This window comes from Ipomoea nil, unplaced genomic scaffold (genome assembly GCF_001879475.1).
Source record: "Ipomoea nil cultivar Tokyo-kokei standard unplaced genomic scaffold, Asagao_1.1 scaffold2516, whole genome shotgun sequence".
Taxonomy (NCBI): Eukaryota; Viridiplantae; Streptophyta; class Magnoliopsida; order Solanales; family Convolvulaceae; genus Ipomoea; species Ipomoea nil.
The window spans coordinates 565,791-678,565 of record NW_017618944.1 but is presented as its reverse complement, the minus strand read 5'-3'; the positions used below and the strand labels follow the sequence as shown (position 1 = coordinate 678,565).

The window sequence follows — 112,775 nt, the reverse complement described above, 5'->3', positions numbered from 1 at the left end:
CCAGAATTAATAAACTATATATCCAGAATTAGTGAACTATATATCCAGAATTGGTGAACTATATATCCACACCGAAAATGGTGAAAATCCCGTCGATTAGAGTTTAAAAAAAAAAATGATTGGTGGAGTTAAACGGTGCCACTAACGGCACTGTTACTCCATCATAATGAAATGACGTCGTTCACAACTGTTGCACACGGTTGCACAGCATAACGATTGTCTTGGATGCTCTAATTTGCTTCTTCAATTCTTGCTACAATTTCTGATCCAACAACATTTTATAGGTCGGGCCTCTGGCAGTCGAAAATTCAACCAAATTCAGCAAATATGTGTACACCTTTCAATGCACAAATAATGTACTTTTAATTTATTAAAAATGTACATTATATTCTGAAATGAATATATTATTTGAGTATTAAAAGTAAATTATTTTAAATAATGTATGTTATGATATACTCTTAATATATTAAAGAGTTAATACTACAAATGATCCTCTGACTATTAGGGTAGTACTCTTTTTAGTCATCCACTTTCAATTCGACCAAAACACATACATCAACTTTCATTTTTGACCACAAATAGTCTTCCGTTATGATTTCTGTTAAGTGGATGTTAAATCTAAGGGTAATATTATCAAATCTAAAAGTATTAAATGTTAAACCAACGATAATTATTTTTTATTTTTTATTTTTTATTTAAACAAACCAATGAGAATGATTAGATTAGTGTTGCAAATTAAAAAATATTAGCATCCTTTCCTTCATTCTCCACCATAACTTCAACACCCAGAATTTAGAGAGAAGATATATGAGTCGTTTGTGGTACTTTGAGTTTTAATATCAAGTGAAAACAATCCCAAAGTGGTCCCCTGAATACCACCGAGACCGGTTCGGTTTTTATTTTTGCTTGCATTTGTTCTTTACTCTTTCAAGTTTCAACAGCCCAAGGAAAAGGTATTTAATGTGAAAAATAAAGTCAAATGTGAAAAATAGCTAAGATTGGAGCCAAGGTTTTAGCTAAGGTCTAAGGTCTTAGCTAAGGCTTAAGCTAATGTATTAAAGAATTGTGTCAGGAAGTAGATTTACATTAATTAAATAAGTTCGTTGCAAAATTAAATAAGTTCGTTGCATTAAATATTTGCAGGAATTGTAAATCTCTAGGTATACAATTTTAGGCACACAAATCTAAGACTAATATTTACTTAGGTTTGTTATAAATAGAAATATATAGCATAACAAAGTATCTATAGAGAGTTATATTTCGATCGTTATATCGTGGAAAACGGCGCCGTTTCTTTAAATAAAAAATAGCGTACCGTTAGTGTTAACGGATCGCGCATCTTTTTGTATGTTAATTACCAACTGACACTATAATATATCTAAATCGACACTGCTTTACGTATTATTTTTATATTATCAAATGAAACTGCAGTTATATCAAAATGATACTGTAATTGTCGTGAAATGAAATTGCAGTGTATATAAAATGAAACTAAATAACATTTCACATATTTGAGTGTATATTGTACAATGAAGCTGTAATTATATTAAAATGATCATGTAGTTGTGTTTTAATAAAACTATAATGTATATAAAATAAAATTAAATAACATTTTCACATATTTGAGTCTATAAATATCAAATGAAACTCTAGTTGTATCGAAATGAAACTGTAGTTGTGTTGAACTGAAACTGCAGTGTATACAAAATAAAACAGAATAACAGAGTTACTTTTTGCGGAAGGGTGCGGAACGACGGAAAACGGATGCCGTTTATTTTCATTAAACAAAACGGCGTCGTTTTGATGCGCGGTGCATAATCGATTATGCACCGCGGTGCACGATATAATTTGCCGTTATATTTGTAACTCCTATTGTAATATCATTTTGTCAATACGGAAAATTCTTCTTTAAAATTGTCTTATTGTGTGTGATTTATTTTTAATCTTACACTAGAAATATTCTTAATATTTCCAGCTCAAAGTTGCTATTGTAATTAGGTGTTGTGAACCCATATCAATCCTAACATTTAACCGAAAGGCAAGAGATCCACACTTGTAACCGCAAGGTCACGAATTTGAATCCTTGTCTCCGTGGTTTGAGCTAATTGTTAGGATCGAAACTGGTTCACAACACCAAATTTACAATAGCAACTTGGACTGAAAAATATTGAGAATAAATTCTAGTGTAAGATTTAAAATAAATCATACATAGAGCAAAGAAAATTGAAGAAGAATTTTTTTCTGTATTGGCAAAATGATAAAACAATAGGAATTACAAATATAACTCTCTATTTTTCTCTACAGAATTTTGCTATACTCTCTGTATATTTCGTATGAGATGAGAAAGGATGGGATGGGATAATCTGATGAAGGATGTTGCCTATTTATAACACCAGGAAGGTCTAGAGAATTTTTAAGCATTTAATATAATATTAAATGCCTAGAACTTGTCATGCAAGAAAAACTTCTCCTGCAAATTTCCCCAAAGCAAATCTAGCCCCTTAGGAAACCTCATCCCAAGTCCCTTAGGCAAATCTCCATCCAAGTCCCTTAGGCAAACCTCCACCCAAGTCCCTTAGGCAAACCTCCACCCAATTCCTTTGGGAAATCTCCTCCCAAAATCATCCCAGGCAAACTTCTGCCCATTCCACATTATGAATTTAATATTTACAAATCTCCCACTTAAATTCATAATGTGGGCCTTCATCCTTTTTGCCAATCCCCTGCTGCTTGCATTCCTGTTAGGCCAATTGAGGATCTATACCATACGAATTTATCGTTGGTAACAGGCTTTGTTAATATATCTGCTAGGTTATCTTTAGTATGGATTTTCTGTATATCCACACTTCCCTCTTCCACCTTCTCACGAACAAAGTGATACTGAACTCGTATGTGTTTCGTCTTGGAATGAAATGTTGGATTCTTTGTCAGGTACAAAGCGCTCTGACTGTCACAAAATAGAGTCATTTTCTCTAATTTGTGCCCGAGCTCTTCCAATAACATTTGCAACCATATTGCCTCTTTACTAGCTTGAGTAGCCGCAATATATTCTGCTTCCGTCGTTGAAGTTGCCACAACCGACTGCAACTTCGAGACCCAGCTTACTACTCCGCCAGCAAGAGTAAACACATAACCCGTGGTGGATTTACTACAATCAAGATTACCTGCATAATCTGAATCAACATAGCCTTTAATGACGAAGTCTGATCCTCCATAACACAATGCAATATCTGAGGTACCCTTGATATATCTAAGGATCCTCTTCACAGCACTCCAATGCTCTCTACCAGGATTCGCCATGTATCGACTGACCGCTCCCACAGCCTGTGCAATGTCTGGTCTAGTGCAGATCATAGCAAACATCAGACTACCCACTACTGATGCATACGGTACTCGAGACATCTCCATCCTCTTTGCTTCGTTGCTAGGACTCATACTTGAGGATAACTTGAAATTAATAGAAAGAGGGGTAGAAATTGGCTTACAATCTTGCATGTTGAAGCGCCGCAAGATTTTCTTCAGATAATTCTTCTGAGAGAGCCAAATCTTCCTATTATTTCTGTCTCGGTGAATTTGCATCCCTAGAATCTTGTTTGCTGGTCCCAAGTCCTTCATTTCAAATTCCCTAGCCAGTTGAGCCTTCATCTCCGTGATACGATCATTATTGGGGCCTACTACCAACATGTCGTCAACATACAACAGCAAGATGATAAACTGATTATCATCAAATCTCTTGCAATACGCGCAAGGATCGGAATTAAACCTGTTGTATCCAAGGCTCAGAATGAATGAATCAAATCTCTTATACCAACATCTCGGCGCCTGTTTGAGACCGTATAGAGATTTGGTCAACCTGCAAACCAAGTTCCCTTTTCCTTTTTCTTCAAAACCTTCTGGTTGGAGCATAAAAATTTCTTCTTCAAGTTCTCCATGTAGAAACGCAGTTTTCACATCCAACTGCTCAAGATACAAGTCATACACAGCACACATCGCTAGGACTGCTCGAATCGTTGTAAGTCGTACAACTGGAGAAAATATCTCGTTGAAATCAACTCCTTCCTTTTGCGCAAATCCTTTCACAACTAATCGAGCACGATACCGTTCCACTTGGTTGTTGCTATCTCGTTTGATCTTATAGACCCATTTATTTCCGATAGCCTTCCTTCCCTGTGGTAACAGGACAAGTTCCCATGTTTTATTCTTATGGAGAGCTTCGATTTCTTCTTGCATTGCTATCATCCACAGAGATGCATCCGGACCTTTAATAGCCTCTTGGTAAGTTAAAGGCTCACCATCTTCTGTTAATAGACAGTATGCAATATTTCCCTCCATAGAATAATCTGAGTGCCAAGCTGGTTGCTTCCTCTCCCAAGTTGATCGTCGAACTTCAGAAGTTGAAAACTCAGCATGCTCTTGTTCATCATGCTCTATTGTTGCCTCAGGGGATACTGGAATTTCTTCTTCCTTCCTTCCCTCAACTTGTACTGTAGCTGTCACTGGTTTCTCATTCCCAGTGCTTTCACTTTCTTGTACCTTCCCTTCTACAAATAGAACATCCCTGCTGATGATAACCTTGTGGGCAGTGGGATCCCACAGGCGATACCCCTTCACTCCATTAGCATACCCCAAGAAAACACATCTTCTTGATTTTGGATCAAGTTTTGATGTTTCATGGGCGTTGTATATCACATATGCCGGACTCCCAAATGTATGTAAGTGAGAATAACTAGATGGCTTACCCGTCCACATCTCCATTGGCGTTTTCAGATCAATTGCGGTTGATGGTGACCGATTGACAGACCCGGCCCTGGACAAGTGCAGGCTGGGCACTTGCCCAGGGCCCATCTCAAAGAGGGGGCCCATGTTTATATATATATCATGGGACCCCTCTTATATATATACAAAAAAAAAAAAAAATTAATCTATTTGTTCTCCAAAGGTGGACTCTGCAGAACGTGAACGGGCGTTACAATAGACCTCTGCCTGTCTCATCCATATCCAATGTCGCTCAGCCATAGACCAATCGGTAGCACCGCACATCCAACGGCTAACGGCTAAAAATGGAGTCATGGAGACATTAAATCAGGGATTTAGGGACTTAGGGTTAATATAAGGTACCAGACTTCTATATAAAGTAAACTATGTTAATATGCTATCATAGTTCACAAATTCAAAACTATTGATTTGACTAATTTTCTAATTTCTATTCTCAATTCTTGTTTAGTTGTTAATTTTTTTCTGGATTTTGCTCATCAGTTTATATTTTCGAATTTGTGGGCGATTAGGGAAGACTGGGATTGAGAATCTGGGATTCAGCCTTCAAATAATCAAATCTTCAAACAAGGTACTCTGTTGACTATTGTTAATCTTTATTGCAAAACCAGATAATTTTTTTATTTATTTTTTTTATAGAATTTTGTTGAGTTGTTGAACTGTTGTTTGTTGATTGTTAAAGTTTGACTCATTGAAGTTTATCATTATTTCTTATTGTGATTGAATTTTAATTGCACTACAGTAATTGTGTTTAAATTTTAATTGTGTTTGAATTGTTGAATTCTAATTGTATTTGAGTTCTATTTGCATTACATTTATTCAAGACTACTTTAATTGCAGTAGCAGTGTTTTTTTAGCATTAATTTATAATATTCCTCCCAAACATTAATTTATAATATTTACTTTATAAAATGTTGCCTAAAAAACATTTATTGGAAGTGAGAATGAGATCAAGAGTAGATAATTTTGGTTAATCTCATGAAAATTTGAGTAAGATATGGGTAATTTGAGTGAACATGATAATGCAATAAATAGTACGTAGTCCTTTGAGTGAGCATGTTTATCAAAATAAGTATAATGTTGAAAATATGTTTGGTTGATAAACAATTTGTCTAATCTTGATAATAAATCAAGAGATAGTTTTGTTGAAAAGGGACCTATAAAATTAAATATTTTGTTTCCTTTAATAATACATCATTTTTTCTATGCGGGAAAAACTAGTGATCGAAAATGGTTGGTTTACTCAAAACATATGGATAAAGTGTATTGTTTTGTTTTAAGTTATTTGAATTTTATTGACTATACCTTTAATTGTAGCATCTGTAGAGAGGAGTTTTTCAAAATTAAAATTAATGAAAACTTATCTAAGATCATCAATGTCACAAGAAAGAAATTGACAATATTGTGTGTTGAGAATGATATGTTAGATAATATTAATCTTGAAGAAGTTATTGATGATTTTGTGTCTAAAAAAATTCTTTCATGATTAATTTTATACATAGTTAGGGCCTCCTTTTTTTTGCTTGCCCTGGGCCTCTAAAAGGATAGAACCGGCCCTGCCGATTGATCACATAACAGGCGGTCTTGACTGCTTCAGCCCAAAATAAATTTTCCAAATTTGCAGTCCTCAACATTGCCCTTGTTCTTTCTAGCAAGGTTCTGTTCATCCGCTCTGCCACTCCATTTTGTTGTGGAGTATACGCCACTGTGAACTGTCTTTTGATACCTTCTTGCAAACAGAATTTACCAAATTCATCACTAGTATATTCTCCTCCATTGTCCGACCTCAAACACTTGATCCGTTTCTCGGATTCAAGTTCCACACGCGCTTTGAAGAATTTGAAAACTTCAAATACATCCGCCTTCTGTTTGATTGGATACACCCAATATCTCCTCGAGTAGTCGTCGATGAAGGATACAAAATATTTTGCACCTCCCAGGGATATAACTGGTGCTTGCCATGTTAGGATCGAAACTGGTTCACAACACCAAATTTATAATAGCAACTTGGACTGTAAAATATTGAGAATAAATTCTAGTGTAAGATTTAAAATAAATCATACACAGAGCAAAGAAAATTGAAGAAGAATTTTTTTCTGTATTGGCAAAAGGATAAAACAATAGGAATTACAAATATAACTTTTTATTTTTCTCTACAGAATTTTGTTATACTCTCTGTATATTTCGTATGAGATGAGAAAGGATGGGATGGGATAATCTGATGAAGGATGTTGCCTATTTATAACATCAGAAAGGATGGGATAAGATCGCAATGCATAGTTTACTTACACTTGAAAGAATGTAGTTCAAATCACCAAAATTATGTATTGTGGTATTCTTAACATAAAATATGGAGATGGAGTAGTTTCAGTCCATCATCAGTCTCTATTGGATACAGGTAAAGGGAACAAGTAATTTATGAAACATTTTTAGGTTTCATTTAAGGAACAGAAGTACAATACATAATGTGGCTTGACTGTTTATTATCTCTGAATCAAGCACTTTTGACCGACAGTAGAGATTTGCTTAATTTCTTGCCTTAATCCAGTTAACGAAACTACTGAAATTCCTATACGAAGAACCTCCTCTTTTAACACTAGACAACACCTCTGCTTGAAGATCTACGGATCTAGCTTTGAAGTTTTCATCCCCAAACAATTGTTCCACCTTGTTCTTTATTTCCCGTCGTCCGATGATTCCATTATTGTTTCTATCGAACCCCAAACCAATCTTCCAAACATCACAGATGTAACTTTTGTTGAATAACTGATCAGCAAAGTATGGCCAGCACAAGAAAGGCAAGCCATTGCTGACACCTTCAATGGTAGAATTCCAGCCGCAATGGCTGAGGAAACAGCCGAGAGAGGGATGCGCCAACACTTTCTGCTGAGGTGCCCATTCAACTAGCCGCCCACGATTGCGGGTTCTGTTTATGAACCCTTCAGGGTAAGCAATTTCCGATTCCTCAATAAACCCTTGCCTAACCACCCATAAAAATGGTCTGTTTGTGAGTTCAAGCCCAAGGGCAAGTTCTTGAAACTCTGCTATGTCGAAAATGGTGTGGCTTCCGAATGCAACGTAGATGACTGAGTTGAGTGGCTGCTGGTCAAGCCATTTCAGGCAATCGGTGTCCTCCCGCCAGAAGTTGCCAGATGTTTTCCCAAGACCGTTGCTTGCTAGTAATGGTCCAATAGGTATGAGCTTCGGGTAGGATGCAAATACCTCATATTCCATCACCTGAGATGAGTTGCAGATTATCCACTCTGCTGCTTTCACTGATTCATTGTTTTTGAACGCCATATCGAAAACAAGCCTCTGTAACCCTGGATCGCTGAAACAGTTCCAGAGTAAATCTGTGGAGTTCATAGTCGGCATTCGAGGCAACAATTTGATGCTCTGCTTTCTCAGTATTTCCCCTGGTCACAACAAATAAAATGTATATTTAATTTGTGTTAGAACGAAATGATTAGTTCACTAAGAAAAGAAAGTTAATATTTGTGTGTTACCATTGTTGCCAACAATCCCATCATCAACTAGCTTTGGAACATTAAGCATCATGGCTAGTGAAGCAGCTGAAGCAGTCCAGAAAGCAACTCGCTGGAGTCCCAATTTCTTGGCCAAGTCAAGTGCCCAACCCAAATTTTCATCGGCAATAACACACGAAACTCTATTCTCATCCGACTCGTTTATCTTACGAATGAGAGCCTCCAGCTTCCCTGGAACAACCTCAAAGAATGCTTCTGTTAGCTTCTTCGGGTCATTCCTATCCTCCTCCTCTTGTAACCCGTCGGGGACTGTTACCTGGTTTATAACATTTTCTGCCTCCGACATGGACTCCATGATTCGGTTGTGGTTGAACTCAGTGTTGACGAAGGTGACTTTGCAGCCATGCTTCACTAAGCACAGGCAAAGCTCCATTGTGGGGATAACATGGCCTTGTGCTGGATATGGTATGGCTAGGATATGTGGCTTTCTCATCATTAATTGCTGTAATTTGCTTCTTCAATTGTTGCTACAATTTCTGATGGAACACCATTTTATAGGCCTCTGGCAATCGCGAATTCAACCAAATTCAGCAAATTTGTGGACACCTTTCACTCAGAAATGTATTGTCATATCGTTTGGATTGTGTGGATTTGCATGTCAATTTTTGTACTATATTGGGCCATGTTTTGGCCTTTTGGTAGGTGGCGACAATTTAATCTCCGGCGGTTTCTTTGAAGTAATAAAGTTACACGTTATATCGTTGCATTACGTTTTACACGTGATGGCTGATGAGTATTTACGTGATGACTGCTACAAATTACAATTCCTAACAACCAGACTTTGTTTATATTCGCAATATTTTCTCCAATTTAAAACTGAATTTTATTGTTATATTATATTATACTAGTATTTCACTCATGCAATGTATAGATACTAACATATATTCAATAATTATATTATTTATAAAATTTATATTGTGCAAAATAAATTAAAAAAAATTATCAAAATATTATATTAGATTTGATATTTTTACAATTTCTTACCAGGGAAAATGTATAAATAGGCCATTGAACTATTTGGGATAACAATTAAGCCACCGAACTCGAATAAGTTCCAAATTCATCCATGAATCTGAAAAAAAAAAAAAAAAACAATTAGCATTTTTAGCAGGTTGCCAACAGGTTTGCCCTGATTGGGATGCCATGTGTTGTTAACCTGCTAAAAATGCACATGGCATCACAATTAGCGCAAATATGTTGTTAACCTACTAAAAATGTTAATTGCTTTTTTTTTTTTTTCTAAGTTCATGGATGAATTTGGAGTTTATTCGAGTTCGATGCGCTTAACTGCTATCCCCAAATAATTCAATGACTTATTTGTACATTTTCCTTTCTTATTATAATAATAAAGTATATATGGTATCTCATATCAAAATTTTCTTAATAATGAATTGGTTTACGTATTAAAAAAATAATTATGAAATGCATTTCAAATCACTACAATAATAATAATAATAATAATAATAATAATAATAATAATAATAATAATAATAATAATAATAATAATAATAATAATAATAATGGTCAAATAGACCCTCCAACTATATGCCAAAATGTAATTAGTCACTCAAACTAAAAAAAAAAAAAAAAAAAAAAGCCCTTCAATTCAACTCTTAAACTTGTTAAAAGTGTGCAATTACCATTTTTAACAAGTTACCAAAAAGTAACCAGTTAATTTTGCTTGCTTGGCATCTACATGGCATTTCATTTAATTTTTTTTTTTTAAAAAAAAAACTTAAAAAAATAATTGTCGGCCGCATTTAAGCCGCAGGCCGGTTTCGTTCGTTCGACTTCTCTTCTCCGTTCATGGAGAAGCCAACAAGCTTCTCCATGTACGGAGAAGAAAAGCCAGCGAGATTCTCCGTCCTAATCTGGACCAAGAAGCTTGCTGGCTTCTCCGTTTGAGAAGCCAATGAGTTTCTCCGTCCAGATTTGAACAGAGAAGCCCATTAGCTTCTCAACGGATTCTAGTCCATGACGGCCGCAAATTATGCTGTAGAACTATGTTCACCTTGCAAGGTGGACATGGTTCCAAAACTGTTCATAATTATGAATATGAATTAATTTCACTTTTGGTCCCACGACTTTTGATGTTCTATCACTTTTAGTGCACAACTTTAAAAATTTTTAATTTTGGTGCCTAACTTTGTTATTTTTATCAGTTTTGGTCCTTTTGGCCAAATTGACAGCGAAATGTTGCTGTATTTTATATTGTTAGGGGTAAAATCGTCATCTCAAGGAAACATCTTCAATATCTAAACAAAATCACTGTAAAATTATATCTATAGGTGTTTGATGATGAGAATAATGGGAAAGACGGGCAGAAATCAGACAGATCTATGAGATTTATAGTTTTAACCATTGGCAAACTCTTTTTTTTCCTCTTAATATTTTTTTTTTCCTCTTAATATGATTTTTCTTTTGTTTAAATATTGAAGATCTTTCCATGGGATGACGATTTTGCCCCTAAAATATAAAATTCGGAAATATTTTACCGTCAATTTGGCTGGAAGGATCAAAACTGATAAAAATAACAAAGTTAGGCACCAAAATTAAAAAAATTTAAAATTGTGCACCAAAAATGATAAGAATTCAAAAGTCGTGGGACCAAAAGTGAAATTAATTCTTATGAATATATAGTTCAAAGATTATAAATATATAGCTTTATAATTATGAAAATAGAGTTATGAACATATAGTTCTGTAATTATAAATATAGAGATTCAATAATTGTGAATATGAAGTTCAAAAATTATGAATATATAGCTTTATAATTATGATTTATGAACATATAGTTCAGTAATTATGAACATAGAGTTCTGTAATTGTGAATATAGAGTTCAATAATTATGAATATGAAGTTCAAAAATTATTAATATATAACTTTATAATTATGAACATGAGAAAATTTCAATTTTGGTCATATGACTACAAGGGCTTTGTTAATTTCAACACCTGACTTTTAAAAGTGTCAATTTAGTACCTTGACTATGCAATTTTTATCAATTTTGATCACTCCGTTCAAATTGCTGGCCAAATTTCGACGAAAAATTTTAACAGTTAAAATAATGAGGGTATTTTAGTCATTTTACATCTCTTTATTCCTTCTTCTCCGGCGAATTCATCTTTTCTAACGAATCCGAGGATGAGGTGCGCTGCGATGCTTTCAACATTATCCAAAAAGATAAGTATTTATTCAACATTATCCAAAAGAGAAGTATTTATTCAGCATTAATTTTAGCATAATGTTGATATCGAGAAGGTTTAGAATAAATAGGCACCAACATCAGTTTTAGCATTTCACTTTCTTCTTCGAGCAAGCCTTTTTTTGCCGGAAAAGCTTTCAACCGGAATTTTGGCAGGAGGTGCGCTGGACGAGCACAAAGAGAAGTGCAGTTCGGAGATTTCTAGGTCCGCCAATATCTCAAGCTTCCCTTACACAAACGGCCAGATGTTTTCAACTAGAATTTTGGCCATCTGAACCCCAATAAATCGCCGGCGACGGCTTGAACGAATGAGTTTAAGTATGCTTTAGAAGGTGTGCTTCTGCGACGGATTCGCCTGAAAAAATGATTCGGCGGAGAAGAAGGAAGAGATGTGAAATGACTAAAATACCCTCTATATTTTAACTGTTAAAATTTTTCGGCGAGATTTGGCCGGCAATTTGACCGGAGTGACCAAAATTGATAAAAATTGCATAGTCAATGTACTAAATTGACACTTTTGAAAGTCATGTGCTGAAATTAACAAAGCCCCTATAGTCATATGACCAAAATTAAAATTTTCTCTTATGAACATATAGTTCAGTAATTATGAAGATAGAACTGTGCCCACCTTTCAAGGTGGACATGGTTCCACAACATAACGGTTGCATGGTGGCAGGCTGGCATGTCATTGTTAAAAATAGTAATATAATTGACGTGGCATTTACCTGAAATCCTAGGTGACTTGAAGGTAACATGTTATTATAGGTCAAATATGTTAATTGCACTATTTTAACAAATTCAAGGATTTAAATATTTTTTTTTTAAGTTCAAGGGGCTAATTGCACTCTAATATATAGTTGGAGAGTCTATTGACCCTTATCCCTAATAAATAATAATAGTAACTTATCAAAGACTGACAAAGAAGTTCTACTCAAAACGGTAGCTCAAGCCCTCCCCACCTATAACATGAGTGTCTTTATTCTTCAGATGTCTTCTTGCCAAGAATAAGAAACTTTGATGAACAAGTTCTAATGGAGGAATGGAGGCACAGCAGAACGGGTGTTCGTTGAAACTAATGTCTACCAAAAAAAAGTTGGCGGTTAGGGATTCAAAGATCTACATAATTTCAATAAAGCTCTTCTTGCAAAAACAAGGATAGCGCATACTCACTGCACCTGATAACTTTGTCCAAAAACTCTATAAAGCTGGGTTGTCTTCTGGTTCTTTCAAGGCTTGGAACATTTTATGGAACCTAGAAATCCCTCCAAGATTAAAAAAACTTTCTCTCCCCGGCAAAATTTCGAACCAAAGGATTAATAGGGTCAAATACCTATGAGGTCCTTATACTATAGTGTTTTGTTCAATTTTATTCTTTTACTTTAATTTTGTTCAATTTAGTCCATATATTTCTAAAGTGAAACAATTAAGGACAATAGTTTATATTTATGTATTTATTTTGGACATATTAATGTAATATATTGGTGGTAAAAATAATTAATTTTAAATATTATAAAATAATATATGAGTTACGTTGACATGTAAGTATGATGACGTGACAGATATAATGTCAGCAATTAGCGCCACATCAGCTATTGTCTTTAATTGTTTTACTTTTAAAAGTATATGAACTAAATTGAACAAAATTAAAATAAAATGACTAAATTGAACAAAACACTGTAGTACAGGGACCTCATAAATACTTTGACCGATTAATGGAGATTGACCCAACATGTTTATCAAAGGATTTTGGGACTCTTCCCCACCAGATTGTATCCTCTCACTACTTCTATTATATTAGTTAATTAAAGCTTTGATTTTTTTTTTCAAAAAAATAATAATTTATCATAAAGTTAAAAAAAAAAAATTACAATTCAAATAGGAAAGAAAACAAAATTTCAGCCATCATCTTCACCATAGGAAAAAAAACTCATCAACATAATTTTGAAGTGGTAAAAAATTAAAATCAATAAATAAAAAAAATACCTCAAATCTTATTATGTGAGCAAAATTACCCACAAAAAAAAAAATTAAAAAATAGAACATGCTAGTTCATACATATATAAACGATATGAGAAATTATCTAAATATCAACATGCTAGTTCAATAGATTATTAAGCACTACATATGAAATAATTTAATAAAGTAAATTACATGTAAACTTTGATAAAGTAATTTAAATAAAACTTTTCCTATTTTTATGGCAGTCGTTATACCCTACACCACCGCGCACATAGCACTGTGCGCCGCGCGCCTCCCAAAACGACGTAGTTTTGAGGTAGTTTTGGGAGGCGCGGTAGGAAGTTGTTGGGATTATGTGTATTTGTTCACAGAATTATGTGTATTTGTTCATACAGTTATGTACATTTTTATACAATTATGTACATCCTTTTTATACAATTATGTACATCCGAATCAGAAATTTGTGTGTATTATGTTAAGAGTTGATGTATATTATGTTAAAAGTTTATGTTTATTATGTATTATGTTAGATTATGTGTATTATCTTTTAAAAAGAGTATGTATATTTTGTTATATAATTATGTACATTCATGTATACAATTATATGTATTCTAGTATAACATTATGTACATTTTTGAACAGCGGGTTTTTTTTAAAGAAAAAATTACTGTCATTCATTGGGGCGGGAAATTTCAAAAAAAAAAAAAAAATTAAAACGACGTCGTTTTGCATCTGGACGCACAGTGCAACACGCGCCGTGGTGTAGGATATAAATTGCCTTTTTATGGAGTCATTAATGTGAACTCAATTCCACTAGAATTATGAGAGAGTACAAGTGGTGTATAGGTCAAAGATTACCGAAGATGAAATTCACTCATAAAAATTCAACTCAATCATACGCTTCTCTTCCTGAATTGGTGATTGTAATTTTGTAAGTCTCCAAGTAAATCTTGATTCACTTCCAATACAACTTTATTGTCTAAAGGGTGAAATTGCTCATAAGATTGAATGAATTGAGTACATATCACACTAATTTCAAGTTTAAATCATTCAAGAGAGATAGGATTTGTGCAAAGAGAGAGAAAATCACAATGAGATCAGATATGTTGATCTGATCAAGTCATTATAAGATGAGTTGATATTTATGTCCACTCTATATGTTGAGACTCCAATTTGCTAAAGGTGATGTTATCAAGAGCAATTAGTTTTAACTCCCTTTAACATATTCTTGATAAACCACTTCTAGACATCAGAATTGCAGTTAATGCTTCTCAAAAGTGATAATTGTAAAAGATCTTATTGATGTAGCAAAAATAGTGATAGTGAGTGTACGGGGTATAATGTCGTCCTCAGCGGGTTGGGGCATATGGCACGCAATATGCAATCACAAGAAACTAGGCACTAGCATATGGAAATCAACAATAAGCTAAGCAAACAACAAGTTTAAGGAAATGGTATGACTAACACATATACACAAAAATAAACACAAAATAAAGAAATAGGACTCAAGTTGAGGGCATTATCTTCTAGATGCTTCAACAACCTATGCGATTAGGGAGAACAAATAACCAAAGAATCAAGCGGGAAAACAAGTACTAACCACTCTCATAATCAATAAACAAGGATTAGATCAAAGAATTGCCCCACTCTCATGGTGTATCAATTCCAAGTCCATCAAACACACAAAACATCTAAACCCCCCAATTTCCCCTATTTTCATAGGAGCAAATCGAGTTTATGCAAGGGGAGGCTAAAATCCTTGACCAGTTTCTCTTTATAGCTAAGAATTCTCCAAAAACATGCTAATGAATGTGTACATTAAACATTAACAAGATATAAACACAACGCCCTCATAAACACATGAACCCTAGGTTAGAATTCTTCCCATTTTTGCAATAATCACAAATTAAGCATCAAGATAGATAATACAACCCTAACTCAAGTCCAAACATTAACTACTCATGATTCAATAATAACATAAATTAAAGAACACAAAAGCACAAGTAATAAATATAAATATTGCAAAAGAAAAAGAGATAAAAGGTAGGAGAACTTATGTATTGAAAATGGAAAAACAATCTTGAAGTGTTGGAATCCAAGTTTCAAATCCGAGATTACAAGCTTCTAAAATGTAATATATAGAACTTAAATCTAAGTCTAATCTAACTTAAAAATATGAAAGGAAATGTGAAAGAACAGCTAGGGTTCTAAGATGGGCCGGGACCAAGTAAAAATAGGTAAAATCGTGCTTCAATACTAATATAGCATAGTGTCATGGTCATGCCAAAATCAGCCCAAAAACTTATGCTTACTGCCTCGATGGCACGGTCGTGCACTTGTTCGTACCTTTTGACCTTCAAAACTTCAAAACTTGGCTTAATGGTCCTCATGAAAGTTGTAGCCCTTCGAGTATTCTTTCCAATGGCACAAGAATCACTTCATTTGAACATTCTTAGGCCGAGATATGATCCAAATACTATGATGTTGACGTGTAATGCGAGAATTGCAATGCCTTGATCTTTTGCTTCTCTTTTGTTTTGGTTTGTCCAAATGACCAAGACCATTAAAAACACCACTTTTAGGCTCCCTTGAAAGTGTTGCATCCATCTCCTTAGCTTCATATTTGGCTCTTATTGACTCTAAATGCATCCAAAATACCCCAAAAGCACACAATTGCCTTCAACTAACTCAATAATTTATACACCTAAAGATATAAATTAAACAAAGAAATTAAGGCACTTCTTTGTATAAAACTAAAATGTTTTTTATCACTCAAAATAGACCTATAAAAACATAGACATAAATGCACTTATCACATATGGTAGCTTACTAGACTATAGAGACTATAGAACTACAAACTATAACAAACCGAATTTGTCAAAAAAATATGTGAATACATTTAGCATAATAATGCTTACAAATCACCTTTTTTTTTTATTTTTCTATATTTCTTTCTCTCTTAATTCTTTTATGGAGTTTGCATCCACATTTAATATGTTATTCAATACATTATTGAATTAGGAACATATCAACCTAATATGTTATGATTAATTAGGTATGTCCTATTCATAACATTAACACTTTGCGGACCATATTTTTGCTTGCTTTTGTTCTTTACTCTTTCAACAGCGAAAGAAAAAGGTGTTTAATGTGAAAAATAAATTAAAGTCAAAATGTGAAAAGTAGTTAAGATTGGAGGTAAGATATTAAAGAATTGTGTCAGGAAGTAGATTTGCATTAAATAAGTTTGATGCATTAAGGGGGCGTATTCAATCATGACTTTTTGTAGAGTTTTAAAGACTTTTAAAATGATAGATTTTAATAAACTTTGATTGACTTTATTTGAGTCTTTCAAAACTTTTTAAAACTTTATAAGACTCTATAAAAGTCTATATAAAAAATATTCATAGACTTTTATCAATTTTTTATTTTAAAAAGTCTACAAAAGTCATTGAAATTCTAAATTGAATACATCCTTACAAACTTTCAACGATTTTGATTCTTATCATTTATAATTTTCTTACAAAAATTTATAATATATTATAAAATTCTTCTTATTATATAGTTCTTCACCCACATCAACATTATCAACATTATTAATTTTATCAATAGTATGTTGAGACTTATATGCTAATTACTTATATATATATTATTAATAAACATAAAAAAAAATTTCATTAGAAATTCATAACAATATTGAACAATAAAATTTATAATAAAAGAATTTATCAAATACAATATTTAAAAATATAATTACAAGTTGCATAAAATAAAAAATAAAAATCTAATATATATATATATATATATATATATATATATATATATATATATATATATATATATATATACACACACACACACACACACACACACACTTGATATATTGCTAGGCATCACACAAAGAACTATTATTTGCAATAGCAATTTGAGACTGCGAAACAACAACAATGTGCTACTGTTTGCAATCCCGAATTGTTGTTGCGAACAGTAGTTCACTATTCGTAGTAACTTGTTAAAAAAAAAGAAAGAAAAATATATATTACGAATATAAACATAAAAAGAAAAAAATCAAAATATATAAGTATTTATATGAATATTATGAATAAAATTTGACAATAGAAAAAATTACTTTGTTCATGTATTTAGGGAGAATTAGAGAAAGTTAGGAATAAAAAATTCGTAGAAAAAATAAAAAGCAATATAAACAAGCAATAATGAAGTAAAAATAATATTATTTCAAAATTTTAGATGAAGATTGTAAAGTTTAGGAGAGAGAGAAAAATTGGTAGAGTTTAGGTATGAGGAAAATATAGGATAATGAAGAAAAAATTAATTTTATTGAATTTAGATAGATTTATAAAATTTGAATAGGGAGAAAAAATAGAGTTTAAATAAAGAGAGAAAATATTCAAAGTTGTTAGAAAGAAATTTTGAAATCTTGGGGTTGATGGGTGGATTTCAACTATTTATATTTGAGAAGGAAAAGTCTCTAAAAGTCTTAAACTTAAAAAGTCTACAAAAGTTCATAACTTTTTGAATACCACACGACTTTTAAAGACTCTTTAAAAATCTTGATTGAATACCGTGCATTACTTTTAAAGACTCTCTAAAAGTTTGAATTGAATACCTCCAAACTTTTAAAGTTCATAAAAGTCTTTAAAACTCTATGAAAGTCATGATTGAATACACCCCCCTAAATGTTTGCAAGAATTGTAAATTTCCATCTAGACACACAAATCTATGGTTAATATTCACTTGGGTTTGCAATAAATAGACAATCCCTTGTAAATTATCCCATCAGAGAGAAATATATAGCATAGCAAAGTATCTATAGAGAGAGATATAGATTTATATTTATAACTCCTATTGTAATATCATTTTGTCAATATGGAAAATTCTTTTTTCAAAATTGCATAATTGTGTGTATTATTTATTTTTAATTTTATACTAGATATATTCTCAATACTTTCAACCCAAGTTGCTATTATAATTATGTGTTATGAAACTAGTTTATTTCCTTGTAATTCTTTACCGGCTAAAATCACAAAAAAAAAAATAAAAAAAATTAAATTGAATACAGGTGAAGGGAACAAGTAATTTATGAAACATTTGTAGGTTTCATTTAAGGAACAGAAGTACAATATATAATGTTGCTTGACTGATTATTATATTCAGTGAACCAAGCAATTTTGACGGACAATAGAGATTTTGCTCAATTCGTTGCCTTAATCCAGTTAACGAAACTACTGAAATTCCGATACCAAGACCCTCCTCTTTTAACACTGGACAACACCTCTGATTGAAGATCCACGGCTCTAGCTTTGAAGTTTTCATCCCCAAACAATTGTTCCACCTTGTTCTTGATTTCCAGTCGTCCGATGATTCCATTCTCGTTTCTATCGAACCCCAAACCAATCTTCCAAACATCACAGATGTAACTTTTGTTGAATAACTGATCAGAAAAGTATGGCCAGCACAAGAAAGGTAAGCCATTGCTGACACCTTCAATGGTGGAATTCCAACCGCAATGGCAGAGGAAACAGCCGAGAGAGGGATGCGCCAACACTTTCTGCTGAGGTGCCCATTCAACTAGCCGCCCACGATCCCGTGTTCTGTCTATGAACCCTTCAGGGTAAGGATTTCCTGCCTCCTCAATATACCCTTGCCTAACAACCCATAAAAATGGTCTGTTGGTGAGTTCGAGCCCAAGGGCAAGTTCTTGAAACCCTGCCATGTCGAAAATTGTGTGGCTTCCAAATGCAACGTAGATGACAGAGTTGAGTGGCTGCTGGTGAAGCCATTTCAGGCAATCTGTGTCCTCCCGCCAGAAGTGGCCTGATGTTTTCCCAAGGCGATTGTTTGCTAGTAATGGTCCAATAGGTATCAGCTTAGGGTAAAATGCAAATACATCACATTCCATCACCTGAGATGAGTTGCAGATTATCCACTCTGCTGCTTTCACTGATTCATTGTTTTTGAACGCCAGATCGAAAACAAGCTTCCGTAGCCCTGGATCGTTGAAACAGTTCCACTTTAAATCTGTGGAGTTCATAGCAGGCATGAGAGGCAGCAATTTTATGCTTTGCCTTTTCAGGATTTCTCCTGGTCACAACAAATAAAATGTATATATATTTGTGTTAGAAGGAAATTATTAGTTCACTAAGAAAAGAAAGTTAATATTTCACTTGTGGAACAAGCTAAAAGCTAAGTTAAGCTGTTTTACCATTGTTGCCAACAATCCCATCATCAACTAGCTTTGAAACATTAAACATCATGGCTAGTGAAGCAGCTGAAGCAGTCCAGAAAGCAACTCGCTGGAGTCCCAATTTCTTCCCTAAGTCAAAGGCCCAACCCAAATTTTCATCGGCAATAACACACAAAACTCTATTCTCATCCCGACTCATTTATGTTATGAATGAGAGCCTCCAGCTTCCCTGGAACAACCTCAAAGAATGCTTCTGTTAGCTTCTTCGGGTCATTCCTATCCTCCTCCGCTGCCAACCCGTCAGGGACGGATACCAGGTTTATAACATTGTCTGCCTCCGACATGGACTCGATGATTCGGTTGTGGTTGAACTCAGAGTTGACGAAGGTGACTTTGCAGCCATGCTTGACTAAGCACTGGCAAAGCTCCATTAGAGGGATAACATGGCCTTGTGCTGGATATGGTATGGCTATGATATGTGGCTTTCTCATCATTAATTGCTCTAATTTGCTTCTTCAATTGTTGCTACAATTTCTGATCGAACACCATTTTATAGGCCACTGATTTGGCAGTCGCGAATTCAACCAAATTCAGTAAATATGTGGACACCTTTCATTCAGAAATAATGTTTTGTCAGAAATAATGTAGTGTCATATCGTTTGTAATATATTGGGCCATGTTTTGGCCCTATGGTAGCCCAGTCGTTATATTATAGACTGCGGTGCAAAACGGCGCATTTTCTTTAAGTAAAGAAACGGTCCGCAGTTAGAGTTAACGGAGTCCGCTTGTTTGATGTATTAAACACCAACTGACACTATAGTATATCTAAACCGACACTGCAGTTATATCAAAATAATACTGTAGTTATAGTGAAATGAAACTGCAGTGTATATAAAATGAAACTGAATAACATTTCACATATTTGAGTACATATTGTACAATGAAGCTGTAATTATATCAAAATGATCATGTAGTTGTGTTTTAATGAAACTATAGTGTATATAAAATAAAATTAAATAACATTTTCACATATTTGAGTCTATAAATATCGAATGAAACTATAGTTATATCGAAATGAAACTGTAGTTGTGTTAAACTGAAACTGCAGTGTATACAAAATGACACTGAATAACAGAGTTACTTTTTTCAAAAGGATGCGAAACGTCGGAAACAAACACTGTTTATTTTCATTTAAAAAAAAAAAAGACGCGCGGTGCATAATATAATTTGAGATGGTAGCTGTCGACAATTTAGGCAATTTATATCGTGCATCAGGGCGCACAGCATTGTGCGCCCTGACGCAAAGTTTTGCACTTTTTAAAAATAAAAAAATTGTTTTTCGTGTTTAATTTGTTGTTAACTTGTTAAAAAAAATCATGTTTTGAAAATGTACATAATTGTATAACATAATACATATAAATTTTTAACTGTTAAAAAATCGCGTGTTCGAATGTACATAATTGTATAAAAAATTGTACATAATTGTATAAAATAATGTACATAATTGTATACCAAAATGTACATAATGTACATAATTGTATACCAGAATGTACATAATTGTATTACATAATGTACATAATTATATAACATAATACCCATACACTCTGTCGCGTCAACTCCCCACACAACTTAACTAAACGACGTCGTTTTGGGAGGCGCGGGACACACAGTACTATATGCACCGTGGTGCAAGGTATAACGATTATTGGACAATTTAATCTCCTACGGTTTCTTTCAAGTAATACAATGACATTATATCGTTGCATCACGTTTTACACGTGATGGCTAATGAGTTCGTGATGAGTGCTTCAATTCCTAAATACTAGGCAAGGTCCCTTGAGTTTGATGGTTTCACCACCTATAGTCATTAACTTCCGTAATTACCCTTCGTGATCATTAGAGTTAAGAAATTTGACATGCTATCGTCGTTCCGTTAATTCCTTCCGTCTAAACCATCAAAAGTGGGATGGATATGTCATTTGCCATGTCCTGCTGCCATCTTCTTCTCTCTGACTTCATACCTCTCTAAAGACATGTTGATTAACCATGCTCCCGGACTCACCAACTGCTCCGTCGCCGGCGCCGGCGATAAATAAATAAATAAATAAAAGAGTAAGTCAACTTCTACCAATCCCATCACAGATCTTAACAAAATTGATTAGAAAAAACAAAAGGAAAAAAAGAAGAAGAAGAAGAAGAGAAGAGATGATTACACCTTTTCATGGCAATGAAATCATCTTCCTTTTCCTTGCTTGACAACGTTATATACGGCTTCAGCCAAACCACCCCTCCTCTATTGTTGTCGTGTCCGACGTGATTTCCCCCGCCGGCGTCCACTGCAACCTTCCATTTTCCTCCGCCGACCCTCTCATCAGATAACACCGTTCCTCATCCGGTTCTCCGATCTCAACGTTGTCGTCTCAGAATTCCTGTCCCCAACCAATCAAATCCAAAAATTTACCAAAACCACAAAATTAAAATCCCTTTGCAGTTCAGATTCACCCCCCCCCCCCCCCCCCCCCCCCCCAAAAAAAAAAAAACAAAAAGAAAAAAAAAAGGAGAGATTCTAGTTATTGATACGGACCTGGTGTGGCATGGCGAGAGAAAAGCGATGTCTTTGGCAGAAAGGGTGAGGAAGCACGACGATGTCGAGGAGATTCTTCATTTTGGGTATCAGCGTTGGGGATTATGGGTTTGGGTTGGGGTTGGATTTGGGTGAAACCCTTTTGGAACCAGGAATTTTCCGTGAGTTTGGAAAGGGGGATTCTTGTAATCACCTCCGGTGTGCCGCATGTGGTGTGGAGGAGCCCGTCTTGCCGGCAGGGGTGGGTGGGGGGTTCTTTTTTTTTTTGAAAATGGGTGGGGGGTTCTTGATTTGCCATAAATAGAGGTATTTTGTGATTTTGTATTTCTAAATGTTTTGTTATATAGAAAATGACATATTTACCCCCGCTTTTGACGGCTTAGACAGAAGGAACTAACGAAAGGATGGCAGCAAGTTAGATTTCTCAACTCGCAGGACCACGAATGATAATTACGTAAGTTAGGGGCTATAGGTGGTGAAACCATCAAACTCGAGGGACCTTGGCTGGTATTTACTCTAAAAAAATATTATATAAAATATTAAAATTTTGTTGTTCCTTCAAAATATTTGATCCCCTCCCACTTAAATCAATCTTACAGGCTAAGTTATAAACTTCTTCATCTTCTTTAACTTCTCCCGTTCTCTCACATTTCAAATTATGTATTCTCTATATTGTTGATTCACATTCAAAATAAACCTCATTTAACCTATCTACTAGTTTCTCTCTCTAGAACCATACATACATGCGGCATATACGCTATAACAAGATAATTTGTCATTAAAATCTATGCATATTTTTTAAATTAATTTTTGTTTTTTTGTTTTTTTTTTTCTGTTTTTTGTTTTTTGTTTTTTGTTTGTTTTTTTTGTTTTTTTTTTTTTGTGGTTTCTAACTACTTGTTTGGTTAATTTAATTTTGTTTCATATTCTATTGTTTATTTTAAATAGTTGTTTTGTTTGATTCTAAATAAGGAGTATCAAGGTGCATTTAATTTGTTTGGTTAATTATGCAGATTTGTAGTTTTGTGATAAATTTTGTATTTAATTTAACATGCATAATAATGTAAAAATTGTGTAGTAATTTAACATCCTTGTAGTACTTTACCGACTAAGGTTACAATGAAAAGTTTACCTACACTCGAAAGAATTGTAGAGTTTCCCTCGTCATCAAAAAAGGTATTTAAATCACCAAAATTATGTATTGATATTATATGGTAAGGTATTCTTAACATACAATATGGAATAGTTTCAGTCCATCATCAGTGTCTAACTGTACATAGGAAAAGGGATCAAGTAATTTATGAAACATTTTTAGGTTTCATTTAAGGAACAGGACCAGATGTACAATACATAATGTTGCTTGACAGATGAGTTTTTTCCACTTTTGGTCCTATGACTTTAGTGCCTCCGTCAATTTAGGTTCACAACTTTCGTTCCTGACATAAGTAGTGCTTGACTTTGATTTTTTTTCCACTTTTAGTCCTTCCGGTCATCTGAGTGACTACTTTTAATCAAAATAAATAAATTGTTATTTATATTTAGATTTAAGAGGGGTAAATAAGTCCTTTACCATTTCTTAAAAAATAAACAAAAGAAATATAAATTGTTATTTATATTTATTTTTCTTTTGTTTATTTTTTAAGAGATGGTAAAGGACTTATTTACCCTCTTAAATATAAATATAAATGACAATTTATTTATTCCAATTAAAAGTAGTCACTCAGATGACCGGAAGGACTAAAAGTGGAAAAAAAATCAAAGTCAAGCACTACTTATGTCAGGAACGAAAGTTGTGAATCTAAATTGACGGAGGCACTAAAGTCATAGGACCAAAAGTGGAAAATACTCCTTGACAGATTATTATCAGTGAATCAAGCAGTTTTGACGGACAGTAGAGATTTGCTTAATTTGTTTCCTTAATCCAGTTAACGAAACTACTGAAATTCCGATACGAAGACCCTCCTTTTTTAACACTGGACAACACCTCTGCTTGAAGATCCACGGCTCTAGCTTTGAAGTTTTCATCCCCAAACAATTGTTCCACCTTGTTCTTGATTTCCCGTCGTCCGATGATTCCATTCTCGTTTCTATCGAACCCCAAACCAATCTTCCAAACATCACAGATGTAACTTTTGTTGAATAATTGATCAGCAAAGTATGGCCAGCACAAGAAAGGCAAGCCATTGCTGACACCTTCAATGGTGGAATTCCAGCCGCAATGGCTGAGGAAACAGCCGAGAGAGGGATGCGCCAACACTTTCTGCTGAGGTGCCCATTCAACTACTTGCCCACGATTGCGGGTTCTGTCTATGAACCCTTGAGGGTAAGGATTTCCTGCCTCCTCAATAAACCCTTGCCTAACAACCCATAAAAATGGTCGGTTGGTGAGTTGAAGCCCAAGGGCAAGTTCTTGAAACTCTGCCATGTTGAAAATGGTGTGGCTTCCGAATGCAACGTAGATGACAGAGTCGAGTGGGTGCTGGTCAAGCCATATCAGGCAATCCGTGTCCTCCCGCCAGAAGTGGCCTGATGTTTTCCCAAGGCGATTGTTTGCTAGTAATGGTCCAATAGGTATCATCTTCGGGTAGGATGCAAATACATCATATTCCATCACCTGAGATGAGTTGCAGATTATCCACTCTGCTGCTTTCACTGATTCATTGTTTTTGAACGCCAAGTCGAAAAAAATCCTCTGTACCCCGGGGTCACTGAAACCGTTCCACGCTAAATCTGTGGTGTTCATAGCGGGCATGAGAGGCAACAATTTGATGCTCTGCTTTCTCAGTATTTCTCCTGGTCACAACAAATAAAATGTATATTTAATTTGTGTTAGAACAAAATTATTAGTTCACTAAGAAAAGAAAGTTAATATTTGAGTTGTTTGAGTTGTGGAACAAGCTAAACTGTTTTACCATTCTTGCCAACAATCCCATCATCAACTAGCTTTTGAACATTAAACATCATGGTTAGTGAAGCAGCTGCAGCAGGCCAGAAAGCAACTCGCTGTAGTCCCAATTTCTTGGCCAAGTCAAGCGCCCAACCCAAATTTTCGTCGGCAATAACACACGAAACTCTGTTCTCAACCGACTCATTTATGTTATGAATGAGAGCCTCCAGCTTCCCTGGAACAACTTCAAAGAATGCTTCTGTTAGCTTCTTCAGGTCATTCCTGTCCTCCTCGACTGCCAACCCATCAGGGACCGATACGAGGTTTATAGTATTTTCTGCATGGTCTGCCTCCGACATGGACTGGATGATTCGGTTGTGGTTGAAGTGAGAGTTGACGAAGGTGACTTTGCAGCCATGCTTCACTAAGCACAGGCAAAGCTCCATTAAAGGGATAACATGGCCTTGTGCTGGATATGGTATGGCTATGATATGTGGCTTTCTCATCATTAATTGCTCTAATTTGCTTTTTCAATTGTTGCTACAATTTCTGTACGAACAGCATTTTATAGGCCTCTGGCAGTCGCGAATTCAGTAATGTATTGTCAATTTGTCATATCATTTGTAATAAATATATTGGGCCACGTTTGGCCCTTTGGTAGCTGCCGACAATTTAATCTCCTGCGGTTTCTTTCAAGTAATACAGTGACACATTATATCGTTGCATTACACTTGTTTTACACGTGATAGCTAATGAGTGCGTGATGACTGATTCACTGCTACAATTCCTATCCATTTTCACTCCTCTTTGACTTCTTCATTCATACAAGAGTTATCACTCTTACATTAATAGATTTTACTTTAAATGCTTCATGTTTCTTTTGAATTTCATTAAATTTGCTCAACATTGCTTAAGAGTGTATTATATGGCTGTTCGTTTCCATAAGAAGTATTAGACCAATTGTAATTAGATGAGGTAGATGTTACCTCTTTATCTCAATTGTGATTTTCCAAAAATTACTCATCCACTTTTAATTTGAACAAAAAAGACACTTGACTTTCAGATTTGTTCCAGCAATGGTCCTTCCGTCAAACATCAGTTAAGGTGGTGTTAAGTAGAGGGGTAGTTTAGTCATTTCCTTAATTGCTTTCTTCTTCCGCTGGAAAGGTTGGTTTAGCAGTGGCATTCCTCGAACTGGTTGTCTTTCTGGTACGATATTTCACAGGACACAATAAGGATGAAAACGGGAACAAAGAGTTCAACGGGAGCAAGACGAAGGCGGATGATGTGATCAATTCCGTCGTGGGAATAATAGCCGCTGCCGTTACCATTGTCGTCGTCGCGACTCCAGAAGGGTTGTCTCTTGCTGTAACTCTTACTCTCGCATATTCCATGAAGAGAATGATGAGTAATCAGGCAATGGTGAGGAAGCTCTTTGCTTGTGAGACAATGGGGTCTGCCACAACAATCTGCACTGATAAAACATGAACTTTGACTCAGAATAAGATGAAGGTGACGAAGTTCTGGCTGGGAAAAAAATCCATGGAGGGGAAGAACAGAGCTGAAATTGCAAGGGGAGTTCTTGAACTGTTCTACCAAGGGGTTGGTCTCAACATCTCAACACAACAGTAGTGTTTTCAGGTCAGATGATTCGGGTTTGGGTTTCGAGTTCTTAGGGAGTCCAACGGAGAAAGCCATTTTATCCTGGGCTGTTGAGGAGCTTAGCATGGATATGGAGGAAGTGAAGAGTAACGGCACTGTTCTTCATGTGGAAGCACAGTTCATGTTCACTAGAAAGGAGCTGCAGAAATGATCCTTGGAATGTGTTCAGAATACTATGGTCTGGAAGGGAACAAGAAATCTCTTGATGGCAACGAGAGAGCGAAATTCGAGCAAATGATCCAAGGCATGGCTGCTAGCAGCTTCAGATGCATAGCCTTTGCACACAAACAAATAACCAAAGAATCAAGTGGGAAAGCAAGTAGGTATCCTAGTCTACTAACCACTCTCATAATCAATAAACAAGGATTAGATCAAAGAATTGCTCCACTCTCATTGTGTATCAATTCCTAGTCGTCCATCAAGCACACAAAACATCTAAAAAAAACCCCAATTTCCCCTACTTTCATAAGAGCAAATTGGGTTTATGCAAGGGGGGGCTAAAATTCTTGACCAATTCTCATTATAGTCAATAATTCTCCAAAAACATGCTAATGAATGTGTACATCAAACATTAACAAGATATAAACACAACACCCTCATAAACACATGAACCCTAGGTTAGAATTCTTCCCATTTTTGCATTAATCACAAATTAAGCATCAAGATAGATAATACAACTCTAGCTCAAGTCCAAACACTAACTACTTATGATTCAATAATAACATAAATTAAAGAACACAAAAGCACATGTAATAAATATAAATATTGCAAAAGAAAGAGATAAAAAGTAGGAGAACTTATGTATTGAAAATGGAAATACAATCTTGAAGTGTTCAAATCCGAGATTACAAGCTTCTAAAATGTTATATATAGAACCAAAATCTAAGTCTAATCTAACTTAAAAATATGAAAGGAAATGTGAAAGAACAGCTAGGGTTCTAAGATGGGTCGGGACCAAGTAAAAATAGGTAAAATCGCGCTTCAACACTAATTTAGCAGAGTGGCACGGCCGTGCCAAAATCAGAGCCCAAAAACTTATGCTTACTGTCTGGATGGCACGGCCGTGCACTTGTTCGTACCTTTTGACCTTCAAAACTTCAAAACTAGGCTTAATGGTCTTCATGAAAGTTGTATCCCTTCGAGTATTCTTTCCAATGGCGTAAGAATCACTTCATTTGAACATTCCTAGGCCAAGATATTATCCAAATACTATGATGTGTAGTCCAAGAATTGCAATGCCTTGATCTTTTGCTTCTCTTTTGTTTTGGTTTGTCCAAATGACCAAGACCATTGAAAACACCACTTTTAGGCTCCCTCAGAAGTGTTGCATCTATTTCCTTAGCTTCATATTTGGCTCTCATTGACTCCAAATGCATCCAAAATGCCTCAAAAGCACACAATTGCCTTCAACTGACTCAATAATTTATGCACCTAAAGATATAAATTAAGCAAATGAATTAAGGCACTTCTTTACATAAAACTAAAGTGTTTTTTTTTATCACTCAAAATAGACTTATATAAAGGTAAAAACATAGACATAAATGCACTTATCACCTATGGTAGCTTACTAGACTATAAAGATTAAAGAACTACAAACAATAACAAACCTAATTTGTCAAAAAAATTATGTGAATACATTTAGCATTATAATGCTTACAAATCACTTTTTTTTTTCCATATTTCTTTCTCTCTTAATTCTTTTATGGAGTTTGCATCTACGTTTAATATGCAAACTCCATAAAAGATATGTTATGATTAATTATGTAGGTCCTATTCATAACATTAACACTTTACGGACCATATTTTTGCTTGCTTTTGTTCTTTACTCTTTCAACAGCGAAATAAAAAGGTCTTTAATGTGAAAAATAAAGTCAAAATGTGAAAAGTAGCTAAGGTTGAGGCCAAGGTTTTAGCTAAGCTAAGGTTTGAGCTAAAGTTTTAGCTAAGACTTAAGTTAAGGTATTAAAGAATTGTGTCTGGGGTAGATTTGCATTAAATAAGTTGGTTGCATTAAATGTTTGTCAGAATTGTAAATCTCGATTTAGGCACACAAATCTAAGACTAATATTTACTTGGGTTTGCTATAAATAGACAATCCCTTGTAAATCATTCCATCAGAGGGAAATACATAGCATAGCAATGTATCTATAGAGAGAGACATAGAGTTATATTTGTAACTCCTATTGTAATATCCTTTTGCCAATATGGAAAATTCTTTTTTCAAAATTACCTAATTGTGTGTATTATTTATTTTTAATCTTATACTAGAAATATTCTCAATATTTTCAACCCAAGTTGCTATTATAATTACTAGTATTTGCGCCAGTGCGTTGCACGGAATGAATTTGTTATAATATTTTTAAAATATTTATATCGATATACAATTGTATAAATTATAACACCGAATATTATATAATATATAATTGAAGAATTGAGTTGCACCGATTATGTTTCTGATGTTATCAATGCTTGAATTCGAGTAAATAATTGCCCAATTAATAGCTAACATGTAGATATACGCATTCGGTGCTACAACTTTAGAGATTTTATATACCAGTGTTTAGAATTTGTATTAATTGGACTAATTAGCTCGTTGTCTAGCAACTCAGTTATATAAATTCTTTATACGGAAGATATATTTTCTATGTAGATATATAACAATTTTGTCATCTTTGTATATAAAAAAAAAAACATCAGACCATCAGGATAGGTGACTCAGAAAAACGTCACGTATAATTAACCGTGATTAAAGACTGGTTTTTTCAATAATAACTCAACATGAGTTAGTGTTTGACCCTTACTTTTGTTGGTAGTCATGGCATATGCGAGCATCAACGTAAATTGTTTTTGTTAGAACTTGAAGGGCAATCTCGTATCAGAAGGGTGAAAGACATTTAATTGAAGATTTTACTTTTATTAATAATATAAATATAGATTGGTGTAAATAATCATTTAAAAATTAGTATTTCCTTATAAAATTACATAAAATTTCAAATGGATTTTCTCATTTATTACGTAGAATTTGTTTTCGTTATTCTCACAATTATAATGATTTAATTATTCTCAGAAATTTGATCACCATTTTTTATTTTTAAGTACATATTAATTTTAATTTGTGATAAAAATTCATTAGATATTAGTTCATTTTAATATAAAATTTTGTTACCAATTAAGCTTTATTAATTTTTTTATCAATTAATTAATATTCATATTAATTTGGGCGGGAATATTGAAGATGGAGATTTTACTTTTATTAATAGTATAAATTGGTGTAAATAATAATTAATAAATTATTATTTCTTTAAAAAATTACGCAGAATTTCAAACGAATTTTCTTATTTGTTACGCAGAATTTGTATCCATTATTTTCACAATTATAATAATTTAATTATTCTCAGAATTTGGTAACCATTTTCCATTTTTATGTACATATTCACTTTTATTTGTGGTAACAATTCATTAGATATTAGTTAATTTTCATATAAAATTTTGTTACCAATTAAGCTTTATTAATTTTTTACTAATTAATTAATATTCATATTAATTTGGGCTGGAATGTTGTAAAGGAGAATTTTACTTTTATTAAAGTCATTTCACTAAGGAATTTAAAACTAATTAAAATAAATCTAATCATGCTATATTTATTTGTAAGTGTATATTAATTTCATTTTGAAATCATTGGTTCACATATTTGAATTATTTTTTTCTTTAATTATTCTCGTTGTAAACATAAATGATATTGCAATAATTAATTTATGATATTTTGTATTCTTTAAAAATATAAAAAAATTTAATGTTTAGGGATTAAAAATTATTTTTTATTAGTAAGTATTTTTATTTCTAAAATATTTTTCAGTAACCCAAACACTACCTTAGTCTCTAATAAAAAACTGAAAAATAAAAATTATTTCATTACAAAAATTAAAACTAATTAAAGTAAATCTAATCATGCTATATTTATTTGTAACTTTCATTTTGAAATCATTGGTTCTCATCTGCGAATTATTTATTTTTTTCTTTAACGATTATAAACAGAAATTATGATATTTATCAAATTGTATTTAAAAAATATATATAACGTTTACACATGTTATGAGGAGTTAAAAAATGTTTTAAAACTATTTTTTATTAGTATGTAAACTGAAAAATAAAAGTCATTTCATTAAGAAAATTAAAACTAATTAAAGAAATCTAATCATGTTATATTTATTTGTAACTGTATATTAATTTCATTTTTAAATCATTGGTTCACATCTTTGAATTATTTTTTTTTCTTTAACTATTATAAACAGAAATTATGATATTTATCAAATTGTATTTTTAAAAAAAAAAATATAACATTTACACATGTTATGAGGGTTAAAAAATATTTTTAAATTATTTTTTATTAGTATGTAAACTGAAAAATAGAAGCCATTTTATTAAGAAAATTAAAACTAATTAAAGTAAATCTAATCATGCTATATTTATTTGTAACTGTATATTAATTTCATTTTGAAATCATTGGTTCACATCTTTGAATTATTTATTTTTTTGTTTAACTATTATAAACAGAAAGTATGATATTTATCAACTTGTATTTCAAAAAAATATAACATTTACACATGTTATGAGGGGTTAAAAAATATTTTAAAATTATTTTTTATTAGTATGTATTTTTATTTTAAAATATTTTCCAGCAATCCAAATACTCCTTTAGCCTCCCATAAAAATTGATAAAAAAAAAATTCATTTCATTAAGAAAATTAAAACTAATTAAAGTAAATCTATTCATACTATATTTATTTATAATGTATATTAATTTCATTTTGAAATCATTGGTTCACATATTTGAATTTTGTTTAATTATTTTAATTTATAAACATAAATGATATTGTACTAATTAATTTATGATATTTATCAAATTGTATTTTTTAAAAATATAAGATTTACACATGTTATGATGGGTTAAAAAATATTTTAAAATTATTTTTTATTAATAAGTATTTTTAAAAAAAAAAAAATTTCCAGCAACCCAAACACTCTCTTACTCTCCCATAAAAAACTGATAAAGAAAAGTCATATCATTAAGTGAATTAAAACTAATTAAAATAAATCTTATCATGCTATATTTATTTGTAACCATTATGAGAATAATTACCTTTAATAAAAATTAGGAAATTATATTAAAAATAATCTATATATTAAGGTAAGTATAATTTATTTTGTGCCAATAATATTATACATTAAGTATAAAAACATATATGTATATAAATTACCATAATAATTACACCGCAAAAGGTGACAATACATAATTATTAGAAAATTATATTAATAATTAATTATTAAGGTAAGTATAATTGATTTTCTACCAATAATATTATACATTAAGTGTGTGTGTGTGTGTATAATTTTAATTCTATATTGATAAGCATAGTCTGTGTATATACTTTAAGAAAATATTCATTATTGAAAAGGAGATATAATTTAAAAATTAAATTATTAATTAGATTACCTAATATAATTGTCCTACTAATTGATTCCATGCTACTACGTATAATTCATATATTTGAAAACTTTTAAAGATAAATACCTATTAATTTGCCTTAATAATTAGGATAATTTTTAGTCAATCAATATTCAATAGTACTAAAAGTATTATTTCAAATTTTTATAAATAAAATACAATATTATTAAACCAAAATAATTAAAAATAATGTGTACATATTACCAAAGATTTTATAAAATTAATTTTTATTGCCTAATAGAATTTGTCAATTATTAAACATTGTTTATCGTAATTATTCGGCATTAAAAAAAGATAAATAAAAAGAATAAGAAAAGCACAAGAGGAAAGAATATATAGATGTCATATGATATCTTACATGAGATAAATTGATATCAAATTTAATTTAGAATTGTAGTAGGGATAGGAAAATATGAAAGAATATTTGTAGTAGGGATTGTATTACCATATTTGTACCATTGTAGTACGAATAGAAATTGTATTACCACATATTTTACAATATTACGCAAACATTAATACTATATGAGTCTTTTGGTGCCGTAATTAAAATATAGGATTTTATTTGTATAAATAGTATAGATTACTGATTGTTTTAATAAGCTTATTATTATTAAATTTGGGCGATTAATTATTAATTTTCAATTTGGTTCTATTATTTTCGCACAATCTTTCTTTGAAATTCTTGATACTACCAATTGTTTTCCATTTTCACTTTTTAAGAGAAATAACCATATTATTAATAAAAGTTTGTGCTGGAAATTACAATTGAGAATTTTATTTGTATTAATAGTATAGAAAATTTTAATTTCATTATATTTTAAATAAATGTTACCATAATTATATGCAGTAATTTGTCATATATAAATTTCTTACTTTAGTAATATTAATCATATGATAATCTATTCTATTAATAAATAAAAAAAATCCTCCCTACATAACACAAAGAGAACAATACAAAAACATCATCAAATACTCAATACTTAAAACACAACTCACAATATATTTATAAAAAAAAAAATTGAATGGAACAAATAATCCATACTCTAAAAAAAAAAATAATAATAATAATATAAGAACATTGTTTTTTTATAAGAATTTAATTACAGGAAATCAAGTTTAAGTCAATTAAAGTAAAAAATACTAAATGGTACTTTCAAGCATACACATACATGGATATTTTAATCTATTGGCCTTCAATTCTTTCTCAGAATCAAAAGAAGTGTCTTCATCAGATGAAGAGGAATCACTTTCCACTATATTCTTCTGAATCTTGCCATCGACATTTTTTTTTTCTCTATAACTTGTTTTAAAGCTGAATCCTTTTTCTGTTTTCTTTTCTTTTCTTTTTTGCGCTGACCTTCTCGACCGCAGCTTTCGCTTCTCTCTTAATTACAAAGTCACCAAAAAATAGTGAACTCGGGTAGTTTCCATTACTGACTCTGTAACCATTGCATTGCACAAATAACAAAAATCGTGCCTAGAAATAAAATATATAAACAATATTACAAAATTATTGTTTTATTATGGCTGCTCCTGAGGTTCGGTTCCTCACCAAAATATACCACCCTAGCATTGATAAGGTTGGAAGGATCTGTCTTGATATTCTTAAAGACAAATGGAGTCCTGCTCTTTAGATACATACTGTGCTTTTGAGGTATTGACTGATTGAAGTTTCTAGTATCTCAATGGTTTTATTGACTTTGCGTTATGTGTAAATAAGTTGTCCGTGAGCAAAAAAAAAGTTATTGTTTTAAACAAAGCAATAATACGAAAAAAATTACATATAATGCAAAATTTTTAAAACAAAACAATAATTAAAAACTACGGAAGATCAATTATAGACAAAAATAATATGAAAAAAATACTTTTCTAAAAAAATTAAACTTGTTTGCATCGGCTTAATCGGAGCAACTACAGCTGGCCTGGAGTGGCATCAACCCGAACAAATCCATAATAAAGAATGTAAATGAAAAAATAATAACTTTTTTTCACAGAGATAAAAATAGCTAGAAGAGAAATTGTACCTTTAATGCTTTGAAATATGCATATTAGTTTGAGTGGCTATTGTACCACAATAATTAAATTGACAAATGGGTGTTGAGAGAGAGATTCTACAAGGGAAAAGAGGGATGCAAGGTAAAATGAAGAGTCATAATTTTTTTTAGTCATCAACTCATTGTATTTATAGATGAAAAATATGAGAATTCTAAATTTGTAAAATTTTTCAAAAGGAAAGTGTATTTATTTATTTAAGGTATTGCCATAATCAATTCATTATATTGATATTCCTAATCAAGTCATTATATTAACATTAATATTCCTAATTAATTTTATTTTGAATTAATTTTATTCCTAATTAATTAATAACATTGATATTACTAAATTGCCCTTAAATTTGAGCGGGAAAATGAAATAGGAGGATTTTGTTTATATATATATATATATATATATATATATATATATATATATATATATATATATATGTATGTATATATATAGATGTGTTGTGAACATGTATCGATCCTAACATTTAACCACAAGGCAAGAGATCCACACTTGTTGATTCACATTCAAACTACTTGTTTGGTTAATTTTTGTTTCATATTCTATTGATTATTTTAAATAGCTGTTTTGGTTGATTCTAAATAATGAGTATCAAGGTGCATTTAATTTGTTTGGTTAATTATGCTGATTTGTGGTTTTGTGATAAATTTTGTATTTAATTTAACATGCATAATAATGTAAAAATTGTGTAGTATATGTATATTGAGAAAACAATTGTTATTATGTTATGTTGTGAAATGGTAGTTTTTAAGAAATAATCAATAATCTTTTAAAATATGCGTGAATGTTTTCATTCTTTCAACCGTACAAAGCATCGTGCATTTAAAAGCATATTACAAAATATTTTAATATAGATTCATCAATTATAAATGATTTTCTAAACTTTATTAAATTTGTAATGTAATGATTATTTTAATATATGTTAAGTGGATATCAATAAATTTGATTTAGTACTTCAATCGTAGTTGGCTCCGCACTATTCAATCCTGGATCCGCCCCTGACCACAAGGTCACGAGTTCGAATCATTGCCTTCGTGGTTTGAGCTAGTCAAATATGAGTAACTTAGACTGATTTATTTCCTAGTAGGCCTTTACCGACTAAGGTCAGTCACAATGTAGAGTTTACCTACACTCGAAAGAGTTGTAGGGTTTCCCTCGTCATCAAAAAAAGGTATTTAAATCACCAAAATTATGTATTGTGATTATATGTTATTCTTAACATACAACATGGAGTAGTTTCAGTCCATCATCAGTGTCAAATTGAACATAGGAAAAGCGATCAAGTAATTTATGAAATATTTTTAGGTTTCATTTAAGGAACAGAAGTACAATACATAATGTTGCTTGACAGATTATTATAGTGTTGCTTGACAGATTATTATCAGTGAATCAAGCAGTTTTGACGGACACTAGAGATTTGCTTAATTTGTTGCCTTAATCCAGTTAACGAAACTAATGAAATTCCGATACGAAGACCCTCCTCCTTTAACACTGGACAACACCTCTGCTTGAAGATCAACGGCTCTAGCTTTAAAGTTTTCATCCACAAACAATTGTTCCACCTTGTTCTTGATTTCCAGTCGTCCGATGATTCCATTCTCGTTTCTATCGAACCCCAAACCAATCTTCCAAATATCACATATGTAACTTTTGTTGAATAACTGATCAGAAGAGTATGGCCAGCACAAGAAAGGCAAGCCATTGCTGACACCTTCAATGGTAGAATTCCAGCCGCAATGGCTGAGGAAACAGCCGAGAGAGGGATGCGCCAACACTTTCTGCTGAGGTGCCCATTCAACTACCTGACCACGATTGCGGGTTCTGTCTATGAACCCTTCAGGGTAAGGATTTCCTGCCTCCTCAATAAACCCTTGCCTAACAACCCATAAAAATGGTCTGTTGGTGAGTTCGAGCCCAAGGGCAAGTTCGTGAAACTCTGCCATGTTGAAAATGGTGAGGCTTCCGAATGCAACGTAGATGACAGAGTTGAGTGGCTGCTGGTGAAGCCATTTCAGGCAATCTGTGTCCTCCCGCCAGAAGTGGCCTGATGTTTTCCCAAGGCGATTGTTTGCTAGTAATGGTCCAATAGGTATCAGCTTAGGGTAAAATGCAAATACATCACATTCCATCACCTGAGATGAGTTGCAGATTATCCACTCTGCTGCTTTCACTGATTCATTGTTTTTGAACGCCAGATCGAAAACAAGCCTCCTTAGCCCTGGATCGCTGAAACAGTTCCACTTTAAATCTGTGGAGTTCATAGCGGGCATAAGAGGCAGCAATTTTATGCTTTGCCTTTTCAGGATTTCTCCTGGTCACAACAAATAAAATGTATATATAGTTGTGTTAGAAGGAAATTATTAGTTCACTAAGAAAAGAAAGTTAGTATTTCACTTGTGGAACAAGCTAAGCTAAGTTAAGCTGTTTTACCATTGTTGCCAACAATCCCATCATCAACTAGCTTTGAAACATTAAACGTCATGGCTAGTGAAGCAGCTGAAGCAGTCCAGAAAGCAACTCGCTGGAGTCCCAATTTCTTGGCCAAGTCAAGCGCCCAACCCAAATTTTCATCGGCAATAACACATGAAACTCTGTTCTCATCCGACTCATTTATGTTATGAATGAGAGCCTCCAGCTTCCCTGGAACAACCTCAAAGAATGCTTCTGTTAGCTTCTTCAGGTCATTCCTATCCTCCTCCGATGCCAACCCGTCAGGGACTGATACCAGGTTTATAGCATTGTCTGCCTCCGACATGGACTCCATGATTCGCTTGTGGTTGAACTCAGAGTTGACGAAAGTGACTTTGCAGCCATGCTTCACTAAGCACAGGCAAAGCTCCATTGTGGGGATAACATGGCCTTGTCCTGGATATGGTATGGCTATGATATGTGGCTTTCTCATCATTAAATGCTTCTATTTGCCTCTTCAGTTGTTACTACAATTTCTGATGGAACACCATTTTATAGGCCTGCGGCAGTCGCGAATTCAACCAAATTCAGTAAATATGTAGACACCATTCATTCAGAAATAATGTATTGTCATATCGTTTATAATATATTGGGCCATGTTTGGCCCTTTGGTAGCTGCCGACAATTTACAATCGTTATACCCTGCACCACGGTGCACATAGACTGTACGTCGTGTGCCTCCCAAAATGACGTCGTTTTGGTAAGTTATGTAGGGAGTTGACGTAATTATGTGTATTTGTTTGTACAATTATGTACATTCATGTATACAATTATGTGTATTCTAGTATAAAATTATGTACATTTTTTAACATGAGATTTGTTTTAAAGAAAATTAACCGCCAACATTAGGTAGTAAAATTTCAAGAAAAAAAAAAAAAAAAAAAACTGAAACGACGTCGTTTTGCATCAGAACTGGTGCACGATATAAATTGCCGACAATTTAATCTCCTGCGGTTTCTTTCAAGTAATGCAGTGAGTCAGTGACACATTATATTGTTGCAGCTCGATTTACACGTGATGACTGCTACAATTCCTAACTACCAGTGTTTATACTCACAAGAGGAGGGGCGGCAAAGAGTGATTCTTGAAACTGATGACCAAGTTGTCACAAATATAATGCGGTGCGGAAAGGTGGTAATTCTACTCCCTATGATTATTCAAAGAGTTAATTACCGAAATGGTCCCTTGACTATAGCGAAATTATCAATTTGGTCCTTGACTATTTTTTTTACCAATTAAATCTCTCAATTTTAAAAATCTTAACCAATTTGGTCCTCTGTTAGTCAACTGTTAACTTGGGACCAAATTGGTAATTTGTTATAGTCAAGGACCATTTTGGTAATTAACTTTAAGGGTCGACAATTCGGTTCAGTTTTCTCATATCGTACCGTACTAAACTAGTTAGATTCGGTAATATACGGAACAACCAAACGGTAATAGATTCTTGTATACCGAATGGTTCGGTAAAAACTCGAACCGAACTGAATGGTTTGGTAAAAATGCAATCGAACCGAATACCGTTTGAACTTTGGATTACTATTTTGTTATATATTAGATTTTGGATATGGACTATGTAAACATCATAACACATAACATAGAACTTTTGATAATAAACCATAAAGAAATCAAATAAAACATTTACGAGAGATACCCGTGAGAATATGAGCTGAACGGCAGAGCAAGCATCAAGGGACTTGGATTTACTTTTTATTTATTTATTTTATTATTATTATTATTATATTTAAAAAAAAAAATCAAACGGTATTCGGTTCAGTTCAATTTTTTAGCGAACAATTCGGATCGGTTTTTTATCGAACCGTTCGGTGTACAAGAATCCAATATTATTCGGTTGTTCGGTATATTACTGAACCAAACTAGTTCGGTTCGATACGGTTTGATTCGAGAAAACTAAACCGAATTTCCCACCCCTAAAGTTAATTACCAAAATTGTTCCTTGACTATAGCGAAATTACCAATTTGGTCCCAATTTAACGGTTGACTAACGGAGGACCAAATTGGTTAAAAATTTTAAAGTTAAGAGACTTAATTGGTTAAAAAAAATAGTTAAGGACCAAATTGGTAATTTCGCTATAGTCAATGGACCATTTTGGTAATTAACTCTTATTCAAATCACATAACAAATTAAAGTGAGAACTACTTCGCAAAGTTCTTGTTTGACAATCAACAGTTAGTGTATTATATTAGCGGATTTGACCAGCGAATTATATCAACGGTTGGTAAAAACATATTTGAAAAATTTAACTGTTTAGATTAACATGTAAAATGACCTAAGTGTATAATAATAATAATAATAATAATAATAATAATAATAATAATAATAATAATAATAATAATAATAATAATAATAATAATAATAATAATAATTGTTTTTAAAAAAATAAAAAAATATATAATTAAGCCAATCATATTAACTACTTGGGGATTTATTGACAAAAAGAGTATTCAAATCACACAACAAATTGAAGTGAGAAACTACCTCGCAATGTCCTTGTTTGGGAATCCGCAGTTAGCTCTTCAATATTAGTATATATTTAATATTTTAGCTCTTCAATATTAGTATATATTTAATATTTTATGCTCTAATTTTTATTTGCTCTCCCTTAGGTCTCGTATTTGGTTTTAACGATACCTATACAATTATTTTATTGACAATTATAATCGATCTTGACTATATTATCTTACATTTGTAAACTTAGAATTACCTATTTAAATACGCAAATTCAACATTCAATTATCTGAACAATTTCAATATAATCTTGCCTTGATATATATACTTTAAAATACTTGTTTAAAAAAAAAAAAAGGCATTATCCCAATCGCACAATGCGCGTAAAAAACTAATTAATTTTAATAAGTGATGTCTTTGATTCTTGTTTCTTTCATATTTTGCACATGCACTGTGATAAAATGTTTCTGAATTTTACTTAGGTTGCATATGGTATTCTTAACATACAATATGGAGTAGTTTCAGTCCATCATCATGTCTAATTGAATATAGGAAAGGAACAGAAGTACAATATATAATGTTGCTTGACTGATTATTATATATCAGTGAATCAAGCAATTTTGACAAACAGTAGAGATTTGCTTAATTCGTTGCCTTAATCCAGTTAACGAAACTATTGAAATTCTGATACGAAGACCCTCCTCTTTTAACACTGGATAACACCTCTGCTTGAAGATCCACGGCTCTAGCTTTGAAGTTTTCATCCCCAAACAATTGTTCCACCTTGTTCTTTATTTCCTGTCGTCCGATGATTCCATTCTCGTTTCTATCGAACCCCAAACCAATCTTCCAAACATCACAGATGTAACTTTTGTTGAATAACTGATCAGAAAAGTATGGCCAGCACAAGAAAGGCAAGCCATTGCTGACACCTTCAATGGTGGAATTCCAGCCGCAATGGCTCAGGAAACAGCCGAGAGAGGGATGCGCCAACACTTTCTGCTGAGGTGCCCATTCAACTAGCCGCCCACGATTGCGGGTTCTGTCTATGAACTCTTCAGGGTAAGGATTTCCTGCCTCCTCAATAAATCCTTGCCTAACAACCCATAAAAATGGTCTGTTGGTGAGTTCAAGCCCAAGGGCCAGTTCTTGAAATTCTGCCATGTCAAAAATGGTGTGGCTTCCGAATGCAACGTAGATGACAGAGTTGAGTGGCTGCTGGTCAAGCCATTTCAGGCAATTTGTGTCCTCCTGCCAGAATTGGCCTGACGTTTTCCCAAGACGGTTGCTTGCTAGTAATGGTCCAATAGGTATGAGCTTCGGGTAAAATGCAAATACATCATATTCCATCACCTGAGATGAGTTGCAGATTATCCACTCTGCTGCTTTAACTGATTCATTGTTTTTGAAAGCCAAATCGAAAACAAGCTTCCGTAGCCCTGGATCGCTGAAACAGTTCCACTGTAAATCTGTGGAGTTCATAGCAGGCATGAGAGGCAGCAATTTTATGCTTTGCCTTTTCAGGATTTCTCCTGGTCACAACAAATAAAATGTATATATATATATATATATATATATATATATATATATATATATATATATATATATATTTGTGTTAGAAGGAAATTATTAGTTCACTAAGAAAAGAAAGTTAATATTTCACTTGTGGAACAAGCAAAAAGCTAAGTTAAGCTGTTTTACCATTGTTGCCAACAATCCCATCATCAACTAGCTTTGAAACATTAAACATCATGGCTAGTGAAGCAGCTGAAGCAGTCCAGAAAGCAACTCGCTGGAGTCCCAATCTTTTCCCCAAGTCAAAGACCCAACCCAAATTTTCATCGGCAATAACACACGAAACTCTATTCTCATCCGACTCATTTATGTTATGAACGAGAGCCTCCAGCTTCCCTGGAACAACCTCAAAGAATGCTTCTGTTAGCTTCTTCAGGTCATTCCTATCCTCCTCCACTGCCAACCCGTCAGGGACTGATACCAGGTTTATAGCATTGTCTGCCTCCGATATGGACTCGATGATTCGGTTGTGGTTGAACTCAGAGTTGACGAAAGTGACTTTGCATCCATGCTTGACTAAGCACAGGCAAAGCTCCATTAAAGGGATAACATGGCCTTGTGCTGGATATGGTATGGCTATGATATGTGGCTTTCTCATCATTAATTGCTCTAATTTGCTTCTTCAATTCTTGCTACAATTTCTGATGGGACACCATTTTATAGGCCTGTGGCAGTCGGGAATTCAACCAAATTCAGTAAATATGTGGACACGCCATTCATTCAGAAATAATGTATTGTCAGTAATAATGTATTGTCATATCGTTTGTAATATATTGGGCCATGTTTTGGCCCTTTGGTAGCTGCCGACAATTTAATCTCCTGCTGTTTCTTTCCGCAAATTATGTTGTGCAACCGTGTGCACATGTATGGTGCACACGGTTGCAAAAACGACGTCGTTTTGACTAAAAACGTGCATCTCACTTAAAAAGAAAAAAAAATTCAGGTTCGATTCCCGGCAATAGTATTTTTTTGTGCATAATTTGAATTATATATCTACAAATTCATAACTATATATCCATGGTAGCCAGCCATGACCACTTATATTTGTTGGAAAGAGTGCTTTTAATCTGTAATACATTTGAGATACAACAATAATACAGAATACAACAGGGAAAAAAAACTGGATCATTTGATATCTTCAGACGTGTAATCACTTTCCTATAAGCTTTAAATCTCTCTCTATAAAAACAACAAGGTTCAAGATTTAATCTTATGGGATACAAGAAGATGAATGAAATTCTCAAGTTGCTTTGTTTGAGAATTCCCTGTAGAGATGTAAGCCTATGAAGTATCTTGGTTTCCTGCAAAATAATTGCTTGTAAAATATGCATGTAAATTGCCTGTCCCTATCAGATGATTCTCCAATATATTTAATGTTGAAAATTATATTTATTTGGAGAAATTACATGGAAGTTGCTGTGATTTAAAACTCAACTTCCATAAGATAAGATATATCCTGATTGATATATCTATCACTAGAGAAATAATAAAATTATTTTGAGTCAGTAACTGTATGCAAAATTATATACATATATATATATATATATATATATATATATATATATATATATTCCTTACGCATGAAAACATGCAAAGAATAAATATAAATAATATTCATATATGTAGTTCAATAATCTCAAGCATACAGCTACATATACCAAGCATGTTAAGTGTAACTTTGAAGCATACAGCTTCAAAATGCATAAATAGAAGAGCATATTCCAAGCACGTTAAGTACATATTCCAAGCACATTAAGTGTAGTTTTGAAGCATATAGCTTCAAAATGCCCCAAAACCTTACGCATGAAAATATCCAAACATGCATTAATACTCTCAAGCATATTAGCTATAACTCTCAAGCATATTAGCTATATATCACAAGCATATAGCTATATACTCTCAAGCATATTAACTATCTACATTTCTCCCAGTATTTTAATTAACTTTCTACCAAACTAAAATAATATTTACAACTCCACAACTCCAAATATTATTTAAGCTTTCATGGTAGTTCATCTGAAACATTAATCTCCATTACTATATAAATTTCCAACATTCCTCCTCCATTTATATAGTAAAGACTAATACTTTACCAAGATAAATCCAAGACTCATGCATAAATGAAAGTGTCTTAGAGATTGAACTTTCACATAGTATTATATGCGTTACATTAATTTGGATTGCAGTGATGGACGAACCTTGAATCACGCAGTCTCTTTAAAGAAACGTAGATATAACACACACAAATTTTACAGTCATTACAACTCACTGTAACTTGACACTATTATGGCCATGTGTCCGGATCCATTAATGAGCACATACCATGTAAAGCCCAATTAACAAACTTGTTTGAAGCGGCCACACTTCATGCTCACAGAGGCTAATCTTTTATCTCATGCACTGCATCTTGCATTTTTTCAAAAGATCAGTTAAGAGTAAAACTCATCCCTACAACAATGCAGAACCAAGCATCACCTTTTATTTGGATACAATTTTAATTAAACTTTTGATGCTTGCAAATCACAAAATGAAGTACTCATCTACATTGAACTCAAGGTCTAACGTAATAACTTAGACGTGAGTTGAGCTTTCCTTCACTTGTAATTTTAATTTAGGTTTTCCGTATCCCTTCCGATGAATCATGTCCCTTGCAAGGACTTTTGCAAACGGATCCGTTAAAACCGGGACTGTACCAAGTCCAGTGTTACAACACTATTACCTAGGATTTTCCACATAGCTAAATCTCAAGCCCATGTGCCTCCACTTGCCATTATAAACACTTGTTTATATGATATGGCCAGTGTAGTAGCATTGTCATAATGTACTAAACTGGTGACATCGGTTTTGGCCAAACCGGAATCTAAATAATCAAATTCCTTAGCCAATCAACTTCTTGCATGCCAAAGCCAACGCAAGGAATTCATATGCCGTAGTTGAAAAAGCAACTTTGCTTTTAGAAACCCATAAAACAACACCTCCTCCAAGCAGAAATATCCATCTACTAAATGAGGAACAAGTTTCATGATTACACATTCAACTGGCATTAGAATATCTTTCCAGGATGAAAATATCTATCAAATATACCAAACCATAATTAATGGTTTTATTCAAGTATATCAAAATTCCTTTTAATCTCATCCACTTAGCCAACTGAACATGATGATAGATATAATTTTAATATCCTATTAATGAACTGGTGAAATAAAATATTTAATTGATTATAACCGGAACCCACTTAATATGTTCCTAATCAATAAATATTTATATCCTGCAAATTCTACAACCAAGAATTTCAATCATCATGTTGAACTTATTAGCAGTGAGGACTTCTTAAAATAAAAATTCAACCTCCTCCATTTGAGACATCATCAACTTTAGAGAATAAACCTCCTCCATTCAGAGAACATCAACTATGAAGAATAACCATTTTGATTTTAAGCTTTTAACTTTTCATGTTTCTTCTAAACTGGAGAATCATACCAACTTAAATCATAATCCTTGATTTAAATTTAAACTTTCTTTTCACTGCTAACTGCCAGCCATACTAGATAAACTAGTAAACTTTTTGGCTTTCAAAATTTTAACACATTCTCAATATGAGAAACTTTGTGTTAAAGGCATTCATAAATTTTATGAATTTCATTATGCATACTTCATGCATAAAACTTTCTACATGCCTTCATTAGAAATATACTAGAATATTTCGAAGGCATTTCTGTCTTTAATAGAAATATTAATAACATAATATTTCAAAAACTTTCACAAGTATAAAAACATCCGTGTGCTAAAATACCAATATTTCATGCATGAAAAAATAAAAATAATTACATCTTATCATTATGCAACTCTGTATCCATGCAAATGATACCAGAAATATTTACAACACCAAACTACACCAAATTTGGCAATTTACAGCACACCAAGATCCAACATATTATACATGTATCTTGTATACTATGCATGCAACCGAGACAGAGTCTCAATATAAAAATATTTATAAACATGCATAAACATATCCTTGTATTTAACAGGCTATGCAAAATTCAAAAAAATCTCATGCATATCTTCTAGACATAATCTAGAACTTAACCAGTAAGTAAAATAAAACTTACGTACCTGCCAAGGCCGAGACAAAGATATAAAAGGTACTGTACCGATCTCATCCTGTAAATAATATCTTGCCTTGATAATCATCACTTTCGGCCTTTGATACGCTGAAACCGCACACCCACTCTAGGGAAGTACACATCTTCTCATGCCAATTAATCATGGCAAACAAAATGATTTATTTAAATAAAATCATTTTACACATCTCACTAATCATCTCAGCATCACTTGATGCCCCATGACTTATAGTGAAGATGAAAACAAAAACTGCATAACATGAATTTAATCCACATGTACAACATGTACACAACATGCCATGAATAACATGCAAAATTCGCATGAAAAACCTTCTTGTACAATAGAAAGTGATATCTGTCATCCTTACCACCAAATTCGAAATTCTCATTCCGAAATATTTTCGTGATTGGAAACTGCTCTTTCACGCCAGACCTCTTGTCTTCAAAACTTTCAAGACAAGACCATGATCACAGCTTTATAATATTAAATCTTATAGATTGTTAGAAAGAGTGCTTTTAATCTGTAATACATTTGAGATACAACAATAATACAAAATACAACAGGGAACAAAAACTGGATCATTTGATATCTTCAGGCGTGTAATCACTTTCCTATAAGCTTTAAGTCCCCCTCTCAAGCAACAAGGTTCAAGATTTAATCTTATGGGATACAAGAAGATGAATGAAATTCTCAAGTTGCTTTGTTTGAGAATTCCCTGTAGAGATGTAAGCCTATGAAGTATCTTGGTTTCCTGCAAAATAATTGCTTGTAAAATATGCATGTAAATTGCCTGTAAATTGCATGTAAATTGCCTGTCCCTATAAGATGATTCTCCAATATATTTAATGTTGAAAATTATATTTGTTTGGAGAAGTTACATGGAAGTTGCTGTGATTTAAAACTCAACTTCCATAAGATAAGATATATCCTGATTGATATATCTATCACTAGAGAAATAATAAAATTATTTTGAGTCAGTAACTGTATGCAAAATTATATACATATATATATTTATATATTCCTTACGCATGAAAACATGCAAAGAATAAATATAAATAATATCCATATATGTAGTTCAATAATCTCAAGCATACAGCTACATATACCAAGCATGTTAAGTGTAACTTTGAAGCATACAGCTTCAAAATGCATAAATAGAAGAGCATATTCCAAGCACGTTAAGTACATATTCCAAGCACGTTAAGTACATATTCCAAGCACGTTAAGTGTAGTTTTGAAGCATATAGCTTCAAAATGCCCCAAAACCTTACGCATGAAAATATCCAAACATGCATTAATACTCTCAAGCATATTAGCTATAACTCTCAAGCATATTAGCTATATATCACAAGCATATAGCTATATACTCTCAAGCATATTAACTATATACATTTCTCCCAGTATTTTAATTAACTTTCTACCAAACTAAAATAATATTTACAACTCCACAACTCCAAATATTATTTAAGCTTTCATGGTAGTTCATCTGAAACATTAATCTGCATTACTATATAAATTTCCAACAATATTATTATTATTATTAGTTTCTTTTCAAGTACTGTTAGTATATAATGGTCGTGAGGCACAATAATAATATAACCATAATTAAATATTCTTGTATTGTATTCCGTGAATCACAATATAATATAACAATAATTAAACATTCTTCAACTCTATATTCTTCTAAGATTTCTATTACAATAATTATTTCCTAATTTACCATAATTAAATAATTTGACCAATTATAAAGAAAGATTATTAAATAATGCACGCGATAATTTTTTAATTAAAAATTTTAAAAATTCATTAATAAAACATAAGTTTCTCATAGTTTTTTCTTTGAAATTATTTAATAAATTATTTTTTAAAGAAATTGGTGGGCTAAACCGCCTACGGCAATTTGCGATGGATAGATCTAAAAAAAATACGCGATTTCAAAAAAACATTTATCCAAAACGGACAACGACCGAGTCAAAAGATATGTCTTGCCAAACTTTTGATACTTTACAACTTAAAAAAAAAAAATTAAAAAATTAAACCCCGGTTCAGCAGGCGAGGCCAGCGGCACAATTTTTGCAATATATAGTATAGATATAGATTAGAATAGGAATAGTATTACACAATTTTATAATATTAGAATAGAATTTTAACCCAGAATTATTGTAGAAATCAATATATTTTATTAGGGAGAGAGATTTTTTAGGGATTGGGCGGGAAGTTAAAATTTCAGGATTTTGTTTTTATATATAGTATAGATTGTATTACACTATTTTATAATATAAGAATAGAATTTTAACCCAGAATTATTGTACGAATGGAAAAGTAGAAATCAATATATTATATTAGGGAGAGAGATTTTTTAGGAATTGGGCGGGAAGTTAAAATTTCAGGATTTTGTTTTTATATATAGTATATATAGATATAGATTGTATTACACTATTTTATAATATAAGAATAGAATTTTAACCCAGAATTATTGTATGAATGGGAAAGTAGAAATCAATATATTATATTAGGGAGATAGATTTTTTAAGAATTGTGTAGGAAGTTAAAATTTCAGGATTTTGTTTTTATATATAGTATAGATTTATATTGTGCAAAATAAATAAATAAATTATCAAAATATTTCTCCTGATATTTTTTTTTGAAAGCCAACCAATAAATGATTGTATTAATGGAGCAAAGTGGGAGGGATTGCATCCCATAACATAAACTGGTCCTGAGTAAAAGCTAACGAAGCTAAAACATGTGCAGACAAATTAAGCTGTCTAGAAATATAACTTATAAGTAAACGAAGCCACCATCCTCCTGCATTGATCTACCGTATATGATATTTGATATTTCTACAATTTTTTATTATAATAAAGTATATATATTTTTTTGAAAGGATAATAAAGTATATATGATATATCGTATCTAATATAATTTTTCTTTATATATAATGAATTGCTTTTGAGATTAATAAAAAAAAAAATTTTAAAAAAAAAAAACACGGACCATCATTTGTCACTCCAAAAATACCATGGACGATGACCTTTAATTTTCTTTCATCTCTAATCTGTATTGATTTGCACTCCTCTTTGAGCCTTGTGTTCTCTTCCTTGAGATGGTCTAACTTCTCAATAAAGGTTTTTGAGTTCTTCATTCATACGAGAGTTATCACTCTTACATTTCAGCAAGTAGGCATATGTGGGTCTCTTCTTTTTGAGTCAGAAGATAAGCTAGATTTGGACAAGTCACTACTGTAATAGCTCTCTTCCGGTGGTTCTTTGATCACTAGGGCCTTCCTTCTTTCTATTTTGTCATCTTTTCTTTTGTTATATCTCTAACTTATTTCGCTCATCTTTTCTTTCTTAGCTTGTATTTCTTCTTCCACAAAGTAAGGACATTCAACTTTGAAATGCATGTCTTGGTTTCCTGCAATTATAACAAAAAGTTCAAAGTTCATAATAAGTATCTTCTGTTTCTTATGATTTTCTTACCTTTGATGAGTTGGAGGATAGTCTATGTCTCCTTGAGCACCTCTTTGGTTGAGCTCAGTTGTGTTTGACACATTTCTTAAAAAAACTTGGAGGATGGTCTATGTCTCCTTGAGCAACAGGGTCATCTTTCATTTTGCTGGTTCTAGATTTTTGGAGCTTGATGGTCTCCTAAAAGATCTTGAGGTTGATGGCGTTTCATTGTCAACTAGTGTTGTTGTTGTTAGGGGTAGGGGTGTTAGCGGATAGAGCTTTCGATAAACTATTCGTGTTCGTGTTCAGCAAGCGTTCGTTTATGTTCGTTTATTAAGGTAAACGAACATTAACAAACAAAATTTAGAGCTTGGTTTATAAACGAACAAAGTCTGAACAATTGTAAGCTCGTTTGCTAAGAGATCGTGAACAAGCTCGTTTAGTGTTCGTTTAATAATGTTCGCAAACAAGCTCATTTAGTGTTCGTTTAATAATGTTCGTGAACAAGCTCATTTGTGTTCGTTTAATATTTGTTTGTATTATCTTTGTAGTTGTGTTACTTGTTTGGTTATTTTTCGTGAACATATATTATTTCTTGTTCACGAATGAATTGTGGTCATGAACATGGTCATATGTTTGGTTATTAAGCATTCACAAACGTGAACGAATAGGTTCGTGAACGTGTTCATTAATGTTAACAAACATGTTTGTGAATGTGTTCGTTAATGTTAACGAACACGTTCGTGAACACGACAAACACTAATGAACGCTTAACAACAAACACGAACAGAATTTTCAAAAACCTTAACAAATGAACGCGAACACGAACACTCCAAAAACCTTAACAAACTAACACGAACAGCCTCCGTTCATTTATGTTCGGTTCGTTAACATCCCGGGGTGATAATCTTAACCCGAACTCAATGAGTTGACCCGATAAAATTGAAATTTTTAGTGTTAGGCATGAAACATTTTAACCCGATAAAAAATGGGTCTGATAAACCTTGATAAGACCAGTGGCTCGAACGGACTAGTCCAATAGCGCAAACCACTTGGATATTCTTTATTATAAAAGTGATGTGGAATATAACATACATTAGTTTATAACTAAGCTCATCTTTAGTTGTTGTTATTATTATTATTATTATTATTATTATTATTATTATTATTATTATTATTATTATTAAATTGTTAAATAAAATTTTAATGTATATTACAAAATAAAATATTTTTTTGAAAATAAATAATTAAAATTTTATTATAAATATTATATTATAGTGTAAGTATATTGATTATTTTTTGCTGAAATTTAAAAATAGAGGTTTAGATTGATTGAATGATGTATAAATTTATATTTATATTATTAGTGTATATATTCTAGTTTAGAATATACCAAGACTATGTGGTCTAATGGTACCTGGGTTGGACTTCCATTTGGAAGGTTATGAGTTCGAGCCTCAGTGGAGGTGTTATTGGTTCTTTGTGTTTCAGTAGGTTGAGAAAGTATATGAACAGATACTACAATGTAATAGGGCCAGTAACATTCAAAAAAAAAAAAAAAATCTAGTTTAGCATATAATTATAATTTATGGAGTATTTAACAATAATATAATTTATACATAATATTTTTACTTTATAATTATAATATTATTATTACGTTATAAAGTTTATAAAATGTATAGTTTATAATTTTCAAACACCATCTTTAATTTGAGCTTTAATTCCATACACACAGCAGATAAAATGAATAGAACCATGAAAATTTACGGGGTGTATTCAATTGTCTCCGTGACTTGCCATTTTTATTGTCTTCTCATTACGTTTCTTGCCTTGTCATTTACCATTCGTAATTTTTTTTTAATTCCTAATTATTCGGGTTTAATAATTTGGACACCCAGATTAATTAAATCCATCACCCACTAAAAAAAATAGAACATACTAGTTCATACACAAACAATATGAGAAATTATCTAAATATCAACATGCTAGTTCAATAGATTATTAAGCAATACATATGAAATAATTTAATAAAGTAAATTACATGTAGACTTTGCTAAAGTAATTTAAATAAAACTTCTCCTATATTTATGGAGCCATTAATGTGAACCCAATTCTACTAGAATTGTGAGAGTACAAACGGTGTATAGGTCAAAGATTACCGAAGATGAAATCCACTTAAAAATTGAGTTAATACCACAAATGGTCCTCTGACTATTGTAGTAGTACTTCTTTTAGTTCTCAACTTTCAATTCGACCAAAACACATACCTCGACTTTTATTTTGACCACAAATAGTCCTTCGTTAGTCTTTCCGTTAAGTGAGTGTTAAATTTAAGAGTATTATCGTCAAATCAAAGAAAAAAATAAAAGTTAATACCACAAATAGTCCTCTGACTATTGGGATAGTACTCCTTTTAGTCCTCAACTTTCAATTAGACCAAAACACATACCTCGAGTTTCATTTTTGGCCACAAATAGTCCTCCGTTAGTCTTTCTGTTAAGTGAGTGTTAAATTTAAGGGTATTATCGTCAACTCAATTAGAAGAAAAAAAAATAAGATTTAATACCACAAATGGTCCTCTGACTATTGGGGTAGTACTCCTTTTAGTCCTCAACTTTCAATTCGACCAAAACACATACCTCGACTTTCATTTTTGACCACAAATAGTCCTCTGTTAGTCTTTTTGTTAAGTGGGTGTTAAATTTATGGAATTATCGTCAAATCAAAGAAAAAATAAAATAGTTAACAACAAGTCCATTTAAAACAGCAAAGGCAAAAAGTATCACTACAATCGTGGATGCAAGGCGAAACAAATGGAGCCAAGATGCCATGAATTGGGTAGTCAAACATATCATGAAACCAAAGGTTATGCTGGTTGTTCTTGGAAGCCATAAACTCGATCTGTTACGTTTCTCTGAAGTTTTTTGGTTTTTGTTGAAAGCTGCTTTGATAGATCTGTGAGTTTTTGGATAGATAAGGGTGACCGACATGCTTCTAGATTATAAGTGGTGTCTATCAATAGAGGCATGTATGTGGAGCAAATGAAGTATGGTATTCAATAGAGATATACCTAAGTCAAGACCAATAGACCATAGTTAAATCTTAGTAGAACAGTCGAATATTTTTAAACTTGCAGAAGACTTAACGTACAAGAACTCTTTGAGAACGTCTATTAATTACTACCTTATATCTTTTTTCTTTTTTTTTTTTAAAAAAAATGAACAAAGTAATCAAGCTAGATACATGAAATCTTGGCATCAAAACAAAGTCAACATTTTTTTTTTTTTGAAAAAGCAATGACTTACCCAAAAATGTATGGTGGTTTAACAACCATCCAAGATATGCAACGCGTCTTGTTAATGTATTATTCCAAATTCATGTATTAACAACATTATTATTATTATTATTATTATTATTATTATTATTATTATTATTATTATTATTATTATTATTTTATTTTTTCTTTGATTTGACGATAATACCCTTAAATTTAACACTCATTTAACGGAAAGACTAACGGATGACTATTTGTGGTCAAAAATAAAGTCAATGTATGTATTTTGGTCGAATTGAAGGTTGAGGACTAAAATGAGTACTACATCAATAGTCGGGAGAAATTTGTGGTATTAACTCTAAAAATTAACTCATACGCTTCTTTTCCTCAGAAATTGGTGATTTGTAATATTGCAAGTCTCCAAGTAAATCTTGATTCACTTCCAATACCACTTCATTGTCTAGATGGTGAAATTGCTCATAAGATTGAATGAATTGAGTACATATCACACTAATCTCAAGTTTAAATCATTCTAGAGAGATAGGATTTGCGCAAAGAGAGAGCAAATCACAATGAGATCATGTTGATCAAGTCGTTATTTCTTGTAGAAGATGAGTTGATATTTATGTCCACTCTTTGTCGATGTTCCAATATGCTAGAGGTGATTTTATCAAGAGCAATTAGTTTTAACTCGATCTAACATATTCTTGATAACTACTTTTTTTTTTTAGCAAATCTTGATAACTACTTCTGGACATCATAATTACAGTTAATGCTTCCCAAAATTGATAACCGTAAAATCCTACTGTAACTTACTAGACTATAGAGACTAAAGAACTACAGAACTACATACAAACTACAACAAACCTAATTTGTCAAAAATTATGTGAATACATTTAGCATAATCAGTGTTGCAAATTAAAAATCGGTCTAGGCGCCCTTAGACCGTGGCGATTTTCCCCCTAGACGTTCGCTTAGCGCCTAACTCGGTCAAGTTAACTCGTCCATTTCAGTTGAGTTAATCGAGTTAACTCGGTCGGTTCGACCTTGCTAATTTTTTTCATATTATATATATATATATATATATATATATATATATATATATATATATATATATATATATATATATATATATATATATATTATTTTTCTTATTTATATAATTTATTTAAATAAAGACACACACACAGATGTGGCTTTGTGCGTTTGTGGCTTCCCGTGCGGTTGTGCGGTTGATTAATGTGCGTAAGTTTTATACTTAATGTGCGTGAGTCTTGTGCTTAATGTGCCTGAGATTTGTACTTAATGTGTGTGAGTGTGTAATGTTAATGTGCGTGAGTGTGTAATGTTAATGTGCGTGAGTTTTGTACTTAATGTGCCTGAGTATTGTGCTTAATGTGCGTGACTTTTAACACAATCGCACAGGAAGCTATAAACAAAATACATTCAGACCACAACATCACACACATTAAACACAAAAGTCAGACGAAGACGTATATGATGAAGAATAGAGCGAGGGGAAGAGAGGATTAAGAGAATAGGAAGAGAAGACGAAGACGTAGATGAAGACGTATATGATGAAGAACAAAGAGAGGGGAAGAGAGGATTAAGGGAATAGGAAGAGAAGACGAAGACGTATATGAAGAAGAACAGAGAGAGAGGAAGAGAGGATTAAGGGAAAAGAGAGGAAGAGAAGACGAAGACGAAGACGTATATGTACACGAGCAACAGGAGCACATTAACAGTACACACTCATGCACATTAAGTACAAATCTCAGACACATTAAACACAAGACTCAGACACATTAAGTACAAAACTCACGCACATTAAGCACAAGACTCACGCACATTAAGTACAAAGTTCACGCACATTAATCAACCGCACGAGAAGCACCCAACCGCTATATATATATATATATATATATATATATATATATATATATATATATATATATATATATATATATATATATACCCACGCACACACGTGCATTGTTTTTTTTTTTTTTAAGTTAACCGCTTAGGCGTTAGGCGCTCCTCTACCGTCTGACTAGTGCCTAGCGCCTATTGCAACCATGAGCATAATAATGCTTACAAATCGTTTTTTTTTCTATATTTAATTTCTCTCTCTAAGTTCTTTAATGGAGTTTGCACGCATCTACTTGAAATATGCTATTCAGAACACTATTGACTTAAGGAACATATCAACCTAATATGTTATGACTAATTATGTAGGTCCTATTCATAACATTAACACTTTATGGATCATATTTTTGCTTGCTTTTGTTCCTTACTCTTTCAACCGCAAAAGGAAAAGGTATTTAACCACGAGGCAAGAGATCCACATTTGTAACTACAAGTAAAGGCGGAGGGTGTATGCCATGTGGGCCTTGCAAGTTGCACCCCCCCCCCACCCCATCCCTACCCCTATCCCACCCCCAATTTTTTTAATATTATATATAATATTAATTTTTTAAAATAATATTATATAGAATATTAAAATTTTGTTGTTCCTTCAAAATATTTGGAACCCCTCCCACTTAAATTAATCTTACAGGCTAAGTTATAAACTTTTTCATCTTCTTAACTTCTCCGGTTCTCTCACATTTCAAATTATGTAGATAATTTTGTCATTAAAATCTATGCATATTTTTCAAGTTAGTTTTTGTTTTTGTTTTTTCTGTTTTTTTTTTTTTTTTGTTTTTTTTTTTTTGGTTTGTTTCTAACTACTTAGCTTGTTTGGTTAATTTTTGTTTCATATTATATTGTTTATTTTAAATAGTTGTTTTGTTTGATTCTTCTTTCCAAAAGGTTGTACTCCAATCCTAAGGGCCCCCTACACCCCGCCCCGACAGAGCAGCTAGGAGGATGTAAATCATGGTAACTCAACTGAACATGAACCACAGAAGCTAGATCTTTGCTCACTGCGCACAAGACGCCCCCTCACTTTGAGAGGTTACTCCCAAACTGCCGCTGGTGAGACTCGATCTCTGGTCATTCTTTCCAACTTTCACATCTATGACCATTTGATTCTTAAATAATGGATATCAAGGTGCATTTAATTTGTTTGGTTAATTATGCAGATTTGTGATTTTGTAATAAATTTTGTATTTAATTTAACATGCATAATAATGTAAAAATTGTGTAGTATATGTATTTGAGAAAGCAATTGCTATTATGTTATGTTGTGAAATGGTAGTTTTTAAGAAATAATCAACCGTCTTTGAAAACATGCGTGAATGTTTTCATTCTTTCAACTGTACAAAGCAATTGCAATGTGCATTTAAAAGCATATTACAAAATATTTTAATATAGATTCAATTATAAATGATTTATTCTAAACTTTATTACATTTGTAATGTAATGATTATTTTAAAATATGTTAACTGGATATCAAGATTTAGTACATCCATCAACCGTAGTTGGCCCCCGCACTATTCAATCCTGGTTCCGCCCCTGACCACAAGGTCACGAGTTCGAATCATTGCCTTCGTGGTTTGAGCTAATCAGCTATGAGTAACCTAGACTGATTTATTTCCTTGTAGGCCTTTATCGACTAAGGTCACAATGTAGAGTTTACCTACCCTCAAAAGAGTTGTAGGATTTCTCTCGTCATAAAAATAAAAATATAAAAAAATATTAAAAAAAAAAGGTATTTAAATCACCAAAATTATGTATTGTGATTATATGTTATTCTTAACATACAATATGGAGTAGTTTCAATCCATCATCAGTGTCTAATTGAACATAGGAAAAGGGATCAAGTAATTTATGAAACATTTTTAGGCTTCATTTAAGGAACAGAAGTACAATACATAATGTTGCTTGACAGATTATTATCAGTGACTCAAGCAGTTTTGACGGACAGTAGAGATTTGCTTAATTTGTTGCCTTAATCCAGTTAACGAAACTACTGAAATTCCTATACGAAGACCCTCCTCTTTTAACACTAGACACCACCTCTGCTTGAAGATCCACGGCTCTAGCTTTGAAGTTTTCATCCCCAAACAATTGTTCCACCTTGTTCTTGATTTCCCGTCGTCCGATGATTCCATTCTCGTTTCTATCGAACCCCAAACCAATCTTCCAAACATCACATATGTAACTTTTGTTGAATAACTGATCAGCAAAGTATGGCCAGCACAAGAAAGGCAAGCCATTGCTGACACCTTCAATTGTAGAATTCCAGCCGCAATGGCTTAGGAAACAGCCGAGAGAGGGATGCGCCAACACTTTCTGCTGAGGTGCCCATTCAACCAGCCGCCCACGATTGCGGGTTCTGTCTATGAACCCTTCAGGGTAAGGATTTCCTGCTTCCTCAATAAACCCTTGCCTAACAACCCATAAAAATGGTCGGTTGGTGAGTTCAAGCCCAAGGGCAAGTTCTTGAAACTCTGCCATGTTGAAAATGGTATGGCTTCCGAATGCAACGTAGATGACAGAGTTCAGTGGCTGCTGGTCAAGCCATTTCAGGCAATCTGTGTCCTCTCGCCAGAAGTGGCCTGATGTTTTCCCAAGACGATTGCTTGCTAGTAATGGTCCAATAGGTATCATATTCGGATAAAATGCAAATACCTCATATTCCATCACCTGAGATGAGTTGCAGAGTAGCCACTCTGCTGCTTTCACTGATTCATTGATTTTGAACGCCACATCGAAATGAAGCCTCTGTTGCCCCGGATCGCTGAAACAGTTCCACGCTAAATCTGTAGTGTTCATAGCCGGCATTCGAGGCAACAATTTGATGCTCTGCTTTCTCAGTATTTCTCCTGGTCACAACAAATAAAATGTATATTTAATATGTGTTAGAACGAATTGAAATTATTAGTTCACTAAGAAAAGAAAGTTAATATTTTTGTTGTTGTTACCATTCTTGCCAACAACCCCATCATCAAGTAGCTTTGGAATATTGAACATCATGGTTAGAGTAGCAGCTGCAGCAGGCCAGAAAGCAGCTCGCTGGAGTCCCAATTTCTTGGCCAAGTCAAGCGCCCAACCCAAATGTTGGTCGGCAATAACACACGAAACTCTGTTCTCAACCGACTCATTTATGTTATGAATGAGAGCCTCCAGCTTCCCTGGAACAACCTCATGGAATGCGTCTAATAGCTTCTTCAGGTCATTCCTATCCTCCTCAGCTGCCAACCCGTCAGGGACCGATACCAGGTTTATAACATTGTCTGCTTCAGACATGGATTCGATGATTCGGTTGTGGTTGAACTCAGAGTTGACGAAGGTGACTTTGCAGCCATGCTCGACTAAGCACTGGCAAAGCTCCATTAAAGGGATAACATGGCCCTGTGCTGGATATGGTATGGCTAGGATATGTGGCTTTCTCATCTTTAAATGGCTCTGTTGCTCTAATTTGCTTCTTCAATTTCTGATCGAACAGCATTTTATAGGGAAAATATCTACTCCCACTCTCAATTTTTACTCCTACATACAAAACTTAGGTGTAGACATTTATATTAAGACCCACATGTAAAAAATTAATTTATCAGTGTCTGCTACATCATAAAATAAAATTTAGGGATTTCATGTAGTTGAACTCCATTTTATAGGCCTTTGGCAGTCGCGAATTCAACCAAATTCAGTAAATATGTGGACACCATTCATTCAGAAATAATGTATTGTCATATCGTTTGTAATATATTGGGCCATGTTTGGCCCTTTGGTAGCTGCCGACAATTTAATCTCCGGCGGTTTCTTTCAAGTAATGCAGTGACACATTATATCGTTGCATCACATTTTACACGTGATGGCTAAATGAGTACGTGATGACTGCTACAATTCCTAACTACCCGTGTTTATACTCCTTTTCTCTTATCTCTAATCTCTATTGATTTGCACTCCTTTTCAGCCTTGTGTTCTCTTCCTTGAGAGTGTCTAACTTCTCAATAAAACTAGTGAGGTTTTTGAGTTCTTCATTCATACCAGAGTTATCACTCTTACATTGACAGTTTTCACTTTTGCTTCATGTTTCTTTTGAATTTCATTAAATTTGCTCAACATTGATAAGAATGTATTATATGGCGGTTCTCAAATAATTTTTCTAGACTATCATATAGTTCTCGACTATAGTGGTTTTACTCAATTTAGTCCTAAATAACTTTTTATGCTCAGTTTAGTCCTAGACTTTGATGGTTTTACACAGTTTACTCATTTGTTAAAAATTTGGCCAGTTAACAGTTAGAAATAGAATCCTAATGGTAATTTCTCATTACTGTTGTTTCTCTGTTACTTATCCATTGCTTCTCTAACGGATGGGCACCCAAATACAACTAAAAAAAAGCTATTTAAACAAATTGTAGGAAAATATTTATTTATTTATTTAGGGCTAGAATTGATTTGGTGGCGACGATCTTCATTTCTGCGTGGAGCTTAATAATCGGAAGAAGAAAGAATCATCCCAAATGAGATGAAGGATGAGAAATTACTATTATGATCCTATTTCTAATTGTCAACTAACAGAATTTGTAACAAATGACTAAATTGTGTAAAACCATTAAAGTCGATGACGAAATTGAGCACAGAAAGTCATTTAGGACTAAATTGAGTAAAATCAGAATAGTCCATGACTATATTGACTATAACTCAATCTTTTTTACTTTTATAAACTATGTACGAGTATATAAAAGTATGTAGGACAAACATTTATAAACTTTTAAATACATTTTTATACTAAAAAATCTACAAATGTAAGTAATTAGTACACCTTACAAACATTTCATAACTTCTATTGATACATTATTTATATTTCATACAAAAACTTTTATAATATATAATATATAATATATTTTTATAAATCATAAATTAATTAATTCATTTCAAAAAAAAAAAAAAATTGAATGCCACAAAAATAGAGTATATTATACATAAAGACAATATCAATCAATTTTCACTAACGGCCCGTTTGGTTCTCGAAAAATATTTGAGGAAAAATGGAATTGAAATTCCATGGAAAATAAAATTACCGGGAAAATTAATTACATTGTTTGATTGGTGGAAAATAAATTACTGAGAATATTGATTCCATTGTTTGGTTGGGTTTGGAATTGTAAGGAATAATGAATATAAAGACAATTATACCCCTACACAATAATAACACTAATAATAATAATGGTACTTAAGAAAAATTGGTGAAAGCATAATTGTCCTACTTGTTTCCCATGGAAAACAAAATACCAAGGAAGAGTTGATTGCAATATATTTCTCAAACAAATAAATGTCCGAAGTATATCTATCCACAGGGAAGTGGGCGTATCAAGCATTAGTTACTAATTTATTCTTGTGAAGCTAATCTTAACGAAAATCATGAATGGTTGATTAATTATAAAACTAATTCAAAGAGTAAAGTAGCATGTTTGTGAAAACAATAGAAAGAGTGTGAGATACCTGAGATTCAAATATTTAATCACATAGTGTCAATTTTAAGAACAATATTAAATCTGAGTTTAAAAAAGTGTGAGAATGCAAACAAGGGAAAGAGTTACTCCCGTAATCTCTAACCTAAATGAATATTCACCCCGTGATATAAACACCCAACAATGAAATAACAAGCATTCAATATAAACTCTTAACTAATACCATCTCCCGATGTGCAATACCTAAGAATTAACTCCCTAACATATATGCTCTCTCCCAAGGTGCAATTGTGGGTGCTCTTAATTATACCCTAACTCCCGTTAAGACATAAAGACAGATGTGAAACAAGTAATTATGACCACTAACTACTAGCATCAACAATATGAAATCACAATTGCAACACAAGTATAAAACCCAAATATCAATATATTAAAGAAATCTGAGAACTAGGCACATAGGTTCATAAACACTTTTACTCAAGAATCTCTAAGGGTATTTAGCCAAGCATGGCTAAAATATTCATAGCAATAATATAAAGAGTTTACAAGCAATCAAAGAAAGTAAAAGAATAGACCAAGAAATTCTCTCAAATCTTCCTAACTTTTCTTCTTTCTTCCAAATGAAACTTGTAGCTCTTGATCTCTCTTTCTTGTCTCCAAAACGCAGCTTGAGAGTCTTCTAGGGTTGAGGAAGGTGGGATTTTATAGCGGGAGCCAAGCGAGGGGCAAAATAGGAAAGTTCCACACAAAAAATTCCAAAATCTCGCCCAGCCCAATCGACGTCTCGACGTGTCGAGTTTGACGTCGTATTTCGACACGCCTCGACTGGACGTTTCGTTGAGACATCACTCGACGCATCGAGTCTTCGGCTGGAACCTTGGAACACCTACTAGAATTTCTCAACGCGTCAAGAACCCTTCTTGACGCGTCGAATCTTCTGTTTCAGCACTCCAACTCTGTTTTGACTCCAAACTTGTCCTAGAATTTTCCTTGCTTTTGCAATTGATCTATAATGGTTCCAAACCACTAACAAACACTGTAAAACATTCAAATCAAGTGTAAAATCATATCTAAATGAGAAAACAGGGGAATATGCATTTAAAACAACATTTTCATGAACTTAAACCCAATAAATAGATTCACACTAACACTAGAAGCATGTACAATTAAGCTCACATCAAGAGCGTGGAAAATGTTTTCCTCATTCGTGAGGGAAATGTTTTCCATGAACTAAACAAAGGAAAAGCCAGTTTTCCTCAAATTCAAGGAAAACATTTTCCAGCGAAGAAAACATGCCCAAAATGATATAGAGTGTATGAAACAAATAATAATACTATGAACTCACATTTAATTTGGACCATATGAACATTATCCAATCATAACGATCTTATAATGACATATTTAGAAACATATACGTCTTTGATTTTGTGTTCAACCATTCCATGTCCTTAAAACAAGTATCAATATCCAAATTTGGAAGTTCCTTAATAGCATCCCAATAACCATTCTCTTTTTCTTTTTTATGCACCAAATTGTGGATATTAATAATAATTGAATCAACAATATTAGGTAATTTTTCTAACACATTAAATCGATTTGTTTCATCAGTTGAGCTACTATTTCCTTCATATTTGGTCATATTCTTCTTTTTTATTCTTAGAATACTTTTTTGAAGTTGCTTCCACATTTATCTGTTGAGGTTCTGATGAAGTATATTGTGAGAATTGTGGATCTTGGCTATCTACCTATACATTGTATTGTGTAAATTAAATCCATCGTTAACAAAATCAAATTATAGTTAATCAAATCTATATTGATTATCTTCTTCAATACCATAGCTTCTTGCATCAATTTCATTAACCAACCCGTTAGAGTTTTTTCCTATGGCAGTAATACTTCTAAATACAAATTTTATTACTGCGAACAATGACAAAGTCTTGTTCTACGTTGTTTGCACCAACGAATTTTTGGTATGATTTTTTTTAGATATATGTGAACATAAAAATAAAAAATAAAATTCAAAAGTATATGACTATTGATGAAACGTACTGTAAAACTCTGGAGAGAAATTAAAGTTGAAAAGTTTGGGATTGGAGGACTGGATTTCAACTATTTATATTTATGAAGAAAATGACTACAGAAAACTTAGTATGATAAAATCTATAAAAGTTAATAAATTTTTTAATACGAGTAGACTTTTAAAAACTCTATCAAAGTCTTAAACAAATACCAACAAACTTTTAAAGATTTTAAATCAAATACTACTAAACTTTTAAAATCTTTAAAAGTATTTAAATTTTAATAAAAATTTGGATGTAATAATACACCCCGCTTTATCTGGCAAATTGAGGTGAGTGATATCCAATAATAATATGAACCTTATTGGACTCAAATTTTATGGCTATATGATCCTTTGGAGAAATAGAATTCCTTTTTGGTCCAACATGTGCCAATAAAAAATACAGAACAAATGTGCTACGTAATTAATATTTTGACGATTAATTTCGTACCAATTTCACATAAATTATAGCAACACAACCAATTAATGATGACTAATCTACATATGGCAAATTATATCGTCCACCAGGGCGAACAATGCATTGTGCATCCTTGCTCAAAATGACGTCGTTTTGTATTCTCTTTTTTTTTTTTTAGAAATTTCGTTTTCCGTGTCTGCTGTTAACTTCTTAAAAAAATCTCATGTTTTGAATATACATAATTGTATAATAAAATGTACATAATTGTATAAAAGAATACACAAACTCTTTCGCGTCAACTCCCCACACAACTTAACAAAACGACGTCGTTTTGGACAGAGCGAGACGCACAATGCATTGTACGCCCTGATGCACGATATAACGATTATGTACATATCATAGCCAATTAGCCATAACATATCCAGTACAAGGCCATGTTGCTTAACCTCAATCGAATCATCAAGGCCCAACCATCTCGGAGGCAGATAATGTTATAAGGTTATTCTTATCCCTGCAAATCTCTTTCACATTTAAAAATTAATCTCACTTCCATATCACTTAATTTGCAAATCATTTATTATTCACACTACATCCTTGCAAATCCAATCAACTTTCAAAAGTGGACCCCAATATATAAAAATAACATTATTAATCTATATCAATTACATTTAAATATTAAAAAGTAAAGAAACAATTTTTTTTTTAAAGTACAAAACTTGCGGCAGCTTTTGTACTGGATTGCAAATTTGCAATCCAAATAAGCAAATAAAAAAATATAAATATTGTGGCAAATGCCACATCACTTAACAAAAGGGTATGGGTTGAGTACAGCCTAATGTTCCAAAGCTAGTTGATGGCAAGGATGTTAACACATTACACATATAGCTTGTTCCACAACAATACAGATATGTTAAATTTCTTTTTCTAGACAGTATAGTATGCACACAAATAGTTAACCTGAGAGGCATAATTGAATGAAAGGAACTCATTCATTTTTATTAATCAAATGTTAATAGTTTAATTCTTAATTTTAGGTATGAAACAACTATTAATCGCTGTGTTACGCTAACAACCTACATAATTAATCATAACGGGTTATGTCATGTAAAATTTTTAGGAGATAGTGAGTAACTGAGTATCTAAGTTATTCTCAAAAAAAAAAAAAAAAAAAAAAATGAGTATCTAAAAGTCTATGTGTCTTTCCCGGTAGTAACATAGCATGTGACGCCGTAACATGAAAGGGCAGTGCTGTCATTTTCAGTCTGATTATCATGTGACTTCCTCATCATCTGTGTTTGCCCTAATTTCTTGTCAGCACTACTCACAGTCTCGAATTGAATTTACCAGTACTAGCAGCTTTAATGCTGCAGATTAACTACAACCTAGAATACTATACACTCGCCCTTCCATTTATTTCCATTTTTTGTTGTTGCATTAGAATCCAACCAACACTAGATTCCGCTGTTTCAATGGACAAAGTAATTACTCCGTACTAATTATGCAGAGTTTATGAATTTCTGGATATGTTAGAATCTGATACCATACTTAGGATTAAGTGCTTACCAATTACGTCAAAAGGTAAACGCTTATATACCGCCGTTATCATATTGTTTTCAGATACTGGGTGTTAGATTTTGCCCTAAGTCTTTTATCGCTCCGCCTAATAAGATGTTTGACTTTGTGGACTGTAAATTTGTTGGAGCAAAGACCTGAAGGGACAAATGCAGCATCTAGTTTTTCGAAAATGTGACGATACACAAAAATAAAGTTATACCCTTTTTTACAGACTATAACTTTTACTAGTAATGAGCGTTTGATTCTAACAGTAATGTAGTCGTATTTCATGAGATTCAAGAAAATTTTACAGGAATTCCGGGCTCAACTGCAATATACATGATAGGTGCTAAAGGAAAGATTAAAATCTTTGTGATACTATATGATTGATGACTACTAGTTGAATCTTGGGAATTAGTACTCACCTGAACTACCCACCCATTGCATTTCTTGAAAGCAAAACGGCAGAAACTAAAACACCCACCCCAACCCCCAAGAAAGAAAGAACGAAAGAAAGAAAGAATCTTTTTGTTGCTTTTTTTTTTTCTGTTTTCCGAGACTTTTCGGGATTCTGAGAAGAGGACAAGGCTACCTACGATAGAGGATTCTGGGTATTCTGGGTGCCGGAGTTGTTGGAAGACCCGTAAATATCAATCAACTTCTGCAAAACCAAGACTTGGGTTCTGAGAAGAACGATGTAGTCGGCGGTTTCTTGGAACAGCTGGTCGGATTTAATCTCTTCATCGTGGGAGGGAATGAGTTGCTTGAGAGCCTCCAGCTTGTCTGAAACTGAATCTCCGGTGCCGGGGAGGAGGGGCCGTTGGCTCTTGTGATGGTGGAGCTCGCAGATTCTCCTCCGTGAGCCGGATCTTCTTCCGCTCTTTCTCATCGGTAGGCCGCCGGAGGGTGGCGTCGACGTTGACCCCATTTTGCGATTTGGGCGGTGGAAGAGAAAAGCGTTACGTTGCGAGCGAGCGAGCTGAGAATTTGGAAGAGAGGAGACAGCGGCGTTAAATTTGAGGGCCGGTGTGAATCTGTAACGGGGAACGCCTTACGGACACCGGGTTTAAGTAAAGGAGACTCCGAGAACTGCCACTTGTTTCTTCCCAAATTACAAATATGCCATTATAACCAGTGTTGGGCGGAGACTCGTGAAAGGTCAAGTTCAACACCAAGTAACTAACAAATTTAACGAGGACCATGAAATAAATACGGAATATAATTCTAATTACACTTTAGTTTCATCTGATAATGTTGTTTTATTTTTCAATTTCATTTTTCACGGTCACTAGTTTTATTATAGTAATACAGTTTTTCAATCAATTGGCGGAGGTCTATTAAGGGCCAAAGTTCAGCACTAGGTAACTAGGGATTTCTTGACGGAGACCTTTGAAGGGTCAGGTTGAGCACTTTATCTATGAAAAAATATTACGAGTAAATTTGGCATATATAAAAAATTAAAATTGTGTCATCATTACTACTAACTATACCTTTTTGACATAATAATAATAAGTGATTGATATAATTACCGGGTTTTCCATTTATGTAATTAAGATTAATTTTTTTTAAAAAAAAAAAGTGCAGTAATATCCAATAGACAAAGAAACAAAACAGTGTAGGCTGTAGTTCTCGTTATTTTTGAGAAATCCAAAAATGCTCCCCACAAAATTAATGGTCCAGATCATCTTGGTCCTTTACATCTCTCCATACAATAATGAAGTTTGGCCGCCCCAGTTGGGGGGGACAATGCTCCTAGATATTTGAGATGGGAAGATTATGGATTCATGGGCAATCTTGTAACTTCACACGCTAAACGACACCCCCGTTTTCGTATACCACTTTATAGCGGGAAGATGGACAGGCCTGAGAAAGCCTTCCCAATCTGCAACGGCACGTGTTTACACTTTGCTACTTGCAGCAAAATTCCCAAAATACACACACCCCGTAACAATTAATTACGGACCCACTATTTATTACGGTGTCCGTGTATCTATTTTCTTTTGTTTTGGTCTCTCTCAATTATAACCACATTTTTCACGTCCTTTTATTATCATTATTATTATTATGGCATTTTAGTATTTATTTATTCACTTCTTTTATTTCACTCTCATTCTAATAAAACGCAAGAAATAAGAATGTTTAAAAAAAAAAAAACAAAAAAGAAATAGGAAGGGTGAAATTGAGAGAAGCTAGCGGTATGGGTCCGTAAAAGGGTGCAAGTGAAAGTGGTATGGGGGCCAGCAAAGCATCATGTATCTATCTATCTCCGATGAGAGAAGTTTTTATATATGAATATTACGTACGCTGTGAATAATATAGTGTAGGGTAGCATTCAGAGAAAAAATCACATGGGAAAGCACATGCACCAACGAGCTCGGCCTACCGCCTACATAACACACCCAACCCAAGTCTATCGTCCACTACAAGTACTATGCTTACATGCTTATATATATATATATATATATACTAGTTTTACGCACGCATTGCGCGAATAAGTTAATGTTCAATGTTTATAATTAAATAAATATTTAAAAGTATATCAAACAAGATTATATATGAGAAGTTCATACATAAATAATTTATTGTTAAATTTGTTTATTTAAATAGGTAACTCATAGTATATATGAATACAATATAATTGTTTTTTTTATTTTATTTCTTTTATTAACTTCTTATTATTATTATTATTATTATTATTATTATTATTATTATTATTATTATTATTATTATTATTGTTTTAAAAACTATTATTATTATTATGTATATCCTTAATTAGATCGTTTTACATGTTAATCTAAACAACTAATTTTTTTTTTAAATATCTTTTTACCACGTTGATATAATTCGCTAGTCAAATCCGCTAACACTAATCGCTAACTGCTGATTGTCAAACAAGGACATTGTGAGGTGGTTTCCAATTCAATTTGTTGTGTGATTTGATTACTCTCTTTATTGTGTGTGTGCGCGCTTTAATCTTATAGGAACTATCTTAAAATGAGTACTTAAGAACCAATTGTGGCCTTCCAACTTTTAAGATGCATGGATGAGATTTATTTTGATTAAAAAGGCCAAAATTGTTTATTTTGGGGTGAAAAATATTTTCGCCATATTATTTAGGGGTAAAATAGAGATGCTTTTTTTTTAATTATTGATTTTCCGTTTCAAACCCTCTTACCTCCTTCACATAATGCACACCCCCACGAACCCCCCCCCCCCCCCCCCCCTATGCAAAAACATGACTGGAATGCCATGATTGCACTACCACACAGATACGCACACACAGTGACCCTTAAAACGCACAGACAACCTAGATAGAATGCATCATTCATAAACCACACATACCGTGAACCTTAAAATGCACAAAACAACTAGTCCATCCTACACAGTCCAAACAAATACGCAAACAACGTGATTCTGAAATGCACATCCCACCCTAACAACATAGCATTTAGACAGTTCAAAATAATTCTCAATGTATAAACACATTAAACGTCAACCGTGTTAGGAAACCCAACAATTGATGAAGCCATTGTAAGTGAAAAGGGAGAGCGTGCAAGAGAGATACGGACTGTGGTACGTAGAACGTAACCGATAAAAGAGAACCCATAAAAACACTCATAATCTTCCTAAAATAAAACTCCTAAAATCATGCAAATATCCCATAGGAAAAAAAAAGTCAAAATAAATGACATCCAAAATTCTCAAACCCCCGGGCCCCAATAAATAAGAAAGAATAAAAATATGAAAAATCCCCCTCATCAACTCAAAATGGATTAAAAGGACAAGATGATTTCTTATAGCTAGACATATGAGAAACATAATTGTTATGTGATTAAAATCTCACACACACACACACACACACACACACACACACACACATATATATATATATATATATATATATATATATATATATATATATATATATATATATATATATATATATAGTTATTTGGTGATGTTTCTATTAGAACCAACCTTTGATTAGTTAATGAAAATCAATTTAGTACATTATAATGCCTGTGTGCATATGGAGCATTATGCTGTGTGCATATTAAGTATGTGTTGTGTGCAACATAAGGACATACTTAATATGCACACATCATAATGTTTCATATATATACGCGTGTTTTTTATTTTCTCAATTAATCTATTCATATATCTATGTTTTTGGTCTTTCAAATTGATTTTGATGAACTTATGGAGAGATTGGTTCTCATATGATCCGTAATTTATAGTTATATATATAAAGATTGAAAGGGAGAGAGAGAGAGAAAGAAGAGAATTGAGGTGTACATATGGTAGAGATGAGATATTACATGTGACCAATGCCGGTGAGACAACGCAGCAGCATCAAATGTACCGCATGTTCTGCACATTCCCTGCATCCTACTCATCTCGTCCCACCACCCACCTTTTCTCTCTCCCTTTCTAATTTCCTTCTTCCATCATCTTTCCAACTCCCAACTTGTTCCCCATGTATTTCACGTACTTATACTTCACTCATAAATTTTGTTATTTATAAAGCAATTTAATATTATGTCTAACGGTTGGGTCAATACTTATTTAGCCTATTGAGTTAATCATTCTATCATCATCCCATAAATTATACATACTTCTATAGTGTACACGTGTCCTATCTGGCTATCTGACAAAACAACGATTATACTATCAAGTCTAAACTAGTGATAATTAGATACGGGTTCAATTTCTAGTAGTCAATCAAAATTGATTAAAGTTGCAATGTCTCTACATTTCAGAATTTAAGATTTTCATTTCATCCATACAACTAGATCTTTTAAGATGGAAGTGGTTTCCCAATCTTAATCCACTTTTCTTTTGATAACATGCATGAAGCATGTTTAGACAATCTAAAAGCGAGAGTTTCCCATAATGAATCTAGCTACTTCCATAATCATTATATATGAATGACAAGATTATTAATTAAAGTATTCTAGTTATCTAGTTCTAATATGGTTCTCCTCTTAATTGTATTAGACTAATCACTCAACGCTAGAGAATTTGATAAATTTTCAACTTATATATATAGTCATAGGTAGATCCAGAGAAGGTTAATGGGGGCACTTGTCCCCCACCCACCCCAGCCTCATTATATATGTGTGTAGTATATACTTTAGTAAAATAAATAACATATTATTATGCACAAAAGTAATTAACAGTTAAAATAATTTAGTTGGTAATTAGTAGTTGTTCCTTTATAAAAGGAACAACTACTAAAGTTTATTTCCAGTTTGCAAAATGCAAATATTCACAATCTTTTATAATTAATTTAGTAGTGCAAACAGATGTATAGAGACAACTATATTATTTAATTTGGTGCTTTCGGTTTGATTCAATGGTGATTATATTGCAGGTTGGACGAAATTGATAAAGAATTTGGGAGGAAATGAATGATATATAGTGTGTTGTTTTGTCGTGTTGTGCAACGTGTAAGTATTGCACGTTATGCCAATTGCATTAAATTGATAAATTATTATGAAAACTGCAATCTTAAATTGTCGACAAAGTTGTCATTCCAACTCAATCCTTCCATACAAATGTAGCCTTTCCCCAACGATTATCTATTAAATATTAAGTTATGGAAAGAGAGGCATGCATTTGGGCAATATATTGGTGAAAACAGATCGACTAAGTTATTATTGTAGATTTGTAGAGGAGGTATTTTATCACAAAAGACCAAATGAAAAGAATGATTCTTCTTTCTATTGGATTATTATGATATTGATGATTGATGAATCAAGATTATTAATTAATCCCAGTCAAATTGGTCAGGCTCTTAGTTTTGTAATAATAAAAAGATTACAAGTTTGATTCTCAATGCAAGTGACATATTAACTTTCTTAATTTAAGCGACTGATCAGTTATGAGAACATAATTTTTTTTTCTTTTTATCCATACCCTCATATCCTATATATAATAAAGCCATATGGTCTTGTGAAAATTAAATGATGATAATCAACATTTAATTTTCACAAGACCATAATAATATTGTTAATTATAATAACAATAACAATAACAATAATAGTAATAATTGCAATAATAATAATGATAATAATTTCCACTGACTGTTTATAATATATATATATATATATATATATATATATATATATATATATATATATATATATATATATATATATATATATATATTTATTTATTTATTTATTATATTTATTTATATTTCAATTTCTACTGGCAAATTATTGTGTGAACGATGGTCCACATAATTGTATGGATCATGAATATCAAATACATTTTTAATATATTAAAAATACATTATTTTTATATTGAAAGTACCTTACATACATATATAATGTACCCTTAGTATATTTAAAATATACTTTTTATTGCATGCAACCCCAAAGTTCATAAGTTTGAAATTAATATATGGCATAGCTAGGCGGCTTAATATTTAAGATTGTTGATGTGCATATTGAGGACTACGGAGACAAAGATGCGTTATTCGTGGATTCATCGGATACTATCCAACAACACTCTCCAACTTAATTGACGTGAAGTAGGCTTTGTAACATTAAGACTATTTTCTCGAATTATTAGTTCTCATCTTTTATTGATTACACACTTAATTCGATAGTATTTGGAAGAAAAAATCAATGTCCGAACTAAGATTGTGATTTTGGTCTTTAAAGGTCAATTGTATGTTGCTACATCTAGAGTTAGAAATCTCAAAGGTCTAAAAATTTTGATCCGTGGTGACTCTAAAATTGTAATAATTCAATTACTATTGTAGTTTACTAAGTTCTTAAAAATTTGTAATATTAAATACTATGTACTAAATTTTTAATATAGTTTAAGATTTGTAGTAATCACCCACCTTAAATAATATTTTAATTGAAAATATATTTATGTTCATAATTTTATTATAGGAATTCACACATAATAATTATTAAATAACAAAAATTTTATATATGAATAAACCTCATATTTTTATAACATATTTTTCGTGCATCGCACGGGACAAATACTAGTCTATAATAAAGCCCGTAAGACCAGTATGCCACTAGTAGTAAGAAATGTTTGTTCTACGTTTGGTTTCGGAGTGTTTGGTAAATAGTTGTTAAGTGATTGAGTTAATGAATTTTGACTAGTTGATAACATTAGATAAGTGTAGAAAAGTATTTGGTAAATTAGCTATTAACTGATAGTTGATTACATGCAAAATGACTTTATCAAAAAGTTAATTTGAACAGTTTTTTAAATTTTAATATTTTGGAGCAATAAGCTGTTACAAAAAGCTAATTAATCAAACACTAAACGTTTAACCAAATCAAACAGCTAACAATGGTCAAATAAATCAAAATTGATTGATAAGCTAACTATTTTACTAAATATGCCTTTATCTTCATTATTATTTTTAATTCTTTAAAAATTTTAAAGTACCCAAAACATGTTATTTCATATTTGTATCATTTTGTAAATTAAATAATAAATTAGTAATTTGATACATGTATCATTATCTTTCATAGTTCAATTTATTTTATAAATTAATTCACATCACTCCAACTTAATTAAATAAAATCATATCATATATTAAATAATACTCCGTATAAAGATTTCGGTGGAGTATAATTTGTGTTTGACTAATCCGGTTCCAATGTCCATTATCCATTCCCCTCCAAATTTTTTAATCCATGTTCCCTTTAACATGTCATGCCAAATTAGACATGCTATTCTTACAACTACAATACTAATCTTTTTTTTCCCTTAATTAAAATTAATATCGGGAAATTAGAATTAATTTATTATTTCGCACCATCCATATATACCTAACAATAAATGAATGGTTCAAACACGAAACAATGAAAGTCAACTGTTGATCCCAAACATAAATCTCCAATAGGTACGTTAATAGCAAAGATTGAACCCCACCATACCGTTAGAAACAAGTCTTAAATGAGACTTCTCATTTACTAAATATATACAATGATAATTTTGTAATCCAAACATGAGCCCAAGCAATTTGAGCTCATTTTGAGATTCATTTGCACACCATTTGTGTGCGAGAGAAAACCTCTGTGCTTCAAACTCCTTGTAAGTTGATATGTATATACTAGTGTAAAACTCGCATCCATTTTCTAATGTGAGACAAATGTTATTTAAAAGTCTTTTGGAACTCCATTTTTTCTCAACTCAATGGGCAATTTTAAGAATGAATTTCTCATTTATTCATTATCAATTTTGAGAAAATAATCCTTTCACTTTGAGAATTTTAAATTCACTTTGACCCAACCCAAAATGAAAGTGAACCCACTTAAAATTATACCTCAAAATGACAACTTTAAATGTCATTTTTAATTAATTTTTGGGAAAATAACACTTTTCTCCCCTGAGTTATATACATATAGCACTTTTCCCCCCTGAATTATTGAAGTGGCTGTTTTCCCCCTGAAATGTTAAATGGACATATTTACCCTTAAAATAAATATTTTATTTATTTTTCTTCCCCAACACATTATGACCATAATTTGATTCAAACCAAACAAACACTATACCAACCAAACCAAAATATTTCAATTACAATTTAGAATCGAAACTCGATATTTAGAGCTTATTAAAATCGCGAACCGGAACGGACGGTTCATGTTCCGAACTGAAAAAATAAAATACATTTATTGCTAAATTTAGACTATTTTAAAATAAAAAATAAAATTTTAAAATAAAGACGGTTCAAAATCGCGAACCAGATCCGGAACCGCCGGTTCACGATTCAGGATCCAATTTTTTTGATTCATAATTTTAATAAATTGAAATCCAAATGTTGGATTCTAGATCTGAATCATAACCAAAAACTTCGATTGATTTAGTGTCCGGTTCAGTTTGAACCGAAGCGTGGTCATCCTTACGGATACACAATAATTTGTTGGAGAAGTAAAATAAATAAAATGTTTGCTTTAAGGGTAGAAATGTCAATTTAATATATTAGGGGGGAAAAACCACTATTTTTAAAATAGTTGAGGGGGCTAATGTGCTTACCTAAATAATTGAGGGGGAAAAAGTGCTATAAGTATATAACTCAGGGGGAAAAAGTGTCATTTTTCATTAATTTTTTCAACAAATTTATTGTTGTATACACCGTAGGGGTGTGCAATCAGTTAACCGAACTGTTTTTACCGAAATTTTTAAAGATTTAACCGTTAACCGAACCGAACTTTGTATTATCAAATTAACCGAACCGAAGTTTGTTCGGTTCATCGGTCGATTAACCGAAGTTTTTAAAGCTAAAGTTTTAAATCTTTAAAATAATACCTATAATAATAAATTTAATAATTAAAATAATCTTATCTTACTCTATATAATAGCAAAATGTTTTTGCCATGTCATTTTCCCGCCTAAATGAAATGGCATCATTCCATAGTATAACCTTAATTGCTAGATTAATTGTGGATGGCTGAATTATTAATCACAATGAGTTTTAAATGTCTTGGGAAAAAAATAAAAAATCATTTATTTACTGTATATAGTTTAATTTATTAATTTTAAATTTTATATATATATATATATATATATATATATATATATATATATATATATATATATATATAAATGTAAAATTTTAAAATATCATGTGATATCTAATAACACAATGCTTTATAATATATGCTAATAGTATGTTGTGATGTTTTAATATAACAACCAATTTAGTATTATAAAAAAAAGTAACATTTCATAATTAATTTTAATGATTGATATTTGAATTTTATCAACAATAAAAATACTTAAATTTTATACCGTGCATCGCACGGGACAAATACTAGTACCTATAATAGTAAATCCATAAGAAAATATACAAACACAATACCATAACAACACTACAAACATAAAAGCACAAATTATAAAATCCAAACATCCATATATATATATATATATATATATATATATATATATATATATATATATATATATATATATATATATATGTATGTATGCATATAATTTCGGTTAACCATTAGTTTCGAACCGAATTAACCGTTAACTGAAATTTGCAAATCCTTTAACCATTAATCGAAGCGAAGTTTTTCGGTTAAAGAACGGTTAACCAAAATTATTCAATTTGGCCGGTTAACCGAAGTTCGCACACTCCTAAAGCCCTAATACACCGTTGTGAACCACAAACTACATCATTAAAAATGAAGTTAACAACCAAAAAGGAGATGTATGACATTAGTTTTGTTAAAGGAGATGTATGACATTGGTTTTGTTATGGACACGAATGTACAAACATTTGAAACTTGTTAGTTAGTTAAGACAGATCTCACAATTTACTTCATTCACTAAGTCTTAGTGTAGGAGAATTAAGAGCTCTCAAGATTGAGATGCAATAATCCTTGAAAATGAAGTTAGCAAGAATTTCGATCTTCAATTGTAACTTTATTTTTTATTAAGGTAAAAAACGCATATTTTATTAATAGTGTAACTTTTAATACATCAAATATTAATTATTTAATAGGGGAATAACATATATTGGCATATATGCATATCTTTAAATAGTTTTAGTGTTGTATTCATCATAGAAACATCCATTCCTTATAGTGCCAAAACAAATTTAATCAATATATGTTCCACATCGGAAATGGGCAATTTTTTCTGAATGAAGCTGAGATAAGGTTTGATGGCATGCCCATTATCTTGGATTATATTGTCTTCTCATTTTCTTTGCTAGCTAGCTGCCCGGCTTGCTTTTGAGCTTTTGTCTTTCACATTATCAAGGGAGAAGAAAAAATATTAATCAAATAATGTAGTAATACTATTCAGTATTACGTACAAGACAACAAAATCATGAAAAGCCATCCATGATAATATGATATGATCTATATATATCCATCCAACTTATTACACAGTCCACTCCATTGTATAGTATATATATCACATGGAAATTAAATAGCTCTAATACCAAAGGTATTAAATAGATGATATTTTAGGTACAGTCCTATCATTTTATAGACTTTGGGCGTAATTTTTTTTTAAAAAATACCCTATTTGAGGTTAACATATATTTTTCATACCTAAATTTTAAATTACATAAACTAATGTCAAATCTACTAATCTACTAATAAATATAATGAGAGTCTGGCCCTTAGGGTTGGGGTTCAGCCTTTGGAAGAATATAATGAGAGCCAATATTGGTAAGGCTATAACGGGAATAAAAATTATGTTGGTGTAATAATGTGAATTGATAATCTGTACATTTTGATTTATTCATTGTGCAATGTTAAGATATTTCTAAATTTACAATATTTTACTTTTTACTTTTTCATTTATGTACACGCTTTAGTAATGGAATCTATTGATTATCTATTATTCTTACCTTACTCATTGCAAAATATTTTCTTTAACTTTTAATAATAATAAGAGTTAATTCCATTTTTAGTCTTAAATTTATAGGTGTCAATCCACTTTTAATCATTTTTTTTTCATAACATTCACCTTTGGTCCTAGTAGTATTGTGACATGACCATTTTTTGTCCTCCAACAAAAATGTTTAAATTTCGTAAAATACAAGGACATTTAAGTCTTCAATTATGATGTTTTTTTCAAAAATAAAAAATAAAAATAAAAATAAAGGAGGTCAACCCACTTTGTATGAAAAAGATCAAAATGTCTTTGTATTTATATGGTATTTCAACGATTTTGTTGATGGAGAACAAAAAGTGATAATGTCACAATAATACTAGGACCAATGAGGGATGTTCTGAAAAAGGACTAAAAGTGGATTACCACCTATAAATCTAGGACAAAAAATGGAATTAACTCAAATAACAACAACAATGATGATCTATATTTTGTTTTTATATTATTATTATATCAATTAAATTAGTGTACACAAAATGAAACTCGGTACATGTCAAAAAAAAATTATATTCTTTTTAAAACTCTTTTCTTCTTTGTGCATGGTAAGAATTAAAATATAGTAATATTTACTTAATTTGTTTCTTTCAACTATATATTAAAATGTGAAATTTTTAATCTTCATCGTAAAAAAATATGAAACCTTATTTGCTGTAGCACAAATTTTATTTTTCTATTCCAAATCTATATTGCTTTAATTAATTAAAATGTACATTTTATTATAAGTTGATCTACTATGTATGCGACAAACTTTTTCTTTATTTTATGAAATTAAATGTAAAATTTTCATTATTTAATCAATCTTATAGTGAAAAAATAATAATATTTCAAAACATCAATGAGAGTTTACAAGATGAATAGTTCACATATAACAACAATTGATGTCTCAATCATATACACAAGGAAAACATATAAATTCATATGTTATAACTTTTTTTTTTTTTTGAAGAGTAAAAACTTTATTCAGACTTAAGAAATATATTGTTCAATACATGAAGGAATTGAAGAAAACCAAGTAACATGACCAGAATAAGAACTAGCAGAACGAGCTAAAGCATGAGCTCGTTTGTTCACTGATCGCGAGACAAACTTAATAGACACTGATTCAAAGTGTCGTTTCAAGGCCCGGGACTGATTGATAATATTGCCTGCATATGTTATAACTTAATTGCATGCATAACCCTTTAATTACTCTTCGACAACATCAGTAAGTCTATTAAAATTATGTCAGTTTTAACAAAACATAAGTTAAGTTTACTAACTCATCAAAATCACCTTAAGAAAACTTAATTTGTTTTAATATGAAAATTATTATGACATCAATTTTATTCTTGATAATAACTATCTACAATAACACTCATCTTTACTTTGATTATACTGAAAATAATTATTTTATTTATATTAATTATTTAATATTTAAAAATTTTACTATGTATTTACTTATTTTAATTTTCGTGTTGGACATTAATTTAATCGTGTGATGCGTACATTATAACTAGTAACTTGAAATAAGATTCATAAATTTTTTACAATTTTAAATATACAATAATCTTAACCACGGAAAAAAATTAGGTGTTTTCCTAAATGAAAAATAATCAATAACTGCAATCAATAATAAGTATTTATAATTTATGAAAAACAAACAAACAATTTAAAATCAAATAAATTACAAACAATAACATTGTTATCATAATAAATAATAAATTAGTTCTAATAAAAATTTTATAAAATAAAACTACTTAGAAACAGGGGCGCAGCTAAAAAATCTTTTTGATTGGGGTGAGAAATCAAAACACTTCAAAATGAGAAAATAATATTCATAAAAAAATATGAAGAATAATTAATTGGAGAAAGTAAAATTGTTCGATATTTGAATAAAAAATACATTATAAATCACACATCTTCTATATTGATATGATATTTATAAATATACTATTTATTTTAGTTTATATCAATTTTTAAGTTTTGTTAGAGTAATTTGAATACATTGACAGATACTAGTAACTTCTAGGTTATATTGATTAGATGATTAAAAAACCACTCGAAAGATATCCATCATTACAACACGGCTAATTTTGAGAGAGATAGGAAGTCACTTGCAAATTGTTATATGGATTCTTGTCCTCGATCAACTTGCATATCTGTGTATGTTGTACAGCGAAAAGAGGGTTTATATGTAGAAGGAATGGTTATGATAAGCCAAAGAGGATGGGAAGAGATAGCGGGAGGAGCAGCAAAAAAAAAAAAAAAAAAAAAAAATTGAGTATACCCACGATTTTTATCATTGGACACAATGATTAATCTCTTTGCTGGATTGTAGACACCTCTTTTGGGTATGACAGCTGGTCTGGAGATTTAAGGTTGCTCCATACCCAAAACTAAAGATCAAACCTTTGACCTCTGGTTAAAGATTGATGAGTTCCTCTCACTCAACCACGTGGCAGGTTAAGGAGCAACAAATGAGACAATTATTATACCATCAGGCATGTTCGTGGTTCAGTTCCTATCCGGTTCTAGTTCTGAATCACCGATTCGCAGTTCTAAGATTGCCATCGGAACCGAAACCTTCTTTAGGTGGTTTCCGTCTGATTTCGGTTGGAACCGCTGGTTAAACCATATATTTTTATTTTTAAAATTCTTTTTGCGCTGATGCATCAGCGCAAAGCCAGTTGCGCACATCACAAATTGCGTTGTGCACAACTGAAAAAGTGAAGGCCACATGTGTTATGGCCTGCGGTTCCGAAATGGAACCGGCGGTTCCGATTTGTTAAAATAATCAACCGGAACTGAAACTTTAGAATTCCAATTCCTTAACCGGAACTAGACGTACGGTTTTAATTCCGGTTTGGTTGAAACAGTATCCGGTTCGAAGTGAACAGCGGACATGTCTATATACCATCGACTAGGGTCCATCTTGCATTATGGACCCTGATAAAAAATTATGTGTTCTAGTTGATATATTATGTACTGCAGTTAACAATTTATGTGTGTCGTTATCATTTTATGTGTATGTACTTAACATGTTATGTGCCTTCAATTTATTCCAAGTACGTACATTTTTAAATGCATGTACAAAATATGTCAACTACAGACATAATTTGAAGCTTAGTTTGGATCAAGGTCCACAATGTAAGGTAGACCTTAGTCCGTGGTATAATTTGCCAAGATCAATTATTATACCATTGTTCATTTCGCATTGTGGATCCTGGTCCAAAAATTATGTTTCCCAGTTGATTTTTTTGTACATACAATCAACAGTTTATATGTCTATACTTATTAGTGATGTTTTGTAGTTAATATGTTATGTGCCTTCAATTTATTTAAATGCATATAAATTGTTAATTGTAAATATAAAATATATTAATCGCAGATATATACTTTGAAGTTTATTTTGGATCAAAGTTCTAAATGCATGATAGACTCTAATTCATGGTATAATTTTCCAGATGATCAGGTATAACTCTATCATGTGCATGCGAGAATGAGGTTTATTCCTTTTGTTTTCCGGTCGGCAGGCCTTAAAGGAGCCTTGTTTCTATTGGGCCCAATGGGAACATGGGTATACACTCACCTTTTTTGGGTCGACCCGTATGACCCACTTGTTTTGTCTATCTTCAACCTTGGGCCCCACCCCCTCATCGTAATCTTATTTTTGCACTTTTGCCTGCTTCTATCGTCTTTTATTTTTACAGGATATAATATATCATCATTATATTCTTCCGCCCATCGACTCCCGTCCCGTTTCAATTCTGTGAAATCATGTTTAAACAAATTATTATTATTTAAAAAAAAAAAAAAAGGATTAAAAACTTCCCAAGATTGAAACTCTCTTGTGTCGAGGAAAATTAAATTAAAGCAATTATTCTTTGCAAAAATATGATGCATGCATCAACAAAGAGGAATATAACCAAAGATAACTAAGCTTCGAGCATGTTCAATTAGATTAACCAATTAATCGGTCAGAAACTCTATTGTACTCCATATAACCATGCAAACACTTGATTACCTACTCAGATTTTATATGCATGCCCTCACCAAGTTAAGCACAATACACATCAGTGTCCTTTCTCCCTAATCATTCCCGAGAATAATTCAAAACCTAGCTTATGTTGCACTACATAAGTCAATGTTGTACACAACCCCCACCTCCAAACTAGGTTTCCGATGCATCTAATATCACCCTCAATTATCTACCTTGCTCACCATTTGTTTACAATAGGAATAAGTGTATGTTTAGTCATTAATTATTATTAGTTTTCATTTTAGTCTTTAATTAGTCACAAAAAGTGATTATTTTTGTTATTATATATGACATTTATTATATTAGGGTTCAATACAAGTGATATTTTTGGTCATTGAAAGGATCAAAATATTCACTTTTATGACGAATTAAGGATTAAAATTGCCAAAGGCGATTGAGCGTTATAGTTGTGGCCCCTTAAAGCTCTCAGGTTTAAATCCTAATGTATGGATTTTGACTCTTTGTACTTTAGTACTTTGAGAAAGTATGTATGAACAGATATAGTTAATTTATAAATGAAAAATGCAATTATCATTTTCATTAATGTTAGGCATTTGATTTAAGCTTTATTTTTATACTTCACTATTCATTCTAGTATCACACTTTGGGTTATCCTCAGTAGTAATTTCAAAAGAGTTAATACCCAAAATCGGCATCGACTATAGTGGTTTTTTTCAATTTCGTCCTAAACGACTTTGGTGACCTAATATCGTCCCAGACTTTTGTGTTTCGCTCAATTTAGTCCTCCATTTGTTATTCCGTCAAATTGGTGTTAAATAAAGGGACAATTCAGTATGTCAATATTGATCTCTCTTTACTTTCAACTTATGAAGTGCGAAATTCCTCTTTCTTGTACGAATTACACCCAGAATTACTCCCGGACCTGCAAACCAAATTTTATATTCGCAGTTTTAGGAGTAATTCTGAGAGTAATTCGTAAAAAAAAAAAAAAAAAAAAAAAAGGATTTCGCAGTTCACATTGTCTATGAGTAAAGAGATGTCAATATTAAAATTACTAAATTGTCTATTTATTTAACACCAAATGGACAGAATAACAAATGAAGGATTAAATTGAGCAAAAACACAAAAGTCTGGGACTAAATTGAGCAAAAACACAAAAGTCTGGGACTAAATTGAGCGAAACACAAAAGTCCGGGACGATATTAGGTCACCAAAGTCGTTTAGGACGAAATTGAGAAAAATCACTATAGTCGATGACGATTTGGGTATTAACTCAATTTCAAAATATTGATGAAAAAAATAAAAACATCTGTCATGGGTAATCATTATATTCAATTAAATTTGATAAGTTTATAATAAATTTGAAAATTTTGTGAAATTTTATTTAATTTTACCATTTGACTAAAAGAAACCTAATTTGATATGACCCAAGCCTTAAATTGAGGCATCATATTGAAAAGTTAGAGAAGAAGATATAAGAGCAACACCATCAACTAAAGTGTTTGCATAGTTTTTTTTTTTTTTTGGCCACATATGGGAGAGGATGGAAGAGAAAAAGAAGGAAAAAAAAAAAGGGAAAACATGTGTCAGGAAAAAAAAAAAAAAAGTATTTACACGCCCAAATGACGCGTTCGTGCACGCAACAACGGGGCACGCTTGGTGCACTTTGAGCGCACCAGGCAATTGCTTTTTTCCTTTTCCTCTCTCTGCACGGGTCTCACAAAAAAATAAAATCTCTATTTATTACAAAATTTATTTTTTTTTTTATTTTTCTTCAAACCCCCTCTCCTCCAACTCATCATCACTCTCCTCTACCAAAACAAAAAAGCAAAAAAAAAAATAAAAATAAAAATAAATCACTCTTAGTGATGCTTTAAATTTATAATGCTACGAGTTCAAACAGTTAATCAATTGGATTAATGTTTTAATTGCTATTTTGACCAAAATACATTACCACAAAAGTTATTTATAGACAACTTTTATCCGTCACCCCAACATTAATTTAATTTTAATATGATAACCAATTAGAAAGTATTTACAAGGAAGAAATGTTTAAATTGTTTTTACGCCAATAAACCTGGGTTCACAGATTGTTGATAAGAGTCCAGTCAGCAAACATAGGATTCCAAAACAATTGTTGTGAATCAGAACAAAAAGCTTTTACTTTCTCATCAAACCGACCAACTTATTGTACGTAGGGGAAAATATTCAGAATCCATCTTCTAAATTCTAACTACCCACTACCCACTATACCATACCCGATAATGTATGTGTTCACCATAGCTTTTATATATTTATAGAGTTAATTCCAGCCATGGTCCTCCGACTATATTGATTTTCCAAAATTAATTCTTAACTTTTAATTTGAACACTTTAGGTCCCTTGACTTTCAATTTCTTTCCAATTGAGATCCTTTCGTCAGAATTGTTAATTGAATTTTAAATGAGTTAATACCCAAAATCGTCCTCGACTATAGTGGTTTTTCTCAATTTCGTCCTAAACGACTTTGGTGACCTAATATCGTCCCAGACTTTTGTGTTTCGCTCAATTTAGTCCCAGACTTTTGTGTTTTTGCTCAATTTAGTCCTTCATTTGTTATTCTGTCCATTTGGTGTTAAATAAATAGACAATTCAGTAATTTTAATATTGGCATCTCTTTACTCATAGACATGTGAACTGCGAAATCCTTTTTTTTTTTTTACGAATTACTCCCAGAATTACTCCTAAAACTGCGAATATAAAATTTGATTTGCAGGTCCGGGAATAATTCTGGTTGTAATTCGTACAAGAAAGAGGAATTTCGCACTTCACAAGTTGAAAGTAAAGAGAGATCAATATTGACATTACTGAATTGTCCCTTTATTTAACACCAATTTGACGGAATAACAAATGGAGGACTAAATTGAGCGAAACACAAAAGTCTGGGACGATATTAGGTCACCAAAGTCGTTTAGGACGAAATTGAGAAAAACCACTATAGTCGAGGACGATTTTGGGTATTAACTCAATTTTAAATGAAGGGGTAAACTCATCATTTCACCTGCCTATGTATTATTCTTAGTATTTCTCCATTGTATACGCGATATATATGAAGATAATCTTAGTCGAAACCCTAAATGTTCCTCGTCGTTCCCCATTTGCTGACTACTCGTGTGTGCGTTCCTCTATTATTGAGATGTTTACAATGTATAACAGCGAAATACGAAGAATAATACATAGGCAGGTGAAAGGACGAGTTTACCCCTTCATTTAAAGTCTAATGAACCGTATTCTAACGAAAGGACCTCAATTGGAAAGAAATTGAAAGTCAAGGGACCTAAAGTGTCCAAATTAAAAATCGGGGACTAATTTTAGAAAATCACTATAGTCGGAGGACCATTGCTGGAATTAACTCATATATATATATATATATATATATATATATATATATATATATATATATATATGTGTGTGTGTGTGTGTGTGTGTGTGTGTGTGTGTGTGTGTGTGTGTTTTTTTTTTTTTTTTAACACAAATTTCTCTCTTTACGAGATTATATTTATATATATCCTGAACTCTATGAATCCGCTCCGAATTATGTGCTTCTATACTTAAATCCTTGAATTCCTATGAGCAAATATGTGATGAATAAGTAATTCTGATCAATTCAAAGTGAGGATATTTCACATTTAGTGTCACAATGTACCATTGTGAACATTTGTGAATTTCTATGAGCATATATATGATGGAAAACTTGGAAAATGTTTTAAGAAAAATAATTTTTAGAAAATGATTCATTTTTCATAAAACATTTTAATTTTTTAGTGTTTGGCTGAAAGCCTGAAAGTCAAAAAATTATTTTTTTTTTGTTTTGCTGAAAGTTAAAAAAATTACATTTTTTCTGTTTGGTTCATTTTTTTTGAAAATGATTATAATAATAATAATAATAATAATAATAATAATAATAATAATAATAATAATAATAACAATAATAAGTGGTGGTGGTAATAATAATTCGGAAACTAGCCTAAAGAAAGATAAGAGAGAAGAGAAAGACAGGAAAATAAAGAATTCGAAAAATGTCTTCCAACTAAAAATATAGGAAGACATTTTGCTAAAATCCAGACAGGAGTCATCTTTCGGGTTTCCAAATGGACCCTTAACCTTTAAATTTAATTTGATCACATTAAGTTTTTTATTTTATTTTTTAAAATACTGATGATTCTTTACAAGATAATACTTTTTCAATTGTTCTAAGCCCAAAGAATCCAAGCCCCCACCACCCAGACGTTATGCCATGGAACCGTGTTCACCATTCATGGTGAACACGGTTCTAACGGTGTTAGTACACCGTTATTATTATTTTTTTTTTATAATTAATTGCGTGACTTTTCTTCTTTATTTTTACATTTTGCGGTTTCACTTTAATTTGAGGTGAACAAAGATTTCGGACATTCATAAATTATGAATTCATGCCTGCACATTCACTTTGGAACCATGCCTACACATTCCCGTCCGAAATCACGGACATTCATAAATTATGAATCCATGGCTGCACATTCACTTTGGAACCATGCCTACACATTCACTTTGGAACCATGAGATTATGAATTTTCTGTTATAAGATTATGAATTTTCTGTTATGAGATTATGAATTTTCAGTTATGAGATTATGAATTTTCTGTTATGCGATTATAAATTTTCTGTTATGAGATTATGAATTTTCATTACATTCATAATTTCGGACAATCATAAATTATGAATTCATGCCTGCACATTCACTTTGGAACCATGCCTACATATTCCCGTCCGAAATCACGGACATTCATAAATTATGAATCCATGCATGCACATTCACTTTGGAACCATGCCTACACATTCACTTTGGAACCATGAGATTATGAATTTTCTGTTATAAGATTATGAATTTTCTGTTATGAGATTATGAATTTTCAGTTGTGAGATTATGAATTTTCTGTTATGTGATTATGAATTTTCTGTTATGAGATTATGAACTTTCATAAAATTCATAATCTCATAACAGAAAATTCATAATTTGATCAAACGCGCGCCGGTAACTCTACATCCGCGATTTTTTTTTTTTTTTTTTGGCCTAAAAACGACGTCGTTTTGCCTTGTGTTCACCATTCTCGGTGAACACGATTCCATGGCATAATTTGCGCCCACCACCGGAGTTCAATCTTGTGACCACTCATACCATTTAGAATGGTAACAGATGTGTATCACACATTCACACTACATAGTAGTTGGCAATCACATTTAGTTTAATTTAATTGTTATAAATCAAAATCTTAATGGACATTATTATGATAATTTGTAACAGCTGAAACAGTTTTTGTACTTAATGAGAAGGTTACATTTGTACTCTATATATTATTGTATTCATGTACAGAAGTTGGAGATAGTAAGGCAATAAAATTGTTCTTCTCACTTTTCTTTATCTTCTTCATACTGCTCTTTGTTTCACTGTTCCTGCGAGCTAAGGTCTGCAAAAGTTACCAACAAACTTGCATTACAACACGTTATCGGCACGCTCAATACACTCCGGTGAACGGTAATATTATTTTTTTATGCTTTATGCTTTCAGGATGCCTAAAATCACATGTCCATGTTTATATTTTATCATGCTCTACTGGGTCTGTGAGATTTGATAATATGAACATATATTTCCTGACAGCATATATCTGCATCAAATGAATATATTTAGTGAACTTGATTCATAACTATTCAAATTGCCAACAAATTGCATATTTACATTGTGAAATCATGTTGATTTCTATTATATGCTTTAACATATATATATGCAAATTGTCTTTCTATCTTATGAATGTTTGTGTATATACATTGATATAAAAATATGTATGTCTACAGTTCACTGTATGTATGTGTATACATATTTGCAAGCCATGAAAATTTTATACATCCTAAAAATAAATATGCGCCGTACAATATACACACATATACATATGTGAATCTTTTTTTGGAAAAAGAAATGTATTCCATGTTGTCTATTAAGATCTGTAAAAGAAAATAGTTTTTTTTTACATAAAAAGATCTGTGAGCTTTTGGTCTTAGAAAAAAAACTAATGTTCACACAGCATAATTCCTGTTTAGAACTTAGGAATTAGCAGTAATAGATGTACTGGATACAAAAACAATCAAACAAAATACACCAAACAAACAAAAACAAACAAAATATATTTGTACGAACATTGTGAAAAACTGTGAATTAATAGCAAAAATAGATGTACTGGAACATTGTGAAAAATATATTAACAATTCTTGGTTTTTTGGACGAACATTGTGTGTTTTCAAAAACAAACAAAATTTTCAATTAATAGATGTACTGGATCTAGAAATTTGCATATGATTTTTTTTGTGAAAAATTGCATTACTTTCAATATATTTGACATACAGGCATGAAAACTTTTACTGTTTTTTTTGCCTTTCGGAATACCTCAAACAAAATATATTTTTTTTCTCTCGTTTTCCATGAATATGTGTTTTGCACTTGCTTTGCTTGTTTTCGATTCGGTTTATACTATGTATAATTTTTCATGAATCCAAACAAAATCAAGAGAACAAAAACGAAAATCGAAACATATATGTCTTTACCAATCTGCGTTCGGCAACGATCTTGAGACGATCGGCGATGATGGCTGTGACGAGAGGCGATCGGAAAGCGGCAGCGGCACATTGACTCCTGGAGAATCCGGAGACCTCCGTTCGTCGATCTGTCCAGCGGCGGACGTTTTCAACCCGTCCCAAAACGCCAGCCAAGCCATCCGATCCTCCATGAAATGGCTGAGCCGCCGGTAAAGCCTCCATCACCAACGCCGGCCAAGCCATTGCTTCGTATTGTTCGCCTCAGCCATCCCAAGATGTAGGCGATCCAGATTAGACCAGATCGACGGCCTTCGCATCTTGGCTTCCGCTCTCTGCTGTCTTTACTCGAAATCGATCGCCGGTGGAGAGACGCCGGCGACCAGCGAGCGGCGTTGGCTTGAGGCGATGGTGGCCATCCGCGAACTCTGCGGGTAGTGGCGGAAATCTCTCCGCTTTCTCTTAGGTTTCATCGGAACCGTTTTTCTATCTAAATTAAATGGCCAGGGGAGTGGCTTCAAATTTTAATAACGCCAGAAGCGTTATTTCCCTTGCACTAGGGTTCTATTTTTATTTCATAAAACAAAAAAAATCCATCCATCTTTATTTGATTGGACCATTTTTTAAATAGATCATCTTCATTCTAATGGGCCATTTTTATACTTATTTCAAGCCCTCATTTTTTTTAGACCATTTTTTTTGGTATGCAATATTATATGTTCCTTGGGCCTTTTGTTTATTGAAATAAACTAGACCACACATTCTATTTCTTTGGTCCTCATTTAAATATTTTCTGTAGAAATGGCTGCTCTCGCAAAAAGAGAATTCGCTGAACTCGCCCTTGATGGAAGCAATTTCCTCACTTGGGCGCTTGATGTTGAGATATATCTCCAATCTACATAATTGCTGGACACCATTGAAGAGACATCTACGAGCACTGCAGCCCAGAAGGCGAAAGCGCTCATTTTCCTCCGCCACCATCTTAACCACGACCTCAAGAATGAATACTTAACAGAAAAAGACCCCTATGTCCTCTGGAAATCTCTTAAGACACGCTTTGACCAACAGACGTCATTGGTCCACCCCCAGGCCCAACATGATTGGCTTAACCTCCGATTTCAAGACTTTAAGTCTGTGACTGAATACAACTCCGCCCTACACAAAATTGTGTCACAATTGAAGCTCTGTAAGCAAACAATTACGGACGAGGATCTGATTGAAAAAACTCTATCCACGTTCCATCCAAATGACCTTGTGCTCCAGAAGCAGTATAGGAATACAAAATATGATACGCATCCAGAGCTCATTACGGATTTACTAGTGGCGGAAAAGCATAGCCAGTTATTGATGCAAAATCACAATGCGCGTCCAACTGGCACTGCTCCTGTGCCTGAAGCACACACTGTTGCCCAGCAGAGCAACAATCGGCGGGGTCGAGGCCGGGGTAGGGGGAGAGGTCGTGGCAGGGGCCCAAAGCGAGGTGGCAGAGGGGGAGCTAACGGTAGTGACTCCCGTCCTCAGTACAAGCAAACTCAAAGAAATAGACCAAACAAGTCACAACAGAACTCCGGTCAGTCGCAACCATGTTATAAATGTGGTTGCAAAGGACATTGGTCTAGGACATGCAGGACTCCTAAGCATCTAGTCGAGGCTTACCAAAAGATGCTCCAGCAGGAAGGAGGACAAAAGAAGAAAGATTCTGGCCAATCATCTTTGCCTGAAGCAAATGCCCTCATCTTAGGGAATGATGACCTGCTAGGCGATGAACTAGCTGATTATGGAGATCAGGAGTGATACTCTTATTTTTTCTCTCTCTGTCTTTCCCTTATGGACATCCATTTTACTTCATGCCTGCGTGCATGTTTATATTTGAACTCTTTTGTCCTATATGAATAACGGATCCTTTATCTTTGAACACTTCTGTTCTATTTGAATAAATACAATGGATCATTCTTAGACATTATCTTGATACCCATTCTTTTTCTTTAGAGATATGGGAGACGAATCTGCCCTATGCTTGGTTGATTGTGCGACTACGCACACTATTCTGACAGACCGGAGATTTTTTCAAACGTTCAAGGAACACAAAGGCAACCTTTCAACCATAGCGAATGATGACATTCCTATTGTGGGCTCCGGCAGAGCTTCACTTATTCTTCCTAAAGGAACAAAGTTGATCATTGATTCAGCCCTCCTATATCCTCAATCAAAAAGAACTTTGCTCAGTTTCAGGGATATTCGGTCCAACGGTTTCCACATAGAAACTAAAACTAAAAACAATACCGAATTCCTTGTTTTGACCAAAACGGTCAATAACCAGAAAAGGGAAATTGAAGAACTTCCTTCCTTTTCTTTAGGCCTGTATTATTCATATATCAGGCCCCAGCACTCATGTGTTGCACTCGCAGTGAAGTTTAAAGATACACATTCTTTCAGTCTATGGCATGACCGCTTAGGTCACCCTGGGCAAACTATGATAGGCCGGATTCTTTCAAATACAACTGGACATAACCTTCTTAGGACAAACATTCTTTCTACAAAAGATTACACATGTGTTCCATGTGCACATGGAAAACTTATTGTTCGTCCCTCATGTCCTAAGATTGATTTTGAGTCACCTGTCTTCCTGTAGAGGCTACAGGGTGATATTTGTGGACCAATTAATCCTTCATCCGGCCCATTTCGATATTTTATGGTCCTTATTGATGCTTCCACCCGATGGACACATGTGTGTTTGTTGTCCACTCGAAATATGGCATTCGCAAAATTCATGAGCCAAATCATTAAGTTGAATGCCCAATTTCCCGATTATCCTATTAAGAACATAAGAATGGATAATGCTGGTGAATTCACTTCGTCAGCTTTTGACGATTATTGTATGGCCATGGGAATTAAGGTGGAACATCCTGTACCATACGTCCACACCCAGAATGGTTTAGCTGAATCTCTTATCAAAAGAATTAAACTAATAGCTAGACCATTACTGCAACGGTCCAGTCTACCAGTAAATTGTTGGGGACACGCAGTGCTGCATGCTGCAAACCTAATTCAACTCCGGCCAACTGCATATCACGATTATTCCCCTCTACAACTTGTACGTGGTAATGAGCCAGACATTTCTCATTTGCGTGTCTTTGGCTGTGCGGTTTACGTACCTATACCACCTCCGCATCGTTCTTCAATGGGCTCGCAACGTCGATTAGGTATTTATGTTGGGTATGAATCCCCTTCTATCATTAAATACCTCGAGCCTATGACAGCAGATCAGTTTACTGCACGGTTTGCTGACTGCATTTTTGATGAAGATCATTTCCCGGCATTAGGGGGAGAGAAAAGCCCAGTTTTGAAAAAATGCCACGAAATTTCATGGGATGAAAAAGATCTTCAATATCTTGACCCACGTACTAGTCAAACTGAACTTGAAGTTCAGAAAATAATAAATTTGCAAAAACTAGCAAATAATCTGCCAGATGCGTTTACTGATTATAAAAGAGTAACTAGGTCCTATATTCCTGCAGAAAATGCTCCATCAAGGATAATTGTCCCCAAAGGACCAAATAATAACACCGACACTATCCGACGCCAGAAGCGTGGAAGACCAGTTGGTGCAAAAGATGTAAATCCGCGGAAAATTAAAAACAATAAACAATCACAGTTACTCCAAAATCGTCCTGAAGACGAAATACCCAGTGTAAATGCACGTGCTACAAATAAATCTAACACTGGGAATACGGAACACCTTCACCAAGATATGATAGCAAATGAGAAAGATTTGGTTGAAGTAAATATAGAATCTGCCATAAACTTTTTCGAAACAGGAGAAAATCTTAATAGAAATGTAACAGTCGTCGACGACCAATTCGCCTCTACAATTGCTCTTCACATTTCTTTCAATAATCTGGATCCAGAACCAAAAACTATAATGGAGTGTCGGAAGCGCTCCGATTGGTTGAAATGGAAAGAAGCAATTGAGGCTGAGCTCAACTCGCTAAATAAAAGAAAAGTGTTTAGTCCTCCTGTACTTACCCCTAAAGGCGTGATCCCAGTAGGATCCAAATGGGTATTTGTACGAAAGAGGAATGAACAAAATGAGGTGGTCAGATACAAAGCGAGACTGGTAGCTCAAGGGTTCTCACAGAGACCCGGAATAGATTTTGAACAAACTTACTCTCCTGTCTTAGATGGCACATCGTTCCGTTATCTAATATCGCTGGCAGTAAAAATGAATGTAGAAATGCAGTTAATGGATGTTGTGACCGCATATTTATATGGGTCACTAGACGCTGACATATATATGAAAGTACCTGAGGGCATCCAAAATCCTTTATGTAAAGGAAATACAAATAAAAATATGTTCAGCGTAAAGCTACAAAAGTCATTATATGGCTTAAAACAATCAGGAAGAATGTGGTATTGTCGATTGAGTGAATTCCTCTTAAAACAAGGATATGAAAATAAAGATATTAGTCCTTGCATCTTTACAAAGAAATCAACTGATGGTTTCTGTATTATATCAATCTATGTAGATGATATAAACATCATAGGGACGAGCAAGGACGTCAAGAGGGCATGCTTGTGCCTAAAGGAGGAATTCGAAATGAAAGACTTGGGAAAAACCAAGTTCTGTCTCGGCCTGCAGATCGAGCACCTCCCTGAAGGGATATTCATACACCAATCCAAATACACAGACAAGTTATTGGAGAAATTCTACATGGATAAGTCCCATCCACTTAGTACTCCAATGGTAGTCCGATCACTTGAAGTTGATAAGGACCCGTACAGACCTAAAGAGGATAATGAGGATATTCTGGGACCAGAAGTTCCTTACTTAAGTGCCATTGGAGCACTTCTATACCTTGCCAACTGCACTAGACCTGATATTGCATTTTCAGTAAACATGCTAGCTCGTTTTAGTGCTGCTCCAACCAGAAGGCATTGGAATGGCATAAAACATATCCTCAGATATTTGCAAGGTACAAAGGATCTTGGCCTTCTATTTAAAAGGAACCAAGACACCACATTAGTGGGATACGCGGATGCTGGCTTTATGTCTGATCCGCATAATGCTAGATCTCAGACTGGATATGTGTTTGTTTCTGGAGGTACTGCCATTTCATGGAAATCAGTTAAACAAACATTAGTAGCTACCTCCTCAAACCATTCTAAGATTATTGCCTTATACGAGACCTCCAAAGAATGTGTATGGTTGATGTCATTAATACACAATATTCAAGACTCGTGTGGAATAATGAATAATGGAAAGATCCCCACTGTCCTGTACGAGGACAATGCAGCATGTGTTGCACAAATGAGTAATGGATATGTTAAAGGTAATCTCACCAAACATATTACACCAAAATTCTTTTATCCACATGAACTCCAGAAGAGTGGTGAAATACGAGTCCAAAAGATCCAATCAAGTGAAAATCTAGCAGATTTATTCACTAAGTCCTTACCTACATCTACTTTTGAAAAGTATGTATATAAAATTGGTATGCGTAGATTAAGAAGGTTGTTGTCTTCAGGGGGAGCAACAACATCTTCAAAGTAATGAAATTGTTAGTCCAGAAGATTAACTCATTCACTTCGATCCAGAAGATCAAAGACATACTCTTATGATTTATACCTAAACCCAGAAGGTTTACGATTGTACTCTTTTTCCCTTAACTGAGTTTTTTTCCCACAGGGTTTTCTCAGTGTAAGGTTTTTAATGAGGCAACCGAAGCAACACATGCATTATCCATAAATCGTGTACTCTTTTCTCGACTAGGTTTTCCCACAGAATTTTTCTAGCGAGTTTTTAACGAGGCATGATTATGGCAAAATAATGTCCAAGGGAGAGTGTTATAAATCAAAATCTTAATGGACATTATTATGATAATTTGTAACAGCTGAAACAGTTTTTGTACTTAATGAGAAGGTTACATTTGTACTCTATATATTATTGTATTCATGTACAGAAGTTGGAGATAGTAAGGCAATAAAATTGTTCTTCTCACTTTTCTTTATCTTCTTCATACTGCTCTTTGTTTCACTGTTCCTGCGAGCTAAGGTCTGCAAAAGTTACCAACAAACTTGCATTACAACATTAATGACTTTATTGACATTTTTGCATTTGATTATTTCTTAAAATTTTGTTAAATTAACTTCCGGTGCGATTTTTAATTTACAATTTTAACTTGATAGGCTTTTTTCAATAAAATACCTTTTTCTATGTCGTTAGTTTTTTTTTAATAAAACTAGCTATATTACATTGTAGTATCTGTTCATATACTTTCTCAACCTACTGAAACACAGAGAACTAATAACGCCTTCACTAAGGCTCGAACTTACAACCTTCTAAATGAAAATCCAACCCGGGTACCATCAGACCACATAGTCCTGGTTGTTAGTTATATCATTTAATAGTGTTTTATCAGTAGGAATAGATTGCAAAAATTGTGAAAGTAAAAGATTGCAAGGGAAAAGGGTCAATTAGACCCTCGAACTTTGACTTAAAAGTCAATTAGGCCCCTAAACTTTTTAAAGGTGCAATTACATCCATCAACAATTCATTTAGGTGCAATGAAGCCCAAAAACAAGTTAATGACCTGCTATCACAAGTCATTAGGGTTCAGTCCACCTCCCGGTGATTTTGCTGACAAAAAGAAAGTGACCGGCGAAATTTCCGGCAAAAAAAAGTGATCGGAAATTTCGGCAGTCACCGAGCACTTTTTTATAGAAAATTTCGTCGGTCACTTTTTTTTTTTTGCCAAAAAATTCGTCAGAAGGTGGCCCACCTGAACCCTAATGACCTGTGATAGCCAAAGTTGATGTGTTGATGTGTTTAAATGAATTGTTGATGTGTGTAATTACACCTTTAAAAAATTTAAGGACTTAATTGACTTTTAAGCCAAAGTTCGAGAGCCTATTTGATCATTTTTCCTAATAATAATAATAATAATAATAATAATAATAATATTATTATTATTATTATTATTATTATTATTATTATTATTATTATTATTATTATTATTATTATTATTTAATTGTTAAGTTTTCAAGATAATACCAAACATGTTAATTAATTTTCCCTCTTAAGTTATTCCCATCAAATATATTCTTTGAAAACATTTTTACTTGATGGGAAAGAACCAAATACACACTCGTCAAAAGATCTTTTTATTATTCATATCAATGGATTTAAGATTTGACTATTGCCAAATGCCAAGGATGCTACTGTTACACTTGTTAGGGGCATGGTTTTTACCCAAGAACAGAACTGTTTACAAACAAAATAAACCCATTGCATGCATCAACATTCACATAAGTACACAATTATACTAAAAAAATTTAAAAATTCACACCCACAGTACTCAACTTTACCGACATAGTTTGGACAACAAGAACAAATATCATCAGTGCGGATTTAAAAATTAGCGTGACGAGCTCTCAGGAAGGATAGGTTCTCCAGTGAAGGGGTCAAATTTGAAAGGTTCCCCAGTGAAAGGATCAAACCTTACTTGAGATCGAGTAGGTTGATGATCAGCAACATTTGCGGTGTAAGAGTTTAATCCCACTCTCCCATAAGCTGCAGCGGAACTTGGTGGTACCTGCAGACGGGCATTAGCTTCCTCTGCTCCTCCTCTTAAAGTTGCTACAACTCTCCCATAAGCTGCAGAAGAACTGGGTGGTACCGGCAGACGAGCACTAGCTTCCTCTGCTCCTCTTAACGTTGCTACAACTCTCCCATAGGCTGCTGCAGAACTCAGTGGCCTCTGCAGAGGAGGGCTAGTTTCCTCGATGCTGTAGAATGGTGGTCCCGCTCTGCCATAAGCAGCAGAAGTACTTGATCTAATCTGTAGGGGAGGGCTAGTTTCCTCAAGTCCTGGCGTCACTCGACCCTGCCATAAATGGTGTGGTAATGTTGGCGAATAGAGATCTCCGTATAGTCCAGACCTGCAATAAACGGAAACCAAAAGTTAATTGTTCGTGGCAATATTCTCAGAGATGGGAGCTCATGTGCAAGAATTGAACTCAGCAAGTACAAATACTTACCTACTACCAGGGGATGGCACATGTGGGCCATAGGAATCAACAGGGAGACGAATTTGTTTTGAGTACTGAACAGTATCAGGTTCCTTCAAAGTGGCATCCTCAACTCTAGAAAGACTTGGACTCCACTGCTTTCCTACCTTACCATAACGCTGGATTCAGAAAATCAAATTTGCTCATGAGTAATGAAGCAAGCTCATATGACAAGCTGCTTACAAATAAGAACTTACCAATCTGCTGCAAGATGCAGAAGATTGAGTTTTCTAAACAAGTTAATTTGACAACCTCAAAATATGAAACTTTTGCCTTGCAACCTTATAAACAGGGGTAAATTACATACTTTAGCAATTAATCCTTCAAGATATGCTCCTTTGTTTTGCACATCCGCTCCAGATAACATAAACTATATAGGAAGATGCAAGAAAAGGGAATTATGGGATAAGCTTTGCAACATCAGTAAAGGGAAGTTGCTTTCAAAATTTATAAAAACATAAAACCATGTCAAACCTGATCAAGAATAGATATGGCTGTAGATTCCGGTAACTCCTTAAGACGGGTTAAACTTTGAACAGTTACCTGTCAAGACAGTCATATCCAAAAATTGAAGATGTTGAATTAGGTTTATCTCATCTAAATTTAGAATTCCATGACAAAAGCACAAGACAATTAGCAATTGCTAATAACCAGATATAGAATGCAATTCCAATTCATGAGCTCAATCTATCTGACAACTCTTAATTTTTAACATCCAAGGTATAGGAAAAAAAACATGAGCAAATTTAAGACTGTCATTGAAAAAAAAAAAAAAAAAAAAAAATCATAACATCACACTTACATCATATCTAGTAGCAATGCCAAGCCGCATGATCCTCAGTAAACGTTCAGTGATAACAGCAGGTAATGCAACTATAGCAGCTTCATAAGGATCAGAAACTTTGACTTCCTGATAACATGTAAAATATATAACTAAAAACAAATCCGTTTTTCATATATGCATCAATGCAATGAGATAAAAGAAATGTATGTTTGCAGTCAGTTGACACTTAGTGACCCCACTTCTCCAGATCCCTTCCCTAAGTTCACCAGTGTAGGAAGGTAATTGTTTAATTTTCTATAAATCAATTTGTTGAATTTAACCTGCTCTTAAAGCATGGAGAACAAAAGACAATAGAATACAAAAAAAAAAAAAAAAAAAAAAAAAAAACAATAAGAGAGGACAAAAATGAATTAAGTAGGTCAAGACTGATCAAGTGATGGATTTGTAAGCAGGAAAAACATCAACCTCTGGTTCCTTGGAATGCTTCTGAATGTTGCTGGATGGCTTGCTTTGTGACTCATCACGAACACGCTTCTTGCTTTTGTCCATGGGCCTTGCAACTTCAACCTGTTATAAAAAGAGGTCTGTTCAAGTCTAACTGTACATCTCACAAACATGCAATGTACATCTATAACACAACTCAACTAAGCCGTTGTCCCAATCAACCACATGGGATCTTTTATTGGATTCCACTTCTACATTCCTCTCTCTTTAACACTTATTCAGATGTAACCCCTTGCAGATTCAAAAAAATTTGAGATTCCATAATGACTCATATGACCTGAAGTTTATATGGTGGCCCTCCATTTGGTCCTGGTACTGTTTTGTCATTCAATTCCTTGATAGCATTGTCAAGATCCTATCATCAGAAGAGAATTGATGTTAGAGTATCAGACAGTAATAAAACTTAAAAGATACCAATTCCATTGCTGAAAGCCTTTTAATATTTCCTCCTTTGGAGAGGTGCAGCATTTGAGCCCATATTTTTGGTAACAATATCTCTTGGACCAGATACTTTTTCTTGTTTAGGAACATATGTTTTGCTAAGATATGCTCTGATATAGTCATATAACCATGTAATAACATGCTAAAAGTCTACTCGTAAAAGAACTTAGGTGATAACTAGAAATTCAAGGTGATGCTTTATTGAAAAATAGTTGGCTAGCTTCTGGTACTTAAATTTTAGACAAACACATCCAACAAAGATCAATACACTGATACATTATATGCAAAAAGGTTAGTAGATGTCCTCCAGAATCATGAATGCAAACCGCACTTACAAGCCGTGAATCAAAGTGAACAAATCCCACCAAGGAGTTACCCTTCTTCGGCAGCACTACCTTCTCTACCTGGAAGATGCATGATTAGCAAAAAGTTATTTCTTAGATATATCATTGGTTTAAATTGAATTTGAAGTTTGAAATTTGAAATATAGTTATAGTCAATCAAAAAAAATATAACAATCAAAATCAAAATAGTTACTAAAACTGGTATAAGACCTTCCCAAATCGCTCAAAGAGTTCCCTCAAGTAATTTTCATCAGCTTCAGATGGAAGATTTCTAACAAAGGCTATTTTGATCTGGCAAATCAAATAATGTGAGTAAGAGTCACTTCAAGAACTTTCTACTCAAACATTTAAGAAGAAACCAATGAATAACCTTAGCAAGTTCTTTTTGATCAATTTCTTGTTCCTCCTCAGCCCATTGAATAGCTGGATGCAAATTACCAAGAAGGAATTCTGAACTGGTTCCCAACCGATATGCACGAGATGCAGCCTGTGATTGATAATTTTGGAGGCTGGTTCAATTTTCTTAATAGAATTTATATTTTGGATTTTACAAGCCTTTTTTTATTACATTAGCACCAGAGTGATTAATAAAATGGACGTTGGGTATTGGACTGATATAGAGGCAGTATAGTTATCATTTGTTTTCCAGGCTAATTATTCAACATATGATGTTTTTTGGAGGGAGAAAAAGTTCAACAATTGGTTCATGTCATTCAATATGGAAATATATATAGGAGTTTAATTAGAGTAAATTTCTCTAGTATTGATATATTAATTGAAAGAACATGCTACAAGATATTTTCTAAAACCTTGGTCATTCAAAAAATAAATATGATATCTTTGACAAGGCCTACATCAGAAGGTTTTGGATAGAAATTGCTTGACAAAATTAAATAACACCAAACATTAAAGGATCAATTCAAAAGGAATGATCAACCATATAGTATTGTGATCTAAATACTCCTTCATAGAGCACCAAAGGTAAATTGATATGTTTGAGAAGTTTGCTAAACAAACAAGATACTTTAAATCTATATCATACAGACTAAATAAAATGACTAGGAAGAAAAAGGCATAAATAATAAATTATATTTAAAAAAAAAAAATAGCAATGATAGCAGACTTTGATGTTGAGTCTACTAAGTTTCAATGAGAGAGTGACTGAAGAATTGAAAGATAATTGATTTCTGTCTAATATCAAGAACTAAAGAAGAGCCTGGTCAACCTAAAGCTGAGTGAACTTCAAAGAGCCACCTAACACAGCAAAGCTACAACTAGAGAGAACACATGGGAGTGTGGGACTCCAAATTCTGAATTGAAAACTCCAAGTAAGAAAACATAAACATCAATCAGTTTATCAGTCCATTTAAATAACCCTACATATATTAAACATGTATCATATTAAATACAACAGACAATTCCATGAATGGCTAAACACTACATTCTGCCAGGAAAGCAGAATGGTTAGATGGATGCTTTAAGTTCCAGCAGAACTTCAACACAAATTTATTTAGAAAACAAACTTCATTTACACCACACCCCCACCCAAAGGGTGCCTCTCAAGATAGATCAGTACTCAATGGAAATTCTTTCCTTCAATCCTTCCGATTATCACCATTCAAATAATTAGTACGGAGTATTTGGAAATTTTTTAGGGACATACAAAGAAACTCATTTGGCAACCTTATATCAGCAACTTTTTTCTCTGCTGTGTGTCATGTAAACAACAGATTAAGGGAAGACAACTTTTACATGTGAACAATTAAATTGTCATTAAAGTTTAAAAAGACACAAGAATCTATGTTGTGAAAACATTTTAGTAGCCAAAGCCCAAATGTTGGTAACATATATATATATATATATATATATATATATATATATATATATATATATGAAAAAGATAGGGCAGCCCATATAAGAAAATTCAGCGAGTAAGAAGAAAAGGAGGCACCAAAATTGAAAATTAAAAAAAGGCTTCCTGACATGATGGAAGAAAAAAAAAAAAAAAAAAAAGTGAAGAAACAAGATTGTGCAAGAAACAAAAGAAAAATAAATTGTATTGTTTGAAGAGTAAGAAATAAGTCAAATCAAATAAGAGATAGCAAAAGAAGATTCAGAGGAAAAACTGGGGTATAGAAATGTAACATTTTCCTAAAGTTATCCTGTTTGCACAGATTTCTGACATGGAATAAATGCATGAAAGTCCCGAAGTCACAGACAAAGAGAAGAAAAAGTTCAAGCATCTCAATTAATTGGAATAATACAAGTTTGATCCACAAAGAGTGATTTTTTAAGGAGATCTGATTTGGCAATTGGAGCAAATTCTGAGAGTATACAGTTAAGTTTTGAGATGCAGCTACTAGATTTTTGGTACATACATTTGATATTCCTACTCATTGGTTACAGAAACATATAAATTTATTACAAATTTGGGTATAAAAACCAAAATGTTATTTAATGGAGTCAACAAAATTGTTTTGAGATACAGTTAAGTTTTGAGATACAGCTAAGTTTTGAGATACAGCTACTAGATTTCTGGTACATACATTTGATATTCCAACTCATTGTTTGCAGAAACATATAAATGCATTACAAATTTGGGTATACAAACCAAAATGTTATTTAATGGAGTCAACAAAATTGTTAAGAGAATAAGTTATATTTGTTTTGTTCAGTGAGGATCCTAATGGGCATTTTGTGCAGTGTAGTTTTGGTATCCAAATAATAAGTTTTTGCTACATAGAGTTTATATTCCTAAGTATCCTAACCAATGTTTTCATGAATATATACAAGTGCAATAATTTGGATATATTAGCCAAATATTATTTAATCGAGTCTAAAGAATTGTTTAAGAGAATAAATGCTTGCTATCTAGTTTTCAATATTTTTAGGTCTCACATTCAGTATCTGATAATGCTTCAGCATCTGAGAATTAATATTTTGTTTGATATATATATATATATTTGGGTTTCAAAATAATTATGGCACCATATTGAATCTGGAACCAAGAATCAGAACACAGGGACCTGAGATTTTATCCTGTAGGATATGAGATGCAACAGGTAAGTAACACTATTGAAGTTGGAACATGTCAACACAGCCAAATACTTGTTAAAAAACAACCACAAGAATTTTAAGATAGAAAGGGAAGGAGGATTTACAGCATGAGATGAGAATTTAACAAAAGCAAAGCCCCGATTCCGTTGCTTTTGACCAGCTTGCAGATCTCCATGCATTACAAGATTAACAGATACAACACCTGGAAAAACCTGTTTGGAACTTGGAAGAAATGAGCATTGATACAAATCTTTCTCACAAGCCTAATTAACTGCAACTGTAATTGTACAAAACTAATATTGGTACCTGGTGTATAAGGTTTTCAAATTCCTCAGCACTCCAACCTTGAAATGGGAAATTCAAATCATGCAATAAGGTAGCCAACAAGAAATTTTAATTTATTATTCAAGAGAAGATTTAAATTATAAAAAAAAAGGAAGAAGAAGAAGGGAGGCAAAAGGCATTATGAAAAACAAAGTTATTGCAAATTGAACAGACTTAAGACAATAATAAAGTGCCATTTGCATGTTCAAAATCCATAAGGTTTACTTTTAAAAAGCTCATACAAACGCTTAGAGGTCCTAGTAGTCCAGATTAGGGAGCATTATCAGCCTGAGATAAGGGCTGAATTATGGGTTATGATGGGATTGTTATTGGACTAATCTGATGTTTGGTTGTGAAATTAATCACGGAAAAATGAATTGGAGTAACAATACTATGTTTGACTTAAAGGACTAATAATGGGATCACTAGATGGATGCAAAAAAAAAAAAAAAAAAAAAATCATCACCAATACACCAATAGCATTGAGAGAACAAGAGGATGAAAGGTCAGCAAATTAACACAAGCCTCACCTCACCAAAAATGGCTAGCCTTAGAATGCATAGTAACCAAAAGCATGGCAATGTATCCATGTTGTGTTTGTGTAAGGCACTAACATTCCTAGGAAACTATCTAGAGATTAATTGCACACCAAAAAAATTGTCTCGAGTTTTTCAAGGGGCATGTATCCTTGTTAGGGGATACATGCAGGACACCAACTGATGATGGATTGATGGTGATGATGAAGTTGAAGTTCAAAAAATGAAATTTAATTCTGTTAAATTTCAATGACTTGTGTAGTAGGCTAATAGCACTTCAGTAGCTTCATCAATTCTTTGAATCTTTATAGGATATTTCATGCTATAATTCTCTCGTCATTTTGTGTTGATTATTGTCTTTTTTCATATCATTTTTCACTTGATTTGCCATTTGATATGTATAATAAATTAATAATTCACAACATTAAAATATTGTTCTGGCATTTGAATTCTATGCCCATTGCTTTAATGTTCATCACCATTGAAATGCATTTTTAGCAATGTGATAAATAATCTTTAGTGACGGGTTGAGGCTAACACATCCATGTGAACTAGGGTTCATAGCACACCCATAGGGTGCAAAGCAGCAAAGGTGGGTGGCAGTCACTACATACAATACCAACCCACATTGGATAGCAATCCTGGGATTGCTAACCATGTATCCAAATATAAATATAATCCCCACAGTTTTGGGATTATTAATACAACTAGCCAAATCTCAGGCGTAAATTATGTATCAAATATTTCCCCCTTCAATCCCTTGACCCAAATGAATCTTGAAGTTCTTAAGGCAACAACAATGAGAAGGGAGACAAAACACCAGAGACTCAACCAAGATCCCATGAATACATAAAATTTGACTAAAAATATACACAAGCAAGACATTTTCAAAAGATATAATGGACCAATCTTTATAATAAAAAATTTAGGCTTCAAAAGTCATGATGGTTCTTACAAAGTAAGCAACGGAATACCTATTTAAGGAACCAGTGCACATGTCTTACAATCCACTATATAATATGAAACAAACCTTTGTTAAGATTCCCAAAAAATAATGTATCCTGCTCTATTGAAGGGAGAACACCAATCTTCCGTCCATCTATCTGAAACAATAACAAATCAATGAGACTAAAACATTTCCTGTTTAGTTTGTTGTAATATAGGAAAACCCTATCATAGCCGTAGGATTAGCCCACTATGCAACCCATAATGTTCCTATATAAGCATATGTATCACTCTTAAAATGAATGCATTACAATAATATTAATATAACCATTATACTTCTCCTTAAACTCTACCACTCTTGATGGAAGAAAGCCTTTCTTTTTTATGTTGTGTCGTAGAATAATTATGCCGCCGTCTTGTTTTGAGGCTGTTCCTTTATGCCTCTGTCCCTTGGTAATTTCATCTTCATTCCAAGTGTCATGTGTAATGCCATGTTTTCTAAAGCTACTCATATTTGACACCATCATCTTCTAGACATGTCTAATAGCTTTATCCTCCTATTATTAGTTTCAAGTAAGATGGAGTGTTTGTCTTAATTCAAGCTAGCAACATTTAAAAGTTCCAGTTTGAGGGGGATTGCTGAAATATAGGAAAACCCTAAAGTAGCCCTAGGATTAGCCATAATATTCCTATATCAGCATGTTTATCACTCTTATAATGTATAAATTACAATATATCAATATATTCATTATACTTCTCTTTTTCTAGGGTTTTCATATATTAGCTTCCGCACTTCTATCCCTCAATTTCAGCATAGTCTTCTCTCTCATACCACAAATCGCTTAATACTTCAAGCCTACGGTTAGTAAGCAGGGTAAACTCATATCTGCACTTGGCATCCATTTTTACCTTCTCTATGGAATTAAAGCTCAACAATCATGTGCACTGTATATGCCTGGGCATGCAAATTGAACAGGGCATTGAAAGAAAATGGCTGTACAAAGATGCATAAAGTGTATCCCACATTGCATGCTACATTAAAGAGTGGTACAGAATTGAATTTGAGTCTCTAGCCAAAACAATATCTCAATTAAGATAAGGAAAAAGTCCTTCCTTTCTAAATCATTTTCAAGTAAATCCTTCAAAAATCAGAACACAGATATCCATATTTTCAAAGATACATCATTACTTCCTTAATTTTAGAATTCTAATATTTCAAAGTTGGTTATTAGCATGCATGCAAGTTGCAGCAGCCTTAAGAAGGAAACCATGAAAGATATGTGGCAGTAAGCAGTTCTCAGCACTGTAAAACACTTATATGTCTGGTGAAAACTGAAAATAGAGTTAGGCTTACAACATATCCAGACTTTTCCTTTACAGCTTTTTCTGCAGCCTCTTTTGTTGCAAAACGTACAAACCCAAAACCCTGTGACAATTGAAAGAATCAGATGTGAAACAATAATATCCAATATCTTCTTTACCTCAGCTTCACTCATTCCATTTTGCTGCAAGAGATTGGGTACAAACAAGCAATAAATATAAAATAACAATAACAATAACCTTTAGGTTGCCACTCTGGTCCTGTATCAGCCTTATTTCAACAATTTTGCCACAAGTAGAGAATACCTGAGAAGAAGTAGATTTTGTCTTGTTTATGATAATTGCTATAAGTAACCAGATATGAGATTAACTACTTCAGGTTGAAATAATTGCTTTTCTATGACAGCAATAATCTGCCAAGAACTAATCAAATCGCACTGCATGTATTATACTATTATTATAAGCTACTCTTTAGGGTTTTTTTTTAAAAAGAAACAGCATAGAAACGATTTAGAATTTGAATTGAAACAGCCACTTATGTGCAATGACAATATAGAGACCATAAGGAGTTAAGAATAAGTTATAATAGTGCAAACTAGATTGGGAACAACCTTAATTAGGCTTCATAGATCAGGCTTGAATCACAACATTGAAAAATAGATGAATATTTTAAGTCTAAAAGAGTAGCAAACCTCTCTGATCTTGTCTTCAGTAACAGTACGGGCCAAACCACCAATAAAAACTTCTGAACCTTTATTAAAAGGATTCTCTGACAGACAATAAGCCGTAAAGAAACAGATCAAAAACAGTCTTTTATAAACATAACATACACCTATTTTATTTTAGGTACATGAAAGTTTAATTCAGAGGAGGCTAGCCCAGTTCAAGACCAAGGGATACCACAAGTCTCAAAGAGGACTTATGGTAAAATTTACTGATTGCCCGCCCACCCATGGGGACTGCTAATGGTGGGAATCAAACATAAGGGACTGCTAATGGTGGGAATCAAACATGCATACAATACGAACTTATGTACTCCTATGTAAAGCAACAAATATTGTTTGAATCACAACGAAGTTGTTGCAGAAGAAACTGGCACCAGCGAATTTCTAAAAACCAGGTGCACTATCATATCCATAAAAAGATAATAGTCTGTGCTTTAAAATGCATTCTTCACTGGGAAAATGGAAATTTTTCAAAAAAAAAAACAAAAACAAAAACAAAAAAACAAAAACTAACGGTGTTCGGCTTGAAGATGCTCAGTCGAATGGCTCATCTGCAACGACAACAGAAAGTTATTAAGTAAGTTACAGGACAGAGAGCACATTGGCAATCTCAAATCAACACCAACTATTTCTACCTGAAACTCCGTAATTCAGGTTTTTTATTAACTTATTGATCATCATTTTTCATTAGTGCATATAAATTTATAATGAACCATAAATTTCGTCGCGCTAGAAATACGTAAAGGGAAATAAATTACCAGTGCAGGTGATGAATTGGAGCTTCAGTTGCAGTTGGTCAGTGCGCGGTAATTGGAACTGGAACCCTAAAATTCCAGCGAATTGTCACTGCTCGAAGAACGGTGGCCGCAACTTTTCCCCTATGTATACCGGGTTAATAAAGTTACCTATTTTATACTCTTCTCCTTGGAGCAATTTAGACAGACTTGTCAATCGTGTATTCGTGTTTTGTTCATTTTGAAATTAAGGTATTAATAAAAGTGTGGGTCATACAAATTAGGAAACAATTTCAAATTAGCCACTAAAGTATACATGAATATGCAATTAGATCAACTAATTTAAAAAATATATATATAATTAACTCCCTGAACAAGTTAAAATCATACAATTATAAAAGTGATGTGTTATAGGTTGTAGGGTACTGGGAATGACAATATTTGGAATGGTGCTCCCTTCATATGCAATAATATATCTCACTCATCCTTGTCTTTTTTTATCGAACTAGAAGGTTGTAAATGATTGTCCAAAGATGCGGCAAACTGGGACTAATAAACAAGTTAATTAAATGGAGATTGACGTCGCATGGTCGGTTGAAGCTAAACACTGACACCGCATTTGATGAAGGTAATCACGTCATGGGGTTAGGCTGGGTTCTGCGAGACGATTGTGACAGTTTCTTGGCTGCTAAAGGAATGCGCATTGATGAAAATTACAGTGTCAAGGAAGTTGAGGTGGTGCGCATTCGTGAGGCCCTTAGTTTAAGGGTACGGAATGGGAGATGTTGACATTGAAACAGACTCTCAATTAGTTTATTATACTTTGTGTTCGGACTCTTTTATTTCTTCATTTGGTTTTATTATTGATGATGTGAAGGAAGTTGCATCTATGATTAGTGGTGTAGACTTATGTTTTGTGAACGATCTGCGAATCGTGATCCCCGCACTGTTGCTCGGGAAATATTGTTGGGAATGGTTTGATAATCCTCCCCTTTTCCTTGTTGATTGTATTTTATATGATTTAATGAATTAAGTTCTCCTTCTAAAAAAAAAAAAAAGGTGACATGTTCTTTCATGTTAACCGTTGACGTAGGCTAACTCTATCCTTGAAATGATGAGGTTTGCAAAATAATGTGGAAAATGGGATAATATTTTTATTTTTTGCTTGCCAAGTGTGTTGCAAGCTTGCAACACCCTTAGAGCATCCATAATGGTTTAGTTTTTCTTGTGGTTTTTAAGGAGTTTTTGTAAGTGTGATTAGTAAATGAGAAAAAAAAAAAACAAAATTGTTTATGAAAAAATAATAAACAACAAACTGTCAGGCGCGTTGGTCAACGCGCTTGACGCATTCGTGTTGGCATTTGTTGTGCGCACCTTCAATTTTATTTTATTTTTTTTCCAGCTTGGCCCTCCATGTTACTATTCCAATAACTCAAACCTTGAAGATGAACCCAATTTCTCTCTCTCCTACATTCTTTCTCCAATTTGTCAGTGAATTCTGATCTCTGCCATAATCTCCCAATTAACCACTGATATTGATGCTCATACAAAGCTGCCAAATGACAGCTTTTGTATTTTTTAAACAAAAAAAAATTTATTATTATTATTATTATTATTATATATTTATTTATTGAAAGTGAGATAGTATTGCATAAATATAGAATAAATAATTAACGAATTGTAAATTTGATGATGTGAAAGTAAGATCTACTTTTGAAAATGAGAGAGTATTATAGGGATAAAAATAGCATAATAAATTGTTTTATTTATTTATTTTAAGTATTAAAAATTTTAAGAAAATAAAAAATCCAACCCCACCCCTTCCCAGCTCCATCCGTCGACCCCGCACTTCCTCTCCAATCAGAGATGAACTATATATATACTAGGGGTGTAAATGAGCCGAGCCGCTCGCGAGTCGCTCATGAGCAGTTCGGTCAACGCTCAGCTCGAACTCGGTCAAAATTGAGCTCGGCTCGAACTCGAGCAGCTCGTGGATTAAACGAGCACGAGCCGAGCTTAGGTATTGTAAGCTCGCGGCTCGACGAGCCGCTCGACGAGCATCATAATATATTATATAATATATAATATATAATATAATTATATTATAATTAGTATATAAAAATAATAATTAGCGGAGAGAAATTAAAATACTTTAATAATTATGTATGGATAAAAGTCATAAAACAAAGTAGTTTAAATTTTAAATCAAACAGGTCAAATTCCAGATCAAAATTGAGCTCAAATTCGAGCCTAAACTCGAGCTCGAATTCGAGCCTGAACTCGAGCTCAAGTTCGAGCTCGAGCAGCTCGACAATTGCCGAGCTCGAGCTCGAGCATCAGTTCACAAGCTCGAATGAGCTCGAGCTTGCTATCATTAACGAGCACGAGCATGAGCCTACCCATGCTCGGGCTCGGCTCGGCTCGTTTACACCCCTAATATATACTAGTGCAAACCCACATTTATTTTTCAAAGTCGAATAACGGCTATTTACAAGCCTTCCCAACACAAATAGGTTTATTTTGGAGTTAATTTAATTGGAGGTCCCTTGTTTTTAGTGGTGATTCCAACTTTAGTTCAAGAGTATCATTTTGCCATTTAACATCGCAATCTATCATATTTTAGACATTTTTGATCATTCCGATGACTTTTCCGATGAAACCCTATTTTAAACAATGCCATTATGTTTTGATTTTTGGTTTTTAATTTCGCGATTCATCTCTTCGCCTTCAGCCGTGGATTAACTACCTTCATTTTGTAGATTAACCGTTATCTTCAGACAACAATCATCATTCATCGTACTGCAAAGCGGAAAAGAGGAAGATCTTTGTTGTTCATTTGGTATTGAAACCACCACCCATCTTTCAAAGCTTCAATCATTAACTCTATTAATCGTTATAGTTTGACTTGCTCCCATATTTGCTTGTTCTTATATCATTATATGTACTATCAATAACAAAGAGAAAGAAACAAATATGGAATTACCGAATTAGATGCATGGAAACTATTTCAAATAATTTATTTCATGTAATATATAGTACTGCATGTGATTATATTCTTCTTCCCATAATCGTTGTCATTTACAACCATGGCTTCTTCACATTCAACGGACAACTGCCAGAGATCCATCACCTCTTTGATGAGGCCCCTCAATCCACCCGCAGATTCCGACTGAAGGAGATGGAAGTTAATTGACGGCTGAAGCATGAAGGGGAAGAGAAAAACCCAAAAAATAAAATAAAAAGCAAAAACCATAATATAAAACATGAAAATATAAAATAATAATAATAAGAGTAAATACCCAAAATGGTCCCTCGACTATAGTTAAATTCACAAATTGGTCATCGACTTTCAATTTCAACCAATAAAGTCCTTAACTTTGTAATTTTAACACAATTTGGTCCTCTGTCTATTTGACCGTTTGTTAACTGTGATTTTTGAGGATATATATGTAATTTCATGGTCCATCGTCGGGTTTTTAAGGTTCCGGTTGCATTTTCAGACCGCACTGTTACATTTGAATCCACTGCAAAATGAAATCTACCAAATCCGGTCGCCTTTCTTCATCCTCCCTTTGGATTCAATGTAGTTGAGTTCGTACCAGGGCGAAGACGACGACGTGTTTCCGAACCGGTGCAACGTCATCCTAGAGGCCTCCATGTGCTCCGACGAGAGCTGAAGGTTCTTCTTGGAGATCGTCGATCACGGTCAACAAATGGTCAAATAGATGGATGACCAAATCGTGTCAAAATTGCAAAGTTAAGGACTTAATTGGTTGAAATTGAAAGTCAAGGACCAATTTGTGAATTTAGCTATAGTCGAGGGACCATTTTAGGTATTTACTCTAATAATAACTAAAGAGACAAAAATGTCCTTATCTAAAATATAGTTTCACTAGAAAAGTCATTGGAATGATCAAAAGTATCCCAAATATGATAGTCTGTGTCTCTGTGATGTTAAGTGACAAAAACGATACTCTGGGACTAAATTTGAAATTGTCACCAAAGACAAAGGACCTCCTCTAATAAATTAACTCTTTATTTTGAGAATCAATTTCTCGCTCATCAATTATTCATTTTGTACATATAATATATCAAATTAAACATCTCACTCATGAAAACTCAAATCCACTTTGACCTGACCTAAACCTGAAGTGAACCCATTGAAAATTATAGCACAAAATGACAACTTTAAATACAATTTAAACCAATTTTTTCAACACCATTCACAAGTGGAAGTGTTAGCCTATTTTTGCCTATAATGAGTGATTGATCACACATATTTTTTACCCCATGTTGTTGCTTATTTTGTGCATAGAATGATGTGTTTAATTGGAAAATTAGACTAACTATTCTGTATTTATGTATAGATTCTCTTAATTGCACGATAAAACGAAAGAGGAAGCAATTTGAAGCAAAGTTGACCATTTTAGAGCTAAAAAGTTCATGGAAAGGAAGCATAAGATCACTTTAAGGTAGACTGTGGAGAGAAAGCGCAGGAATGAGCACAACAAGGTCGTGACGCGATTTCAGCAACAGTCGTGGGCGTCAACACGCCTGTGAGGAGGACCGGCTCCAGTCACGGGCGTCGCCACGCTAGTGACGTGACCATCTCCATGGACGAGCTTCGGCACGTCGTTGTCGATGTCAGTGAGTTGTGCCCTGATGCGCGGCTTATTCTGTCATTTTAAGATCTAAAATGGAGATCAGAGACTAGAGAGATAGTGAACAATAGCGTAGGATAGAGAGAATAGAGTGAAGTTTTCGCACTTTAGGTCAATAAATTATTTTTCCCTTCTTCCAAAAGGATAAATTCTCTTATTTCGCATATTTGACTCCAAAAGGGATTATGGATTCATTCTATTTTTGAAGATAAGTGTCTATTGCTTTGTTTCCTAGTGTTGATTTATAATGCTTTACTTTAATGTTATTGCTTTATTGACTGATATGATGAGTGAGTTGTCTTATTCAGGACTTGGTATTCTAATGCTTATTTGATTTTTATTGCATAAAAGGGGTAAAACTCAATTTAGGGTTTCAAATGCTATGGGATATATCCTTTGTATTCTTGTGTTAATGTATGGTGCACACATCATTAACACTAATTTTGTAGGGATTCAATTGGGTTGACATTCCTAAAGCCCCATCTCACAATACATCTATTCCTCTATGAACATAGAGAATTTTAGGGACTAGATTGTTTGGTTTTTGTTGAAGGAATTGAACATCACGAGAGTGGGCCAATCCCCATTCAATTCAGTCTTGCATACATTGAATTTATCTCCCCTTAATTTTTAGTCATGGCATTTGGATAGTGTGTTACCTTATCCCAAATCCTTCATTACTTCAAGAATTTATTTGTGTTGATTGCTATCCCCAAACTTCTAATTATTGCTTAGCTCCCGCCGATTTTCCTATCCTTGTTTCTAGATTATTTTCAAGATCATACATAAACGTCATTCTAGTGAACGATAAAAATAAAATTCTTTGTTTGATTTCTACCCGGATCATTGAGCAATTGTCATTAATATGTGTATTTAAGACATTCATTAGGAGCTCTCTTATATTTTCTTCAAGGGACCAAGCTTAAAACTTTTGAAGGATTGTCTAAACTTAAAACTTTTGAAGGATTGTCTAGTCAAGCTCATGATATGGAATGGTCGAATAGTTAATGATGGCTACTATGTCTATTCAAAATTATGGAGAAAGTAAGAATGATGATGCTAATGAAGGTGGTAAACCATTTTCAAAATCTAAAAAGATGGAAGTTATGAAAGAGTTCAACCAACATATATTGATTTTAAAGTTTAGTACAGACATCATTTTTAAAACCAAAGACTTTGAAGAAATTTTAGGAGTACTTTGAGAGTTAGGATTTAGAAATCATTTGGAAGCCACCCCTAAAAATTTACTTTGAAATCTTGAAAAGAATAATTTGAAACTTTTGTGATAGTTAAATTTTACAACTAAAAAAAAACACTTGACAATTACAATAACATTTCCACTTTAGTTGTTGGACTATCAACTTACCAAGTTTAATTAAAAATGTTTGAAATATCACCTCCTTTTTCTAAATATCTCATCAAACTTCACCCTTCTAGCAAGACCCAAGACAAGTAATTGAATCTCTATCACTGGAGATCAGTCATATAAACACCGAAGCCTGCTTTAATTTGGTACAAATTGTGTAAACTTTTAGCGAGAATGGATGGATTGAATATATTCATCATAAATGGGGTGGGGCACACCTTTGTGCCGAAGTGAGGTCCCTTTTCTCCAAAATTGTGACTTGGTGCAATCCAAGAGCTTTATTGTTCCGATCATATACACAATTAAAAGAATGTTGATGAATGATGACTGATGACAAACAAACAAACCACCCAAAGGTTCTTTCACATTGCCATCACTTCTTACATCTTTCACTCCTGCTGTACATACATATCATTCCAAGACATGCAACTTTTGATCTTTTTGTGCTGAGGAATATTAAATTTGGGTTCTTTTGGTACTGTGGGGAGCTTTTCAGACCTAAAAACAACAAAAGTTTGAGTCAGAATCACATCTGGTATTAGCAAGCAGTTTTAACTGTGTAGCGACCACGAATAAGCCCACCTTCTAGGAATGAAGGGCCTGTCGAAGTAGGGCATTGGTTGAGCCTTTGGAACAAGCTCCTTTCTCAGCCTTCTAATTTCTTCTTCCTCAGCCAACTATGAGATAAAAGGAAATATAAAACACTATAAGAGATAAAGAGATGAATTATTCATCATCTTAACCAAAGTGAAGACTTCCTAATGATTTACCTTCTGTAGTCTCTCTCTTTCCATTTTGTACTGCTCAATGAAGTTCCATTTCTCTGCCACCTAATATGTCACGCAAGAAGATTAAGTATCAAAAGAGTTTCCACAGATGCAACTGAGAAGAAAATGATTATTATCTGTAAACATTTGCTTTTGTGTCCGTAAAAGCCATCTACAATCTATTATCATAAATATCTATCACATATACATGAAATAGCCTTTTTGCAGGAAAGAATATTCTTTGGATAAACGAATAACCAAAATTTGACTAGGAAGGAACAAATTATACCTGATGGTCAAATTCAGCTCTCTCAACAGCCCTGATATCACTGTGCAACACCAGATCTGCAGGCCTTGTGCTCTCTTTCACCGGGGGCTTTACCAAACGCTGAAAAACAAAAGAAACCATGATGGTTCATTACATATTTGTGCACTAACTAGAGATAAAGCAGGTCCTTCCCTAATAGGAATCCCAACATACCAAGACACCCAAATCATTATATTGCAGAGAGGCAGGGAAAGGACATATTTGACAGCACAATAGAAAAACTCAATTCCCAAAAATTAGTGTTCTTTAAATTAAAAATAAGGTTAATTACATGTTAATAAAGTATCTTTGAGCACCTAAAAATGATTTAATATCAACAATAGTTTTTGCAGAATCAAATTAGTCTTTTTTTCACATAATAGTACTTTGGGCAAAACATCCCCAACTAAAGTTTGAGCATACCTCTGGCTCATCTGTGGTCCATGGAAGACCTTGTGCCATTGGTATCCGCAGCCTCTCCTGTTCTTCCATCATTTCTTTTACTTTCTTGAAGAATTCTTCTTCCTTACACTTTCCCCTTTGCTGTATAAAAGTCAAGTGACAAACTTTAAAGTGACTTAATGATGAGCAAAGAAGCACCAGGAATACTCAGAGCCATTCAGAATTTCAAACTCATATTGATAATAGCAGAGTACTAATGATATGAATAGAAATTCAAAGGGATTTTATAACAGGAGCACTCTCTGGGGGGGAATTTGAAGTACTTTCGAGTTTCAAATTTTCAGCAATTGTAATTCTAAAGTCTTGTCATACGATATTATGATCCATTTAGTACTGTGAAGTATGTATCCATATGCTCTTAGTCACAAATATAAGAAATGAGGGATACAACTAAAGCACACTACAGCTTCAAAGCTCAGACAATATTGAGTAATACAAACCTCAGTTCTGAGTTTGAAGGGTTTTTGAGAGGTTGCTTTGGGTTGCCCTCTCTTCCACTGTCTTCTACCACAAGTCCCTGCTGATTCAGCACTCTGCACAATTTAAAACACATTTCAAATTACTCAAATGAACAGCTAAACCCCTCCATAGTTGAAATGAAGTTCACAAACTTCTTACTTTGCGCCTGCTCTTTCTTCCTCCAGCTGAATTCCGGCTTGAAATACTAAAAGTTGAAAAAGACAAAGGAACAAATTCTGTTAGAACTAAAGCTATGAGAATCTACATATATATTATCAACTAAATATCTGTACACTAACCTTCCTTGGCTGCCGAGTGAAGAAGCCCTGCGTGAAACCAAGCCTAAACTCTCTGAGGTGAGGTAAAAATCAGATGGGCAAAATGAAGATGAAGAGACCTGTGTTTCTGAAACATTTGGAGGGGGTAATCCCGGCAGTGCCCATTTCAACCCATTCTTGGTATCTTCTACTTCCTTGTCATCTTTTTCCACTGTATTTTTTGACTTCGGAATTGAAAGAAGCTTCTCGAACGCCTTCACCAAGTGCATCACTCTTCCGGAACCAGCATCAGGTACACTTTCTCTTGCCTCTTCCAACAGCCTGTCTCTCCTTCTCTTGATCGTTGACACTCCCATTTCAACAAACACCTTATGCTCATCCGATTCTCTTTTATCCAAATCTATGATCGGAGAAGAATCATCAGATTTATCCTTTCCCCCACAACCACCATCAGCACTCTCGAGGTCTCGAATCACAACTTTTTCATTATTCTCCTTCTCTTGTTCACTCCTAAGCTCAGCTTCGTAGAATGCCTTCAATTCCTCCCGGATTCCTTCTTCATCATCAACTTCATTTCCATTCCTGAAAAACCCTTCCTGAGAAGCCCTGAGAGTCTCGTAAGCAACACACAAACACTTCTGCCCACCACTCTTGTTGCACTTACAAGCCACTGATGTCGTTTTCAAGGGTTCTGCATTCTCCTTCTTCAAGTTCCGCTTAGCCACCACGAACTTCCTCTGTCTAATCTTCTTCTGCGGTGAAGGCGAAGCCACGGTGGCAGTGGGGTTAGGACTCTGGTTTTTCGAAGCCGGTTTTTGAGTTTTCGAAGCCGATTTTGAGATGGAAGGCGATTTTGCGACCTTTAAACTTTCACTATCGATATTCGGGTTAGAATTTTCCGAAGTTTTTGACTTATGGGTTTGAACTCCGGTGGACTTGCCGTTGGTTTCCATTTAATTCACCGGAATATTTGATCCAAGCAAGATTGCAGCAGGTGTAGTAGAGTAAAATGAGGGCAGAGATATGTGATTGCGCTGTTGATAATTGATTGATTAGGGTTTAGGATTCATCGGATCACGCCGATTAGAAGGGAAAGGGGGAGCGAGCTTTTGAGTTTTGACGCTCTGGTCATTTAACGGCTAGTTTTGTTGGCTTTGTTTTGGAAATGGAGCGTCGAATTCTTCTTTTAAATAGTTTTGCAAGTTTGGACCGTTAAAATTTCTGATTAAGTAGGGAGATTTGGAGAATGCATTACCGTTATCTGCATCCTATTTTCTCAATAGATGTACTCATGTACAAGGAAAATACCGTTTACTATTTTTGCAATCTAATTTGTATTGATCAGTCAAAAAAAAAAAAAAAAAAAAAACCAAGTAATTTACTTTTAAAGTCAAGACTAAAACTAAATAGAGTTAATACCCAAAATAGTCCCTCGACTATGTCGTAATTACCAATTTGGTTCTCGACTATCATTCTTACCCAATTAAGTCCTCAACTATACAATTTTTACCCAATTTAGTCCTTTGTCAATTTGACTGTTTGTTGACTGTCAAAAGTGAAAATAAAGTTGTAAT

General features: G+C 33.1%; 9 protein-coding genes, 1 long non-coding RNA gene and 1 pseudogene across 13 annotated transcripts; 1 reads left to right on the top strand and 10 right to left on the bottom strand.

Moving 5' to 3' along the window:
• Positions 1-7,173: 7,173 nt before the first annotated feature.
• LOC109153680 (UDP-glycosyltransferase 83A1-like) lies at positions 7,174-8,792 on the bottom strand. The gene is made up of 2 exons (XM_019301553.1): positions 8,280-8,792; positions 7,174-8,189 (listed from the first exon to the last, which is right to left on the bottom strand). Exons 1-2 carry the CDS (start codon positions 8,752-8,754, stop codon positions 7,300-7,302), a joined length of 1,365 nt encoding a protein of 454 aa, XP_019157098.1. The 5' UTR covers positions 8,755-8,792; the 3' UTR covers positions 7,174-7,299.
• Positions 8,793-18,579: 9,787 nt separating this feature from the next.
• Positions 18,580-25,702, bottom strand: LOC109153677 (UDP-glycosyltransferase 83A1-like). The gene is made up of 3 exons (XM_019301550.1): positions 25,184-25,702; positions 24,136-25,064; positions 18,580-18,651 (listed from the first exon to the last, which is right to left on the bottom strand). Exons 1-2 carry the CDS (start codon positions 25,665-25,667, stop codon positions 24,175-24,177), a joined length of 1,374 nt encoding a protein of 457 aa, XP_019157095.1. The 5' UTR covers positions 25,668-25,702; the 3' UTR covers positions 18,580-18,651; positions 24,136-24,174.
• On the bottom strand, positions 18,598-37,332 carry LOC109153679 (UDP-glycosyltransferase 83A1-like). 2 transcript variants are annotated; one of them, XM_019301552.1, is made up of 3 exons: positions 36,821-37,332; positions 35,765-36,701; positions 18,598-18,643 (listed from the first exon to the last, which is right to left on the bottom strand). In XM_019301552.1, exons 1-2 carry the CDS (start codon positions 37,293-37,295, stop codon positions 35,812-35,814), a joined length of 1,365 nt encoding a protein of 454 aa, XP_019157097.1. In that variant the 5' UTR covers positions 37,296-37,332; the 3' UTR covers positions 18,598-18,643; positions 35,765-35,811. The 2 variants fall into 2 exon arrangements, with proteins under 2 accessions (XP_019157097.1, XP_019157096.1); XM_019301551.1 differs by lacking the exon at positions 18,598-18,643 and having other exon boundaries at positions 35,757-36,701.
• Positions 18,667-20,206, bottom strand: LOC109153678 (annotated as a pseudogene).
• Positions 37,333-39,837: 2,505 nt separating the features above from the next.
• LOC109153682 (UDP-glycosyltransferase 83A1-like) lies at positions 39,838-52,512 on the bottom strand. Its single transcript, XM_019301555.1, has 3 exons — positions 52,501-52,512; positions 41,028-41,542; positions 39,838-40,858 (listed from the first exon to the last, which is right to left on the bottom strand). Exons 2-3 carry the CDS (start codon positions 41,500-41,502, stop codon positions 39,969-39,971), a joined length of 1,365 nt encoding a protein of 454 aa, XP_019157100.1. The 5' UTR covers positions 41,503-41,542; positions 52,501-52,512; the 3' UTR covers positions 39,838-39,968.
• A 2,915-nt stretch (positions 52,513-55,427) lies between these two features.
• LOC109153683 (UDP-glycosyltransferase 83A1-like) lies at positions 55,428-57,272 on the bottom strand. Its single transcript, XM_019301556.1, has 3 exons — positions 57,196-57,272; positions 56,621-57,155; positions 55,428-56,521 (listed from the first exon to the last, which is right to left on the bottom strand). Exons 2-3 carry the CDS (start codon positions 57,090-57,092, stop codon positions 55,632-55,634), a joined length of 1,362 nt encoding a protein of 453 aa, XP_019157101.1. The 5' UTR covers positions 57,093-57,155; positions 57,196-57,272; the 3' UTR covers positions 55,428-55,631.
• Positions 57,273-63,405: 6,133 nt separating this feature from the next.
• On the bottom strand, positions 63,406-64,199 carry LOC109153629. The gene has a single exon (XM_019301483.1). It carries the CDS (start codon positions 64,073-64,075, stop codon positions 63,740-63,742), a length of 336 nt encoding a protein of 111 aa, XP_019157028.1. The 5' UTR covers positions 64,076-64,199; the 3' UTR covers positions 63,406-63,739.
• A 21,722-nt stretch (positions 64,200-85,921) lies between these two features.
• Positions 85,922-86,914, top strand: LOC109153625. The gene is made up of 2 exons (XM_019301478.1): positions 85,922-85,970; positions 86,043-86,914. The coding sequence occupies exons 1-2, from the start codon at positions 85,922-85,924 to the stop codon at positions 86,912-86,914; spliced, it is 921 nt and encodes a 306-aa protein (XP_019157023.1).
• A 5,419-nt stretch (positions 86,915-92,333) lies between these two features.
• Positions 92,334-103,102, bottom strand: LOC109153699 (polyadenylate-binding protein, cytoplasmic and nuclear-like). 3 transcript variants are annotated; one of them, XM_019301577.1, is made up of 20 exons: positions 102,926-103,102; positions 102,682-102,718; positions 102,135-102,211; positions 101,683-101,748; positions 101,477-101,548; positions 100,208-100,280; positions 98,624-98,661; positions 98,422-98,529; positions 98,249-98,299; positions 95,631-95,747; positions 95,471-95,551; positions 95,252-95,320; positions 94,753-94,830; positions 94,437-94,538; positions 93,990-94,097; positions 93,662-93,730; positions 93,495-93,557; positions 93,158-93,306; positions 92,763-93,058; positions 92,334-92,678 (listed from the first exon to the last, which is right to left on the bottom strand). In XM_019301577.1, the coding sequence occupies exons 2-20, from the start codon at positions 102,716-102,718 to the stop codon at positions 92,536-92,538; spliced, it is 1,797 nt and encodes a 598-aa protein (XP_019157122.1). In that variant the 5' UTR covers positions 102,926-103,102; the 3' UTR covers positions 92,334-92,535. The 3 variants fall into 3 exon arrangements, with proteins under 3 accessions (XP_019157122.1, XP_019157120.1, XP_019157121.1); XM_019301575.1 differs by having other exon boundaries at positions 92,334-93,058; positions 102,926-103,101; XM_019301576.1 differs by lacking the exon at positions 98,249-98,299 and having other exon boundaries at positions 92,334-93,058; positions 102,926-103,100.
• Positions 95,824-97,090, bottom strand: LOC109153701. The gene is made up of 2 exons (XR_002049564.1): positions 96,274-97,090; positions 95,824-96,220 (listed from the first exon to the last, which is right to left on the bottom strand). It is a non-coding gene; the product is annotated as an uncharacterized LOC109153701 (long non-coding RNA).
• A 5,946-nt stretch (positions 103,103-109,048) lies between the features above and the next one.
• LOC109153663 lies at positions 109,049-112,430 on the bottom strand. Its single transcript, XM_019301533.1, has 8 exons — positions 111,223-112,430; positions 111,083-111,128; positions 110,905-110,997; positions 110,426-110,545; positions 109,985-110,083; positions 109,699-109,758; positions 109,511-109,605; positions 109,049-109,426 (listed from the first exon to the last, which is right to left on the bottom strand). Exons 1-8 carry the CDS (start codon positions 112,152-112,154, stop codon positions 109,318-109,320), a joined length of 1,554 nt encoding a protein of 517 aa, XP_019157078.1. The 5' UTR covers positions 112,155-112,430; the 3' UTR covers positions 109,049-109,317.
• Positions 112,431-112,775: the final 345 nt, after the last annotated feature.

Excerpts from the sequence above, each read along its gene's own strand:
- LOC109153680 (XM_019301553.1), bottom strand. The coding sequence starts at position 8,754 with ATGATGAGAAAGCCACATATCCTAGCCATACCATATCCAGCACAAGGC. Across the intron at positions 8,190-8,279 it reads TGGGATTGTTGGCAACAATG|GGGAAATACTGAGAAAGCAG; the intron begins GTAACACACAAA and ends TGTTGTGACCAG.
- LOC109153677 (XM_019301550.1), bottom strand. The coding sequence starts at position 25,667 with ATGATGAGAAAGCCACATATCATAGCCATACCATATCCAGCACAAGGC. Across the intron at positions 25,065-25,183 it reads TGGGATTGTTGGCAAGAATG|GAGAAATACTGAGAAAGCAG; the intron begins GTAAAACAGTTT and ends TGTTGTGACCAG.
- LOC109153679 (XM_019301552.1), bottom strand. The coding sequence starts at position 37,295 with ATGATGAGAAAGCCACATATCATAGCCATACCATATCCAGGACAAGGC. Across the intron at positions 36,702-36,820 it reads TGGGATTGTTGGCAACAATG|GAGAAATCCTGAAAAGGCAA; the intron begins GTAAAACAGCTT and ends TGTTGTGACCAG.
- LOC109153682 (XM_019301555.1), bottom strand. The coding sequence starts at position 41,502 with ATGATGAGAAAGCCACATATCATAGCCATACCATATCCAGCACAAGGC. Across the intron at positions 40,859-41,027 it reads TGGGATTGTTGGCAACAATG|GAGAAATCCTGAAAAGGCAA; the intron begins GTAAAACAGCTT and ends TGTTGTGACCAG.
- LOC109153683 (XM_019301556.1), bottom strand. The coding sequence starts at position 57,092 with ATGAGAAAGCCACATATCCTAGCCATACCATATCCAGCACAGGGCCAT. Across the intron at positions 56,522-56,620 it reads TGGGGTTGTTGGCAAGAATG|GAGAAATACTGAGAAAGCAG; the intron begins GTAACAACAACA and ends TGTTGTGACCAG.
- LOC109153629 (XM_019301483.1), bottom strand. The coding sequence starts at position 64,075 with ATGGGGTCAACGTCGACGCCACCCTCCGGCGGCCTACCGATGAGAAAG.
- LOC109153625 (XM_019301478.1), top strand. The coding sequence starts at position 85,922 with ATGGCTGCTCTCGCAAAAAGAGAATTCGCTGAACTCGCCCTTGATGGA. Across the intron at positions 85,971-86,042 it reads TGAACTCGCCCTTGATGGAA|AGACATCTACGAGCACTGCA; the intron begins GCAATTTCCTCA and ends ACACCATTGAAG.
- LOC109153699 (XM_019301575.1), bottom strand. The coding sequence starts at position 102,718 with ATGAGCCATTCGACTGAGCATCTTCAAGCCGAACACC. Across the intron at positions 95,321-95,470 it reads TCTTTGAGCGATTTGGGAAG|GTAGAGAAGGTAGTGCTGCC; the intron begins GTCTTATACCAG and ends TGCATCTTCCAG. Across the intron at positions 94,831-95,251 it reads TTCACTTTGATTCACGGCTT|GATCTTGACAATGCTATCAA; the intron begins GTAAGTGCGGTT and ends TTCTGATGATAG.
- LOC109153663 (XM_019301533.1), bottom strand. The coding sequence starts at position 112,154 with ATGGAAACCAACGGCAAGTCCACCGGAGTTCAAACCCATAAGTCAAAA. Across the intron at positions 109,759-109,984 it reads GAGCTGAATTTGACCATCAG|GTGGCAGAGAAATGGAACTT; the intron begins GTATAATTTGTT and ends GTGACATATTAG. Across the intron at positions 109,606-109,698 it reads AAAGAGAGAGACTACAGAAG|TTGGCTGAGGAAGAAGAAAT; the intron begins GTAAATCATTAG and ends TTTATCTCATAG.